The sequence below is a fragment of the Chroicocephalus ridibundus genome, chromosome Z, assembly GCF_963924245.1.
Source record: "Chroicocephalus ridibundus chromosome Z, bChrRid1.1, whole genome shotgun sequence".
Classification (NCBI taxonomy): domain Eukaryota; kingdom Metazoa; phylum Chordata; class Aves; order Charadriiformes; family Laridae; genus Chroicocephalus; species Chroicocephalus ridibundus.
The window spans coordinates 27,968,462-28,112,640 of NC_086316.1; the positions used below are offsets into that span (position 1 = coordinate 27,968,462).

General features: G+C 38.1%; 1 protein-coding gene across 5 annotated transcripts; it reads right to left on the bottom strand.

Moving 5' to 3' along the window:
- Positions 1-15,733: 15,733 nt before the first annotated feature.
- On the bottom strand, positions 15,734-60,913 carry FAM174A (family with sequence similarity 174 member A). 5 transcript variants are annotated; one of them, XR_010068986.1, is made up of 4 exons: positions 60,535-60,913; positions 53,318-53,452; positions 53,099-53,211; positions 15,734-18,333 (listed from the first exon to the last, which is right to left on the bottom strand). XR_010068986.1 is itself a non-coding variant. In XM_063319251.1 (3 exons), exons 1-3 carry the CDS (start codon positions 60,828-60,830, stop codon positions 18,279-18,281), a joined length of 486 nt encoding a protein of 161 aa, XP_063175321.1. In that variant the 5' UTR covers positions 60,831-60,913; the 3' UTR covers positions 15,736-18,278. The 5 variants fall into 5 exon arrangements, 2 of the variants coding, with proteins under 2 accessions (XP_063175321.1, XP_063175322.1); XR_010068984.1 differs by lacking the exon at positions 53,099-53,211 and having other exon boundaries at positions 15,772-16,577; positions 18,025-18,333; XR_010068985.1 differs by lacking the exon at positions 15,734-18,333 and adding an exon at positions 47,909-48,374.
- Between the last annotated feature and the right edge of the window lie 83,266 nt (positions 60,914-144,179).

The window sequence follows — 144,179 nt, forward strand, 5'->3', positions numbered from 1 at the left end:
AACAACCACTTTTTTCCCTGTTTTTTGGACAGAGGAAAGCAAAGTGTTTTCAGCACTGCAAAAGCATGCCAGAGGCAGAAAGAAAGGAAAATAATGTGGGTTTTTTTCCCTGTTCTCAAAGACTTTGGAAGAGGAATAAGAATGAACGAAGTTGGGTTGAGTCTGTTTTGAATGACTGTGAGGCAAAGAAAGGAATGACAAGGAAAGGGAATTTTGGTTTGGTTGTAGCATTGGTTTTTTGTTTGTTTGTTTGCTTTTGGGATGATACAGTGTGCGCACAAAGGATGTAAGAACAGCTCTGTAGGATCCATTTAGTCCAATGTCCTCCAGTCATATCCTCAGGATGACAGTGGTGAAAAGGCAGTGCCTACAGTGGGTATGAAAACTGGGAGAGCACGGTATGGAACATTATACAGATTTTTTTTTTAGTTTGGCTCTGCAACATCCTTACTTACCAGGAGTGCAACAGGCTGATGTGGTCTCCATGGTAATAGTCATTCTTGCCTTTCATCGATCCTCCACATTTTTCAGCAGATCTTCAGTCAGCCAAAACTCCTGCATGATCCTGGCAAGAATGCTTGTGTTTCCATGAGCCAATAAGTCATCCATGCCTGTGGCTGATACATGAGATGCTACTAAATCTGGTCTAGAGCAATAGCTGTGGCAGCTTCTCCAGGACAGCCATTTCCAGGTGTATATTCAGGTGGTGCACCTGGCTCTCTTGTACAAAGGGATCAATAACTTAACCCTTGATCAATAAAAAACACAAAGAATAGGAGTAGATGAAGTGGCCAGGTGCTGTAGTCCACAAAGACTTAGGATGTCTCTTTAGAAGGTAAATTCAGTGTAATGTGTGTGAGGCAGACAAGTAGTGCATTTGGGGTCCACAACAGAGGCCTGAGTAACAAAGAAAGGCTTATGAGATAGCTATGCGGCTAAGATTTAGTCTTGGATACACCAAACACTATGCATGCAGATTTTCTATTCTAGCAAGAACTGGTTTTGTACAACACAGGCACAAGATACCTGTACCAAAGGATCTCAGAGCTGCATTTGCCTTGTGGTAGCGAATGCACAGGATATTTCAAGGTACAGTTATGACTTTTCACTATATTGTCTAACTCTGCCACAAATATATGGATATCTTATGCTCAAAAATGAGCCACAGGGACACCATTCCTACTAAAATACCAAAGGCAAGAGAGAACTTATGAACAATGAAAAATAACTAGGAAAAAGTTCTAGAACTCAGATTAAAAAATGAGTAATACAATGGACAATTATTCTGTACACCTCTCCTCTATTTTGAATACTTTCACATATATATTATATTTGAAGTTCATATATATAGGATATAGCTAAAAAAGAAACAGAGAAAAAGGCAGGGGTGTATTAAGCAAAAAATTAAAGCCAGACTGTCTTGTAGTAATGTGTTATATGATTAATACTTTCATTGGAATAATTTCAACTTGAATACTTTCATTTCAGACTACTGGTGGTACCAAGGCAGTCAGCAGAAGGAGCTTTTATCCTGCCTACTCCAGGATTCCCTTAGTTGGGAGCTGGGGCTCCAAGACTCACTCACCCTGGGTGTCACTGCTCTACTTCTGACAAATGCGTTTCTCTGCTGGGCTGCTAGGAACAACTGAAACTGAATCTTCCACCCACACTGTTTTTTTTATCGCGCCAAGGAACTCTTTCTTGTTTCTGTGTACACCAGTGGTTCATTGCATGTTATTTGTGTTGCTGGAGTAGTTATTAGGAATTAAAGCTTTTGTGTTTATGTATGTCCAGCTTCTCTTTTCCTGTGTAAGTAAGTGAGGGCTTACAAATGTTCTGTTGATTCTTTCCACTCCTGCGTCACTGTCAAGTGCCTTTATTTCATATTTTAAGCTGCCAAGAAGTTTTGCATATATTTCAAATACTTTAGGCAGTTCTAAGAAGCCTGATTTTCAGTAGCAGATTTCAGAGGCCTTGTGCTTAACAAGTGAAGAATTGCTTAGAAAGTAGCGTATTGGACTGACATCTTAAAAGTGTTGTAATTGGAGTAGATGATGTAGGGCGTTCAACTCTGAATATTCAGACTTCAATGATGAAAAGAGCTGTTTTTGAGTACTCAAGAACATATAAAGGGCTTGATATTTGGTATCAAAATCCAAATGGCATATTCTTGAGTATGTGATTCACTCTGGCTTTGGAACAATATGCTTCTCCTCAGCACCTCTCAGAGTATGGGTCAAAGAAGTTAAAAACATTCAAGTTCTGATGTTATGACAACCTACAGAAAGAAGACCGTGTAACCTTTTTACTGTATTTTTATCAGTTTCATATGAGTTTCATGGTTTGTATGTGTTCTTTGGTTTGTTTAGTCTTCTGCATAGCAATCATTAAGCAATAGCTTCCTAACCTATGTTAGGCGAAGTACTTTCCAATAATCAAATCCACCTTTTCCCATACTAGCTATGCATGGAGTAATAACTCCAGATGTGTCATTCCCAGAGCACTGGCCAGTGCAGCACTATGCCATTGCCCAAGCCAGCTCCAGTCTATTCAGTTGCAGTACCGTAAGCAAAACAGCCCCATGACAACAGGCAAAGTAATCTCCTTTCTCTACAATGCATGAGAGATGCAATACCATGGCAAAAGAGCTGTATTGCTTTCAGGTTCTGATCAGTATCTGTGAATGATGCTGCACTGTGCTTTATAGGCATATTTGGCAGCATTCTGTTACCTAAACATCTCAAGAACATACATTGTCATTACAGGCAATATAAGACATTTTGCCTGGCCTTGAGCCACCGCTGCAGACTTGACCTGTCATTAGAGACCTGCGAGGCTTGTGCCATGTCTGCCAGGCCACACAGATGTTTTTCACTCCCCATGGACTCTCCAGTGACACAAGAAACCTGTCTTTAGGCAGATGAATCCTGCCCTCCTGTTTGGAAGACAGCTCAGGGATCTTGTGCAACAATGTGCTGCTGAGCACAGGAGTGTTCTTCCCTTGTGACCAGGCTGGGAATAATGCTGAGATTAAGCCAATGTCAAAGTCCTCCTCCACACTGACAATAAAGCAACACTTTTGTTGGTGATGTCCTTTGACAGAGGTGGAAACAAAACGGCAGACTGGGCCTGGGGTTTTCTGCAAGGTGTCGTGTAACCCTGCCTGGGCATTGCTAATAATATCTGGGTTCCAGCAGTGAGTGCATACTATGGGCCTCAGTTTCCTGTAGATGTGGCCAAGAAAGGAAAAAGGCTTGCAGAATCCATTTTTCTATGGCATAGCGAGATATAGTTAGATATGGCAATACAGTCTTGAAGAGGTGTTTCAGTCTCTCCATTCTCCTGAATTACTGTTATGATGATATTGCTGCAGGTAAAGAAGAAAAGATGTACGATTTTCTTTCATAAAAGCAGGTATAGAAATTTCTTTAGCTTGCAGAAAAACAGAGGAAATAGATGTCTTCTAAGAAAGAATAATTTCTCAAAAGGCATGTGGGACAGTGAGAGGTGCGTATAGAAAGGGACAGTTCCCTTAACATATTTTAAGCAACATACATTCAATCTAATTGTGGGTTACAAAATTACAGGATGAGCCATCTGGTATTTATTTATGATGTTTTCTGCAACATTTGAAAACTGGCATGAGATATTCCCACTTCTCCCTTCCTAAGTTAGAACACTGTGAGAGATGACTATTTAGTAGGGGGATTCACATTAAAAAATTCCCTCCAGAGTGAGGCAGCTAAGTCATGTCTTAAAACGCACATGGATGGCTCACTTCTCTTTTATAAAGCCAGTACAGACGCAAGGGGGAAACCCCACTTTTTGCATGGTAGCTCAGTGCTTACTGGTGACTACGTGATCAATTTTAGTCATCCTAGCTGGATACATTCTTTTAAAAAATTGCTGAACTCCTGGTTCCACTGAAAATGCTGATTATTTTTTTTCTTGTGGAAAATGTATTTTTGTGGATTCTGAGAACGCAACCATGCAAATAGTTGTCAGATTTGATATTTATGACATTTATTAGACATAGCTGGCTTGCCATCTCCTTAATCTTTCACACACGCATGCACAGATGTGTTTTTCTCTTCCTGCGTCTCCAGAGCACCAACTATCGCTGACAACTGTGCCAAGTGCCTGTGACAGGTTGACTCACGGCGCTTGAAAGAGAAAGCTAGCAACTTCTTATTTCAAAAACGTTTTGTCTATTCGGCAGGAAAGAGTCAATCCACATTTGATTCACTACTCTCTTCTTAATCACTCTACAAATATATAAATGCTTGCCACTAAACCCGAGGTTTTAGAAATGTATTTTGCATTTTCCTCCCCTGTAGTTGCCTTTTCTTTCCCTGCCAATAGCAAAGTAGTGGCAATGGAGGCTAACAGATTATTTCAACTCATTTAGTTCCAAGGTGTAGTGATCACTAAATATTCACCATGATCCCAAGCCTGTGTGGGATTTCTAACTGGTTTCCCTTCCAAAGGTTAGTAAGGTCAAAGATTATTTACTTTCCAAGATGATTTGTGCATTAATTATGGTAGAATCAAGCTACACAGAGCAAAAGAAGTTATCAAGCCCAAGAACTCTCCCTGATTAATATGGCACAGCAAGTGGTATCTCATGTATTAACAAGCAGGTGTAAAGTGATTTAAATAACAACTCTGATGCAAAATGGAAGGCTTTACCGAGGTGAAATGGGAAAAAAACCTAGCCCACAGTTTTGATAATACATGGAAACATTTCACAGTAATTCTTGCGGGCAAGTTCCATACCAAATGCTTCACAACCTGCTTCTATGTGTGATAGAACTGATAAACAAAATTGGAGATAAAGAATTAAAATCCTTTGAAGGGCAAAAAGGATTTGTTTTCATGAGAGATTTGACAAGAATGAGAGAGAAAGAGAGGTTCACAAACATATGCTAATAAAGTGATAGGTGTTAGATGGTTTAATATGAGGTCAGATGGTCATAAAGTTCTAGAAATTCCTGTCATTTTTCATGTTGCTGAAAATTCTGTGGAAGTTGATGCACGATGGGAAACATGGTGAGTTCCCCGAAAGAAAATTATTCATCATTGAACAATGTCGGTTAAGAGGATGAGATAACTCAGGACATTAACAGTAGTTGCACCAGGGGACAAGTCTGGAGCTGCCAACAAAACTGCTTGAGTTGTCTGCCAAGATGCCAGATGCTGCTGCTAAAAAATAAATATGAAAAATTGCTATCCAAAATTGGTATCTGAGCTTCATGTCTGCATTCCAGAGAAGAGAAAAGAAAAACAACACAGTAAAGAAGTATCTTCGCTATTGAGCATTTACAGATCTACTTTTCATAATATCAGCTTCCGGGGTAAATGGGAAGAAACACCTCTTCCTGTGCAATTCTGAGGGTTGTTACTTGATACTACAAATCCTCTCCTTCCCTGGATTCTTTCTATTCCTTTATAGAAAAATAATAAAAAAAAAATAACTAAAAGCCTCCTGTAAGTTTCCAGCAGAAAACACTATTTCAATCTCTATGTCTAGCTAGCATGGAATTAGAGATTATCTTCAGATAACAGAAGTTTTGTAATTGCTTGTACAAGTGACCCAGAATTTCTGTAATGTAAGCACTTGGCTTTGTTTTTCCACATTTGAATGTTTAGGGAAGAAAGCTGAAATTTTCCTGGCAATATCCACAAAAGGGTTTTTGCTAGCACAGTTTTTACAGCTCAGTGGTGTCAATTTGCTCTGAAACAACGAGGTTGCAAAACCTGATTATGGTTCAGAAAAGACATATAGCTGGCCACAAACTTAAAAAGGTTCAAGCATGTCCTTAGCATGTACTGATCCAATATTTATCCTGGGCTCTGCTCCATATCAGCAGGTGAGGGGTTCTCAGTCTTGAACATTTGGATGGAAAGAAATGAGGTGACCAAAGCACTTGCCATTCCCCAACCAAAGCTAAAAGCATAGAATGAGAGTCAGGGCTCCTACTGCGTTGGTGGTCTGCAACCCGGCAGCATGCATGGCTGCAAGCGAGAGGTCAGGGGTCCCTGAAGTCTTCTTGTATCAGAAATAGTGTGGCCGGCAGGACTAGAGAAGTGATCTGTACTCAGCACTGGTGAGGCAACACCTTGAATACTGTGTTCAGTTTTGGGCTCCAGCGTGTCCAAAGGTCAGGAAGCTGTTGAACAGTCTAGAGCACAGGTGTTATGAGCAGCAGTGGAGGGAGCTGGGATTGTTTAGCCTGGACAAAAGGAGGCTGAGGGAAGACCTTATCACTCTCTACAACTACCTGAAAGGAGGTTGTAGAGAGGTGGGGGTTGGTCTCTTCTCCTAGGTAGGAAGAGATATGACAAGAGGAAACAGCCTCAAGTTGCACCAGGGAAGGTTTAGACTGGATATTAGGAAAAACGCCTTCCCTTAAAGTGTTGCCAATCATTGGAACAGACTGCTCAGGGAAGTGGTTGAGTCACCAGTTGCCACCCCTGGAGGTGTTTAAAAGACGTGCAGATGTGGTGCTTAGGGACATGGTTTAGAGGTGGCTTTGTCAGTTCTAGGTTAATGGCTGGACTTGATTTTAAAGGTCTTTTCCAACCTAAATGATTCTACAGTTCTATGATTCTACAAAATGAACACAGGAAAACGAGCAAGTCTATATGATACAATGCAGCCCTATGTGAGAGATCCCCATACTGGCAGTCAGTCAGCGCAGACAGTGAAGTTCTGCTGGGGTCTCAGACTTGTACCTTTCAGACAGCATAAACTGTCACATTTAGCTCTCCTTGAAGACCAGGGAGCTGCTTATGCCAGGAAACAAGGCATAAAATGCATGGTGGATTTTTGATGTACAGACCACAAATCAGCATACAGGGTCTGGAGAGGCTTTTAGATACCCACGGTCTCTTTGTGACTGCAGCTCACTATTCTTTTGTTCTGGATTAACTTTAATCCCAGCTAAGAACTCAGACAAAACCCCATAGGCACTGTATGTGCCTTTGTGATTATTCTTTTTTAACAGAACATATAACCACATATTCTCAATCTACATCTCTATTGTTTGTCATATATGTTAATCCCTTTATCCGAATTTGCAAACAAAAAGCATGTGTTTCTGTGCGTGAGGCAGAAAATGCACTTGGCTTCTGCATGTGTTTCAAGTTGTAGATTATGCAGTGGTTGGCAGGAGAGTATTCATAAAAACCTTATGAATATAATTTAAAGTCAGGATAATTCATGTTATCACCTACTTACAGATTAAATTTATACCATAGATTTAGATACCTTTAATGAAGGCATCTGCCTTTTTTCTTTAATGCCCTTCTTGCCTGTTGTTTTGTATCCCAACCATCAGCCAGTGAATGATCAAACTATTATGAAAGTCAGTGGCAAGGTAAGTATGATACAGAAGCAAAGCTGTGCCACAACAATTCAGCAATACACAATACAGCCAGGTGAAAAGAAAAGAAAAAAGAAATCTAGTTAGAATACTGCATAATGCGTTGTAATCAAAATGTCTATCCTAATTTAGTGTGCAAAAGAACTGGAGAAGCAAAATACTACTTGAGTGTCTTAGTCTCTGTCTCTGTAAAAACTGGAGCAAAACTATAGCACCCACTCCTTCCATTCCAATTTCAAACTGGTACTGGCTGCTTATAATTCATGTTTCAGCTATATCCAGGTAAGATAACCTTTTCAGAAAAAAGAGATTCTCATGTTTTGAAACAGAATGAGTAAATTAAGAGACTGAAATTTTAGGTAAAATACTGGGCCTGGACCAATTTACACAAATGGACCTTTAAAGTGCAAACTGCACCTGGACATGTTCTTTTGACTTTAGTCCACGTGTAGACAAACTAGAAAGGTGTGTGTGGTTCAAAGGTAACTGATTTCCAAATACATAGAAGGATTTTTGAGTACTGAATTCATTCCTGTTATGCAAAGCAGTGGAAAGACATTCTTTGAATCGTTTCTTCCACAGGGAGAGTTCAACCATTCAGCTTTGGGGAGCTTGGGAGAGTTACAGTGAAACATTTCAGTGAAAATATATGCAAAGCTTGTCTTCTTCAAATCCTTCTGCAGCTCTTTTGGCTGCTTTTAAACGCATGAGCAGTGCCAAGGAAATGGATGGAACTTAAAAATAAATAAATTGTTATGCCAGGTAATCGCTTCAGTGTGATCGCTTACATACTTACTAGCAAAGCCTTTGCAGGAATGTTTTCACTGAGCTTTCTTTGAAAGTGCTTTCAATCACTTTCTTGGCAAATCCCAGTATTATTACTTTCTGCAAATGCTTATCAGACAAGCATCTCATGTAATAATTTATGGTGGCCTTCAAAACTAGACTTCAGACCCAACCTTTCATTATTTAGATGGCACTGTTCTCCCATGGAGTCTGCTTCATCATTATGATGAACTTCACAAAACATCATACCTTCGCTGCATTACTAATCTGTCATAGATTAATATGTATAGATTTTTCTTCTATTTTCTAAGCAAAGATGGTTAAACACAATTACTTCAAATTTAATGAATGATTAGAAATTGCTTTTCTGAAGTCTAATAGCCATTTCCCTAGTTAAATTATATACTGGACAAAACCAAACAAAGCCCAACAAAAAGTGATTCCTAAATTAAAAATGAAATTAAAAAGGAACAATGAGGTATATGGATAGACTTTACAACCATGACGGACTGCAGTCCGAAATGTGCTGTAAGATTCAAAACAATCCTAAATGTTGTTGCCATTGTGATTACACAAAATAACATGCTTCTCAAAACAGACACTGTATTAGAGCTTTTCAGCAGCACAAATAAGAAGATACAAGGCAAATGGTAAAAATAAACAAAATTTCTCAATGACAGTACTAAATCTATACTAATCCCATTTAAAGCCTTGACATGAATTTAAGTGTTGTATAGGTCCTGTGCTGATCCTCTGCAGACAGCTGATCTTTTTATTCAGTCAGACCTCTGCTTATCACCCACTGAAACCTTATTAAACACGGAAACAACTGAACAGATTATTTATTTTTGCTCTCTATGATAGGAGTGTACTGTAGTCTAATCCTAATTCTGCATACGCGTACACACATTTCTGCTTGCTATCCCAGACAGTGAGTATTAAAACCGCAGAGAAAACAATGCGTAAGTATGCAGTTAACCAACCGTCCTGTCTCTCAATCTGCTCCAGGGTTCTGAGTGTTAGGTACAACATCTTGCGAGGCTGATTCGCACAGTATGGTGATAGATTTTTTCAATTCTTTCCAATACCCATGAGAAATGTCCAATACCGGCAATAATATTTTTCTCTCTCCAACCCAACCAAGACATTTAATCGCCTTTTTTTTTTTCCTTTGACTTCTTTAACATCTTTATTTAAACCAGGTCTTACAGGTGTATTTTGGATAGCTATCATTTCCACAAAATTTGTGGATCTTTTACAACACAAAAGCATCACATCTATACGTCGTGGTTATCCAAACACTCTGACTATACTATTTCACAAACTACCAGGTGTCATGGTTTAGGCTGGGCTGGCCACTGAACGAATGACAAATGCTCTCTTTGACCCTTCTCCCTTCCCAAGGGGGAGAGAGTAAGGGAGAGAGACTTATAGGTTGAAAAGAAAACGAAAACTACTTTAATGAAATATTAATAAAAAGAAAAGATAATAGTTTCAATACAAAAATAAAGAAATATATACAATATATACAAAACCAACATCAAGCTCCCAGGATGACGATCACATCACTGGCCAGCAGTGGCGTAGTCCCAGATTGGACTCAGTGGTGGTTTCTGGAACTGGATTTAGGAACACATGGATTAGGATCAGAGGCAAATGAACAGACAGAGTCCTCCTCAGATGCCAGCCATTGAAGAAAGTGGGCTGATCCCTTCAATCCCTCAGCTTTTAGACTGTGCATGATGCAGATGGGATGGAATACCCTGTTGGTCAGTTTTAAGTCACCTGTCCTGTCCCATCCTCCCTGCAGGTGCGATCCCTCTATGCACTTCCACTTCCAACCTTCCAACTTGGTGCATACCAAAGTTAGCTGACCTTGGTTGTTATAGCAGTAAGTATAAGCAAGAGCCTCTCTGCATACCACTCCTTGGTATTCACTGTAAACATCAGGCCTCATCACTCTGGAAGCAGACACTGTCTGAAGAACATGCTGTTAATTTCAGAGAGTGCAGTTAGTTAGAAGAGACTTAACTGAGAAGTAAAATTACTGAACAGAAAAATGGCTCTGTTCTACCTCAAACCAGGACACTGGGAATATATTTTGAAACCTTAATTTGAAAAAAAAAAAATAATCAGTAGTAAGATTCACTTAAAGAAATTAATAGTGTTGATATTGATACCCACAGTAGGATGCAGACAGACAAAAGATATCTTTTAGAAATTGTAATAGCTAGTCCAGACTTCACACTGTTGGGGAATGAAGCTTTAGAGAAAGACACATGATGAAGCCTGATAGATGTTTTTGTTTCTATTTCACATTTCTCCACAGTTCACTAAGCAAAACTATTGTAAATCTTTTTAGCTGGCAGCTGAGGAACTATTAACAGCACCTTGTTATCTGCCTAAAAGAGCCATTGATGACTTGGACACCTGGAAGGACACTGTACTTTTAGTACACAGAAAGATATAATTTTCTGGTGGTGATGGAAGAGAGAAGAAAGAATAAAGCATCCTCAAAATCTTCAGCAAGAGTTTCCAGATGTGTAAAGACCAAAGAAATTAAAACTCTTGTCAAGGAGTCTGTTCTACCAGAGAGCCATTCACTTGTTTTACCGTGTGACTAGCACTCTGCAGTGCTGAAATGTTAGACTTATTTACTTTAGAGGATGTGACATGTTTCTGGGAAACCACGCATGCCATCAAACTACGTAAAACATTCCACATGCTGGGCTTTTTTAGTTTTATTCTTGTATTTAATAGGATAAAGCTGATTCCTGACACTTTGTTAAATGAAGCTTTTAAAAATTACTTATTTAGCTACTATAATTAAGCATAATTGAGAAGCTCTAACAGAACAGTTATCCAAGATCATGCAAAACTGACAAGATACAATTCCATTTTAAATGCAGTATATCTTCCAGATGATGTTATAAATGGTAATAGTCACACAATTTAATTAATCTTCTATTGTTACTCAATAATTGAGGAAGCACTGTCAAAATTAGAATCAGACATTTAATACATAGCTGGTACAAAGGATTAAAATGATTACACCAGCCTATAAATTAATAATGCACAGTATTGGTATCACGAATGTGACTACTTGCAGCAGAAAGTGGTCACTTTGACCTTCATGTTGAACGTAATGATGGACAGGTACCTATTAAGTAATCTCTGTTCTGCATTAGTTAGAAATACATTCTGATCATAATAACATCTAAGTTATTGAAATGTCATATGGCCTAAATTCTCAGCAGACATTCAGCTAACAAAAAAGACCAGAAGAGTGCTTGAACGATGTCTTGCATTTCACTATAGCTTTTCATTTATGTCCTATTCGACTCCCAAAGCTGCAGATCAAGCTGATGCACATAAAGTGGTGAATAATACTATAGGAAATATGACTCCTTGGAAAGGATGCATTACTGGACTAGCTCATTTGTCTGGAAAGTTTTGGGGATATCAAAACATGAAAATGCATGAGCTTTTGGGTTTTAGAGTAAAATATTTCTTTCTTATATCCAATCTAAATCTAACATTTTTTATTTTAAAAACAGTGCTCCTTGTCCTCTCAATACAGGCCTTGGTAAAACTTTATATATAGAAAGGCTGCAATAAGATGACCCCAGAGCCTTCTCTTCTCCAGGCTGAATAATCACAACTCTCTCAGCATGTCTTCATAGGAGAGGTGGTCCGGTCCTCTGACCATTTTCATGACCATTTTTGCCCTTCTCCGGACCTACTCCAACAGGTCCAAGTCTTTCTTGTACTGTGGACCCCAGAGTTGGATGCGATACTCCAGGTGGGGTCTCATGGGAGCAGAGTACAGGAGGAGAATCACCTCCCTTGACCACTTCTTTTGATACAACCTAGGATACGATTGGCTTTCGGGGCTGCAAACACACATTGCTGGCTGATGTCCAGGTTTTCATCCACCGATATTCCCAAATTCTCTGCAGGGTGGCTCTAAATCCCTTCACCCCCCAGCCTGTATTGATATTGGGGGTTGCCCTGACCCAGATTCAGCACCTTGCATTTGACCTTCTTGAACTTCATGAGGTTCACATGGGCCCACTTCTCAAGGCTGCCAAGGTCCCTCTGGATGGTATCCCTTGCTTCAAGTGAATCAACTGCAGCCCTCAGTTTGGCGTCATCTGCGAACTTGCTGAGGGTGCACTCAATCCCAATGTCTGTGCCATGAATGAAGAAATTAAATAACACTATTCCCAGTACAGACCCTTGAGGGACACCACTTGTTACTGGTTTCCACTTGGACACTGAATCATTGGATGTAACTCATTGGACATGGCGATCCAGACAGTTGCTTATCCATCTAACAGTCCCTCCATAAAGCCCATATCTTTCCAAGTTAGAGGTAAGAATGTTGCGGGGGAGTGTATAAAAAGCCTTACAGAAATTTAGGTAGATGACATCCATAGGCCTTCCCCTGTCCACTGATGCAGTCACTTAATTGTAGCAGGCCATTAGATTATTCAAGCAACATAAATGTCTCAGAAGGTGGTCCAACAGCCAACAGCAGGAAATGAAGAGTTAATTTGGCTAATCAAAACCCTGGGGAGTAAAATCTGACTGCAGTACTGTTTATCTCCAGATTGGCAGATTTACCTTAGAGGACATTTAGCACTTAAAGTCTTGAACTCCCTTCTGGAGTCAGATGTTTATGCCTGGCCTTTCTCCAGAAATACTTCTGTCAGCAACAGGCACTCGTTTTTAACCAATACTCAAGAGCTGACCATTTTGCCTTTGCCATTTCTTCTTCCTCATGGGGAAATTTGAACCCACAGCTTCTTCTCTGTCCCCACTCCCACTCGCCCTTTGATTTCTGCACCTGAATATGACAGAGACTCTTACTGCGTATGAAAGCCACCTTGTCGACACGCATTGAAATCTGTAGTCATGCCAAGTTCCCATTTTGCATGGAGTATTAAGCAGGTCAGGGAGGAGGAGACCTCCTGAATCTTTTTTCAGGTATTTTGTGAATGAGGAAAGAGATACATAGTCTCACTGACTGATACTAGAAGGATTTAGTCATTGAGCATCAAATGGGAAAGAAAACAAACCACTGTCACTCTTGAGACTGAGGAAGAGTAAAACATTTCTAGGTCTTCTTTCAGGGTCAAGAAACTTTCCCTCCAGGTGTTATGCACTGACACTGGAAACAGCTGAAATAGCGTCTCTGAACCTCTCTCCCTCCTGTTCCCTCAGCTGTTTATTATGGGCTTCCTACTTGCATTTTCCCATCCCCCATCTGAGCCGACCAAACAGACCAGATGAGAGGGGTGAATCCGAGCCATGTGGAGGGACTGCACACTCACATCAGAGCTCTTGTGATGCCTTATCTGTGGGGACTGTCACCTCCAGTGGGTGGCATTTCTGAAAAGTTATTGGCGAGAAGTGTTTTGAATCATTTCATGTGTATTTGCAACCATGTCTGCAACGTATTACTCAGTCTCTAATTCTGTTCTGATATTCAGGCAGCTGACTGTCCATCATATTTTTCATATCCAAAGCCTGTTGTCTTTCAGAGAAGCAAGGACTCTCTAAGACTGAGCACTGCTGTGAACAGTCTTGGGGGAAGCATGAGAACCAACTAATATTTTTAAGTGCAGACAAAAGAAAAAAAAAAAAGCTGCTTTTCTGTATCCAGGCTGAGGAAAAAAGTATTTGATGCACTTTGTGAGCTCTGTATAAAAACAAAGGTTGGCACAACTAAAGATTATGCACATCAATTCCACTTACTTGACTTCTTACATGGTTTACATTTCTGTTAAGTTAGTTGATTAACAGAGCTTTCATATCACTGTTACACTGTATTCTCTGGAGCTATCCAAGTTTTGGTCCCCAGTCCTTATAAGGCAGGAAACGCCCCTCCTTCTGCTTCAGAAAGGAGTAACAATTCAGCATCCAATTGAGATAGCGTAGCTATTTTATTAGTATTGTAATATTTTTCCCTCAAGGAGATGAGCTGCATAACCCACGAGATTGGGCTGATACTATGTTTCTACACATCATGAAAACCTAATATATAGAACCTTTTGAAGATTTCTCTAAGGTTATATCATACTTACCTACAGCTTGCAAAGCATGTTACTGTCACAAAATTTAGTCCTCTAAGGGTATGCTCACTTTAGTGAAAACCAGTGCATTTATAGAGAAAAAAAAAATAGACACTGGGATCCCTACTACATGAGTTTCAGGGGTTTACCTTAGCTAGCTCCACTCTGGTTCCAAGGACTGAATTACCATCAGTGGCTGAAGACGGATAGGTGCATTCCTAGAATGCATCTTCTTTCTTCCATTCAGTGGTACGAACTAAAGAATGCTAAACAGGGACAGTTTGGAGTTTTGTTTCAAAAGTGCTAAAAGCAAGCTTACACAGAGAAGTGGAAGTTTCTGAAACAAACCATTAAGAGTTTGTTGTCATCCTCTCCTAATCATTAGATTTTCTCAAAGGCAGCTCCAAAAACTTGTCTAAACCCTCAGTTATTTCTTATTTACATGACATGACAGAGACATATATATGTATACTCTCTTGCCTAGTCCAAGCTAAAAGACACTAAAATTAAAACAAACAAAAAAGTCTTTGCACCTTAAATGAAAATCATTTTGGTCTTTTCATAAAAGCATCCAAGAAATATTACTGGTTTCTTTAAGTTTTAATTTTAAAACCTTCTAAATTTGTATATAGGTAACATAATTCTGATAGGTAAAAACAGTTTGCATTTGAGCAAGTATTAAGTGTCCACATGTATTAAATTAAATTTTTTAAAAACTCCCTCAGCACTTATCTGTGAATGCTGCTTAAAATTCATTAGACTTTGCTGTTGTTTAGATTTTCTCTTTAATTAGTTTTCAGACTGTACATTCTTTATAATTACCCCAAGCAAGATAAAATGAGAAAGTTTAATACACTCCATTTGTGCAATGAACTGCATCATTTGTGGAAGGTGCTGTATGATTAAGGTAGGTTTGTTGCTGACATACCATTTTGCATTTGATTACTGTTCACGTATTGCAATGTCTAATTTAGGGTCCTATTGTATTTTGTGGATATATCTTCGAGATATGCTAGAAATGCCCTCAGCTATCAAAACAAAAAAGCCAGAATAATTTTTGAAAAAATTGTTTCATTCAAAATGCAGAAACCAATTAGTTTTGATTGTTTAGGGTTTTTTTTGGTTTGTGTTTGTTTGGTGGGGTTTTTTTTGGGGGGGGGCGGGGGACATTGGTGGGTGGGATGTTCAATAACTTGTGATTTTAATGAATTTTTCTACTAATAATGAAATCTCTTCTTTTGGACATGTACTGTTATTGGATCCTAACTTGTTACAAACCATTGATTTTGATCTGGGGATTGTAAAATTTATTGAAATCAATTATATTTTAATGAAGCCCATCATCACAAGAAAAATTGCTGTAATATCGTCTATACTAATGTTTGTTCACAACCTTCATGAAAGGTTACAAATAAAACACTAATAATTATTTAAATATTAATTTTCTTGTTTCCTTTTGGTTTTTAATTTGTTATTTATTTATTTAATGAAGCTATTTATTCTTTGTTTTCCTTATCATACAGAAAAAATGGAAAACCCTGTTTCAGATGTTACATTGTTTTTACTGTTTTGATTCAAACACCAAAACTGAAGGTATTTATTTGAAGAAAAAAAAACAAAACAAAAACAAACCAAAATTGAAATAATATTTTAGCAAATGCAGTACCAGTATATGTGAAGAATGATTCACCTGATAATTTCTCTTATAATAGTTTTCATGCTTAACTAACACAATTGAAGCACATTATTGTATTTAAAAGTATATCCTTATTCTAATGCAGTAAATATGGCTGCAGGTGTAGAATTGCACAACCTGGGCTGACACCCAGTCAGTTAAAGTCTTTGAAAGTTTAGGCCATATTTATATTCCTGGGAAAAAGTAAGGACCTCATTCTTTTCTGCAAAATGATTTTCATTTTTTGTGTTTCAGTAATTATTCCATTCTTTTATTTCTTACTAGAGCATAAAGAAATTAATTTCAACCTGAATTAAAGCTTATGGATCATGAAAATTGGAGTTTCTGGTTACATTTGCTCTGGGCCTTTAATATGACATTTAAGTATATGCTTTAAACACAGGCATAGCTGCATGAAACAGGTCTGTAAAGCTGAGCAGTAATAATAGATCTTAATGGATTCTAAGATTACTTCATGCTTTACAATGAAGTAGGTGCTTGAGTAACAAAATCTGAGTTCCAGGTTTCTTACTATTTCCAGCAAATACCCTCCTTCCCATTCACAGTGAATCTGTCCTTACTGGGACAGCCTAGCCTTAAGAAACAGCTGCTTCTGTTCAGGTACTCCATCTCAGACACTGGCAACTACTGGATCTGTAGAGAAAGAAGGTAGAAAGAGGCAAGTACAGGAATTATTTTCTTTACCTCTGAAAAGCATCATTCAGAAAGTTCCTCAGTTGGAAATTCTACTGTGGCTCTTCTGTTCCCATGGTTATCCCACATCAATGGATTTTTCCTTCCTGAATTTACATCTGTAGGGTTTTCAGGCATAACACCCTTTGGCAAAATGTCTGGCAATCAATTTTAATTTTATACTAGGTAGAAAATGTCTTCCTTTGAAGCCTGATGTCTTAATTTAGGGGTGTTATGGTAAGTGTTGAACAATTGTTCTCTGTAACTTTCTATCATATTTATGCCTTTATAGACGTTGACTGAAGGGTATGTTTCTGTAAGAAATTCTCAAGAATGACTACTGTATTCTGAGTATAATGATAAATAACATTGCATCGTGTCTATTTTTTTAAATTTTCCAAAAAGTAGATTCCAAACAAATTTTGTTTGGAAACAACCAAAAAAGCTCTGGGAAGTTCCCACTTCAGACGAACGTGCATTTTCCATTTTGCCACCCTACGCCATCTATCTGCTGATGCAGTTACAGCTTGAGCTCCCTCACAAATCCCAGGGAAATTATTAAATTCTAAAACGAATTAACCTGAGTTCTTACACAAGTAGCTATAGAAAGGTACTTGTTTAAGTAGCTTTCTTGTGAAAGAAACCCAATATACACCTGGATATTCTGCACACAAAGTGGATAACAGACTATTGAGAACTACTTTCTCTTGCTGGCGAGTAAACCAATGACGTGTTAGGGAGGCACACAGAGAAAAAATCTTGAGCCGTGATGTGCTCCAATATCGTGCAGCTAAGTTAAAGAGCATCCATCTTGCAAAGAAATGGCTGTATGAAAGACAATGAGAAAAACTGGACTGAGACCATACAGCAGAGAGTGTGAGAGGAAGGCAGGTTGAACCACCTTGGAAAACCTAATCTCTGACTCTCTTTAGGTGTGTTTCTACAAGAATTGGGTGCATTGCTTCTACAAAGCTATGAAATCTGACATTACAGACTCATCAAGAGAAGATGTTTATATCTAAAAAATGTGACCAAAAATAGAACCCAAGCTGAGTTCCCATTGAGTTCCAGAACTATCATAAACAGAGTCCAACAACTGCAAAAATATCCTAAAAAAGAAAAAAAAAAACATGTCACTTAGACATGACCCTTATCTCTCATTTTCTCAGATAAACAGCTTCAGCACTTCCCGCTTCTTATCCATATGAAAGCCTTTGTGGGTCTCTAAAAGATACACGTCTCTGAGAGGTCTGTTTTTTTTTTTTTATAATGTGGAAATTGTAACCTGTCTAAATGAAAAAAACCCACATATTAAAAGCTCTGCAGGCAGCAAGTTAGACTAGAATTGCAGCTAGAAAATTCCCAGTGTTTGACAGTTTACAAAGGCTTTATTGAAATAGGTACATACTTCAGTGCACCGTTAGTTGAAAGAAGTATTTCAGATGTAGTCTTGTTCTATGGTCTTCTAGAGGAATTTATGAGAGACTAGGAAGGTGTTCATCTCTGGTACGCCTTGGTTTTATCAAATATGTAGTATTTCTTAGGGGCCAGATGAGAAATCCAACGCTTGGTATTTGCCTCTCATGCCTTCAGCTTCTGAGAAGGGCTTTGTTGAAATCTCAATGAGCTTCTTGTGTTCAGTTTTGACAGGCAGTTCTTCAACTAATTCCTTTCTTGAAAAGCTGACGTCGTCCAGTCGCTACCAGAATTTTTTTGTCTGTAAGGAATGAAGGTAAATCAAACAGAATACAACTTTTTTTTTTTTGTTTTTTCAGGTATCATTTTTTTAATACTTCAGAAAGAGAGCAGGGTTTCTGCCTGGTATTTCATATGTGGGATATTCACCCAGAGTAAATGCAAATGTTTTATTGGAATCAAATTTTTTCAGGAACCCATCACAGTCAAATGCTTCAAGAAGTCAGCAGTTTAGGATTTTAATAAGTACCTAATCTAAGCTTGTTTTCATCTTCATAAAAGTAATGTTGAGTGCTTTGCAATGTATCTGTTCAAAATAATGTTCAGGGACAGATACCTAGAATAATCCTCTTGATGAACTTGGCAGAACTTCCTTCCTATTTTGCTGTTAGTAACTTTTTTTCTCTGAATAATTTCTCTATTTCACAGCCCAGACACTTACAAAAAAGATGGCTTTGGAGCAGAATAAATGTGTTTAGTCTAACACAGCTGGAGGTCTCCAGTTTGCAAACTGTATAAGGCTTGGATGATCAGCAGCAGAACCAGATAGACATATAAATATTTGGAATATTATATGACTATCCTTATCACTACTGCTATCCTTATTTGGTGCTATTTAATGAATATATTGGAATCACTTCTGTGTAGATACAGACTATGTGTTTTACTATTTGTAATCAAGCCCAGAATACATTCAATATATTTCCCGTATTTCCTCAATTTAAACGTTTTCTAAGACTGCTATCTTAAAGTATTTTATATTCTCAGTATCCCCATAGCTTTAAGTGACATAAAAAGTTGAAAGTGTTCATTCTATGCTGAAACATTTGTTACATGTATGGAAGAGTATAAAAAACTACACTTTCAGAAATGCAGAAATGATGGTATTTATTACATTAGTTTCAACTTGAAAGTATCTTCCGTAAAGCATTTAAAACAACTGGAAACTCATAATGTTACTGATATTCATAGACACCATGAAATTTGTATTCCAAAATGTTATCAAAGCAAGATGACGCGTGACACAGTGCCGTGTTTTCATATTTTCAGTAAGTTCCTTTTACGTGAGTAAATGATGCTTCCTAAGACATCTATAATTTAACTAAAATGACATGGCCAGCTTAATATTTTGAACTCCTTGATATAGTAGCATAAACCATAAAACTAAACAAAACACACAAAATCAATCAAGAGTGACTGGGAAAGAGCATGTGACATTTCTTAGTAATGTCTTGTAGATATGGAATAGCTGAGAGTTTAGACAGGTTTTTGGGCTGCCATTGAGTTTATCAAATGGCTAGGAGAGGATAGCAACAGACTCCCAACAGTTTATTTTAGAAAGCTCCATTTCTCAATGTAATCTTGCTGTTAGCAAGAGAAAATTGAACAATTCAAATTGTCCTCTAATTCTCTTAGGAAATATTCTTTTCCTGTCATCCTATTACTTAATTATATAGATTATATCAATAATAATTTATAGAGATTACACTGTGCCTGAACTAACAGCATATGTCCTTTGCTAATTTATTACATCCATTTAAAAAAGACTTTTTTTGCTTTATAATCAGAAACCTAACTAAGAAAATACTAGTTAATCATTCATAAAAAACCCCATCAATTATATCAAAAATAATTAAACTTTTAATGCAAAAAGAATCGTAAACCCCATCTAATTATGCTACCCTCCGTTTAAATTCCCTGTCTGTCTTTGTCTTGGCTTTTTGGTTAAATTCGTATTTCTTTCTTCCACCTAGAAGCAGACTATTATCCAAATAGATGGGAAATTCAACCTGTGTTATGATTTGCATTTATCAAAGTGATTTTGCTTTTGAATTTGGCATTTACTAAAGAACTCATGTTTATGCAAAAAAATTCGGACCAGCTCCACCCATTCTGTTTTTGTGACTGCCAATTTTTCTGCTGTGTTTTGTAGCTTGAACAACTGTCAGTAATGGATAGATTTTAACAACTTCCTTTTATTGTTTCTAGCAAAGACAAAATAAAACAAACCTCTTTCCCCAAATTCCTAGAGAAAATATAAATACAACATATCACACATTTTTCATAGCAGTTATGAAGAACAGACTTCAACAACATTTTTACAGAAATGTCTGCCTAGCTTCCTTTTCTTCAGTCACTTGTACAATGGATGTTCTGTAACTTAATGTAATGTAATTTAATTTCCTATTTAAACTCGAATTCAGGAGATATCCATTTAATCCATGCAAACAGACTTTTGGAGTGGGCTTCTGTCATACAAAGCCAGACAACTGTGATGTATGCTTTGTTTGACAACTTAAATTGACGTAGACATTTTTGTAAAAAATTTTATTTTCCCATTAAAGTTATGAGTGATGGAAGGTGTGAAGTGATTCTGTCTGGTTTCAGAACTAAGGCAAAGAACTAAGTGCAGAGGATGAATCTAGGAAATTAATATTTAACCGTTTGTATCATCAATCCATAAGTAAATATTGTTTATAAAACAAAAAATCTTCCTTTCAAGAAAAACTGGTTAAGTGATATCTTTTAAAGTTACAGTTTATTTATACTTCTTTGCAGTAAAACTTAGGTATTGTCAACAATAAAAATCACTTACACTATATTAGACAACATAAAAGTTATGTAGTATAGATATGCATTCAGAGCCAGTGAAGTGAAAATCATTGACTGGTAAGTGTCCATGACTAATTAGATTTATGCAACTATAAACCTAGCGGTACTTATCCAGAAAATGATTAAAGAAAAACATCTGAAGACTATCTTACGGGAAAAATACCCTCATGTTGCTTTCTGTTTATTCATATTCACTACACGGCAGAAGAAAGAGCATATGTCCTAGAAATTCAGCCTGGTTTTTGGTTTTGGTTTTGGGTTTTTAGTGACACATTAGTAAAATAAGGCAGACAAATACAATGAACACATTAATGTCAGTATAGTCTAAATTAACAGGAGCAGAAAAAACATATTGAATAGCTGTAAGGCAAGTCGTGAAGTACAGAAGTAAAAGAGATATTTTTTTAGACCTAAGAATGGCTGTGGAGGATTTATCATACTTCCACATCTGCAGCCATGGTGCCTTATGCTGTCAGTATCTGGAAAATAAGCTATACTGAGCTTTAGGAACAGAGGTGATAGCATCACAGGACAGATAATTGAGGCTGGAAGAGCCCTCAGGACATCTCTAGCCCAACCCCCGACTGCAGCAGAGCAGTGTTGGACAGAGGAGTAATGACAAATATTTGCCTCCTCCAAGCAGGGCCAATTCCTCTCAAACTGGTGTTCTGTGAGGATGCTAGCTCATGGCAGTAAGCTTTTGATAGCCAATGTTTGGAGGAAATGTCCAAAGAGTGTTGGTGTTGGCTTCTACACTCTACCCATTGCCTTATTGAGACAGTGTTAGAACTTTCAATGGAACTTTGTCTGTGCTGTAAATTAAGCAGTGACAGGTAGTATTCAAGTACTAAAACTCAACAAGCTATTCTATGTTAAGTGACTATAATGTTAAAATGATCACAGGCAATTTTAGGGGACCAAAAACTATCTCCTAGAAAATTCTCAGAGCCAGTTTTCAAGTTAGAAAGGACTCAAAACCCATTCCAATAAGCAGCTTGCTATCCTGTTTAGTAGGTAAAATATGTTTAGGTATAAGGATGTAGGCTTTGTAGTGCCAGAGTGACAGAAAGCAGCCCAGGTTGTGTTCATTAGCCATGTTTAAAAAGGAAAATTAGTCTCCTGAATCACCGCCATAAATCTGAGAAATCGAAACGTAAGCAAAGACTTGTATCTTTATCAGGGCTTATTTTTCCCCTCCTGTCTTTTAATAGATCTGCTAGATCTGACTACTTTTTCTTCCCTTTTCCTTTCTGCCTTATGGTGGATAAGCTGGTCCCCATAAAAATGAGGATTAAAATTGTTATCATTTTCCAGTATTCTATTATGTTTAACTAGTTCTTCTACTGCCAATTCCTTCAACACCATTTTTTTTCATATAAGCATATACACAGAGGGTGAAATAGGAGATAGTTAAAGCTTTTTAAGAACAGTCATCACCAACTGCAGTAGAGATACTGCAATACTTGTGTTAATGATAATATTGTTAGAATGTTCTGAATGGTCAAAACATTAATCATTGGTTAAGTGGTGCCAGACAGAATAAATGGATTTAATATAGCCAAAGGTAGTATATCTACAGCACAAATAAATACTTCTGTTAATAATAATATTGTTAGAATGTTCTGAATGGTCAAACCATTAACCATTGGCTACAGACCTGTTAGTCTAACTACAGTTCCTGGAAAAATTATGTGGAAGATCATACTGGGTGCTACTGAAAGGCATTTAAAGGTCAATGCAATCATCAGGCACAGTCACCATGGGTTCACAAAGGAAAAGTCCTGCTTAGTTAATCTAATATTCGTCTAGGATAATGTTGCCTGCCTTGTGGATGAAGGGAACGTGGTACATGTAGCTTTTCTGGATTTTAGTAAGGCTTTTGACAGTGTCCCTCACAGCATCCTTCTGGACGAGTTGTCTGACTATGAGAACAAGTACGCAGTGCACTGGGTGATGAACTGGCTGAATGTCAGGGCGGGTGGAAGAGCTGGAAGGCATGTGAAGAGTGACTAAGAACCCTGGGTTTGTCTAGTCTGGAGAAAAGGAGCCTGAGAGGTGCCCTCATTGCTCTCTACTGCTCCCTGTGGAGAGGGAGGTGCTGAGCTCTTCTGCCCGGCATCCAGTGATAGGACGTGTGGGAATGTCTCAAAGCTGCACCAGGGGAGGTTTAGACTGGACATTAAGAAGCATTTCTTTACCGAGAGGGTGCTCAAACACGGGAACCGCCTTCCTAAAGAGGTGGTTGATGCCCCAAGTCTGTCAGTGTTTAAGAGGCATTTGGACAATGGCCTTAATGATATGCTGTAACTTTTGTTCAGCCCTGAAGTGGTCAGGCAGTTGGACCGGATGGTTTTTGTAGGTCCCTTCCAACTGAAATATTCTAGTATAGTCTATTTCAGAGCCTCATGCAATGCTGCTAATACTATGTGCTACTCTACCCACAATATATGCTATGCTCTTGGCCAAATTTTATTGCTAACACTTCAGAAATAAATGATCCTTCTGCCATACTAGATTGCCTACTAAGAGCACAGTCTTTTATCACACTTACAAACTTAGTTTGAACAAAAGTCTTTCCTTTTAGGTGGACAATCACAGAGTATTTGTTAGGTACCTGCCTTTCCAAAAAGTTTGATATGTTTTTTCAGAACACAGCAGAGAACAGTGAATTATTAAAATGTCTAAAATTTGTTTCTGCTTCTTAAGAACTTCCTTTACTGAATATTAATTACTTTGGAAGTATGGACCAAAAAAAAAAGATTATTGAAATAAAAACATTTTGACAAAGTTATAATTTGAAAGAACTTTAGAACTTTAACATGACTTTTATCATGCACAAAACCTAAATTGTTGGGACCAGGTAGTCTAAAAATTTCACAGGAATAAAATTTTCTTCCAATGTCTGCATACCTGATGTGCTCACAAAAGTCAACACGATTGTTGTGTACAATGTTTTTCCAGTTTCTGCAGGAGAATCTTCATACATAATAACAGCTTGTGCAGTTTTATAGGAATGTGCACTGCCAGTTTGGCCAAAGGAAAAAAGCAATTCCATATTCAGTGGAACTAATACATTCTGGTTTCCAGTGTATCAGTCCTGCACACATTGTATTTGCTTTAATAGGCTGAATTTGCAGTTTTCCCCCTTGAGTTCCTCTTCTCTATTTGACTACCTCTTTTTTCTTTCCTTTTTTTTTTCTTTTTTTTTCTTCATTTTTTAGGGAGGTAATGACTTTAAAATATCTCTCTCTGTCATATCTACATGAAATGGAGCATGATCTTTCATTATTAAGAGAGGCTACCAGAAAGACTTTTGTACTCATGGAGATTATGTAGTCATGAAGCTTGCTTCCTTAGAAGGCCAGGCTAAAAGTAGGAACTTACCTACAATAACAATTTCTTTGCAATACGGTGTAATCCAATTGAGAGCCCAATAAAAATGCAGGTGCTTTCTAATGTTTCATTCTACTGGGAATAATTTTTTTGCGTCAAGAAATTGCACGACAGACATTATTCAGCTTTACAGTAATTGTTATTAAAATGAAAGATGACTGAAAAAGGTGTAATTTACTCACAATTAAAAACGTTTTGGAATAGGATTCTATGAAGCATAAAAAAGGTCTTTAAAATCCATCCAGTTGCACAAAATGTTTCCAATGTGTATGCGTATTCATTAGTTTTTTAAGTACTGTATTTATTAATTTTTATGTATTGTATTTATTCATTTTTATGTATTGTATTCTTTCCAAAACATATTTTGGAATACCATGGTATTTGGTAATGTAGATCCAAAGGCAACATACCCTGCATCATGATGAGTGATCAGTACTTCATATTTTTGTTAAATCCCCTATTTTGAATGTTACCCAATAGAAGCTCACACTCAGAAATGAAAATCCAATTTCAAGTGTTTGATGAAATTTAAAATACATAATACAACAATAAATTAAATATTCTTCAAGGGAGGCAAGAATGGCTATTATCAGCAAGGTTAAAATTTATGGAGGGTCTTGTCCGTCCTTTTCTTTCCTTGAATGTTTCTTATTCTGTCCTGCTGAATCTCCCTCATATTAAACGTTCTGACAGAAACAGAAAGTAGAGTGCGGAGTTGGCAGATTATAGATATTTTTTGATTTTTACTAATCACCAAACAAGTAGACAAAGCTTTTCCTGATTTTGGAACACAGGAGCAACATGTCTCCTGAGTAATACTACTCAAATAATGCCAGAAGGACACTGGGCAGTATATGAGAGAGCTCTTTGTGATCTACTGTATATGAAAAGAAGTGCCCACTTATTTTCTTGAAGAGAAATAGAAATCATTACAAATGTAGTGGAAATTATAGCTCAATGAAACATGTATGCTGCTCATGTTGCTCATGTAGTCTTAATTCCTGTAGCACATTCACACAGAAAGCTACTGAATTAATGACATAGTGTGTGTGCATGTGTGTGTGAGTAAGAAAAGTAACTAAGAAAGGGAAGAAGGGGAATGGCTATGTCTGGATACGTTAATTATCTGGAAGACTATGAATTTCTACATGCCCTCTCACTTACTCTCTTATATGAGATTTCTTTTCTCATTAAATTGTAGTTTTTGTGAGTGTGGACTTTTGATAAACACTACAGACATGCTTACCTCAACCTGCTCAGGAAACTCCCCTTTTCCAAGATACACAATCTAAGAAAGGACTTGTTCCATTGTTAAAAACAGCTTCAGACAGAAAAGAATGCTGGGACGCTCAGGATTTTTATTAATACAGTAATATTTATCATACATGTCCAATTTTGAAGATGTGCTCACATACAGAAGCATCTTCAGCCTTACTAATGTAACTAACCACACTGGTGAAGAGCAAAGGCTCTTGGGCCAATGTCTGTTCACTAACATATAGCAGGTTAATAAACATGTGCACTGAAGTAAATGAAGTATGACACGCAGTTCCACTAGATGTGTGTAATAAATAGGAGACATATAAAAGGAGATTTACAGAATCTATTACTGTTTCATGCTGGAGAGAAATACAAAATGAAGTCCTAAAGGGGATATATGATTGTAAGCCATAGAATACTAAAAAAGATTGCTTATGCATCACTTTGTTCCCTAGGGGTCCAGTTTAAGGCAGGCCAAGCAGAGGACAATGAAGAGCAGATATAAAAAGTGCTTAAACCTTGGGGGCACAAAAGACCGTTGTACGGATGGATAGTTTATAATCTGAGCAGCTGCTTTACAAAATCAACAGGGAAAAAGAAAGAACTGGAAAATAATAAAACATTAAAGACACATTATTTTTGTTCATCATGAAAAATTCAGTAGAAGAGGTATTACTTAGTGCAACTAAGGTAATTCAGCAAATAATATGTGATTTATCTTTGCCAAACTGGTTGCAGCAATTGACAAAAAATCTGTCCATTTGTCTTACATTCTAAGCTTGCTACAGGCGTTGCCATTAAGTCCTTGTCATTGCTTTTGACATCACAAGTATCTGCCTGTGGAAATGACAGACATGGTGATCAAAGCGTAAACGCAATGTACTGCATAAAAAGTCCACAATCTGCATTTCACCTGTGCAGTCAGCAATGTTCATTTCTGAGAACAAAAAGACTTTGGAAGGTGAGGTTGTACAGGTGTCTGAGCACATGAATCAGAAAGAAAATAAAAGCTGAACAAAAATGTCCAAAGGGCAAATATTCCTGTCTCACCTCTTTGTTTTGATCAGATGTTTCAGATTTACAAAGAGTGCTGACAATAACTGAAACTCTTATGAGGTGAAAGTATATCATGAATAATATGAGTATTTCATGTCTGACATCCATCCCAAAGTACTTGATCATATTTTACAGATTTTGGATCTGAGCCTACAAGTTTTGCTGCAGACTCAGTTTCTTTTTTCCTGGTGTTCCATGCAAGCACAAAAATCTGCCTGCAAACTTATAGGTAGAACTGACCTGGTGAAATTTGGCTTCTCCACAGATGTGTACTTATTTTCTCACGCAAAAGAATATGAAACTCTTGCCAAACACCTTCTTCTGAGGTTAACTCTGCTGGCTGGAAACACTCCCATTCCACAGTGTTCACCATGGCCCTAGCTGGTTGTCACCATCTCCACATCTCTCTCTCGAGGGCAGTCAGGTCAACACTCCCATTCCTGTCTGGGGTAGTTCAAACATCCATCCATCCATCCATCCATCCATCCATCCATCCATCCATCCATCCATCCATCATCCTCTACCCCCATTTAATCATAAAACAAACACAACTGCTTTATATGAAGGGACTAACTACCCTGTGCCAGAGGGAAATAAGAAACAGATGAGCAGAAATAATATCACATCTCTGCACACTGAATATTTGCCCATCCCTCCTATAAATACAGTCTGCTAAAGGTTTGAACAGGTCTTCAGGTGTCTGACATATTCCCAAAAGAATTTAAATTACAGTTTTTTCCTCTTGGTTGAGAAGCTGGCTTCCAGAATAGCTAATTTAACTAAACTTTGCAGCAATGTACTCTATTGAAATTTTAAGCATCCGAAGGCTGGAGGAAAGCTTATACTTACAATTTAGGCAATCAGCCACTCTTTCAAACTGATGAATGTTTACTCCTTTGCAGTAAAACCCTAATGATTTTTAAACTATGAAATTATATATATTTCTTAGCTTCCTATTCCATTCTTCACTACATCAGCATACAGAGTTGCTGCTTTTGATATAAAGCTTTGAGGTTTGTTTTTTTTTTTTTTTTTAATTTCTTTTTTTTTCATTGTGAGTATGCTGAGTTTTCTAGAGAGGAAAGAAGAATTTATTAGAGCACATTCCAGGACATGACACATATAAGTCTACAGTCATTTCTACAGTCTACAAGGTTTTGCAATAGGGGCAGAAAGTAGTCCACTGATGTCTGACATGACTGGTCTATTTATCAATAATTTCTGTCCTGACACCTTCATTTCTTCTACCTAACAACTAAAACAAGATAGTAGGACTCAGTGTCCCTCTTCATCTGCTATTGTGGAACTATTTCATTTCCTGAAATGACAGGAGAAGGAAGGAAGAAGTTTGTCAGGACACTGCCAGTCTGAAGAATTAGCACAATGAACTAGCAAAACCAATCTGCCATTTTTATAGTGTTTAATTAGTAGCTCTTGGACCTGAGTCACAGTCACAGCCAGTGTTTGACTTTGAATGTCACTCAGGTTGATTTTTCACATAGCAAATATTCTTTGGTAGCAGTATTCACTCTCAGATGACATTCAAAGAGCAAGAAGAGTACTGGCAAGCCTCAGTAAGAGAATCTGGGGGTGACAAAGGTTAATAGGAGAAATCAAAGCATACAAGGCCTTTTGTAAGGCTTCAACTGATAAATATGGTTGGCTTTCTGTGGGGCAGAAGGGAAGGAATTCACATTTTTTCCCAGCCCCTAAGCTGTATCCTATTTTGCCTATCTCCTTGAACCAGTCATAGCACAGCCATTCTCAATGTTTCCTCAAGAAGCTTTCCATGTAATTGCTGAGCAAGTTTATTCTTTGTGTGCCAGACATAACGTGGCAGCAGAGTCTTTGGGCATGTTCTCGAGTAAGGAATATACAAGCACAGTCACAGACCCAAATATTTTCAAGAATAATGCAATTGGCTTTGTCTGAGAAGGGTGAAGAGTTGTGCTAATACAGAAAAGGGCTGTAACCTTTGAGGAAAGGAGGGAGGGAGAGAAAGAGAATGGATGAAAAAAGATGAGTTAAGCAGGATCTGCAAAAAGTGCTAGGAAGTGACACTAAATATGGAAGCGCAAATGATATGTTATAAAGTGATGTGTTGTCCACAGAATTAATAATATGACCTAAGATAGAGGACAAAAAGTTCACTATAAGAGTACTCCTTTTCTGTATGTAAACACACTCACACACAAAAGAAATTCCAGCCCTCGTACTTCCCATTCCTGGGGGGTTTCCAGCATCTGTACCCCCCTCCACCTTTCGATTACTGACCCAATGGTCACAACTGAGGTGGGTGTGTGGCCAGCACTGGCGTAGAGGGAGGAGGGAGCTGAGATTTTGCTTGCGTATTACCCTGCTGTGACCATGTATTTCTGTAACGATTTGGGCATCTCATCTCCCAACATATAGACAGATGCAGCAGAGAGAAAGAGAAGTGAAAAAACCCCAATAAAGTTCCAGACATCTCTGCTACCCAGCACATATTTTAGTTCCTTATTCATATCTATTTTAGTATTTCATGTTTAATGGTTCACTTTTCATCTGAGAGTCTGTCTAAACGCCTTCAAGGCTACCCATAAAGAGGTCCAAAGCTACATTTTTAGAACAAAAGTAAGTATTATTGGTTTTAAAAGAAAGTTCTTTTTTTTACAGACAGACATGCTTGTTAAACCTCTATCCCACTCCTCTCTTAAAAGTTTGACCACCAGTGTCGCAACAAGAGCCAAATTTTTCTGAAAATCCATCAGCTATTGAAGTGCCTAAATGGGAATGAGGATTTTCTTAAAATCTAGTTCCAGATGCGCTGAGCCAAATAATGTCTTGCTTGAAGTCTAAACATCAGGTTTATTGGAACTACAGAATCAAGCTTGTGCAAGCAAAACCTCAGATTTGCCTCCAGTAATTGAATTTCAGGAAAACCTCTTCTAGGCTTGTAATTAATGAAAAAGAAACAGACTTGTGGAGTTTGAGGTAAATAAACAAAAGGTTGACCAGGTTATACAAGGGTATTTTTGCTTTTTGGATACTCCCAATAGCACAAGAATTGTGGTTCTTTCAAATTAGGACAAAATTGAAATAGATAGACATTTTGCAGATGCAAATATGCTCTGACATTATTTTTCAGAATTCACTAAAATGAAATATTTCATTGCTTTAAACCAATATTTGAATATTAGACTCAGTGTTTCAAATGAAATTTCAAATGAAATTTGGACATAAAATGGAAAGACAAATGCCTACTTGAGACTGGAATTTTTGCTTCAGTTCAGGAATTGAAATAAGTGTGACTTTTTTTGCTTGGAACAAGAATTATAAAACATTTTTAAAAATAGAAAATATTTTTGTGGAAATAAACATTTTTCCATATAAAAATTTATCTTCAACAGATTATATATTTGGCTAGCAACATTTCCATACTCATACTTTTAGTATGAAGTGATAGGTACTCGTATCTGACAGTTGGATCCTCCATAGTCATCCCCATATTGAAATATTTTGACAAGTGTCTCCAATGAGCCCATATTTGTTTTCTACCAAATTAGGGTATTTTTTTTTCTCATGCAAAACTTTGTAAAATATTTGTTTGAAACATAACCATGCTGTTCTGACCCATATTAACTCCTGAATTATGCCTTAAAATTGTCTGGAGAATATACACTGAGCAGAACTGTCTCAGGGGCCAGCAGTAGTATGATAAGTTAACTTCCAGCACCTAGAAATGTTTCTACAAAATATTTAATCTAATGTTGTTTTGAGTCCTTGCTGATTTAAAAGCTACAGAACAAGACTGATGACAATCCAGTTTGTTCTGAAATTTTCTAAATGAAATATTCTGAAAACGTGTTCGTAGCCAAATACCTTCATTCATTTCCTTCTATGTAAACACTGTAATTTCTATGGAAAGTGTACATAACACTTTGTGTGGAATTTCAACTATCTCTAAGTATAGATTCCCTATTCCATACATCTTGACTTGGTTATAGCACAAATACATTAAACATGGGAAAATTCAATGACGTTGGCATGACATGCTCACACCTGAGACAGTTCCCATATTTACAAATACGTACCGAGAATACATAAACAGCTTGTGATCTTGCTGACGTCACACAGTCATCAATAAAAATTCCAGCTAAACTACAGCCTAAATACTCTAATGAAAATTCAAAGAATTAAGCTGCTTTTTAAAAAAAAACTATTCACCTGCACAAAGTGAATTGAACCAATACACTACTCCAACTATTATGCAGCAATCTGTTAATCACTGATCCCTGAGTGTATATTTATTGCACAGAAGTATATGAGGCCTATTCATGGCCAGCATTATTTTTTTCCTAAAACACAGAATGTCCTCATTTTAGACAGCTGCCAACTGCCTAAGATATCAGAGACTTTTCTTTAGGAAGAAACTTCTTTTTCAGAGGACTATATATGTCACAAAACTGATGCTCTCCTCCTGGGAGAAGCAACTGACCTAATACTGGGTTTTACCGTAACTTAGAATCATAGAATCACAGGATGGTTTGGGTTGGAAGGGATCTTTAAAGACCATCTGTTCCAGCCCCCCTGCCATGGAGCAGGGGCATCTTTAACTAGATTAGGTTGCTCAAAGCTCCATCCAACCTAACCTTGAACACTTCCAGGGATGGGGAATTCCACAACTTCTCTGGGGAACTAGTTCCACTGTCTCATCACTGTTTGAGTAAAGAATTCCTTCCTTATATCTGATCTAAAACTACCCTTTTCCAGTTTAAAACCTTGTCCTAGCTTGTACCGAGAGAACAGAGCTTGCATTTGCACCAGAGCTAAACAAACTGTGAACGAGTTGAGAGACAAAATGTATTGCTGATCACAGAAGATTCATAGACTGTACTGCCATGGCAAAACAAGAAGTGGGAAAATGAAGTAGATGAAGTAAGAAGGGGATAAGACAGTGAAAGCATTCTTTACAAAGATCATGGTATTGCCTGACCTCAATCAAAATCTGTCACAGCTCTCTGACTCCTCTGCCTATTGTGTTGCCAGGATCAGGAGCCGTTTACCTGACCTTCCATAAAAGCTACTGGCTAGGAGAGGTGGCATACCATCTCCTCATACTGTTTTGTGCAGAACCTGAGCCTGTGCCGAGATGTACGCATGGCACCGTTAAGCCTTCAGGTATTTAAAACTTCAAGATTGAAAACTGGGATGTCCAATTTTGTGACTTTGCAGCAACGGAGAATGAATTTTATTAAACTAGATGATGCACTAAGATAAAGAGAATAGCACTTGCATTTAAGACCTTTTTTAAGTCCTTTTAAGAACCTGGCCCTGAAAAATGACACAAATACATGAGATAAAAAATGGTCTTTAAAGAACATAGTTTGATTTGAAAAATAGAAAACCATTTAGGCAGCAGTATAGTGAAAGAGACTAGGAAATACTAAATACCACTTAAATAAATACAAATAACCTCTGGGTCTTTCAATTTCTTTTTCATGAAGTCTTTCAAAATATGTTTTAAGGAAACAAAATCCTTGCATTCTTCCTAGCAGACTCTCTTTTTGTTTCTCTCAAAGAATAAAACGACCATCCTCCCGTTTCCAGCACCTGGGTCCTGTCTGAAATCTATTAGGAAAGCTCTGTGACAGCAATGAGGCACCTGGAAAAATACGCTTACATTAAGTATGGGAACTAATAAGATGGAAAATGACTGCTCTATAGCTGTTCTCAAAATTCACAGTGTATATTGTCTACAGGAATCCTTACTTGCTTTGTTTTCCCCTTGGACACTGAACACATTGCATTTCCTGTAACAAAATTTAACCAGAGGTGCTGATCTTTCCTTTAGTCTTCTCTTTGATATTTCTAATTTTCTATTTCCATTCTTATCGCCATAGCATTCCCCTCTTCAACTAAATCTTCCATCCTTGCATTTCTCCAGCCTCCTTCCTCTCTGGATTCTACCTTTGGGCGGGCTGAAGGACCTGAGAACTTCACTTTTCTCTAACCAAGCTGACATTTCCTGTCTACTGCCCTCATCATTTTATCCTGCTTTTACTCTGTAGCCACAAAGGAGGAAATTAAAGTGCCAGTTGCACTTATGCTTCACGTACCAGTCCAAATAGAAAAGGCTAGTAATCTTACAGAAATAATTTCAAAAGCTTCCACCTAGATTCAGCTAGAACTGTCTCCTACTTACTCAAGAGTGAGTAAACATGTTTCCTATGGAAAGAGACACTTAAATTAAGGAAGTTCAAAAGGAGACATGAATCATACGATCACAGCGGTAAGTGTGGTCCATTTGGGGCACAGGACAAAAGAAGGTTCTCTTTTCAAATAATAATCGTTTCAGTTTGCATTTTTATTACACTACAGAGCCTACCAACTCAAAGGAATTAACAGAGATTTAACATCCTGCCTTTACATGGTTTCTCATGTGTAACACCGAGTATTACATGGTGGTTTTACATATCTATGCAACATACTTAAGTTTCCTAGCATTTACTCATTTCGTTTAGATGTTGCCTTAGGACCATGGAAGGCAGCCAAGAAACCATAGATCAAAAAATAACAGTGATGAAGGAGTAAGAGGAGATGAAGGACAGTTAAATGTTGAGAAACGAGGGGATAAGAGAGAAGAAGTAGTCCCAGTTTACAAATGGATTAACACTAAATGTCAGCGTCAATAAAAAAATTTAGGCTTCAGTAAGCTCAAAACAGTAATGAAACTCAAAATGCTGGACTGAAATTGCAATATGCAATCAGTGATGTTGCTCTGTTCATTTAATTTTTGTTACCTTGTCTCTTAATTTTTGTTGTCTTGACCCTTCCCAGCTTGGAGAAGAGAAGGTTGAAGGGTGAGCTCATTACACTCCACACGTTCCTCAAGGAGGGGAGCAGAGGAGGGTGCTGATCTCCTCTCTCTGGTGACCAGTGATAGGACATGAGGAAATGGAATGAATCTGCATCAGGGGAAGTTCAGGCTGGACATTGGATAAGGTTCTTCCCCGAGAGCGTGGTCAGTCACTGAAACAGGCTCCCTAGGGCACTGGTCACCGCACCAAGCCTGTCAGAGTTCAAGAAGCACCTGGACAATGCTCTTAGGTTAGTTTAGTTTTAGGTAGTCCTGCAAGGATCAGGGGGCTGGACTCAATGGTTCTTATGGGTCCCTTCCAACTTGAGATATTCTGTGATTCATCAGATTCTAATTCTCACCTTCTTCTTGATGGCTTAGTTGTATTTCTCTTCCCAACTTTTTAAGATGCAAACAAATGAAAGTTTTGTCATTTGCAGACTATGGAGTAACACAGAAGTAGTTATCACCTTGCTTATCGTAATGGTATGTTTAGAAATTATATTCTAGTGTGAAATACAACCAAGCACATTAAAATAATTGCTAACTTCCTGCATTACAAGAATAGCATACACTAACTTACACATTATGTAAGAATGCTAGTGTACATTAGCTGTATTCAAGTTGCGATTTCATTTATTAATTATTATTGTGCTCAGTGAATTCCTACCATTGTCTTGGGTTGGACAGCCACCAGTACGCTCCGCTTGGTAGGCTTTTACAAAAGCAATGGTACTGCTCTTATAAAAGCAGCTCACACAAGAAGAGGAACAATAGGAAATAAAGTACACAAACAAACCACCAGCAACTGCGGAAGAAACAGAAGGTATTCATCCTGACTGAAGAAAGGTACTGGTCACCTGGGGTCTTCCAATTGTAAAAGACTTTGGTGAAGATAGTTCTCAAAGATCTATGTCACCAGAGTAAACATAAAATGAAGTAAGTTCTCAACAATGAACCTGGATCAAAGGGAAACAGGAAACCGAAAACAATAGAGCATTATTTAAAAGATACGGGTGGATATTTTTAAATAGGAGTGCCTGTTAGAATCTAAATACGACAACATTGTTATTCAGATTTGGGCAATATGGAGAAGAGAAGAACTTTGAAAATATGTACTCCATAATGGTGACTTTAAAACCTTTTTCTCAAGAGATGCAGGAGATCAGATGCTAAAATACTGCATGTAAATTTCTTTCCTTATGTAGTTACAACAATAAGGCTACAGAAGGCCTAATCTCACCCAATTTATACTTGATTCTAACTTTCCTAGCCTGATCTAGGATGTCGGCAAGATTAATTTCATTTTAATTCTTCACATCTATTTTGAATATAAATGCATTTTTTCTCTACTTTAACATGAGTGAATCACAAAGCCCCTGCAACACTATTTCTACGAATTCAGTTTACTGTCATAGTGTAAACAAAAGGAATCAGTACAATGTATTCCAGTCTTTAAAAATAGTGATGATATTTATAAATAAAGAGCATTATCACACAATAAAGGACTACAATATACGTGAATAAAAAGTGGTTTATAGAGCAGCAGACAGTGAAAAATATTTAACTTCAACGCCAGGTTTCTGACACACGTACTCTGTCGAATTTTACATGGTTCTTTTTACTTGTTTCACAAGCAGAACAATCACCTTATTGGATGTCCCCCTTTTCAGATGCAATCTGGATGAATAAATAGGTTGATTAAAGATCCACTGCTGCAACATGAAGAAAGGTTTCACAGCCTGAAAAAAGAATGATTTAGCTAGAGCCAGACCCCTGCAGTACTTATAGTCACTTGTAACTCTATTATGGCAAGATTCATCCATGTCTGCCCATCAGTTGGAAAAAGGGCACCTTAAAATGTTAGGTTTTAGTGCTAACAAACCCCTTAGAACAGAGCCCATTATTATTAACAATTATCTACTCATTTGTGCAAAGATTCTGGGTCAAACTCCACTTTATATTATTTAGTGCAAATTCACATATCTAAATCTATGTCTTCATAGTTTTTCTTTACCCTCCATTCTCCATTTCAAAACTGTGAGCTGAGCTACAGGAAATTCCATGCTGAAAATTAACAAAAACTGAAAAAATAATAATATGGAAACGAAATGTATTTTCATACTAGTACAAATCACTTCAGGGCAGAATTGTGCATAGATTTTTTTCTCTACAAGAATAAATATTTGAAAATTCCCACTCCATTAAGCTGTTTTCTGTATGCCACACTCTACTTTGACCTGTTTCCATCTCAGAATCCACCATAAGAGATATGCAGTATACTGCCTATTCTCATTTTTCATATGCCACAAAAATAGAAATAAATTGTCCATCCACTGAAAAAATGACAAATTAGGTTTCTTCACAGATAATTGTCTACTGAATCTAACTCAAGCAGCACATGTTGTACCTGTCCCAGTGGAGTTCACACACTTCCTTTCCACCTTCTTTACCTTTATCTATCTTCTTCAGTGGACAATTTATTAATGTGATTATATACAGGTATTCCTTAGTGTTTTGAGGGAAACACCTTTGCACACTGTACTTTCTCTCACAGTACGCTTAACTATTTTTTCTTGGTGTAACACTTGCTGTGGAGTAGGGTGCTTGTTTTAGAGAAATAATATTTACAAAGACACACAATTCATGTGCTGAATTCAAAAGATGGCATTCATAGATAGGCAAAGGACAAAATTGCGTCTTCTATGTTCAGAAAGTGAGTTCAGGAAAACACGAGTACCAATGCAGTTTATTTTGCTGTAAAAGTGAGGATGAGAGTGTTTAAATAGTTCACGTGAAAGGCATGGTCGCTCCATAAGTTGCAAAACTGCCATTTACAATCATAATGATGAAAAGCCATCAATATTCTGTGAGAACTGCTCAATTTCTGAAAAGAATGTCTTTCATAATACACAGCTGGAAGAATTTGACTGAGTCTGCTTAAATGGGGGCATCTGAAATAACGTACTATAGAGGATGCAGTTCTGTGCATTCTGCACATTGTGGCAGAGTTGTGGCTGCTTCTATTTAGATGCATTAGTCTTTTCCTTTATAGGTCAGTTATAAATCACCCCTGCCAGCAGGCACACTACATAAAATAGGATTCAAGTGAATATTTACAGGGCATTTAAGAGGATCTTTAACTTGTTCTCACCGGGCTTCCTAATCGTTAGACACCAATAAAACCCAGGATGTAATTCTTGCGAGGATTTTAAAAGAACAGAAGACTCATAATAAATGCAAGAAAAACACACCATTTTCAGCGGTATTTAAATTTTCAATAAATGGGGCTTGTCATCCTTTAGTAGTCCAAATGTAATCCTTAAAAAAAAAAAAAGAAGAAAACCCTGGCTTCTTTGAGGAAACAAAGAACCATTAAATATTTTCCATTAATTGATAATGTATGAGTCTTTTGATAGAACAATACTGGCTATATTTCACAATAAATACTTTCTTTACAATATGAAAGTATTTCATCAGAGGAAGAAAAGTAAAGTCATACTTTACTGGTCTAAAGAACACCTCATGAATGCTGAAGTTCTCCAAAATTCGGATATATATTGCACATTTGAAGTTCTATAGTCTATTTTGTAAGGCATAGAGCAGTTCTGTTACATATTTAATCATAATTCTAAAATCACTATACTTAAAATACATTATTTTAATCCATTACTCTATAAAAATAGCATTATCTCTCAGAGAAAGGTAACTTCAGCCATTCTCAACTGAGAACAATAATTTTGTAAGTAAAAGGTATCTTACCAAATGTAATGAAAATTACTTTTTCTCCTCATCCTTCACACTTGAAATATATTTGAAAGACTTGCTCCTGGTATTCACTTATTCACTGTTCTGGATCAAATTCTGGAGCAAATTTGGAAAACTCGTTCTCCTAGACTACTAGTTGCTGTACCCTGTTTGATTTCCTCCTTGACAGCTTGAAAAAAGTCCTTTCTTTCACTTGAATACTTACTTCCTCCCACTTTCAGCAAAAGTTAACACTATCATTGGTTTTGGGTACTGATGTCAGGTTGTAGCAACCTGTCAGAGACTCCATTTGTTAACAAAATTGAAATTAGAATTTACACTCTGCTTAAGAACTGAGATTCCAGACAAAAAGAAGAAGGAAATAGTGAGAGCCCTACAGTTGCATCTGGGGCTCATCGGAGGGTTTGGTGCTTCTCATTCCTCCCTCTGGGTCCTTGTGAACCCCTTGAGATAAGGAGCCCCGGGCTTGACGCTTAGTGCTGCCACCCTGTGGCCAAGAAAACAACTGACGATGATCCCTAAAATTTCTAAGCTATTACACGTCAGAATAACAGGAAATAATAAGGATTTTTATATTTTTTTTAAGTGTGTGTGTGGTGGTGGGGAAGTGTTTATTCACATAGAGAATTAAACTGTGTTTAATTAAAGGAAAGGAAGGAAGGGACTCAGGCAAGGGAACCTTGGATACCAAATAACAAACATAAATTGCTAAGCACTGAAGTGACTCAAACTAAGTACTAGCAAACATGCATTGTCATTTTCCCACAAACTTTGGTTGATCTGGAAAGTGGAGCTCTGCATACACAACCCTTTTTAGGGATTCAACTTCCTTTCAGGAGGATTAAGTCAACAGTGACATTAATTCCTGGCTGCCCACTACTTCCTGCTGCTGCTGCGGCCTAAAAGAGACGAGCAGCACTGAAATTGATTGAGCTTGATTGTCCCTTGTGTAGCTGAGGGATCCAAACTCTTTTCAGGACCTCTGACTGTGGGAAGCCAAACGCCGCTTCTCACTCTTCCGCACGCACTTTTAACTTTCAGCTGCTCAGGCTCATCCTCCCTGAAGCATCATCTCTGTCCACATTCAACTAAGTATGACCAACCAGTATGCAAATGGGAATCTGGTGCATTAATTAATTTCTCCTCCTCTTTGCCCCAACCATCGGTAGTTATGTCTAGGACTGACTTGTTGGAGCAATCTCTCGCTGCCCAGCAGCCGGTCCCCTAACTTATCCTTTAGTTCAGCCCAAGGATTGCACAGATTGCGGGTAGGCTCTGCAGCGTCCTCTGGAATTCCCAGATAATTCCTGTTAGTTAGGTGTTCAGGCATTACTGGTAAAGTAACTCCTCACTCAGAATAAAAAATGACCCTTTCTCATTCTCATATTTCATTATTTATCTACATATAATTACACTGGTTAGACATTCAATAAAATTTTATTACAGGAAGACCAAGACCAACCATCTAATTTGTGTTACACGGTAAGGTGGGATGTACCTTTCCCTGCTTCAGAAAAGACACGTTATTTAAAAACTGACCCTTAAATAAAGTTGTTGCATCCTTTTGTCACTCCTTCACAAGAAAAATGAAAGGAAAGCTTCTGCTCTCATTTGTCTTGAGTGAAAGATCAGAAGTGGTTAGACTAGCAAAGAGTTTATAATTTGCCCTACCTGATGCAAAGTTTGTGGCAGTCAGTAGTGGATACTACATTTATGTAGCCATAAAATGAAGACACTGCTGCCTCTTGTCTATTATTTCTTCTGTGCTTCACTTGCTTAGTTTCTAAGCTCTTGGTCTGTTATTGTATTTATGTTCAACCATTTATGTTGAACCATACACAGTAAATCCTTGATTGTACTTGTTAGAAACATTTTGTAGGTAGAGAATAAAACCAAATACAAGTGGTTGTGAAGGAAACAAACCAGATGTTTACAAAACAGAGCACAGAGCTGAACCACAGCAAGCCAGATAGCTGACGTGCATCTATTGCAAGAGAGAGTAAAGCATATCCTCAGACAGAATTTAAAATTTACTCCTGCCAGACAAATGGCTCCTTCAACCTTTTAGTCTGCCAAGCACTGAATTCCTGCTCAGTCATCCTCGAGCTATAACTATTGAGTTCTAGATAATTCATGCAGCTCACAGATCCAGCTTTGTAACAAGTTATTCAAAGCAAATCAATTCAGAATTAGTTTCTCTTAAGAGAATGAAGTAAATTGAAACCTGCGGAAAAAATACTGCAAAGACTGGTCTTTCTTCTGAACACATCATCTCATATCCCCTACCCTCAAAGAAATCCCCCTTCCTTCAGAAGAATCTTTAAGAAAATAGTCCCTCCCAAAACAAACACAAATTTAACAGTTCCCAAGTTCATCCTCCTTTTTCTTTTTCTCCTACTAGCCCAGTTCTCCAAAGACAAATAACTTTTTTTTAATCATGGCAGAAGAAAGTTGCCCCCTTGTGCATATGCACTGCAATACAGTCCTTAATTACATAATCAGAAAGTATTTTTCCCAAAGGACGCTGCTTCATTCAGCATACCAGATGGAGCGCACTCAAGGAATGAACTAGGGATACACGGTGATTAAAGATCTATGCACTTTACTACAAGGTTAAAAGGAAAAAGAAAGGGAAACAAAATTGAAGAATGCTCTACCGAAACAGATTGTACTCCAGGCTCTGACACGGAGTTTCCAGGCGATACTAAACAAATCTTTTAACTCAAAATTTGTCCAGTTTGTAATTCACTATACATTTCTCATTTTCTGATTGATGAAATTAAGATTCTGACTCTGATCTGTGGAAGTTCTTACAACACAATGATGAATAAAACAAACATACTTAGAACACGTGAAATGCTTCAACAACCTGAAAAATAATTTGTAGCTTTTTTAACTGAAGCAAACTTAGTAAAATTAGTAACATTTTAGTCTCTCATGGCCTCAGTATCCTATTTGTAAAATGGGAATAAGAACTTCTGGTGTTTCTGTGAAAATTGATTTGGTTTTATTCGTTTGAAGGTCTAAGCCACTAATGGCATGGGCGTCTTGGAAGAAAGCTAAAAGGAAAGTTGTCTTTGGCTATGTACAAAAACAACTGAATTCAGGAATAAGGCCTAAATCATGCAAATGTGTGAGAAAAACAGTACTTGAAAATTTATTTATTAATTGGGTTTCTTTGCCCTGCAGTAAGTATGGCACGTCCTGTGAAAAAAACCCCAAACATTATATATTCATTAATAGTGATATCATTATCAGTTTATACATGAGAATTAAATTAAGGTTGCGCAGAAAACTTGTATGATATTTCCCAGTACTTAACCACTTGATCTTTTATTGTAACTGCAGCTATTTTTAACTTCTTTGTATGCAACATGGGCACACACACACACAAGCCGTGAGAAAAGCTAACAAGAGTCAGAGAATGCCTATTTGAAATATTGTCTATATAAATATTGACTATCAGTTCTCAACTAAGAGTTCAACTATGTTAATGAAAAGGTTTTAAGATTAAAAAAAAAAGAAGCGTGTAAACCCAGACCATTGTTACTCCAAGCAACTGCAAAACAGTAAAAGAGGGAAAATGAAACTTCTGATCATGAAGGCCAAAAAACCCTTTATGGTTAGTAACATTAAAACATTACTTGGAACAGATGTTAGTGAATGCATGTAAAGATTTACGTCTGTCTTAAACACAGACTCATATCAAACATGAACCTTCAAGCAAATGAACTTATTTTTGAAGATAGCAAGGAATTTTTACTATAATACAAAACAAGGAATAATGTTTAACAGAGCATGTAGTTGAATTTTCCATATCGCATATGGCCATTAAATATGTAACTGTCATTTTTAAGTTGAATGAGTGTTCCTCTTCTCGGTACACTGCTGAGTATCTGCTGTTGAATACATGCGATGAAAGTGGTTTGCAAGTTGTTCTTCTGTTGCAAGTGATCATTCAAATGCATCTCCTTCAGTGAGACAAAACTCTACAGTACGTCAAATTTTGCTTAGTACTACTAAGTAATGCATAATTTATTGACATGAACCGGGTATTGTATCTGCCTACACACTTACACAGGGAATGGCTTCCCAGTAGCCTGGTACAGGTACCTGCTTTTTCCAGACAAACTGGAATTCCATTACGATAATTTATAATGCTTTAAGATCTTAGCTGAGCAGAGACGTTAGACATAGGTTAAACCCAGTTGACCTCTGTGGGAATTAAGCATATGATTAAGTGCTCTAATAAGTTTGTTTGTTTTCTTGTTTGTTTTAAATAAGTATCAATATTAAGGCATAGTAAGAGTATTGCAAGGCAGAGCTGTGAGCAGCGCAGTCATTCCGGAGTTTAACGTTGCTTGTAAGTAAACTGTTTCTCAGTACACTGTGCTGAGAAGGTAGAATAATCTGTCTCAATTAGAGCTCTTTAAGCAGGAATTAAATACATTGTAATGAGATATAAAACCATCATGCCTAGGTTGCCTCTTCACATCAAATCCAGATTTGAAATGAAAATGTTATCATCTGCTGCCTGTTTGAGCTTTCGTCTACATAAAATGAGCTTGGTTGCCCAGATGCATTCACCTTAGAAAAATACCTGTCACAAATCTGAGACAACGACTTACACACCTGTCCTGTTTGCACGCGCCTGAGTGACCATCTAGGTCAGTCTACCACATTATTCCCAAGGGTTTATTTAGGCTACGCAGCTTCACCTATATGCACATAACATTCCCACATGGCAAGACATCAGTCTATCTCCCCTCATACCTGTGCTAATAAACGACAGCGGGATAGCTAAATCAAGATCTAAGACATGAAGAAGGCATGATCTAAGGCGAAACTTCCAAGACTTGCTCTAAGTTTGGCAAGTCTGCTCTGGGCCTCTTCTCACTACCAATTCACCGGCACCTCTCTCAACTATCGTGTAAGTGTTTTCAAGCTCTGCCTACCATTTACCTTCAATGTCCACAACACAAACCAACCTATGACTACAAGGTGGAGGTAGAGGAGACAGAGCTTTTATGAAGCAGAACTTCAAGAAACAACTAGTAAAGCACAAGAGAGGCAGCTACTGAATCTGCACCAACTTGGTCAGAAAAAAGAAAAAAAAAATGAGCAAGTTGTTGTCCAAATAGTTTTGAGTTCTTGGCAGTTTGGGGGCCTACATCCATCATTGATAAAAAAATTACAGGTATACAAAGTTGATCCCCTCAATTTCTGATCCTAAATTTCAGGGTGCAGGAGGTTACATTCCTGAGCCAGTTGTTGGAGCTGATGCTATGTTCAACTCAGTAACCTGCATTTTCTGGGCTTTTCTTGCAATCCAGAAGCAGGCAACACTTCAAGGGATGTGGAGCACAGCAGTTCGGTTAACATAATTATAATCAAGGTCTGTGCCACCACCTGAAATTTTTAGCGTAAGGGCCACAGAATTCAGTTCCAGCACTGCCAGTCCATAGACGAGGAGACACAGAGAGCCTGCAGTCATAATCAGAACAAGAGTGAAATGACAGCAGTGTCTCTCAATCAGAACTCCAGCAGCTGTCTCTCGTGATAAGCTGGCACCTGTTTCAAGCATGGGGCAACAACCAGAATGTTGTCAGCAGCACTGCCTTACCTCTGTTGCTCTGGTGCCTAACTCTGAAGCATGGACAAGTTTATATCGCTTCCTCTACAGGCAAGACTGTAGTCCACGGTCAGTCTGATACTTTAAATGAAAAATAATCGTCCAAACAAAATAGTCAAATTGAATCCTGAAAATATCAAACTATTATTATCACCTTGCCATTTAACTAGAAACAGATTTTAAGAAGCTGTAGATTTAACTTTGCTAAATAAACCACATTCACAGTACCCTTCTCTTGCTTTTTCTCACTGGAGAATGGCATGCACGCTACCCAAAAGTGGTGTTTGCTGTGAGAAATGAAACAAAATGACAATCCTAAATGTTTCAACAGGATTTTGCTCCAATATTGCATATTCAAGGCAAGTCTCACACTTCGGCATAAGGACTGTCAAGCACAGTCACTTAACTACAGTGACCGTTAGCACCCCTTGCACTCAAAAGCACAGCCGAGGTGACAGTGACAACTGCAACATTACCCAGCTAGATGGCCTGAATCTTCAATCCTAAAATTTCTTTTTTCTGGAAGAACTGTTTGATTAAAGTCCTAGATTATAAATCAGAGGAGAAAAAGAACATCAAACCCTTTCAACTTGCATTTTTAATCAGAATTTCGCCCATTCACAATTTTAGAAAGACAAAACTGAATCCAATATGTGAATTTTTATTTTCATTTAAAATTTGAAGCGTTACCAACAATGTTGTTAGTGATCTGAGTTATGTTATTTAGACATGCAAATGGGCAGAACAGTATCTACACTGTTATAAATTGAGGAAAATACTTCAATTTCATAGGTACTGAAAACAGACATATCTGCACCAAGGACAACATAATTTATATTCAAATAGTAAAATAAAGAACAACACATTTTACAATTAACAAGTTTTTTTATATATCCTACTTTAGTTTTATTTTTCTTGAAACTTCCATCAACACAAGTGAATTTAAGGGTTTTTTGCAGGAACAGCTAGAGTTGCCACGGTAAAAAATTAAAATCTTAATCAATCTCTGCTATTTATACCCAGAAGACTATAAACACTTTAGATATACATCAATATTGCACACTGGAGCTCAGATGTTTCTGCATTGTTAGTAGAGACCATATAACATTGAAACCAGAGGCACCACAGGTGCTCAGGCAAATAAGCCCTGCTCCCACAGCACCTCTGGGAAAATGAATGCTGGGATTGAGCAAAGCTCTAGAACCTCCATCCTGCTTGCAGATATGTAGTTATTAATATTTAATTTAGAACCCTATTTTCTGCATGTTTACTTTCTCGTATTGAATGGTTCCAATGCTGTTACAAAATCTAAGGTCCTAAATCAATACAAGTTATTTCAGGCACTAAAATTGAAAATATGATAACTTCTTATCTTTTATATGGGTAGGGGAGGAAGGAAGGTTTTTATTTCTTATGTTTGTAAAATTCAGAAAATGAACTGAATGCAAATCACTGAAGTTACACATAAGCCTCCAATCACTGAGCTACCAGCTAAGACTTCACACCATCCCTTTCCATCTCATAGGGGGGAAAATTGTACCTAAGTGGAAACGTTATTTTGACAGCTGTGAATATAAGCAGAAAAACTCAAACATGCATACTGCACTCAGGTAAGATATGTAGATGACTAAGGCCAAGTGTTGCTTCATCGGGAAAAAGCACTTTTAACTACTGCTGTTGGAGAGCTAAATCTACATGGCATAAAACAGCACTTCACAAATATCTGATACAACCAAACAAGCTGATCTGGGTAAGAAATAGGCATGTTAAATAGGCCAGATAGAGTACTGAGCTGATGCAGACAAGCTCCTTTCAGTATTAAATTGGCTTATTCCTGGCTTGGTTTTTTTGCATGGTCCAGCATTGCCACATACCCAGAAACAGCATGCATGTAGAAGTTTTAAGATTATATATAATCTAGCATGCTTAAACACACTTTAATCAAAAACTTTCACTACAACACTAGTGGGGTAGATTGAAAGCCTTTTACATTGTGCTAACAACCGCACAGAGAGATTGCTGTGTAGACAGTTGACTCCCCGTTAGTTCTTGCATTAAACAAATTAAAAAAGAAAGCAGTGATCTTTGGTAGGGATAAGGATAGGTGGGCTATGTACCCTGAGGTCACACACATACTTTCCATTCCTGCCTGCCATCTCATAAGCAGCATCCGCGGTCTTCTCTTTGGACGCTGCAGTTCATAGAGTGTGTGAACCAGTCAGTTCATTTCCAGAATGAAATTTATTACACACCTACACCATAACAGCACCAGGAAAGAATCAAGGGTGCTTTGTTCAGGCAAGACGGAGGGCGAATATAATAATCTTGAAATACGTGGCAGATCTGCAATAGAACAAAGTTCTTTCAACCATTCACTATAGCTTAGGTGTAATAGGCTTAAAATTACTAAAAAGGAGATTTAGATTACACATCAGGAAAAACAAAATTAAAAACCAATCTATTAGAAAGGGTAGTTAAGCTTTGAACTACATTTTCAACTTACCTAAACAATCTCCACACTTGTAAGCACAAAACTAACTTTCAGAAACATCACAACAATGTCAGTATATTTGTTTCTGCTTTGAACTGTAGGTTTAATGTTTATCTTCACAAAACCGTATTTTATGTGTGTAAAAAGATGAAGAGCCTTTTGACTCTCTCAGAATGCAGTATAAGAACACCTGTATTTGGTCTGAATAGAAATCCACCTAGTCATGCATCTTTTCTTGGACAGTGGCCAAAGTAGGTTCAAGAGAATAAGATCAGTGCAAACATGTTGTACTTCCCCTGTGGAGTCTCCGGGTTGCAAAACATTTATCGCATACAGGCTTTTGAATGAAGTAGTCTCTTGCACAAGTGTGTTTTAGTTTAAAACCCCCTAAAACTAGGCATTTCATAAAGATTCCTCATAAATACCATTTGCCATACTGATAAGCTTTTTTGCTGCTTTTTTTTTCTTTTTTAAGAAAAAGCCATGTAATGAATAAAAAATTTGTTTGTTAGAAATGAGTAATTCTTTGTACAAAGTTCCATAGCTGTTGAACTGACACTGATTTTTCTTTAAAACATGAACAACAAAAAGCTTGGGTGAGAATACGTATTGTTTCATCCTCTGTCTTTATGGACTGGGTTTTCTCAGCTATAATGAATGAATCTTTGTTTCTATTAAATAGAATGAGGCATAGGGAAGAAGATCCATAAACAAAGTGCCCTCTTGGAATAACAGTTCAAAAAGATCTCTGGCATAAATTTTGGTTTTGACCTCAGATTACGCCCCTGCCACATACAGAATCATAGAACAGCTCAAGTTGGAACGGACCAATAAGCATCATTGAGTCCAACTCCCTGGTCCTTGGACTATCTAAAACTAAATCATATGACTAAGAGGATAGTCCAGACACTCCTTGAAGTCTGACATGCTTGGTGCTGTGACCACTTCCCTGGGAAGCCTGTCAGGAAGACTGACTTCACTTTCAGTGAAGAATCTTTTCTTAATGTCCAATCTGAACTTCTCCTGGCGCAGCTTCCTTCCATTTCCTCGCGTCCTATCACTGGTCACCAGAGAGAGGAGATCAGCACCGCCCCTCTGCTGCCCCCTTCAAGAAGTTGTAGGCTGTGATGAGGTCACCCCTCAGCCTTTTATTCTCCAAGTTGAACAAGACAAATGGCCTCAGCTGCTCGTCATAAGTCTTGCCCTTGAGACCTTTCACCATCCTGGTCTCCCTCCTCAGGACACACTAATAGTTTGATGTCCTTCTTACATTGAGGTGCCCAAAACTGTACACAGTACTTGAGGTGGGGCCACACCAGTGCAGTGTAGAGTGGGACGATCACCTCGCTTGACTTGACTCCCTTGGGTAGCTATGCTGTGCTTGATGCACCCTAGGACACGGTTGGCCCTTTTGGCTGCCAAGGCACACTGTTCACTCGTATTCAACTTGCCATCACTCCAAATCTCTTTCCACAGGGCTGCTCTCCTTCCTCTTGGCCTCCACCTTGTATGTATAACCAAGAAACACAATATATTTCCCAGCTGTGTGTGGCACATGGACAACTGCAGGTGAAAATTACCTTGGGAGGCTGATTTGGCATCCGTTACTTCAGACCTCATCTGAGTAGTTACCAGGGTAAGTGAGTACATTTCAGTACAGCAAATCGGCTGCTACAGGGTTAAGAAAGGCTACAGTAGACCCTCTCCCCACGCCATCACTTTAGAAATAACTTCAAAGACAAACAAGGTATTTTGATTTTGTTCAAACACTGAGAGGGGTCTAAAGTATCAGGAAAAATTATCCTGCTTTCCCCATAGCCCGTAACACAGGAACTTTCAGGAAACAACCAGCCACACCACTACTGCTATAGCAAGTTTATGACTTGATACTAGATATATACAGAATTATCAATAAATTTACACAGTAATTTTAATGAACTAGAATTTGAACATTTTGTCTGCATTATCAAGATTCCTGTGGAACTGCAACACATATTTTTAAAAATTAGGCCCTCTAGGTCTTAAAGCTTGTTCTATTAATTTTTACGGCACTAGCTAAAAAAGAAATGTAACTTCTGGATGCCAACTACATTCATGTGAATATCACTGCACATATCATAGTAACAGCTGCTTCTGATGTCACTTTTTCTTTTTAGAGTTACAGCAAATTTAGTATTTGACCTAGATTGTTCAAAGAGTACAAAAGTAAACAAGGTGAACTAAAGGCTTATCTCTGCTTCACCACAGGTCTGAACGCTGACTTGGCATGGACTACACCAGCAGCACCCTGAAGTCGTTGAACAATATCTCTTCACACAAATTGAAAATGGACCTCACAAAAAAAATTCACTCAATAGTTGTAATCAATAGTCTTAACAGCAAAAAGATGTTGCAGTACTGTGTTTTACAAGATTATATTAATATCCTTAAAATCTACAATGTTGAAGCACCATGCTAAATGCCAGGAACACCGTAAAGAGTTTTTATTTGTTCACTTACATAAAACATGTTAATTCAGTTTAAAAAAAGTCTCAAGACAAAAGGCAGTAGTTTGGCTTTTTATTTGTAAAGCATAAAGCATCTCCTCAACTAAAATCAAGTTCTAACAATTCTGAGGAGTCCACAGAGGCTATGTTTACTTACAGTTTAATATCAGCAAAAAAAATTTGTTAACATTCCAGGTTACTGTAGAAAAAGTGTATACCACACTTATGGCATACAAGATTTGTAACAAGCAAAAAATACCCTGTTTTAAAAGTAATCTCCTTTCCAAATAGGTTTTCATTTTAGTGCACTCTCTCTCCGTAGGCTTTACATTTAGAATCCTCTATATACAAAAAAGTACAACAAATTGGTACAGTATTTATTGCAACAAATTAAGGATGCCATAATATACACAAATTAAATTAGACCCCACAACTTGCATACCCTTTTGCTTCTTATTCCTCCCATGAAGCAGTCTCCTTCTCTGGTTCTAAGATTAAGTTCTTTCACTGAAAGGCACGTACTTCTCTACAACAGAAGAAACAGATGCATTAATCTGAAATGCCCTGTTTCAAGGGGAATCTTAGCCTACATTTTTGAAGATTAAACACTATTAAAAAAAAAAACCCATAGAGATGTAACATTCTATTATTCAATTTGCCTGTAAAAACTCAGTTACCATATCACTGTGAGGCAAAGTGCCATAAAACTCCATTCATTTAAACCTCCCAAATAGAGAAACAGCTCACTTACAAAAAAAAAAAAAAAGGGGGTTTTAGCATGATGGATTATATATATTTTAATCTTCCAAGGCTCCTGACTTCCTATGCAAACTTTGGTAACTCTTGGTAGCACTCCATAACTGGAATGCTATCAAAAACTGAATAAGCACTTTTCCTTGTGCTTTGCAGTGCAGCATCTACTGTGTGTAGATGTGATTTAATGAGGATTGTAAACTATTAGTCTGATACACCTTTGGAAAAGAAAGATGTGATATTAGGGTACTGTACGTCAGTTGACATGTAGGTAAAGATGGATGGTGGGAAACCAAAGATTAGAATTTCAAACTTTGACATGCACTAGTGTGCTACTGAACAAAATGGCTAAAGCATCCCATTCCGATAGGCTGCCCCAAACTGAAGAGGCACAGAGACTAGCTACATGTGCTATGACAACAGTGGGAATACACTTAAATTGCATCCATGTTACAACAGAGGGCACTGTGGACTTTTTTTTCACATAGCTGTGAAAGAAAACAGCAACGTTCGAAGTAATAACTGTAGTAGCACACCGGTATACTAACAGTGATATGCTGATTTTAGGAAAGAAGCAAGTTTCTCTGCTTAGCCTTGGAGAAAGTCAAATAGACTTACCAGCTAACCCAAAGCAAGCCTATAGGGATTTCTAACACATGCATAGTGTGCTGTAGACCTTTAAAAAAGCTTGATTGTCTTAGTCAAGAAAAATGAAAGCAGAGAGGACACTAGTGCAGCCTATTAACAGTTCATAAAGACGAAGGAAAAAATACAACTATCTTCCATATAAAACAATACTTATATAATTTATTGTCCGTAACAAATGTATATGAACACACCAGAACACATAGATTAGAATTTTCTGTAACTGCGTTTACTTTTTTAGTGCCTCCCGTTATGAGTTATGAGGATAAGCAACTTATGAACTGAATAAGCTGACTGTTGACTTTAGTTAAGCACAACTGCACCTGTGATTTACTTAATGGAAGACTAAACTCAACATAAGGCTAAACTCAAAAACCACTAAAGAGGACCCTCTTCCTTGTTCCAATTAGTTGCTCCAAGCCTAACTGCATATTGACGCTACCTTAAAAAATTCCAACCAATCATACCTCTGAATTACTGCAAGTGTCAGGACAAAGTGTAATGACATCTCCTGAGAATATCTGAGTATCATTATCATCAAGGTGTCTTCAGCGACTCTGTGATTACTTTTGAGCTATCTTGATACAATAGTAATATCTTCTACTTCATCATCTATATCTATTCTCTTCTGAAGATACTACTTCTGATCTGTTTAGTCAGGTTTCCTCAGCAAGATAACAGAAACATGTTGAAATTAAGTTTGGTTAGATTACTCAGTTACTCCAATACAATTACTTTTCTTGCAGTTTGACTGAGAGATTGACGTTATTATCTCTTCAAATTTTAGGACATTCTGGAGCCCCATAGGGCAGAAATAAAGGTATGCCTACACCACAAGTAGCATCACTCTATGTATTTACTCCAGACTATGACATGTTCAAACATTACATGCTACTTCTTTCTCCACCTTTTCTGGGCTCTTTGGACTTTGATCAAAACATCAGGTATAGCTTTTTCAGATGAAGCTGATGCTTTTAAAAATCAAGTACTACGGTGTGTGAGGAATTGTATCTATTAAAATAAATACTTGCTTTATCTTATGATAGCCACGCCATCAGCTAAATGAACCACCACTAATTATTCCAACTGTACCATATGTTATCCAAAGGACTAGTTTTAAAATAGTCTGGATCAATAATCTACTTCCAAATACTTCCAAATTGTCTGGTATTGCTAAACTAAATGATGACTTGCTGCAGTACTTCAATTTAAAGAGGGGCTGAGTATCTGGAAATTAGGACAGGTAGTTTTTCTGGTGTGGGTTTTTGGGGTTTTTTTTGTGTTGCTTTTTTGGGAGGTTTTTTGGGTTTTTTGTTTGTTTGTTTTTCTCTAACTACAGCACTAATAATGGGATTTTTTTTATATTTATCACAGTTAAGGGCAAGTGCAGTTCAAAGCCTGCTGTCTATAGTTATAAAGAGTTTGCTCTACTGCAAGTTAATTTCTTAATCATAAACCGAATTAATTTCAACCACAGAAAGCAGCAGTGGCAAAAACATTAATTTAGGACATACTTTCACAAAATCCATATTGGGACCAGAGGTAGGGCAATCCATAAGACAACCACTTCATTGAGCATGAGTTTCCAAGGTAAATTTTGAAGGGGAATGAATAGAATATGCTCTACTTGATTGAATAACTGTGATAGAAATATATAGGATCCTTGGTATGGCTGTAGCTAGATTTCAGAAGTTATCAGGTTTGACTCTTTAGATTGACAGGCAGCTGACAAGCATATACACATCCCAGCATCATTCTACCATGTTTGTGTGGCAAAAAGGGAAAAGTAAAATAAAAATAAGGACCTCAGTCTCAAACATCCTTCCTTTTCTTACTGTTTTCACTTTCGTTTTGTGTTTATACATCCTGTCAGGGACAAGAATGAAACATCCAAGAATGAAATAACTGAAGCAGGTAAACCAGATAAGAACAGTATCTATCTGCTTTACATACTTTGGTTACTCCATAAGACGCCGCAAGACTATGACTGTGAAATGGATTTTTAAAAGTACTATGCGTTTTAGATACTTCTACAATCAAATACTTGAATAAAAATTTTTTCTCCCTCAAATTGGAATGTTTAGAAACATACAGGGACAAAAAAAAAAAAATCATAAATCCGCCCTCTGAAACCTCTGATATTATTTTAGTGAACCTTCCCTCTAGGGTTTTCATTGCTACTATTTTAAGGTATGCAGAGAAATTTAAAGAACAGACAAAATCACTTTGACACTTTGAGGCAGTTTTGTAACTTCAGACTTGAAAAATACAACCTTGTTTATCTTAATATACAGCAAGCTTCAAGCTAGGAATTTCAGATTTATCTGAGAACACTCATTAAATTTAGACAGCAACCTACTAAAGTAAGAGTAGGGTTAAGAGACGCATGCTATTGAAAAAGTTCAGTTTCTGAAAAGCTTAATAGAATCCCCCTGAAATTTCCAAAATAGGTAAATTGGAAGTTATTATAAGCAATCAAAAAAATTAGAACACTTATCTACATGCATAAGACACATATTTTGATATCACTTATTAACACAGCCTCCTCTGGTCTAGAAGACACAGTAGATATACCTATTTAAAACATTAATAATATAGTCACTTTTAATAATATAGTCGCTTTTGAGATATAATCAGATCCTTGAAGCTTAACAACAAATACAACCATGCTTAATCTGCAAATAAGGATACAAGAGTATGAAGTAACCTCTATAACATGAATACAACGATACTGCTGTTAATTCTATAATACTGTTTGTTAATGAGGACTAGCCGTATTATCTTGTTCATTCCTAGTAAAAAGGTTACTTGATACTCCTTTAAATAAACACTTATGAGGAATATCACGTTAACTGGACATCAAATACCACAAAATCTAAGTATGCTGAGTTACAAGAGAAGTTAGAAGACCTAGGAAAGACATCAAGGGAATTCCTGGATATAATGTGCCAATTACCCATTACATAATAGTCATAATTTACACTGGAACAAGACTAGTAACATGGGATAACTCCTCTAATACAGAGGAGCGGTAAGTGGAAATACTCCAACCGGTTTCTTCTAATATATGGGGGGAGAGAAAAAGGAAACAGCGACTTTGACTTATGAAAAAAATTTAATCTGAAAGATTCCCTCTAAGGAGATAAAGTTAAAAAAGACTGAACCTTTCAGGTCAAGTTCCAGAACTTCATCCAACATTGTTTCCTGATAAACAGCAGAACATCTGACTCATTACTCTAATACTTTTGAGACATTATGTATTGCATTTGTTGAATTGCTTTGCTTGAGACTTACATTCAGTTTCACATTAAACAGTACTGAATCAATTACTATCTGTGGCTGGCAGAATTCATCATTTTATCTCTTCTGATACTTGACAGCAGTCCTCACTATGACAATTCTACCAAAAATTTTTACTACGTCTTTGCTTGTGCACTGTGATGGCATTATTCAGTAAGGAAATTTTTTTTAAGTTTGAATTGCATAAGTTTAACTTTGAATTCATCATAATGTTTAAGTGCAAGGTCAGTAAGGAAATATAACAAAATTTTCCTGTATCTACATAGTTTCCAAGAGTGACTTAAGAATATGAAACTTTCTATGTGGCAGTACCAAATCTAAAACTTGGTGCAGGATCATCAACTGCTGACCAATTTAGCAATGAGAAAGCAGAATGGAGCTTCTGAAAGCAGAACTCATAGGATCATAGGAGAGAATACACAGGAAAAAATGAGGAGCCTCCAAAATAAAAAAAATATTAAAAAAAAAAAAGATAAGAGAAAGGAAAAGCTAGTTGTTGACTTTAACATAAGCTTCAATAATGACACTGTATTTGTAACAAAAATATCGTACCTTCCTCTCCATTTCTCTGGAACTCACATGCTGAAGACAAACGGTGTTTATCTTCTTGCCCACTAAATTCTTGCCCATTTAAAATTCAAGTGATCTTGACATCCCTTCTCCAACTACATGCATATGAAACACAGTAGTGAGCTTTCTCAGTGAAACTGCTTATCATCCACACTCCTTCACTTCTATTGCTAGAAGTACATTTGGCTTCTATATACAAACCTTCGAGGATGATTGGCATCAAATAGTGTTGTATCGTCATCATCATCATCTTGTTCTAATGGAGTCAGCTCCATGTTTTCTATGTTTGTATCCAAAACTCCATATCTTCGGGTTTTTCTGTTTCGCCTTCTAAGCCTGAAATGTATTTTAAAACATTTAAGTTCCATAAATACTTCTCTACTTTCTATTCCACAATGTAAAAAACCTATGCTTTAAAATACAGCTATATTGATACTTATCATAAAATTTTTAAAAAAAGCTTAGCATATGTAAAGTGTACATGCTTAGCTGTATGAAATTCAGAGGTCAGACAGTGTCAACAGTTTACATGAAATGATTAAGGCCAATAAGAATATACTCTGTGGTTTTGTACAGAATTACTGTAGTGAGTACAAAAAGCCTATACATGCACTTGGTAGCTAAATGCAAGAGCCAGGTGAAAATACATTAAAAAAGCATATTGCTATCAGATCCCACAATGAGAAAAAAAAATTGTCCTGCTACCTATTCTTTATGTGTTTTATGCATCTCTACAGAACAGCAGATCAAATCAGAGAGAACCTCAACAAAGCTATAGCAAAGATGTAACACAAGTCATGGGTGGCATCAAAACTTATTATTATTTGTGAAGTCTTTTGTAGCTATCCAGTTAAAAACATTGTTTGTGATTACGCTTTGGAGTAAGAGAGAACTTGTAGAGTCAATGTCTTGTATGCTTCACAAAACGCGGAAGGAAGAGGCAGTGATTCACATTTCAGGATTAAGGCACAGTTCTTATCGCAGATGAACAGACCGCATCTGCTTTTATCACTTCCCACGGCTCCTCTGCACGGGCCTGGGTCCCACGTAAGCCCCACGCACACTGAACTGTTCCGTTTGGCTCTGCAGAACTACTCCTATACGCATCGAATATGCCTTGCTCAAGTCTTTGAGGATGGGGAACTCAGATCACTAGCCACTCAGAAAACACGATGCAAAGGCATCTGTTTACAAAATGCTGACAGTCCCTTTCAGCTACTGTATACTAGCAAACAGCAGCTACATGAAAGCTATTGCACTTAAAAAAAAAAAAAAAAGAATCATTTAGTGCTAAACTCAAAGGTGATAGAGGTCCTTCCTTTAGAAACTCCAGAACTGACACAACCCAAGCTAGGTGCCTACGAAGGGTGTTTACAACGCTCAGGAACTTCTGATATTCTGAATACTGGATATTTCAGATCTAATAAGATAACCTATGTATAACGTATTATGCTACTACATATAATATACACTACTACTATTATACTGTGCATTACACCTCTCTGCCCCAGACTGAGGCACCACTTCAACCACCTTGTAAGAGAGAGCAAATACAATGTTGAGACTCTCAGCGTCAGATTGTCCTGAACTCTGGTGTGCTTAAATAATTTTTTTAAAATATGCTTCTTGGAAAATCATTCACCTTTTCACACCAGGGCAACTTTGAAAGAACACACAGCAGCATCCAGTCTTGGTTTAGACTACACTGCAGCGAATCAGACCTCCCTTTGGAACTGAGAAGCAAATATAACCTTGTTAGGATGTATAAAACACAGACCCTTCTTCAAAGTGCTCCAGCTTCTGATATTATAAAAAAGAAATAATCAGGATGATCATTTCCTTCACCCTCAACTATGATTTGAAGCAGCAGCAACTGTTATGCCAGGCACGTGGGTGCTTTAGCACAACTTGAAGTACCTAACTTTACTGTTTAAAGCTAATAACAAAGACACTTATTTCACCTTTTGTTTCAAGACAAACTTCCTTCATTTCATCTGGCCTTTAGTCCTCATCATAGAACGAAGCTGCATACTTCAAAGCACCAACTAGAAGAAAATTCTAAACCTTTAAGATGATAGTGTGATGAAAAATATATTTTTTTATATATATAATTTTATTTTTTTATATATATGTAGTTTCATAAATACTGTCTTTTCTTTTGTTTTTATTAAAGTAGAAGCTAAGCAATTGGCACTAGGATAAGCACTCAGATATTCTAACAGACTAGAAATTATTTTAAACACAAATAAAATAGGAAAGGAAGGACAGTCAGTTCATGCTATTTTTATAGTCAATATTTCTGTCACTCTCACTCTACACTTTACTTATTATATTTAGTGGTGTAAAAAGGAAAGTGAGTCAAGAATAACCTAAGACGGTCATAGCAAATGTCCAGATTGCACATAATGCAAAAAAATCTTATCACAAGGCTGCCACAAATTTCTAGGTTCAAACGAATGTTGCTGAAAAACGGATAAAAGAATTACTTGTGACACGAAAACTTTCTCTATATACAGATTAGTCAAAAGACTAAAGCTAAAACAATACTGGAGACACTTATGGAACATGCATATATAGTCATAACTATGACACTAGAACAGTGTCATAAGTGTTACCAAAAACTAAACTTAGAGAATTTTACCCTGTGACTGTTAGTAAGAAAACCTAGGAAAAAATCCCAATTTCATTAAAGTCAGTAGCGCTCTCTATGCCTCTCACAAACTTAACAGGGATAATTTTTATCATTGTAGTTACTATGGATACCTTGGGGGTCTAATAAGATAAAGTTATGAAAATGGATTTAAAAGTACATAAAAAGTTAACGTTATACTCCGACATGCTCAGTCCCACTCCTTCCTTGAATACAGCTAACAGCAGTACAGGAATCCACAAGAAAATATGAACTGATATTATCTGACTAACATCAGAGATGTCATAGATAACAGACTGTTAAAACAAGAGGAGACCTACACAAAAGAAACAAAGAAATGTTGGTTGAAAAAAAGAAAAGGCAGGAAGCATGTTAAGAAAATTAGAATTGCAGCAAAACAACAGATCAAATTTAAAGAACACCCAGTGCCTAAAGAAACATAAAACTGCAAGGGACTTGGAAGGGTGGGAAGAGTTAAAAAACCCCAGAGAGTAAGGGGAAAAACAGACACTACATAACATGTGACCTCCTTTTCCAGGAGATACAACTTCAAAACTGACCACTGATAGAAAACTCAAAATCTCAGTCTTCTCAGGTAGTTAAACGTTAGCTTAGATCCTAGAACTTCCTTGTACAAAAGAGGTATTCTCAATTACATATCCGTAAGTTTTTTGAATGCTCACCTGATCTATCAAATACAAACCTCTTCTGAACACATCTGCACCAAACAGTGACAGAAGAATCATTACTAAGCAAAAAGAAACAGAGCAAGGTACCTTTCCATTAAATGATTTTGTGTGCAAGCAAGACCTCCAGTCCAAGGGACTCTAGAAAAAGACTAAGGTTTCACTACAATGAAAACTTTTTTCACCAATGGGATTGGAGAAAACCAAAAAACAGTAACAGCATCAGCAAAAAACAATAATAATACTATCCTACTGTGAGAGTGGTAAAACACAGGAACACGATGCCCAGAGAGGCTGCAGAATCTGCATCATTACAGATATTAAAACCTCAACTGGAAAAGAGGTGAGCAACCTGCTGTGGGTGACCCTGCTGAGAGCAGGAAATTGAGCAAGATAATTTCCAGAGCTGCCTGCCAGCCTCTGCCACACTGTGACTGTCAGTTTCAATTGTCACAGCTCTTGACAATACCTCCCAAAATAAGCTTCTTAGTGTAGCAGGAGAAGGAGAGGTGCAAGCAGCCCAACCTTTATAATCAGAGGGTTAAAACAAGTCCCCACCTAAAAGTAGAAATGAAATTAAGATTATTTTTTTTTTCCTGACAAAGAAATTACACCATCAGCAGTATCATTTGAGAAGGCTGATGGGAGATTGCTATAGTTTATATAACCATTCCCAACCAAAATTCACCTCCTGTGTGAAGAGAAGTTAAGAGTTAGCCACATTAGCAAAGTTGTATCAGCTTGCACAAGATTTCCTAGAAAACATATTTTCAGGGCACCATTTTCAAAGAAAGTCCCATGACTCTGAAAACAGAAAAGTCATACTTTTATCAGAATGTATAGACTTGATAAAGGAAGACATTGCTACCTTCCTGAGTCAAGCAAAACTTTGGCTAAAGGTATCTCAGCAGAGAATAGCCATATTTCCCAGGTACTCTTTACCAGAACTTGAAAAATGTTATTTTTGATTTTAAAATTACAGATCTTTCCTGTGAATAAATAAAGCTGAAGAGTGTGTATATATTAAGCTAGACTAGACTAGAATATTTCAGTTGGAAGGGACCTACAAAAACCATCCAGTCCAACTGCCTGACCACTTCAAGGCTGAACAAAAGTTACAGCATATCATTAAGGCCATTGTCCAAATGCCTCTTAAACACTGACAGACTTGGGGCATCAACCACCTCTTTAGGAAGGCGGTTCCCATGTTTGAGCACCCTCTCGGTAAAGAAATGCTTCTTAATGTCCAGTCTAAACCTCCCCTGGCGCAGTTTTGAGCCATTCCCACACATCCTATCACTGGATGCTGGGCAGAAGAGCTCAGCACCTCCCTCTCCACCTCCTCAGGGAGCTGTAGAGAGCAATGAGGTGACCACTTAAGCTCCTTTTCTCAAAGCTAGACAAACCCACTCCTCACAGCACATGCTTTCCAGCCCTTCCACCAGCTCTGCGGCCCTACTCAGGATGCATTAGAGTACTTTAGCATTGTTTTTAAATTGTGGAGCTCCCAACGGCACACAGTATGCCAGGTGAGGCTGCACCAACACTGAATACATCAGGACAATCACCCCTTTTGTCCAGCTGGTCATACCGTGTTTGATGCAGCCCAGGATGGGGTTTGCCCTCCTGGCTGCCAGGGCACACTGATGACTCCTATTGAGCCTGCTGCCAACCAGCACCCCCAGATTCCCTTTCTGCAGGGCTGCTCTCCAGCCACTCCTCTCCCAATTCTACTTGTGCCTGGCATTAATATGTCCTAGGTGCAGAATCCAGCATTTGAACTTATTAAATTTCATCCCATTAATCACTTCTGATTGCTCCAATCTATCTAGATCCCTCTACAAGGCCTCTTATCCCTCAAGAGAATCAACACCACCTCTCAGATTTGTACCATCAGCAAACATACTAATGGTACATTCAAGTCTTGCCTCCGGATCACTGATAAAAATATGAACAGAACTGGCACTAGAACTAAGCCCTGACGAACAGCACTGGTGACTGGCCATCAGACAGATGTAGCCCCATTCACTACAACCCTTTGAGCTGTTCAAGCTGTTCATCACCCAGAGCACCATGTACCTGCTCATCTCACAGTTGGACAACTTGTCCAGAAGGATGCTGTGAGGGACACTATCAAAAGCCTTACTAAAATCCAGAAAAGCTACATCCACTACTTTCCTCACTAGGTGGGTCACCTTGTTGAAAGTTTCTAAAATTTTTCAAAAGGAAACTAGGAGGTTTGTACCTAAATCTTAAATTTTTTTATACAACCCTTGCCAAAAATATTTCAGCCACAAGTTAAAATTTAAAAGCATGTTCTTCATCTATTCCAAACTTCAGAAGCAAGATGCAGCACAAAGATGCAGAAGAATTACAAAAGAATAACATGAGGTTTGACCTTCCTGTTTACAATAGCGCCTAGAATACAGCGCTTCAGGTTCAAATGCGGAACAGCAACATTACACAGAATCACAGAATGATGGGGTCCCAGAGGAAGGGAGAAGCCTTGTTCTGGGAGATCTCATTACACAGCATAAAGCTGCAAAAATGCCCACAATATTTTAAAATCTTTTCAATTTTTCAAAGATTAAAAATCTTTTCAATAATCTTAAATTACAGAGAATCACAGAATGGTAGGGGTTGAAGGGCACCTCTGGAGATCACCTAGTCCAAGCCCCCTGCCAGAGCAGGGTCACCTATAGCAGGTTGCACAGGAACACGTCCAGGCGCGTTTTGAATGTCTCCAGGGATGGAGACTCCACCACCTCTCTGGGCAGCCTCTTCCAGTGCTCTGCCACCCTCAAAGGAAAGAAGTTCCTTCTCACATTGAGATGGAACTTCCTATGTTCAAGTTTGTGCCCGTTACCTCTTGTCCTGTCACTGGGCACCACTGAAAAGAGCCTGGCCCCATCCTCCTGACACCCACCCTTTAAGAATTTATAAGCATTGATAAGATCCCTCCTCAGTCTTCTTTTTTCCAGACTGAAAAGACCCAAATCGCTCAGCCTTTCTTCATAAGAGAGGTGTTCCAGCCCCTTAATCATCTTGGTAGCCCTTTGCAGCACCCTCTCCAGCAGTTCCCTGTCCTTCTTGAACCGGGGAGCCCAGAACTGGACACAGTTCTATTTCATTATATATTTCTATAACAAGCCAAAACATAGAATATAAAATAATTGCCACTTATCCAGAAAATAATGGTAGTAGATGAGAATTTCCTTCTCCAGCTCCTGCAATGAGAGACTTTTATTTATTTATTTGGCCTTTCCACATACTACTGAGAACTCGAAATCCAAAAGGCTCCTGTTAGGAGGAACAGGAACACTGAGAAATGCTCTTGTCCATTTTCACTTGCTTAAAAGATTATGCCATTTCCTTTAAGATATAGTATCATCGAGATATGCATGCCAATGAAAATAAGATTGAATGCTGCTCAAGAGTGATCTGTAAGAGCTATGGAGCAATCAGGATATCCTAGCTCACTTGGACTGCAGGTCTCATTAACTGCCCCACACACACCACCGTCTTTCAACCACCTTTCTGGAATAAACGTTGAAGGTACTTCACACTAACCACCAATATATCCAACTACAATGAAAAGTACATAGAGACCTTGCTGTGTAATGAATGTGCTTCATGCATAATCACACATTTGGGCCCTGCCCAGAAAGAGTTCCCAGTTTAGGTATGAGAGGGAGCGAGTAAAACTGCACGGACAACAAAACGCAGAGACAAACACTGTAATTAACCACAAAAGTACAAAGAGTTATGCAGTCAGTCGAACGCAGAAAAGAAATACGTTTACTGACAAAGAGGTGGAGATGGTCAAATTCGGTAGCTCAGCGAGACAGAAGTTTGCAAGCAGAACAACAGCAACCCACAAAATGTACAAAATTAAGTTCAGGTGGACCGAGGGACGTCAGCGGTGACAAGTCCACCTGAAGGAAACAGGAGGGGGCCGGAACACCCCGCCGAGAGGTATCGCACCCAGGAACCGAGGGGACCCCGACAGCCACCTCAACCGGCCGGCCCCGGCCCCGGCCCCCCGCCCGCCTGCCTCCATCCGGCGCGTCCCCCGCCCTCACCGCACGGTCCGGATCACGAAGTAGACGATGAGGGCGGCGCTGGCCAGCACCAGCACGGACAGGGCGCGCTGGGTCATGGGCTGGCCCTGCTCGGGCGGCGCCGACACCTCAGACAGGCGGCTGCTGCTGCTGCTGCTGCTGCTTCGCGTGGCAGCCCCGCCGGCCACCTCCGTGGGGCGCGGGAAGGCTGTGGCGGCACCCGGGGGGGGACGGGCCGCCGCCGTGGCCTCCCCGCAACGGGCGGCCAGCAGCAGCCCCGCCAGGAGCCAGGGCAGCAGCGGCGGCGGCGTCCACATCTCGCCCTCTCCCCCTGCCGCCCGCCGCGGCCTAAGCGCGGCCGGCCCCTGCCGCCGTCTGGCCGCCGGAACCGGAAGCGCGATTTCTCGTCGCCCGCCGCTGCCATGGAAGCGCCGGCGGCTCGGCCCGCCCCGCTGCCGGCTGCCGGCCCGCCCGGCGCAGGGCGGGGCGCGGGGGGAGCCGGAGCGCGGGAGTGGGCGCGGATTCCTTACGGGCGCCCGGGACCTCGCCGCCAGCGCTTGGGCTGCCGCGCCCCGCGGGGGCCTGCGTGGACCAGGGCTGCGTGGGGTGGGGTGGCAGCCCCTACGGCCGCCGGCTCTGCCTCCCGCCCGGTGGCCGGTGCTCTGGCTTTCAGAGCTTGGGGGTGGCTTCAGTAGGCCAAGCCGGTGTGGGATGTGGGTTTTCTCGGTCGTTATGGCGGGATGTGGAGGGTCCGGTGGTGCGGGACCGGCTCTGTGGTCTGCTCGGCTTTGCCTCTATGCGAAATGGAAGATATGGGAGGATAAGCAAAAGGAGGATTTGGAAGACATTTGGGCCTGAAGGCTGGGACTGCAGTGTTTGCTTCACTTGAGGTGGAATGGAGGAAAGCTCAGGAAAGTTGGTTGGGTCGTGGTGGACCACAACCAAAGGCGGTGGAGCAGTCGGTGTTTGGAAGCTAGTGGACATTCATGAACCTTGGAGGCAGGACCGTGAACTTAGATTAACACTTTGTACAGAGTGAATCGCCCATATTGCTTATCATGCTTGTGTCACATGCATTCCTTAAGTAAATGCTGTTCTGGTAGGATAATCCTGTAATTGTTAGAGTCCATTATGAAATTATTTTCTTTGGCTCCTTTTTTTGTGAACAGTAAACTACAGCAAGGCTTTCAGGGGTCAGATGTGCATATAGAAAAAGAGGAAATCCACATGGGCAGTGAGCCCTTTCTCATTTGTCACAGTGTAGAAGGAAATGACAGAGTAGCAAAGAAGACTTGTGGAGCAATATTTCTGCAGTTGAAACAACATGGGTAACAACCAGATTCTGTGTACGAGCAGACTTGTTTTGATATCCCAGAGGCCCTAAACTTTTCAGTTTATCAGTCATATTTGATCATGTAAAATCACATATAGATAATTTCAACAGTTAATAAACTGTTAACAAGCTGTTAGTTAGCTGGGAATACAAATTGAAGTCTTCTGTCACGCAAACAATGAGACAGCATTTGGGAAGGGTGAAACTCAAATAGCATGTGTGCCATTTAGCTGTCATCTCTATGTCTTCCCCTTGAAAAGTCATGGTGCTTTTTATGTGAATATTGTTTGAGATGCTTTGAACAACAGTTTTGCTGAAGGGAGCGTGTGGGTAAACTTTATTGACAGCTTTTTCCATGGTTTATAACTTTCATAGAGCTTGACTGATTCAGGTCCCCCCACCCCCAGTATCAGGCTGCTTCTTCCCCATGAATTCCCTTGAGGTGTATTTCTTCCTGACAAGGCCAAGCAACTGCCTTCCAGCGCAGTTAGGGAAGTGTTACATTAAAAACTCGAGGAATACTTTTTAGGTCAGTCATTGATGTTAAACTGTCCTAAAGAAATGGCAATGATGCATGGACTGTGTAAGATGTAACACTGCTGGGATACTTGCTCCCTCAGGGGCAACATATTGCATGGCAAACTGTATGTCAGAAAAGGGGGATTGTCTCGGTCAGTGAGGACTATGGCATCACGTAATACTCTCATTTTTCAGTGTCCCTGTTTGCAAAACTACCCTCCTTAAAAACCGAGGGTTCTGGTGCTGTATGGCCAGGGAAAGTTGTGTTTTGAAGTTTTTTTCCAAAATGAGAAGCTAGTGCTCTTATTTCAGCGAGGCAAGGTAGTCTGAATTTTCAGAGTAGAAAACAAAAGTACAGCAATTTGTGTTCTTTATTTTGAAACAAAAACAATTATTGAAGTCTTTGTAGTCTTTGGGGTTTTTTAAATAATTTAAATGCATAAATTTGTTTAGTATTCAAGTCAGGTATAAATAAACTTCAAGTTTGTATGCAAAAATTTGCTTTGAGAGAGCTATAAGACAATTCTTCAATGAAATGTCACATAACTTTTGACCTGCATGTGGAAATTGATTTGACAGTCTTGTTGAAGTTTTTTTTAAGTGTACCTGCCTGTTAGTAATTGTTGTCAGGTTTATTGCTTAAAGCCAAAGGCTAGAAAGAGAATTAAAAACAAATGGTGACATTCTGTGATCATCCTGGTATACAGCAGCTTTTGAAAGAAGCATCTTAGAGTTATATTCCCCCATTCTGTGTGTAAATTGTAGAACTTTTCTCACTTATGAAAGAACTAAAGAACTTTCATATCGTAAACCCAAAAGGTGAAAGAACTTGAATGCCAGTGAAAGACCTTGAGACTGCTAAATTGTCCATTAAAATTAATGTAGCTTACTTGACTTTTACCTTTGAGAAAAACAAAATTGGCCAATTTTTTTGAGTTCTTTAAAATAGGCCTTGTAGATGAAATGAAAGAGTAGAGAAATTACTTTGCAAGATTATGTGAGTGTCAAGGATGTCTGGGAAGGGGCCTTTTCATCAGGCAATGAAATGGTAATTCAGAGAAAGGCACTTAGGAGCTCTGTATATTCTTTCTTTTTTTCATTTTGCTAGTTCAAGTAAAATGTCATTTTGTGCTTCCTAATACTTGTAACGACAAAGGGCACAGCACAAAACACATCTATTTCCTTTTCCCTTGGCCCTGTCAGTCTGTCAGTGTCATCCTTTATGAAGTCCTTGTGGAACGACTGGAGAAATGAAGAAAACAGAAGTGACCATGCTTCTCTGCTCCAATAGGAGGCTACCCAGGTGCAAGCTGTCCTCTGCCCCTATATAAGCCTTGGGCCCTGAATAGCACTATCCAGTTCTACAGGTCTCCAAACCACATTCAAATCACTATTATTTCTGCTGTCTGGGGACAGCATTGTCCAAATTATATATATACTTGCCTTTGCATAGATCAGAAATCTTTTTGAGCAATCAGTTAAAAAAAGCCCAGAGGTTGATCTGTCCCTTTTCTTTTAATGACTCGTCCCCCAGTGATATGCAAACTAAGTAACTGCAAACTCTGGCCAAGGGATTGTGGAAGAATATACTCTGCAAAGGATTTACTGATCCATTTTGTAAAAACCCAAACATATAACTCTTCTTAAAAAAAAAAAAAAGAGATACATTTTACATTTATGTATGATCAGCTGGAGATTGGCCCCTGACTGCTTTTCAGAATGCAGCTGAGTGCCTCTAGGTAGGTGCCTTTAACAGTTGGGCTATTTAGGTCTACATAATTGTTATTTTAAATATCTTCATTGGCTCTGGACCAAACTAATTAAGCTATTGTATTTAGATAAAACTTTGTGGAAAAGACAGTATGATTTCCTGGATGTAAGAGTGGTATCTGGAATCTGAAGGTAAGGAATCTTTACAAAGTTTGAGAAAATACTGTCTAAAAACAGGTTTTGAATGGTATTCGGGTGGTGCACACAGACGTACCCCAGAGGAGACGTGGAACGGCTCTTCCTGTATGTGTGTGATTAGAAAGCCAGAGACTACTCTGCCTGGTACCATTGAGGTAAAACAATTCTATGGTGTTCTTGTCATGGTATTCCCACACAAAATGCTTATTGTAATTAAAATAACTGTTTGGGTTTCTGGGTAAGTTTTTGACCAAATGCCTTGAGTGGACTGAGGAATCTCACTGTGTGTAGTATTATATTTTTTTGTTTCTTTAGTACCTTTTGTCCTTGTACAAAAGGCTCTGGTAGTGCCAGGATCAATTTCTTGTGCTCAAGAACATGAAGTAAGCAAAAGGACAAAAGAATGCTGCAAAGAAAAATATCTGTCTTATGCTCTTTATTGTAAATGATGAATATATACTTAAGAATATATCACATAAGTTTAAATTATTTTTTGGAATAAAATGTTTGGGGTGATATTTGCTAATAAATCACAGCATTTTATGCACTCTGTATTTTGCTTTCTTGTTGTAAGCGGGAGAATAATAACTGTTGGCAATAAATGTTGCTCTTTTATTGTGCTTTTGTGAAATTGGGTTGCCAGATACAGTCTGCTTTTAGTATAATGGCAGATTGCTGAAGGTAGACAAGCTACTTTAATTTGTTTCAAGGAAGAGGTTGTTTTATATACAACTATAAAAAATCCAGTAGTTTATAGCAACAGTAAATTGGCTTAAGGATTTTAAAATGAGTTCTTATTACTGGTCTGAACAAATGTTTCTTTGTGAAGTTTTCGTCTACATCAGTGTCTTCTAGTATTCCAGTGATCAGTATTTTTTTTTTTCATTACTCTCGCATTTATCTATCTTTAGATCCAACAGCTTCCAGCAGAACCTAGGTTGTTTGCCTACAGATGAAAGCCAGAAGGGGTCATGATTTGTATCATGTGTCATGTAGTCCAGTCCCTTCCTGGAAGCACTGAATATTCTCTAAAAGGATGAGTGGCCTGTGGCTGTTTCCTGATGCTGAAAGCACGTAGGATGTCTGCTGTTGAAAAAGAGGTTGGGGCTTCAAATAAACAGTATTGCTTACGGCTTTAATTACTTCTTAAAAATCTAATGTATCCGTTATATTTATGACTGTCTCTTTAGATGCCAGAAATGTATTAATAATTTCCACATGCATGAATACTGTCTTGGCTTGCATGATTATTTACATTTTAAAGTTACATGTTGACCTGTTTCTGAAACTTTTGTGTTTTGCTTGCTTACATTCTTCCTTGCAAAAGCATCAAGAATCCAATACGTTGCCTCAGTGGAGAAATGTACTGATTAGGGCTTCAATGCACTCCTAAAAGATGATTTTCAAGAACTGGAAAAAGGAAAAAGCAAACCAAAAATAAAATCTCTGAATTTTTTCTTGCATTGTAAACATCGCCAAAGAAGGCTTGTTTTAGAAACAATAAAAATACAACGGTTAAATAATGCAGTTGCAGAAATCCATTTTATTTCCTCTGTCAGGCTGTGAAATGATACCATGGTTTTCTGCTTAGAACTGCCCGGACTGTTCACAAAGTGTGAATTAAATCTCAAATGTTTAGATTGTCAGTGTTAGGCACGTACCTTATTTACATTAAAACTCGTAAAATTAGGCACAACTGTGCTTTGAAGATGCACAACGTAGGGTTCATTATCAAATTTTTCTGTAATCCTGGAACAGATGGTGGTGTTAAAAGAGTAGTTGGTTGTCCTGGTTTGAGGTATAATAGAACCAATTTTCTGTTCAGTAATTTTACCTTTTAGCTAAGCCTCTTCTAATTCTCTGAAAGTAACAGCATATTGTGCAGAAACTGTTCGTTCTCAGAGTGATAAGACATTGGTTTAATACTTAACATTTTCAACATAAAAGTGAGTTAGAAATGTTTTCAAATACAGCCTACACACATCAATTGGGGTGTCAAAAAGCGCAGCTTTACAACTGGACTTTAAGAAATGTTTTTTATCTTTCCTTAGCTTGTGTCATCAAAGACATGCTGAGTGAAAGTGGGAAATGAAGAGCAGACCAGATGGGGTAATAGTTGAATTTTATTTAAAGAAAATATGGAGAACACTTGTCTGTTTATAACACTTATTATTGTTTAAATATATGGAGGTGTTACCTGTCAACAGCGAAATACAATACAGACAGAAAAAGAATTTTTAATCAGTAACCTTTTGTTGAGAAACAAAAGTTTAGCAAAAGTGTCAAGTGTGTCATATCCAAGTAAGATGCAGCCAGAAAATAGAGCCCTAAAGAGGGCAGAAAATTTCATAATAGGGCCTGTCTAGACAGTACACCGAGACTCAGATGTACTGTAAATCAGGGGTTTTACGGAGGTAAACCAGCAAGAATGTCTTGCACCTTTACATGGTGTTCTTTCACTAGATGATCATATTACAGCAGAAAAGAGAAGCTATAGTTGCCATAACTAATACCTACCAAAAAATCAGTCTTAAATTGTGGGATTACATGCTGTAATACTATACTAATTTGTTATGGGAAGTAATTTGTTATGGTGAGTTTCCTTTTATATGTCGGCTCTTTTTATCGTTAACAGCTTTTCCAATATGAAAGTTTCAAGAGTGGCTTTGGGGAATTTTCTCACCCTCTTTTATATACAGGTTCCTTACAGAAAAATTTAAAGTGAGGCTGATGACAGATGACATTGCTAAATTAGGTTCTTAGAGTCGTAACACCCATCTTTTCCACCTTAAGTAGATTAGCAGAGTACTTACAAAAAGGGGGAAAAGAAGAGCGCATTCAAAATATGCTCTCTTATGTACAATTTTATTCCAAAAAAGTGCCTCACAGAAAGGTTGAAAATACCTTTAAAACTGCAATGTCTTTGTAATCTTTTGACGTTGAGGGAAAATACTGGTCCGTGATAGAAAATAAAGCTTGCAACCTTTTAACAGTTATACGCCACATTTAAATGAATAATGTAATGCCTAATTCTTATTATGTAAGAGATTGTTGTATCAGAAGAGATACAGCAGGAAAGTGAGAGAATGTCTTACATGAGTTTTCTCTGTGGATGGAGGCAATGAAAAAGTATATTGACTATAAGTGGGCCTATAGCAGAATTGTTTTTCAGACCATACTTCACACTGAGTCAGAGTTTCCATTTTGCATCCTTCTTTTGTCAGATGAATGTCTGCCTCTGAGAAACTTGTGACTGTTTAGGTATACTATTGATGATACAATTTTCAAAATATAATTTTGAAGGATAATTAGAAGTTTGTATTTCTTAATGAACTCTTTGACTAACAAAAAAAAAAGGAAAAAAATAGCATCCTAAAAAATAATTTAGTCCTGCAGTGAGCAGGAACCTGCTAGAAGCTGACACAATGCACCATCAATACTTGCCAATATACAGACTTGAAAAGTCTTTTTTGGGTTGGCGTGAGAGGAAATCCCCACTGCTGTTGCCTCTTTTGCCTGCAGGAAAGCTGAGTAGATGGTGATGATGCTTATGTCTTTGGTCCTCTTTCTCCACCTCCGTGCATTGTTCTCTCTTCCTTCCTCAATGCGGTGTGCGTATTGCATACCTGGTTTATCAGCTCTGCCTTTTCCCTTCTCTTATTGCCTCAGAGGGCTGGGAGCAGGTTCCTTGTGCCTGTATCTGACAGAGGAGCCACAGAGGTGAAATAAACCAGCTTGCAAACTCTGAGAGGCTCTGAAGAGGAAGGCGCTGGTGGTAGTACAGGTGGCATTGGTAAAGAAGGGACCTCCAAAGAGCAGAGCTACCTCCTGTATGTCCTTATCCCAGGTGCCTGACTGCCATCCTGGGCATGCGGAGCCAAGTCACCACTGAGGGACAAAGGGGTGCAGAAGGGTAAGAAAGAAGAGCCTTGAGAGTACAGACTTGCCTGGGTGCTGTGAGGCCTGTTGTGACAAGGTCTGTATGAGTCATGTTTCCTCCTCACAAGCCTGGTAACTGCTGTCAGGCAGCAATGACCTGCCACCTTTGCAGTTCAGCTTGTTGAGAAAACTGGAGCAAAGCCTTAGAGGAAAAGCTGTTAAAGCTAGCCCACAATCAGCTCTAAAGAAATTTAAATTGGTGTTTTATTTTAAGTTATAAAGGTAGCACTTGCCTTTTTGGGTGCTTTAATAGCATTAACACTCATTTTTCCCGAAATTATTATTTTTTTTACTGGAACAGATCAGTGTAACTTAAGAAAGAAATCCCATGTGAGTGAAATTCAGGCCAGATGAAAAAAAGAAGTCCTCCTGAGTAGCTCACCTCAGTGCCCAGCATTATCTTAGTGAGACATTTCTCCTTGCTTCTCCGGCAAAGGACTGTCCATAATGTTCCTGAATATTTAATGTCTCCCAAATGTATCATGAAGCTTATATTCTATGAAAGCATGAGGCAATGACTGTAATGGAAGATAAAATAAAAAATAGATATTCAAGGATACAGCTATCAATCTTCATTTCTTCTGGCTTGACTCCTTTTTCCTAACTGCTGTCACAGAAGTTTTCTATGTATAGAGGGCACCCATGGGCACTAATAAATGTATACAATCAAAATGAAATCCCTAAGGAAATCCCATCAAACCTTCTTTTCCAACCTTCAGTTCCTCTCTTCCTCTATCTTCCCGCTCCTGCCCTTAAAACCTCTCCCTTACGCTGAGGAGCAGAGTGCAAGTTTACTTTATCAATGGAACAGGCTACAGGAGCTGTTAACTGGTCGAGGCAATGGCTCCCTTAATTGCTGGTAGCACAGAGGTGGTTTTCTTGACTCAAGCCAAGCAGGATCACAGGATGTGCTGTGATAACTGCACTGAAACCATGGACCGGAGAGCGCTTCATCTTCACAGGGAAGGGGAAGGACTACCAACTAGAGCAAGGCACAGGAAGGGCATCCTCTTCTAGAGGGAGTCTAAGTGACTAAGGAAACGTAGGGTAGGACTAGAGGTCTAGGATTTAGGGAAAACTCTTAGTAGGGCAGGGATGAGGATGGCTTTTCTAGATCTTACAGTGCAAGGGTGGTGGAGGTTAGGTAGTATGGACTTCTGCAGCTAAAGGCTGAGGGCTGCAGTGTATTGATTTATGGTAGGTCATTCATTGTATGTATGATTCGTATGCATATGGGAAAGGAAGGAAATTTTGAACTGTATCTCTGACCTCCAAAGTTTGCTGCCTCTGTGTTGGACTGTTCTCCATTTAAATTTAGAGCAATATCCGATTTCCAGTAGGTAAGTTAAATACAAAGTCTGTAGTTTTCTTGCAGACTAATTTTTTCTAAAGCTGTTAATGTTTTGTAACCAGAGTTCCTTGTTTGGTATTTTCTGCTTTTCAGAAGCATTCAATAAATGTATTAGAAAAGACAAAAGCCTTAATAAGTCCCTTAACACATTTCAACTAGTTCCACGCCTCTCTGGCAGTCTGTCCAATCATTGTAATTTTCTGTGTTGTGACCATTTTTTTCTGTACAATTAGAAAAACACTTTTGTACAAATTAACATGAGCCACAATTTTCAAGAGAATTTCTTCAGATTGAAAACATGCAGTTTCTAGCTTCTAGTACACAGATATTATGCCATAAAGTTAAATCCAAACTAATTACTAGTACATGCACAGGTTCAGCTTCCCAGAATTTTAAGCTTGAATTCCAGAAATCCAGTTTTGGAAACAAATTTCTCAATCACCAGCCTCCAGATTCAATAAGACTTTTGATGACCTATTGCCTTAGAAAATCTGATATAACAGTTTATGAGTGAGCTAGCATCTGTTAATCCCTTTCATTTAAAACATCCCATTATACTTTTAATACCTAAATGCTCTGTACTTCCATGCAAGTGCCCTGGACTAAATAGAGCAGTTGTGTATCCTTGCATACCCAGTCTTTCCTTCATTTGCTTTCCACACACTTCCAGTCTTGTGGTAGTCGATCTTTGTGTCTAGATTCAAAATATTCGTGACACCACTCCTTTCTGTCACCATTTTTTCATACTGTTGGCATTTAATTGAAATACTTCGTTGTGTGCTTGTTTCTTGATGGTTTTCTTTGTTATATAAAGTGAATGTTCTACTTTGTGTAGCAATACTTTGTGAATGAGAGCGGTGGTCGGAGGTAAGGTTTTCAGCACAGACTCGTACAGTTCACATGTGCGCTTCTTACTGGGTGATGTCAATGTGAACACTTGCTAATTTGGTAAGGAGAACTTTCAGTTAAATTCATCGGAGGGAGTGTAGGGGGTGGTGGATGGTCTTGTGTCTTAATGCCAAATGAGAAATTTGGAGATTAAGTGTACTTGTATACTTCAGTCACAGATAGATGTGCAGTGCCACTAATTATATGACTTCCCTGTCCTATGGGACAGCACGGGCCAGGGAAGGCCAGGGCAGGCCAGGGAGGCAGTTCCAGCCCTGCAGTGCATTGTCTTGCAGCAGGGCTGAGTGTCCCTTCTGTTCCCTCTCAGGTGCCTGTGACATTTCCCCTCTCCATCTGGAGTGTGTCTTGAGGTCTCTTCCAGATATCTCCCTAGGGTGACAGACAACTTCAATCAGGAGACTGGGTAGAGGATATGCAATCTTGATTGGCATTTTCAGATTCCTACAGCACCTAACCACTGGCTTGGTGCTGATGCTGGCGTTACCAACCTGCACCCTCAGAGGTTCTCCATGTGCCACGATGACACGTGCACAGCTTTCACAGCGAATAACAGGTTGCTCTTTAGGAAGGATAGGGATGGAAGAAGAGAGTATCATGCTGTATGTAAAGGAGCTCTTTGTCTTCACATCACTCCAGTTTGAAACTGAGGGCATGCCTTCTGAGAGTGTGTGGGTCAGCATTAGCGGGAGACGTAATGCCAAAAATGTGGTTGAGATCTGTTACAGAACACATAGGAGGAAGTAGAGAAACAACTAACCCAACCCTGCTAATCGTCTTTCTTCTCATGGGAGATTTAACTATCCAGACATCTGTCAGGATGACAACACACTGCACAAGCAATCCAGGAAGTTCCTAAACTGCCTTAGTGGCAGTTTCCTAATGGAAATGCTAGAGGAGCAAAGAATAGGTCATCCTTTGCCTGACCTGCCTCATACAGACGGGGAAGAGTTGGTGGCAAAAGTAGCCATAAAAGGCAGCTTGGGTTCCCATGACAAGATGATTGAATTTCAGTTTCAGAGAAAGGCAATTAGGAATTAGGACTTCAGCAGAGCAGACTTTGGGTTCCTTAGGAAATTGTTAGGCAAAGTCCTTCCTTTAGGAAGCTGTCATAAGAGGAAGAGTGCTCAGATCAGATTGACTGAATTTCCTGAAAGCTCAAGAAGGAGCAACTGTGTTGTGCAGGAAGGCTGGGAATTTTGACAGAAAGCCTCCTTGGCTGAGTTAAGAACTTAATTAACTAAAATGAAAAAAAGACAGCATGCAAGAAGTGGAAACATGGACAGCCAGCTTAGGAGGATCCCAAAAGCACTCAGACGCAAAATCAGGAATGACAACTGAATGACTCGGGAAGTAAAGAGGATTCTACAATACGCTGATAATGAAAGGTGGTTCAGACAAAGCTGATCTGGAGACAGCTTGAACATGGAGACAGCTTATGATGGACAACATAAAAACCACTGAAGTACCCAATGCCATTTTTGCGAAAGACTTCACAGACAATATTGCTCCTGATTTCTACATACATTGCCAATGTTTGGGAAGGAGAGTGACAGCTAACAGTTAGGGAACAACAGATCTTTTATAGAAGTTAAATGTATTTGGACCAGGTGGGATGCAGGTGAGAGTGCTGACGGAGTAAACTGATGTGTCTGTGCAGTCATTATCTGTCGTTGAAAGAAAATCAGGGAAATCACAGGAGGTCCCTGACAAATAGAAAAAGCCATTCCTATACTCATGTTTATGAAAAATGAAAAAGGAGGATGCGGGGCCTATAAGCCAGTTAGCCTCTTCTCAGTTTTTAGAAGGATTATGGAGGATGTCTTCTTGTAATCCATTTCCAAACATGTGAAGGACAAGAATGTAATCATGAACAGTCAACACAGGTATGTTAAGGGCAAATCATGCTTGACCAACTTGATCGCTACCACTGATGAAAAAGCTGTGCAGAAAGCAATGGATGTCATATCCCTTGATTTTAGCACAGTTGTTGGCACCATCACAGCATTCTTATTTGGAAGTATGTCCTGGATGAGCAGACTGTCAGATGGGATAAAAATGGGCTGTAGCACCTGGTTCAAAGTTTAATGAGCAATACAGTAATATGTGATTGGCAGCTGGCAACAAGCTGAGTCAGGAGTCAGTGCTGGGGCAAATACTGTTATCATCATCAGTGGTATACATAATGAGATAGAATACACTCTTAGCAAATTTGTGGATGGTAATGAATTATGGGAGCATGATTGACACATGCAAATGGCAGAGTTTCAATCCAGACAGACTTTGATAAACTTGAGGATTAAGTCAACATCAACACTGTGATGTTCGGCAAGGAGTTCATGAGGATAGCCTAGGATATTGAGGAAGTAGTTATTCCCTTCTGCCTGACTGTGGTGGGACTGCCAATGGCATGCCGGTCCAGTTTTGGCTCCCCAGTTCAAACAGAACATTTAAGATGCTGGAATAAGTCCAATACAGGACTAACGATATTTACGAGCATAGAGCACGTGACTTACAAGGAGAGGAAGAGAGAACTTGGCTTGTTTAGTCTAGCAAAGAGAAGGCAAAGGGAGAAATCTAATAGCAACCTACAGCTACTTGAAGGTTAATTACAAAGGTAATGGTGTTAGACAATTTTAGGAGGTGGATGGTATAATAACATGGTATAGCAACACTGACAATTTGTTGCTTGGACAGTTCAGATTGAATGTTAGAAAATACAGTTGTATCAAAAGGGTAAGAACTGGAACAGGTGAGTGAAGAATTTGCAGAATTTCCATCCATGGACATTTCCATGCCTCAGATAGATAGACAAAATCATAACTGACCTGATGTAGTATGGGTGATCCTCCTTTGAATGGGAGATTGGATTAAGTGATCTCCATCAGTCCCTTCCAATCAAATTTTCAAAGGTTTTGTAATTCTCAGTGCCTGTTTACTGTATAGAATGTGTTATTAATTCACATACCTGGTTAAACAATGGAAGTTGATTCATTTTATATGTATCTGATGTGAAAGGTAGTTACAACCAGCAATTTCAAAGCTTATTCTGGTGCGTAATAAAACTAAAGAAATAGTAAGATTTCTATTAATAGTTAAAAATTACAAACTGGTATTGGCATTAATTCAGGTCAGTGTCTTATTCTCAACTGGGGTTCTTTTTCACTTAACTAATATACCTAATTTTCTTCCATAAGCGTGTAGAAGAAGAAAAGTTGGGGTTTTTTTAACTGATAGTTGTAAATGCATAGTTTACATTTGTTATTTGATAATTAAAACTTGCAATACTTACTTTGCAAAGGAGAACCTTAATTTGTTCAGTGAAGTTCTATTCAAAAACTTCATCAAGGAATCACGGAATCACGGAATCTTCAGAGTTGGAAGGGACCTCTAGAGATCATCTAGTCCAACTCCCCTGCTAGAGCAGGATTACCTAAAGCACATCCCTCAGGGCTGCATCCAGGCGGGTCTTGAAAATCTCCAGAGAAGGGGACTCCACAACCTCCCTGGGCAGCCTGTTCCAGTGCTCTGTCACCCTCACCGTAAAGAAGTTTTTCCGTGTATTTGAACGGAACTTCCTATGTTCTAGCTTGTGCCCATTGCCCCTTGTCCTGTCGCTGGGAACCATTGAAAAGAGCCTGGCTCCGTCCTCCTTCAACCCACCCTTTAGATACTTGTAAACATTAATCAGGTCCCCCCTCAACCTTCTCTTCTCCAGGCTAAAGAGTCCCAGCTCTTTCAGCCTTTCCTCATAAGGGAGGTGCTCCAGTCCCATAATCATCTTGGTTGCCCTTCGCTGGACTCGCTCCAGTAGTTCCCTGTCCCTCTTGAACTGGGGAGCCCAAAACTGGACACAGTACTCCAGTTGTGGCCTCACCAGTGCAGAGTAGAGGGGGAGAATGACCTCCCTCGATCTACTGGCCACATTCTTCCCTATGCAGCCCAGGATGCCATTGGCCTTCTTGGCGACAAGGGCACACTGCTGGCTCATGGATAATTTGCTGTCTACTAGGACCCCCAGGTCCTTCTCCTCAGAGCTGCTTCCCAGCATGTCCGCCCCTAACCTATACTGGTGTTTGGCATTCTTCCTTCCCAGGTGCAGGACCCTACACTTGCTTTTGTTGAACCTCATTTGGTTCTTCTCTGCCCAGCGCTCCAGCCCGTACAGGTCACGCTGGATGGCAGCACAGCCCTCTGGAGTGTCGTCCACCCCTCCCAGCTTGGTATCATCAGCAAACTTGCTGAGGATACACTCTGTCCCCTCAACTAGGTCATTAATGAATATATTGAACAAAATTGGACCAAGTATTGACCCCTGAGGGACACCACTGGTTACAGGCCTCCAACTGGACTCTGTGCCGCTGATCACAACCTTCTGAGTTCTGTCACTCAGCCAGCTCTCGGTCCACCTCACTGTCACCTCATCTAGCCCATACTTCCGCAGCTTCCTAATGAGGATGTTATGGGAGACAGTGTCAAAAGCCTTGCTAAGGTCAAGGTAGATGACATCTACGGCTCTCCCCTCATCCAGCCAACCCGTTATAACATCATAGAAAGCTATCAGATTGGTCAGGCATGATTTGCCTTTGGTAAATCCATGCTGACCACTTCCAATAACTTCCTGTTCCTCTACGTGTTTGGAGACGACATCCAGAATGAGTCGCTCTATTACCTTCCCAGGGACAGAGGTGAGACTAACCGGCCTGTAGTTCCCTGGGTCCTCCTTCTTGCCTTTTCTGAAGATTGGAGTGATGTCAGCCTTCCTCCAGTCCTCAGGCACCTCTCCTGTTCCCCATGACCTTGCAAAGACAATGGAGAGTGGTCTAGCAATAACATCTGCCAGCTCTCTCAGCACTCGCGGGTGCATCCCGTCAGGGCCCATGGATTTATGAATGTCCAGCTTGGCCAAGTAGTCTCTGACCCGGTCCTCCTCAACTAAGGGAAAATCTTCCTCTCTCCAGACCTTCCCCCTTGCCTCCAGGGTATGGGATGCGTGAGGGACGGCTTTATCAGTGAAGACCGAAGAAAAGAAGGCATTCAGTAACTCTGCCTTCTCTGTGTCTTCCACCACTAGGGCACCCGTCTCATTCATCAGTGGACCTATATTTTCCCTAGTTTTCCTTTTTCTGTTGATATACTGGAAAAATCTCTTCTTGTTGTCTTTAACTGCAGCGGCCAAGCTGAGTTCTGATTGAGCTTTGGCCCTTCTAATCTTCCCCCTGCATAGCTTTGTTATATCTTGATAATCCTCATAAGTTGCTAAGCCCCTTTTCCAGAGAATGTAAGCCTGCCTTTTTTTCCTGAGGTCCAGCCAAAGCTCTCTATTTAGCCAGGCTGGCCTTCTTCCCTGTCGGCTCGTCTTTCGGGACATGGGGATGGCCTTCTCCTGTGCTTCTAAGAGCACCTGCTTGAAGTATGACCAGCCTTCCTGGGCACCTTTGCTCTTCAAAACTGCCTCCCAAGGGACACTCTCAACCATGCTCCTAAACAGGTTAAGGTCTGCCCTTCGGAAATCCAAGGTGGCAGTTCTGCTGGCTCCCCGCCTCCCTTCACCAAGAATTGAAAACTCTATCATTTCATGGTCACTCTGCCCAAGATGACCTCCAACCTTTACATCCCCCACAAGACCTTCTCTGTTAACAAACAGTAGGTCCAGTAGGGCACTTCCCCTAGTAGGTGTCTTCACCAGCTGTGTTAGGAAGTTGTCTTCCACACACTCCAGGAACCTCCGGGACTGTTCCCTCTCTGCTGTGTAGTATTCCCAGCGGACATCTGGGAAGTTGAAATCCCCCACAAGAACAAGGGCACAAGTACTTAAGGACATGCTTGACTTCTAGTGCTTTGCTAAATTTTTATAAGTTGTAGAATCAAGGTGAAAATTTTGTATCTGAGCTCTTGGTGTGTGCCTGCAGAGATATTACAAACAACGTATTTATCTGGTACAGGAGGCTGAAAGAAGAATATAATTGTCTTCCCCAGGAAGACTGTAAAACAATTTTTATATCTGGCTTGCAATAAATTTTATGCCTCAGTGGATTTTGATGGAGAAAATAAACTGGTGATGTGCAAAAAATGTGTTGGGTTTTTTTTTTGTTTAGTTAAGTCATATGCTTTATGTGAATTACTCTACATGAAATTGTAGGGCTAAGTTGCAGTTCTCTTCTGCTCTGGAAAATGCCAAAATCATTTCCTGAAATGTTCTCTGAACATGGCCCTGCGATGCAAAGAGAAACCAGCTGTTCCTAGGGAGCACAGACAGGAACCAGGATAGCCAGCCGTTTGTACTCGTCAGCTCTCCTTACATACAGGGCCAGCAGTCTCTCATTATTTGTGTAAGGTGAGCTATTCAGAGTCTGTGTGGAATACAAGCAGGTTTTCAGACTGAGTAAGTAGCTTGAATTGCAGGCGATAGATATCAAAGGCTATGATACAGGGAAAGTAGAGCGTGGACTCCTCTCTACCAGATAATCGCTGGGGCTGTCTGAGGATCTCCTGTACACCCTCTCATGTGCACTTACCATCTGCTCTCTAAGTGTGGCCATATTTGAAATGAAAGTAAGGGTGGAAAAAGGGTGATGGGCTAGAAAATGAGAGGATTTTGATGTTTCTGAGGAGTTCATGTTTCTGTAAGCAGTGATTGAGATCTCAGTAATTTGCTGTGAGATCCCTGGTGGTCTAAATGCAAGCATACCTCATGCAGGCTGCCAGTGTGAAGTTAGCCTGCCCAGCACTTCAATGCAAGACCATATATACCTGTGGACCCTAGCTTTGGAGAATAGAGGCTGAAAAGGAAGAACATACTGCAGTTACTTCATCTTGTTCTCTTACTTCTGCTTCTCTTCTTGCTCTTATTTCCATGCAGGTGCTATCTCTACAAACAAGAAAGTGGGAAGGAGTATATAAAGTCCAAATTTGTAATGTGCTTTGAATACAATAATGATTTTTTTGTGCATGAAATTCTAACACCTCTGAAAATGAATCCAGTGCTTTGTGTTGGCTATACAATAGCTACAAGGTTGTTTGGTGGTTTGTTTGTTTTTTTGTTTTTTTTTAAGTCAAAAATTAAGTTTTTCGTTATAGCAGGGAGCTCCTTGCTGCATTACCTTAAAGAATGGCACATGCCAAATACAGAAGAGCCCTTTAGATGTCAGTCAAATGTAGCAGCACAAAATATCTTTTTAATAGCATCCTTTCAAAAACTGCATTCAAATGTAAAATAAACCCCAAACATGAAGCATACTAGAAAGGCACGAAACAAAAATCTCTTACTTTTCGTGTTTTATTAAATAAGTAGCAATTAATCAGATAACTACAACAGTAGCTCTGGCTGCAATGCTGCCAGGCATTCTGTGTTCTCAAGTGCAAAACTCTGTTTAGCTTTTGCTAGAGTAATTTTTTTCTAAAGATTATTAGCTTTTTATGGGGGGCCAAATACCTTTTATCCCCATGGCCACCAGCCTGCTGAGAGGCAGGCAGATTTCACAGACACGAGCCTGCAAACAGAATGGCATACCTGTACCAGCAAAGCCTAAGAATCTTATGGGGAAATCCAACTGGCACCACGTCATCTGCAATATGGATCTTCTTTGTATTCTGGGTGATTTTGATTTGTTTTTCTGGTAAGTGCTTTAAGAAAGGAAAGAACAAAAACCCCAGAGACGTAAATGAGAAATCACAGGCGAATGGGTGGGAGGGAGTTGTTCATCACGAAGTCAGTGGTTATAGATTAATTTGTTAAATAAATAAACAGTGAAGAAATAATAAAAATACTGTTATTTGCTGTTGATACCCATGGAAGTTTGGGGGAGGTTGAAATAGGGCGTTCTTACTGCCCTTTGTCATAGCACATCAATATGTTTCTTTGCTAGCATGATCTGTGGGAGATTCTGCTCAAAGTTAGTGTTATTCATGGAGGAACAGTGGAGGAGATCTTTCTAAAATTGTAGTATCTTCACTTATCAATCAAAGTCCAGGAAAGGATTTCCAGTGGAAACTCTTCCTGTCATGGCTATTGTATCCAGCTTTCTGCAATTTAAAGGGTTTTAAGAGTTTTGCTTTTTCCCCAAATTATACATTGTAGCAGTCAGAGGAGTGAATACAAAACACATTACATAGTTTTTAATTTTATTTTTTTTTTTACCATTTGGTATTGAACTTTCTGAAAAAAAGAAGCTCTAAGTTAACTGATACAAAATGAAACGCATGAATTATTTAGAAATTCTCATGCCAATACTTTGGAAAGGTCGTCTAATAAGCTGATTTTTTTATTTGCTTTTCAATTTAGGATGCACTAAAACCTGTAGTCTTATCAGGAAGTTAAAAGAGCAGCATAAATGGCAGTGGGGAAGTGTACAATATCTGTCGCCCATTAAAGAAGCTTTCCAGCTACCACTAAACTGTTTGCTTGGATTGCACAGATCACGTGATATCCTTGTATTCAGACAACGTTAACAAAAAATAAATAAAACACTGACAATATAGCAGGTTGTTGCACATTTCTACAGGTTTTAAAAACAATCTGGATACATTTCTGCTATTTAAAAGGAAAATATCAAAAAGTCTAGATTATGAAGTGCTCTCTTTTCATTTGGTCCAAAAAAAATCCTGTTTTATTTCCATTTAAAACCATCATATTAAAATACACTGTTTAAAACGTTCTGGCATGAAATCTCACCAATTGCAACCACTTCATAATTGTCGCATTCTGTGTTGCTGAGTGTCATTAAAAAGCACTGTCTTCTGCAGACATATGGATTTTCATGGTTATGCCAACCATAAAAAGATCATTAACAGGGGACTGCAAATAACATAGTTTTCTTTAGCACATCACTTTGATAGACATGATCTACCTTCTTTATAAAAAGAACTAAAATCACTCAGCAGAAAAAAGAACTAAAGCTTGGTTTTATTGACAAACGGGGATAGCTAATCATATCAAAAGCAAAGCATTACACAAATAAACAGTACCATCCTTTTCAAAGCTTAACGCTTGTAATCTCTAAATTTGACAAAGCAATATATGCTGAAAGAATTAATTATGACTGTAAGGCTTCACTATTACAAACATTCCTTTAAAATTATATCTAGAATTTCGATTATCTGAAGTTTCAAAAATGAAGGTTTGATATAGCAATATTGGTTGCTCTCCAATACTTTAATTTGAGATGGTTCTCCATGGTCTCTTACTTTGGGTACATTACCAGATTTAAAGTGTCACTAATTACTTTAGGCTCTTACTACGTAGCTTATTATTAGAGTTTACTCTTATGGTTGATTCTTATATTAAATCACTAAGATACAGACACACAGTCTATGATGCTCAGAGGCCACTTTAACAAATCAATTCTTAAAGCAAACTTAATTTAATGTAATTCAAAGAAGATCAGAAATGTACAAATTTTATCATAAGTGTAAAAATTGTGTAGTCACTACAAAACAGAAAAAAAATTAATGTTCAGAACTGTTTAGAAGTACTAAACTATTCCATATTGCATACGACTTCTTGCCTGGTTTCTAAAGGCATTCTGTAGTCTCAGTCAGGAGCTCCTGGTACATGATGAGTACTGGAAAGACATACATAGAAAAAGAATATTCTGTACTTAGGTCTCATGCAGTTTTTCCTAAACTGCTGGCCACTGTTAGGGACAGGATACTTTACTGAGACCATTAGACTGAATATAAAATCTGTCAAAGAAATACAAAAATACCAGAGGTAGCATTAGAGAAGCTAGAACAATGACTGGAGAACAAGTGTCTTGCTGAGAACAATTATTTTAGATGCCATGCCATGCTATGCAGTGCAGTTATGCTGCTCCATTCAGCTCTCTCTTCACTCTACCAGAAATACCTGGTGAAGGCATTTATTATTTTTCCTTTCCACTAGCTCAAGGATTCCAGAAATCCTACTTTATACCACTTTAACATGCATTATTCCTTTTCAATTTCTCTCACATTCTCTCTGATGCTTTAATTTGCGAACAAATAGATGCAGCCATGAAGCACACCTCCCTCGCAGGCTAGACACAGTTTAAGTCGTGTCCTGCTATGGAGTGGAGATGCAGCCTGATGGCATCCAGACCTGCATAGCTAAATGCAGCAGAGACATGGCTCCACGCACCTGGACTTTCAATCAGCTCTATTGTGTGTTCTTTGAATCCCTTGGCTAGAAACACCTTTCTTGCAATGCACTAAATCGTCTGATTGCCTTCAAAATTCTTGATGTCTGTGCCCACTCCCTGCCTGCTATTTTTCTCATTTTTATTTTTCGCTTTTAGCATGCCAGTCCTTGTCCATCACACTGGTCTTTGTCATCCTTTTTTTTGTTCATTTCTGGTGAATTAAGCTTTCTGTATTTACCCATACAGGCTCTAAACTTACTTTTTATAAACAGCTACATATATTCTACATTTTCTCCTCAGTGAATCCTTCTACAAGGCCCATTTTAACCATGTTACTGGACACAAACAAAAGAAAAAAAAAATCCAAACAGGACTAGTAAGGGCTAAAAATTAAACCAGAGAAATTAAAATAATTTGTAGAAGTTAAGACAAACATTAGGTATATATAAATTTTTATTAAGGAAGAGGAGAGAATAAAAATACCAATGAAAGAATAGTATAGTAGGATTAATTACAGCGTGCAGCCCCAGTTCAGCATTAGAGTCTGCTGGCAATCATCACTGGAGACATGCAGTCACTTAAAGGTCAAATAAATTTATGTAAATTAATCTCAGTGGAAGTTATAAACTTTAAGAATTAAAGACAGTAACTGCTATAGATGGGTATGGTAATAAAAATAGAAAATCAAGATAAGAAAAAAGATGATAGAAGCTGAAAATAGCCAAAAGAGAGAAAGATATATTAAACATTTGCTAATAATGTTTGCACTGCAAATGCTTCCATTCTCCAATGCAAAAGGTCAGTCTTTGGTAAGGAATGATGGTCCTCTTAAGAAGGAAAAGTTGGCACCTGGAAGACTGATAGAAACACATCAGAAAAAAAAAATTTGATCTCAGGAAAGGAATGTGGGGACATTCAATGTACCACCAGTCACTGAAATTGTGATCAGCTATAGTATATTTTTATGAAACAATGGGGAAAAGGCATTTTAATATTTAGATGAATTTTAGTAATAGGGTTAATACACGACTATGAGTGACAAGTTATCTTAGAAACAAGGCTGGATTTACCAATTAAACTTTTATCTCTGCCAAATAAAGGGACAGACTGTTACTTAACTTCAGGAAGAAACCATGAGCTGTCAGAATTAAACATGAGTATTTGATCTAAACACCTTAATTGGCTCATTGTATTTGCTATGCCAGAAGTTTTCTTGTCTCTTCTAGTGTTACCTTTTGAAAGTCATCATTACTAATACAAAGCCTCAGTATTTTGTTCAGTTCTCCAGATCATACTTGTGTCTTATATTTTGTGAAGCCTCAGAACTAAATTCTGCTGCATGCTGTGGCAGACTGGAGAGACTGGGACAATTTAATGCACAGCAAAGTAGAAATCGATTGCATTTTTCATTTTCGTATGTATTTAATCAGTGAGTGTCTCCTGTGTTATTTTCTTGGAGATTAAATTCAGTTTATCTTAAGCCATCACCACACTTCCATTTTTTTCTGTGCTGGAGGTTTCTGGACTGGTAACACAAAGCTGCACTGATAAGGACTGCAGATCTGCAGGCTTTAATGGCTGTGTAAGGGAGAGCTGGGCCATAACAGAAATGATGTCAGAGAGCTTTTGAGTTGTAATATTAGTTAAGTGGACAGTTTGACTAGAATACTCACCAACTGTCGGAGGACGTCGGAGTGGGAGACGGACCCGGAGTAACGATGGAATCTCAATATGAGTATGATCGTTCTCCCTTTATTCAAGTTTTCACAGAGTATATATAGACAGGCAATAAGAGCACGCGCTAGCGGCAGCTATAGGATTGGCTTACAGTCTCTGTTCACGCACTGTCCCTGCAGTTCATTCACAGATCAGATTGGTTACAAGAATTCACATAGTAAATTACTTAGTCATTAGCACAACATATTTTCTACCTTCTCAGTCCCCGTTTTTCCCATGTACTAATTCCATCTTCTACCACCTGTTTTGCCCTTAATCTAATCTCTCATAGTAGGGAGGCTGGCTCACGTGACCATTTTCTCTCAGACACATTCCTACAACCAACTATATCATTAAGGCTGGCATTGCATTGTAATTTTTATTTTGCCCTTAACACTCCATTTAGAGGATAAGGCGTTTAATTTCTCTTCAGACCTCTTGTTTCTGGCTGTCTGTAGTTTTACGGAGAAAATACTGAGCTGATTATGAATTCTCTGTGCTGCTCTCCATAACAGCATTTGTATGGAGGCCACAGGAAAGATTTTCTTTTCTGTGCACATTTTTCAGTCCCTGGGGTTGTGGCTTCCCTTAACAAAAGCCTCAGGTTTTGCACAGTAGCTGCAAAAGGTCCTGATGACAAAATATTACCCAGCACAACCCCGTATTCAGGGGTAAAACACACCCTACCGCTGTAATCTCTTTGTCATTCAGTCGAGTGCCAAAGACTCTGAGGAACTGGCTTGCTCTGTACCACTACTGCTAGTCTGCACGGTGGGGACAGAGCAAGAGATGTGGTGGATACTGTGCACTGTGCCTTAAGTGCAGATTGTAGATAAAGACCCTTGCCAGTGAGGTATAATTCAGAGCAATCCTGAAGCCTCTCTGAACTGTGCTGCAGCTGGGTTCCTAGAGCGAAGTCCTCGGGGACCCTGCTGTTCCCATCATCGCAGAGCGCAACTTTGAGAGTTGCCAACTGTAACATTTCAGTTTTTATACAAACATCCAGTTTATTCCCATCATCAAGACCAATTCACCTCTATAAAAACAACAACCCACAAAATACAGATTTGCTTATTTTAAACATTACTCTCTAGTAAGTAAAACCAACTGTAATCCCAAGATAGTTTATGGTCCTGGAGAATATTTTTATTCATGCCATTTTATTCATGCCACCAATTCAGTAGTGGATTATTACTGCTAACTGCATGATAATATACTTCCTTGATTTTAGGTATCGTTTCAGTATTGATCTTTACTGTGATAATACGGTACATAAAAAAAATAAAAAATTGTTCTGCTATTATCTTCACTCTGGAAATCAATGAAGGTGTGGCTAATCCATGGTGTCACCTATATTCCATGGTCATTTACACATTTCTTGGAACTTTTCCATCTGTTAAAACCTGATGGAGAAAAAGCAGAGATTCTTTTCTTAGCAATGCTTAGAGACATAGCAAAACACAGGGCATTTGATGGAGCATAAATCAACCACTCTCTCCATCTACATTCCGCTTTACCCATTTTTCAAAATGAGAGGTACTTTAATAAATAGCGGCTCTTGCCACTATCACAGACACAGTGACGTTGAAAAATCACCCTCATTCTGGTCAGCTAGAATTGCAGTTTTTTTAAAAAAAAATCAAACTGCAGTTAACTGTATCACTGCTGTCTATTTGCATTTGATATATTCTTTTCAGAAAGATTATGTCAATATGTCTATCAATACAATCAGTACAGAATTAATTTGGTTCTTTTTACTTTTTCATTCCTTCTAGTTATGATTTTAATACATACTTCATTCTTTCCCAAAGATACCCAGTGTGAAGCAAGCACTAACAAAAACCAAAGATGGAAGAGATAAACAGATTTGTGTAAGTGAAACCGAAAAAAGAAAAAAAGTTAAATATAAACAAAGTAAATTAATAAGATTCAGAAGGAGGCAAATTTGGAGAAATACCTAGCACCAGATTTGGAAGCTGATTAACAGAAGTGAATCTTTGATGTATGAAGTGAAAATGGACAAGGCTTTCAGGCCAGTCAGACCCATCCAAAATCAAGAGACCAGCATGAGGAAGCATACAGGGCCGAGTGGGAAGGAGTGGCAAAGTGAAAATAATAGAGGTAATGCTAGGAATAGAAACAGAGCAGTTGTAAGAGTGATTAGATGACCTAATGTTAGAAATATAGACTGAGATCCCATCACCATACTAGACAGAGAAACAGGGTTAACAGCAGATTTTCAAGGGTGATTTTAGTATGTGCCCCAATCTGCCTAACCTGGCGAATATCTAAATTACACTTAGACCACTAAAGTTCCTAAGCACCTTACATTTCTGCTTTTCTCATATGCAGAACTGGCAATGTAAGAAAGGCATGTCTCAATGCCTGTCACGAAAGGGTGCTAGCAGGACCCAGTCAGGCCAGCCACCCAGGGGCTAATTTAGTAGACCCACTCATCACACGGTCCAGAAAAAAAAACGAGCAGTACACTGGGAAAACCGCAGCTCAAATTCTGTCCATAAAATTTTTTTTAGAAAAGGACAGATCTGTTTTGAAAAAAAACCACCAAAACCAAAACAAAACCAAAAAAACCCACAAAACAAAACATTTTTTGCCAGGCTGGAAAAGTTAATTTTGAGGCACAAACCTTTGCTTCACATTGGCTATAGCAAGCTTAGGAAACTCACTTTTGAGCTTCATGGCTTTTATTGTTCTCCTTCCTGCTAAGGCGTTCCTGGACTGTGAATTCCAGTAGCTGAAAGACCATTTTGGCAAGTCCAAACCTCAGAATCATTTGTGAAGCCAGCCTGACAGAGGGAATGACGTGCACTGCAAAGACTCCAGGCCCTCTCAACCATGCAGAGCAGAACTAACTTCTTAGTTAGTTCAGCAGTGATGCAGTCATGCAGTTCTCATATTATACATTATTACTTGTTTTATTGTTGTTCAAAAGTGATGCAGTTTTCATACTGCATAATTATTACTTGTTTTGTTGTTGTTTTTTAAAAATGCTGATTTAAGAACTTATATGTAACTATCTTTTTTTTTCATTTGATTTCCTTCTGCAATTTACTTTTCCTCACTCTCTCTGACTCTATCGCAGACATTCTATTGATCTAATAGAGAAATTAAGGTATGGGAACAGTAACAACTGTTTACAATGCAAATGCAATTAAGATTTCAAGACTATTCTTGAAGCTCTTCCTTGGACATGGGCTGGTACTTCTCATATAAACTCCAACTCCCTGTATTGAACCTAGTTATTGTAGTAGCATAAAAGCAGGTTGAAAGAGAAATGCATCGGCTGTTCACCTAATAGGTACTGAAAGCTGAATTCATTACTAAATCATATGAGTAGTTCTTCCCTGAACAGAGATACGTGTATGTACCTGCTCAGGTGTGTGCATAGATCCTGCAGGATATCGAGGTGTTAATTAACCGTCTAGGTTAAATGCAGGAAGATACTGAATGCACTTCAAGGTTTATGCCCTGTACATAGTAAATATCTTAAATTCAAAACCTGGTAGAATCTTTGAAGAAGCCGCTATGAAGATGATTATGTTAACTCACAGATCTTCTCTCTCCCTTTCTCCGCCTTCTCCCTTGCAGACCATCTCTTTATGGTTTGAAAATATTAATTTGAAGAAGATGCAAGAATTCCGCTTAGAGACTACTGTCACTGAGATTACTCGTGGAGTTTGTTTCACTGTAGTAGTGGTTATTTGAACACAGCAGCTGAACCAGTCACTGCATTTGGCAGCAGGGTGAATTCTTCTGATTACATACTGATGTAGGTCTTGGTGAGAAGGAGGAGAATCTGCACAAGCTGCCTTTCTCTCTAGCACTGAATGGGGACCGTAACTCTTGGTTCAGTCTGTGTCCCAGAATGTTTTCCTGCAGTTTCAAAAGCCTTGTAATGTTCCTTTCTCATCTTTGTTTCTACGTAGTTGCTGGAGGAAAAGCAAGGAAGGTAAAGGAAACCAAGCATCCAGAAATATATTTTAGTTGGAGTCGTATTTCAGAAATATGCAGCATTACATGGGGGGATATATTCTGTCTCTACAAACTGCTGTAAATGTTGACAAGCTGCGGCTCATAAATTACATTGCCTCTTGGTCCCTGATGCATTAAGTGGTACATGGCTATCTGAGACGACAGTAATTCTATTTCTGATACGGTGTCTCTTACTTTCATAACTTTTCTGCTTCACTGCTCTTGCTTCAGATGAGGATTTGTCTGAAATTGTTATAAATTGTGATGCCCATTATTATTTTTGTGTGCTATTAATATATTTTACACAAAAAGCTGACATCTTTCCATAGGCTTCAAGCTTGTCTCACAGGACAGCAGTTTCATGCCTCAACCAGTAATTTGTAAAAAATGTATCCTTCACTATTCTAAATAATTTTTAGATGAGCTGAAAAATATTTAGATGTGCTTTTATTGAAAAGATATACACTTATTCGGTGAATGTTTTTGAGCTTCAAGTTAATTACAAATATTTGCCTTTTTCAGTACACAAATTATATAAATTTTCTGGTATTTTTTCTATGGTCTGATCAGGTGATTTAAGCCACTAAGCAACAGAAAGCACACTGGGAACTCAAAATTTTATGACATTTTATATTTTTGCTTTGTTCGTTGGTTAAATACTAGTAAAAACATATGTTATTGTTTCTATGTCTTGTCTACAAAGTCAAAGACCCTCTTTAAAAGTGGAACAGAAACTCTTGATGCTTCTAAAATCTCAGTGGCAGTAGTGGTCACAAGCCATGTAATTTCTGTTAGCAGGCAAGCACAGGACTGCCTGCATTTCGAGAACTTCAGCTGTTTTTGTACCTTAGGTTTTTATTTATTATGTGTTTCCCCCACTGTCTTTCCTGAAAGATTTTACCTGGTAAATAAGTTTTCATACTTCTTAATGTACACAAAATGAAGGGAATACTCAATATTATTACCGTTACAATATATTAAATGCTCAATAGTTAGACATATTTTTTCTGAAAACTTTTCTGTTTTCAAACCAGAGGAATATGTCAGTATGTTTTATCCATTGGGCTGTTGGGCAGCACTCTGTACCTGTTTCATTTCTTTGAGGGGCCAAAAGTAAGAATTGATCTTATTTCTGTTTAACTGCAGAAGGCAGTTTGCAGGTTGAGACACCTGCCACTTAATTGTTGGTGTAAGGTCTGTATTTATCTTCAGCCTTTCCTACTCATTAGTTTAATTTTTTTTTCCCCCTTAACATAAATGCTTATATGAAACACATCTTGAGTGTCCAGCTCTCTAGTGAACTGTTCATCACCTGAAACAGATGGGAGAACACCTAAGTCCCACTTGTGAGGAAAGCTGTTCGTCTATGGGAAGTTGACAACATGCTAATTCATAGCTAAGTTGAACATGGTAATTCAGTGTGACTACAAGGAGAACGGAGGGCATTTAGCATCTTTACTGCACAGAAATATAAATTATGAAAGTAAAATGTTATGATTAACATATCACCTAAATTTCAGACATCAAATTCAAAGTCCTATAGAAACAAAGGTTTTAGAAAGACACCAGATATTTTATTAAATCTGTTAATATATTTGGAAAAAAATAGGCTTTCTTGTGTCCTGCATATCTAAGAATTTGTGTTTCTCCCAAGTGAACCAGTTTCCCTACAAGAAAGATATTGCATCTTCATGCAGCCCATGCCCTATTACTGACCTTAGCAACACAACAATAATAACACATACTGTAACATATTTTTATACTGCTACATGTAAAGTGTTCAAGGGTACATGGGAACAGTTTAGGAAGGGCCATTAAAAGCAGTCAAGTTGACATTTCTTTTTGAATGAATATTCATGGATATTTTTTCTGTTATTTATTGTTGTATTTTGCTATTTAAAGCAGATTAATTTGTAGTTAAACCTGAGCCTGCCACCATCCACCGCAATAGATAAAAATAAATGGAGCCAGCGTGGCAGCGAAGCTTAAGCTGACAGGATAAGGAGCTCTGCATCATATTCTTGCTTATTTAAATGTGGCTTTTCTCTCCCAGGTTTAACAACTACCACTTTCTCCTTGCTGAAAGGGGTTCGATTGCTTAGACTGAGGAAACACCTGATTTTTTTCATGAGTTTTCTATTACATGGCTCTGTACTCAGACTTTAATATAACTTTCTTCTACAGTGCAGGGACTTCAAAGATTTTTTCTATGAAGAAAACATGAGGGTTTTACTAGAGAGTATAAAAAACTGTTGGAAAACTTCTCAGCAATACTGAAGATGTCATGCATTTTTATAGTTGAAGTCAATCAGACTGTTGAGTTAATGTGCATATTCTGTATAAAATAAATACACATACTCTTTTTCTGACTTCAGAAATTTTAATATTTACACTATAGAGCTCATCAAAAGAATACATTATATATAAATATATATGAATGTTCATATTTATAAATACAAATATCACTTGCATTTCTTCTACCAGTCAGTCATATAAAGGCATATATCCTTATTGCTTTAAGATGTAAGTACATTGTTCTTTGCCACAAGTATGTATTCAATTTGACTTTGGAAAATGCAATATAAATTATAATAATTAATCAAACCAGCTTTTTTTTTTGACACTTCTTTCATTTCTTGTAATAAGAAGATTAAGGCTTGAAGATCTTATACTTGTTAACACTCTAAAAGTTGATTGTTCATAAATAACTGAAGGTTATTGTCTTTTTTTGTTTCTTCCCCACCACCCCCCAAGGAGATATTATGCATTTAAAGCATGCTCTTTTTTAGAGAACTGTTCTGAAAAATAAGGGTTTGCATTTGGAAAACCAAAGGACAGGTGTTATTGAATATACTATTAAGGGAATGGAGCACCTCTCTTATGAGGAAAGGCTGAGACACCTGGGACTGTTTAGCCTGGAGAAGACTGAGAGGGGATCTCATCGATGCTTATAAAGATGGGTGTTAAGAGGATGAGGCCAGACTCTTCTCAGTGGTGCCCAGTGACAGGACGAGGGGCAATGGGCACAAAATGGAACACAGGAAATTCCATCTCAACATGAGGAAAAACTTCTTTCCTTTGAGAGAGACAGAGCACTGGAACAGGCTGCCCAGAGAGGTGGTGGAGTCTCTGTCTCCGGAGACATTCAAAACGCGCCTGGACGTGTTCCTGTGCAACCTGCTGTAGGTGACCCTGCTCTGGCAGGGGGGTTGGACTAGATGATCTCTGATGGTCCCTTCCAACCCCTACCATTCTGTAATTTGTGGTTTCAATCACATACTGAGTTGTTTCGGTTACTGGGAGCTGTCTATTGACTTTCAGGTTCCACAGGTCTGAAAGATGACACTTTCTTTTATTCCTTACTACCATATACTGTCCCTGACACGTTCAGGATTTATTCACTACACCCGCTTCTTCCAAGCACCAGGTGAGAGTGACAAATCAGTCAGGACTCTAACAAAGTAGGAAGGAAAGTCATCACATAAAACTACCTGGACCTGCAAATTTTGCCTTGCAGGGAGTCAGTGACTGCTTGTATAATGCTGCTCATGAAGTCTAAAAGAACGGCAGGAGCCTCTCAGATTTAGCAGTTCCACATCATGCCAAACACTAATTACTTCATAGACCCTGTCACTTCTTTATCCTCCCCCTGAACAGGATATTCTTAGAAACCCTTGCTATTAAAACTTCTACACTCTTTTTGATAAAACTTTTACTCTTTATTTTATAACATCTGAACACCATAAAATCCGTTTTATTGATTTGTTTCCCAGTGACTGAGGGGAACAGCCTTACACTGTTGTATAGAAGAAACCACAGCAGAAAGGGCTAGATTCACAAAGGAGTTTTGCTGCACAGCCTTGAATAAGATACCCATCTTAGTAGTATGTAATGACCTACTGAGACCATGTCAGTCTCCTGCATAAAATACATTTGGGAAGAGGAGGAAGAACACTTAGAGCAAGTGTCCCAGATGTGGTACAGTCCATCAACACTGGCATGAGAAATAGATTTGAAAATTAATTAGACCCGGGAAAATTTGATTTTGTTTTCTAGACTTCTGATCATCTACATTGCTTTCCTGTAGACTACCCTCATCTGACTTAAATAATTCCTTAAAAGATAATTCCTGCTTAGATGTAGTATTTTATGATTGCTTCTGTTAAATTTAATCTTATTTTTTTCAGATTATCTCTTCAGTTGCTCAGGATCATTTTCCAATGGGAACTCTTAATTCTGTTCTTCACTGTACTGTTTGTGTATTCTGGATTCATGGCATCTTTCTGTCTCTCAAGTAAGCATACTACTTGACTTTGTTGCCAAACTTAATGGATAATACAGACTTCCCGGAGCACTATGTTATGTTTCCCTTCCATTTGACAGGCAATTACACAGACTTATTTTCCAGTCAGTCTTGGATCCATGCTATGATACTTTCACCTAACATTGCTTTCTCTTTCCACATGAAGTAGAATCAGGAGTATAATAAAATCAACTAAAAACATCTACTAGTTCTTATGTATTCATCAAACTTCTTGCTCTGCAGATGACATTCATCTGTCATAACTTTTTCTCAACAAGTCATCTTCACTGTTACTCATCTCTTCTCTTGTACCAGTGCAAGTGTTTATACATAGGGTAGATGTCATGGTTTAAGCCCATCCAGCAATTAGGACTGCTCGCTCACTTCTCCCCTTGCCCAGTGAGATGGGGAGAAGAATCAGAAAAATAAGGAAAACTCATGGGTTGAGATAAAGACGGTTTAATAAGTAAAGCAAAAGTCACGTATGCAAGCAAGGCGAAACAAGGAATTAACTCACCATTCCCATCAGGAGGCAGGTGTTCAGCCATCTCCAGGAAAGCAGGGCTCCATCAGGTGTAATGGTTACTTGGGAAAACAAACACCATAACTCTGAATGTCATCCCCTTCCTTCTTCTTCCCCCAGCTTTCCATACTGACCGTGACATCATATGGCATGGAATATTCCTTTGGTCAGTTGGGGTCAGCTGTCCTGGCTGTGTCTCCTCCCAACCTTTTGTGCATTCCCAGTCTACTTGCTGGCAGGACAGTATGAGGAGCAGAAAAGACCTTGACTGATTAGCAACAACTAAAAACTTTAGTACATTATCAACATTATTCTCATCCTAAATCCAAAACACAGCACTATACTAGCTGCCAGCAAGAAAGTCAACTCCATCCCAGCCAAAACCATGACAGTAGATCATCTAGTCCAGTCTGTTCCCAGGGGTTGAATCTGACTGTGCCTGTTCCTTTTCTTATGGCACATTCTATCCTTCACTTTCATTATGTTAATCTATTTAGGACTTGCACTTCTTATAGAAAATAATAGCAAATCAATTTGTTTTTTTAATAGCCAGGACCTTGTGCCTTTGTAAACACTCCCCACATTTCCACAGCAGCCTCCAGATGGGGCACCTTATCCTTATCCCCAGGTTAACTGTACAGTCACAAGACAAGCAGAGACAGCAATAATACTTACAGCTTTGGCTGTAGTTATACAATGCATGACAAAGCTCACAAGTGTTTCTCATCTCAAATACCTTCCTGACAACCTCAGCAACATATTAATGTTGTTTGTGTAAAAGGAGGAAGCAGGTCTTGGGATATCTAAGGCTGCTGTTTAACTTGACCCTCTCCAACCATTTTTCTCCTCATACAGAAGGATGATGCATACGTTAACATGTAGCAGACCCTCAAACAAGGAGAAGTCATTCAACATGGCCTTTTTGTGCACAGGCCACACCAGTTTGTCATGTAGCTCTTTCGCTCTTCTTAGCAATTTTTTATCCCTCAGATCCCACAGTTTTCAAAGTGGTGCATGACTCAAAGCAAAACAGAGATTATTTAGATCAATTAAACATCACTGCTTTTTGTCTATAATTTTTGAATGAAGGATATACTAAAGGGATCTGTGTACCCAACCCCAGCAGCTTTTACATTAACGATAGCCAGGTGGAAAGCCTGATAAAAACAGTTCTCTTTTCCTTTGCAGGACACTACCTACCCAGTCTAAAAAATTACCAGCATTCATGTTGCTTAAATTAATGGCAGGAGAATCTAAAGAGCTGGGCATGCAGACAGTTAAAAGATGCAACTAAGCATAATCACAAGGTTCAAAGATCTAGTATAAATCATCAAAAAATTGTTTTACACCCTAAACAAAGGTTTCATAAGATTCACATAATCATATCTGATCTAAATTAACAAATATATAAATTTTTTAGAAGAATTTATCTTCTAAATATTGCCTAGGTCTGAATCTTTGGATTGGTCATTCCCACTGCCAGATATTCCCACTGATGCCTCTCCACCAATGCTGTACATTTGAGGGTAGGGGTAAATCTGGGTTTTCAGATGACCCCTCAGGCCTTATAAAGCAGATGTTGGACCCCTGGGAAACATCCTCAGTGTGCTTGACAGCATCTTACCATGCAGATAGCTGCAGTAACTGGAAAGTCCATTACAAGGGGTCATCTTCTACTCTAGTGAGAGACATCTCCCAGACCATCAGGTTCAGAAGAGCAGCCTGGCAAAAATGTTACACAGATTTGGGGGAAAAAAACATGCAATAGCTGAACAACAGAGAACTAAACTATTCCAATTAGGCAATCAGCCCTGCAGAGGACAAGCAGGAGGACTTGGAAAACTCAAGTAATCAACATACCATAAGATGAAAAATGTGCTGAAATGTTATCCACTGTTCTTGATGTCTGATATTAGGCTTGGTCATAAAATATGTTCTACTGGCTTTGAAATGCTGAAATTGAAAAATATATTTCCCTGTTAGTACTGAGATAAAACTGAGACCTTTCAAAGTTTTTAAAGGAAATTCAGAAAGAGAGATACTGCAAAATAACTAATAATTTGATCATCAAGGTTCTCTAGGGTAAAAGAGACTAATCAAGCAAGAACTTGATGCGTAATGTAACTATCATACTGTTGGCCCTTAAGACCTCATGCTCATATAACAGAAATCTCAGAAACTTGATATTTGCCAGTGTCATGTTTATTAACTTTTGAATTTTCCTTTTGCGTTTGCTTTTGACAAAATTGTTTTCCAAATAAAAAAAAAGTTTTAAAAAATATTCTAATTCTGTTTTATTAATTCTAAACACATCCCTCATTGGCTACTGTACTATTTTCCCTGTTCATTAGTGAATAAAAGATATGAAAAATATATTTTATATTAAAATTTCAAATCTTCAGAGTTTCTGCCTTTAAAATGATCTCTAGAATTTCTTGATGGAATCGGTGTTATTAGTCATTCCAACATGTCAAAATGGTTTAAGGTTACAGATACCATATAGCTCACTAGATCTGTGGCAAGTTAACCCTGGCTGGATGCCAGATGGCCGCCAAAGCCACTCTGTCAGTCCCCTTCTCAGCTGGACAGGGGAGAGAAAATGGGATGAAAGGCTCGTGCGTTGACATAAGGACAGGGAGATCACTCAGCAATTACTGTCACGGGCAAAAGAGACTTGACTTGGGGGAAATGAGTTTCATATGAGAAATAAAACCACATCCTAAAAACACCTTCCCCCCACCCCTCCCTTCTTCCTGAGTTCATCTTCACTCCTGAAGTTTCTTTGCCTTCTCCCCTGCAGCAGTGCAGGGGTACAGGGAATGGCGGTTACGGTCAGTTCATCACACAATGTCTCTGCAGCTCCTTCCTCCTCAGGGCATGACCCGCCACGCTCTTCCCCTGCTACCCCATAGGGTCCCTTCCAGGGGAGACAGTCCTCCTCGAACTTCTCCAATGTGAGTCCTTCCCATGAGAGATAGTTCTTCACAAACTGCTCCATTGTGGGTCCTTTCCATTCATGGGGTGCAGTTCTTCAGTTCTTCAGGAACAGACTGCTCCAGCCTGGGTCCCCATGGGGTCACAAGTCCTTCCAGCAAACCTACTCCCGTGTGGGCTCCTCTCTCCATAGGGCCACAGGTCCTGCCAGGAGCCTGCTCCAGTGCAGGCTTCCCACAGGGTCACAGCCTCCTTCAGGTGCATCCACCTGCTCTGGTGTGGGTCCTCCACTGACTCAGGTAGATATCTGCTCCACCATTAACCTCCATGGGCTGCAGAGGGATGACCTGCCTCACCATAGTCTTCACCGTGGACTGCAGGGGAATCTCTGCTCTGGTACCTGGAGTACCTCCTCCCCCTTCTTCTTCACTGACCTTGGTGTCTGCAGAGTTGTTGCTTTTGCATATTTTCACTTCTCTCTTTGGCTGTAGTTGCACAACACTTATTTCCCCTATCTTAAATATGTTATTCCAGAGGCACTACCACTGGTGCTGATTGGCTTGGCGTTGACCAGTGGCAGGTCTGTCTTGGAGCTGGCTGGCCTTGGCTCTATTGGACTTGGGGGAAGCTTCTACCAGTTGCTCACAGAAGCCAACACTCTAGCAGCCCCACTACGAAAACCTTGGCACACAAACCCAATAGAACATCACAAGCAACAATCCAAACAATTTGGAAGATTTTTGTACTCTTCTGAGAACAAAAGGCTGAACATCTACAATACCCAGCACAAAATAAACATCAAGGAGAGGACAGAGAGTGTCTATCTATGTCTGGTGACCTTATTCAAAGTACAGACTCATAAAAATTTCCAAGAAAAATGTAAGTGAGCAGAATCAAGGAATGTTAAAGAAATAAATTTGTAATACTTGCACATGAGATTGTTTGGCATTAAAGTTGCAGAGTCAAATTTAGCTATACTAAGTTGTAAAGAGCTAAGAAAGTATTCTGCTAAGATATTGCCCTTGCAATCTTTGAAACACTGGAGTAAACAAAGGAGGTCCTGTCTAACTTCTTATCTAGCTCAAGATAACAGGTACAGACATACACAGATATTCTTTTTTAAGTGATCTCTAGTTGCTGTAGCAGCTGATGCGTTCTCATTTGTTTTTACTGCAACAGTAGCAGTTGAATATATTTAGTATGCCACAGAAGAAATAAGCACTAAAGAAAATCTGAATTTTGTTCTGGAGAATGATTTTGACATAGTAAGGAATACCTTAATACCTTAAGCTGCTAAAACATTTTGTTCAGAACAAAAACATACACTAAAGAACACTGAAAACAAATTATCTTTCTGATTTGGAAAACATTTTCACGGTTCTGCTGAGGAGATTCTTTGAATTTTGTAAACACAATTTGGTTTCTGAGAGGTACAAATGAATTGTAAATGTATTTTGAAAGGCAGGACATAAGGGTAGATAATGTTATGGCTGGAAAAGGCAGTTTGCAGTTTGCACTCTTGCTTGTCTATAGGCTCATAAACCCTCAGAAGTACTGAGTCACCCAAATTTGTCAAACTGGTACTTGATTATTTGCAGGTGATCTAAATTGATGTGACACTTCTTAAGTTTGAAAAATTAGCTAGCTGTTAAGAGCACTCTGTAGAGAATAGATTCTGTCCAAAAGAGAAACCTTCTTTTTCAAGTTGTTACAGACATTTGTTGTGTTAGAACTGGTTAGGCTAACCAGCCTCTTTGTGATTAGCTCATATATAATATTTCTTCTTCTAATAAATTTACACAGCAGAAACAACCACTCAATCTTTTCCAGGCATTTATTTGGAGAAGCAGCAGGTAGGTATTTCCATTACTATCCCACACGCTTAATCTTTTCATACTCCTTCAGAAGAATATATTTTTTGACACTAAATAATATTTTGACTTTCCAGGTTATTTCTTTCATGGCAGTGGAATACCACAGTGTACTGACCATGGTATGTTTCCTGTAAACTTTCCTCTAGTTCAAAAGTAAAGCTCAATTTAACTATATTCATAACCCTCTTGTGTTCACTAGCTGTGAAATATTTAAATGCTTGATATCTAACTGCATATATACCCGTAAAAAGAATTTGTTAAGCTTGGCTGCTTGAAGATACGCTTACAATGAATTTTATATTATATTTTTGATTGTAAAATTTACAGGTTTGCTCTTCATGCTGTGCTGATGTGTTGTGCTTATAGCATCCAGTCCTAGAACTGACAAAGTAACGACATGTTGAGTTCACCCATTCCACATGAATTATTAATTTTAGTTAATGATCTGTACCACATAAATTATTCTCTGAAGACCTGTGTGCAAACATTACAGGAGCAACCAACCTGAATGTTCTTCAGTCTCTTTCTGAGCAATCTGCAAACCCAAAAGGCAAAAAACCCAGTTAATTGGTACTTCTGCTGCCAAGTAGACAATTGGAGCATTTGGCCTTTCCTCTCCTGATTTAGGTAGTGCTGTGCTTGATGCTGGTCTAAGGTGGAGTAAACCACAGTTTTCAATCAGAAGCATACCAAGGGAATAAGCCATTCATAATTTAAGCTAATGTGGCAGCTGGCTATTGTAGTCCAGCCTTTTCCATTAGTCCCTGTGTTGAATTCATGCCACCTTCCCTCTGCTGGCTCTAGCATTTGTCTAACTATTCACTCAGCAGTGCTCTGTCAGAAAACAAACCTGCCAAAAAAAGCAAATAGTTTTCTGTTGAATTTTTGTGCTAAAATAGGTCAGGGAAGGGCCATACAAGCACCGGTTCTTTCAGGAACATGAGGCCAAAAACGACACATTACCTTTGGCTGCCGTGAAACTGTGGCCTGTATTGTGACAAAAAAACCTGACAAGAATAAGCCAAAACCTCTGTCTGCTTAATTGTGGTGCTCTTTCAAGCTTGTTGATGTGAAATATGAGTCAGAACTCATAACTATAAGGTCTCTTCAGTATACCAAAGGGGACAGGTCTTTTAAGAGAAAGATAGCCATTCATTTCAGTAAGCTGGTATTACTAGAAAAATGATCCAACCATTATGCTCAAAGTTGAGAGCCGAAATCCTTATATGGTGTGTCAGATGGCCACTCCATTTTCCTTCACACTGTGGCAAATGCACAGCACCTGGAAAAACAGCAAAGGAAAATTGTGTAACACATGAAATTTTTAAAAAAAATTGTTTGATGCTTATCTTAAAATCAATAAAAAATTGTTCCTTCTTCCAAAATAAAACATTAATTTTAAAACCAGATATAGAGTGGTTATTTCTTTTAATTTCTATTGGTGTTTTTTTTTTTTATTATTTCCTTTTGGAGGCTACCAGTCACTACATTATGTGGGGTCTGAATTCAAGGGTTCCAGCACGCGGCATTAGCTCCAACTCTAGGGGAACCTCCCACCCTCTTTTCTGTCCCATGACCTAATGCAGTAAGTCATTGGTGCAGACCTAGATGCAAAATTGTCATGTCCAAGGGGCACACCCAAAACTTGGATGCTTCATGGCTCATAACAAAATATATGTACCCATCAATGGGAGAATCTGGTGCAGAAGCCAACTGCGTGGGGTTCAGGACTGAGATATGAAAAATTTGTCAGCTGTATCCTGAAACTTTTTTCTATAGAAAATTGGCATGGACAATGGCTTGATTTTGAAGATGTGTTCTCACAGAACTAGGTACCAAGCAAGACTACTTCTTATTTTGCTTTATGTTCCATTTTCAATTTTTTTTTGTGCTTTAGAGGATATCCAAAAAAAAGCATTGATTACTACAAGAAAACTAAGGAGCTGACTGGCCCACCACTGTGAAGCAGAATTAGAGATTGCAGCGTATACAACTGACACAGTGATCTGGAGCCTGTTTCTCATGAAACAGAGAAATAATACTATAGTGCTGTTTATTTCTAGGTGAAACTCTTATTTGGCCTCTACCTATCATTTCCAAATAGATCAAAATCACCAAAACTGATAGCTGGATTCCCCTGTCAAATCGGTTGGAACCTAATCCCGTTACTGACCTCAATAGTACCACTCTTGATTTTCTTAGGAAAAAAAAGGAAATTTTTCGATGTTTGGTATTTGATTTCGAAGATCTCCTGTCAGCCAAGGACTCTGGAATCAGAGGGACCTTTTCCACACACTTGACCACTTGACCCAAGATTGTGCATTCTGAATCCTTTTCCATTTCTGTTTTCCTCTTAGCAAGCACATACCTTCTTTTCATTGAAAAGGAATGACCCCACTCTCTCTTGATTTTGTTCTGCTGCTGTTCTCTACTCTTAGGGACTAAGTGCAATTCTATTGTAGAAGCAGGACAGGTGAGCTGGCAAAGACTCTTGTCTTTGCAAGTAAGTAAGATAGCTTATTTGAACACTTACAAGACAGTATTTCCTTGGTCTGTGCAACTTCTGAAACAGCTATTGGAGGTATCTAGCATACCCTGGCTTGGGGTCCAAGGCCATCACCTGCAGGTCTGCTATTTGGACTGCAGGTGCAAGCAGGACAGTGATGGTATGTTGGCATTTGGCTAATGGGGTGCCATTTGGCTAGTGGGGTGGCCTTGGCGTGAAAAGAGTAGAGGCTGCTGACAGCATTAGGCATTGCAAGTCAGGTGTTCTCAAGGCAGGCAAGCTTGCCTAGGGAGGTTGCATAGCTACTGAAGCTGGATGCACTGGAAGCTGGAAGCCGCTGAAGCTGGAAAGGTGGGAAGTCCCAGCCCTGGTGCAAAGGGACTATTTGGCATGGTGGGTGTAGCATGACCTAATGAAGTAATAGATGCTGCAGAAGCAGCACCCTGGATGCCACCTGGGCTGTGGCTGCTGTGCTGTGGTAAAAGAGATGGGGCGAGGGGGGCAACAGAGGATTTAACTTCTCCCCACCAATTGCTACAGCAGGGTCTGAAAATGTTGGATGAGCTGTGTATGAAGTTGTAAAGGCACTTCTGACTTGGGTGATCGCGTTAGCATTTCTCTTGGCAAGTTGTAACCTGGGTGCAGATGTCTGTGTGCTCTCCTCTGGAGCTGCTGTGAATACATCATTCTCCTCCTTAAAAGAAGTTCCCTATGCAGGCTGGGCATTGGGGATTCTTCTCAGGTGATGTTGGTCCAGTGAAAGGGCTGCCAGTGTTCTCTTTTTAACCTCAAAGCTTCTTTAGCACTTTAGTAGCAGGTGGGGATATCCTCTCCTAAAATTTGTGTTATAGTAGAGGAGCAACTTAAAAATGAAAAGGAAATGAGAGTTGCCACCACCTCAAGACTGAAAACCACAAAGATATGACAGCTAAGAATTTTAATTGCAATTGACAAACATGGATATGAAAGAAAGGACTATCAGGGCATCCCCAATCTGCAGTTTAGGCTGAAGAAAATTTTATGATACAGTTCCGTCAGGAAGTAACCAACCTTGTGATTTCACCAATTGGGAGCAATGAAGCGTGGAATTTTCAAAGGCATACAAACTGATTTAAAAACCCAAACACCTTCAGTGTGGAATGAGTTTGTAGGTAATCATATGATGCTGACTTGTACCTTCTCACCATTCAGCAGATACCACAAGAAAATGGCACGTACGTAGCAAGATGCATAGCAAAGGCCAAAATAAATCATGATGTGATCTTTGTTTCATGGGTTGAAAGTAATTGAAAATAACCAACCTATATTTTTTCAGCATTTCTACTAGTCAAAAAATAAACAACCTACCTCAAAAACTCCTGAACATGAGCTGAGAAACAAATGTCAATCAGAGCAATTTACTACTATGCTCATCTCCCATATTGCAAAGGCTTATTTCACTGGAGCAGAAATCTATCCCACTAGAATATTTTGAGAGTTATTTCGCATGTAGAGAATTTGACATGCCTCCCTGGCTGCTGCTTCTTCTAGCATGTCAGGTCTTGGAAAATCCCATCACTTTCTGGTGAATCCATAAAGATGGAAGTGACAAGTGAAACTTCTCATGCACTCAATTTCAAAAATTCTCAGAGGTTGTCTCCTTCCGAGCACTTCCTTCTTGAACATTTCTTCATAAATCAGTCCATGCTTTCCATGCTTATCCCACCAAATTGACTGAAACTGGACACTTTCAACAGTTTCAGTGTCCCAGAGCTTTTCCAGAAAGCTGAGGGGTGAAAAGCCATGACTTTCATCAGAGCTCCCTTCAGAATAATTGAGGCACCCTCTTTTTGTGCAGGGTGGATTATTTGAAGTTTGGAAGGCCTTTTCTTCTCCTAAGGCAGTGTCACATATGTTATTCTCGTTTTCTTGGGGGTATAAGTATATGCAGTCAATATAGCTGTTTATTAAAATGGGGGCTTCTCCATTGTGTATTTCTGTACGGGTAAATTAAGACACGTGAACTTTGGAAGATAAAAACTTCATCTTTTCAAACTGGTGGAATGCATCTTTGGTACTTTTCTTTGCCATGTTACTGACAACCAAAAATTGATTGAAAAACAGTCAAAACTGTTGTAGGTAGATACTCTAAAGTATTCAGACACCTAAGTGTATTCACCAGTAATGAAATCTAATAAAATATTCCCAAAGTTCCTGGATATCTAACTTTCATTTTGTGCAAACGAAGTTCATATCTACATAGTTTTTCTGGGCCTCCTATAAGCTGTGCAGTCTGAATATGTCCATATGTACATAGGAAAATAAGTAAGTCATCTGTACATTCAAAAAATGAATTTTCTACAAATACGGCTGTATTCCATTCACTGAAGTGCACCATGAGGGTATTTTTTAAAACCTCAACAGTTCCACATGTTTGCAGGAGAAAGGGTATATAGATATTTGATCAAATAATCTTTACTGGGCCTTTTCGATGCTGTAGCACTGCCAATACCATATGTTGGTTTTCCAGAACTTTGTTTAGTGTGATGTCTTTCTATTTGCAGTTCTGTGATAATGTTCTCCTCTTCTGCAAGTAAAAATCATACGTAGCATTTTGTAAATTAATTCCTCCAGTTCTGTGTCATTAAACATTCTACTGTCAGGGCGATCTGGTGTTTCTTTATTTGGATATATGAAAAGTTTCAGACATCTAAATAAAGATTATGTAGGTGCCTTGTGGGATTTGTCAAAAAGCTTAGGTATCAAAAACCCACCAAAACCTGGAGAATGAGGCACTTAATTGGTGCCAGGACCTTCAAAATTTCACAGAGCAACTGTTCAGTTTTTGAAATTCTGACCCTTTCATTTTCTTGGAATAAAGATGCAGGGCTTGATGCAGTTACTCATTCTTGATCTGAGAAATATAGTGCTGGGGGACAGGCAATACCACTGAGGCAAGATGTTAAAATTGCAATGCTATATGGATGATAAATCCCTCCTCGTACCTTCAGAAACCCTTGTGAAATATTCTTTTGCATATTCTGTGTTACCCTGTCTATAGCAAATCAACAGGGAGAGAAAATAATTTGTGAAACACCTCTTCATAAAGTATTCTTACTACATACTGGAGATTAATTTTAATAACAGAAAGTAGCAGTGAAAATGTGCTGGAACAGGCTTCAGTATACCAAAAGTAGATATTTTCCTTTTTTATTCCCTGAACTGCACCTGAAAGAAGGCTGTACTGCTGGGTAGAAATAAATTGTATGGCATATTTTCCAACAACAAGAACCTGATTTGTCACCCTCATGCATGTCAAGAGATACTTATTCTATAATCCTTTATTTAGACCCCACTGCCAAGAAAAGTTTTATACTGAGAAGTGAAGGAAAAATATTATTTCACTGTTGCATGCTGTAAGACCAGCTTTCCTGCAGACCTCCAAAGCCTTATTTCTGTCAAAAAAGCTCAAATTAAAAGAGTCAATTGGACCTGGAACTATGCACAAATAAACACGAACTTCCTATGAGTTTTCATTTACTCTTGTTTTAGGCTGTAGGGTTTTTTTCTGACTATCTGATTACCAAGTGATGAAGAAAGGTGTGGGTCTTTAATAAAACATATGTGACATGTAGTCTTGTTGTTGTTACCACTTTGCTACAGTGACAGAGTATTTTTCAATGAAGTGCTATCTGATATTAAAAAAAACCAAACCAAACCAAACCAAAGCAAACCAAAACCAGGAAGAAATTCTTACAAGTTCTGTCTTCAAGAACCTCAGTGTATTAAATAAAATGAATAACCATATTTATGGTAGGTTGATTCTTTCTAGAGTACGGGTGAATTATAGGTGAAGTCGAAATGAGTAGCCTACAAAGACACATGCGCATATGAACACATATATATATACACCAACATAGATGCAGAGCTAGACAGGTGTGATTCGCACAGGGGGATGTAGCAGGGCTCTGCGCTATTGCAGCAGGAGGTGCTGGTCTGTTACGAAACCAATAAGAAAGGCACTCAGACTCTCTAACATATAATTTATAATGTTATTTGTTAGAGCTAACACTATGAGGAGAGAACAGCATAGATAACCTATGTCGCCTTAGATGCTGGGTATCCTGGGTGGTGTCGCCTCACACTGGCCTCAGATCCACGCAGGGCAGACCCCATCCACAGAAGAGATTCTGCCATTGTGGTTGCTTGAGCTATTATCGGGTTTTCTTAGAAGGAAAGATCTCGATTCATCATTTCTACTGTCAAACCAATAGACCGCTCGCATCAGAAATTCTTGCTGCACAGTTTGATAAAGGCAAAATGACATAGGTGAGATAACCACTGGTACCCAGTAGCAGCTGCCTGCAGGCTCCTCTGCTACTGTGACCCAAGTTTATTCTGAGACCAAACGATCTGTGCAGCACAACACAGACCTGAAGCCCATGTACATGCAGTGCAGCACAGCACAGGCCTGGGCTCACTCAGCTTAACTGTAGTGACTTTGGTTCATTTAGCACCTGTATTACTGAGATGTACTAACAGTAACAAATTGACGTAACATATAAAAGCTAGGTGAGGCAAACAAACACGGTCCATCTAGAAATGTTAGGTCAGGCAGGGGAGACAGGAGCTTCTGTGGCTTTTTGGCCCTTGCAGACAGATAGTTGTGTTTTTCAGGATTTTTAATACACTATCTACATCTAACACCACACTCATTATAACAATTTCTCCCTAATGGGTCCTGATAGTGTTTGATGGGTTTAGTTGTCATAGGCCACACCTTGCAGCATATGATAACCCCCATCGGTGTTATGTGTGGGTTTCCTCTGGACAAATGGTAGCATTCTTCAGAGTATAGATCACTACACTTAAAGATGATAGTTCCTGTCTCCAGTGAATCTCTGCTTTCTATCACTGCATCTTTCTGCATGGATTCCAGGAGAGATCAATGAATTCCACCTTTAATTCCAGGACACAGGCCACAAAAGGCTGCATCAGTAAAATCTGGGGTTTTTTATATATATATGTATATATATTTATATAGATACTTTTTATATATTTATATTTATACACACATATATGTATATAACTTATAACAACTTATAATAACTTATACCAACAAAATCATGATTTTATGAAAGTAACATTCATTTTCAAAGCAGCCCAAAAAGTTTCCATCCCCTAGCCCTGATGGTGTCATTTTGGCATAGGCATTAAAGGGCGAAGTAAACTTTCCACAGGTAAAATTGAAAGTGTAATTAGTCATAGAATCCATCACATAATGACCAAGATATGCAGGTAGAACTGTTATCCAAGTAATTATATTATACATCTGAATTCTTAAACACACCAAAATAGCATGTTTAAACCACCACATAGGAACACAAAAAGCAAGTAAACCACACAGCGCATTCGGCAGGTTAAGCTGCATTGCATCAATTTTTTTTTTTCTTTAAAAACGTATGAACGACAAACAGCTTGAGAGAAGGCAGCTTCAAAACTTGGAACTATCCAGAAACCACCACACAGACAAGTTTAAGCCTTAAAGGAGATACAAATTAAATCCGGGCTAATAATTCATAAACAATAATTTATCTAATCAATATAGGCTTTATTTTGCAAATCGCCCATGAAATATTTTCTGATTACATCAAATGTAATTTATTGCTTGATTTGCTTAATTTATTTTCAGAATAATTTATGAAATAATTAATGGTTGATGGATTAGAGAAGTAATTGACTGGAAGTATTTAATATTCAAAATTCAAGTGGCTTTGGTTACTTTTAATTGGAAACAAGACTGGAGCTGTTTCAATTCTTTATCTCAATGGGTAACGCCTAGAACCCATTACTCATGTTAATATTTGCACTTTTAAATTGTTTCCTTCATATAATTCTGAAGATTTTCCTAAAATTTACTTTTCTACTCAAAACACTGGTTCTTCAAAACTCAATACACGTATTATTTAAATAAAAAGAATTAACATAGTACCAACTACAACAGAATGCTAATTTGTTTGGGAGTGCAGACAATGTTCTCAGACATTAATATGTTATTACTGGCATTCTTCTAGTAGTATCAAAGGTTCATCTACAAAAATGCTTATTAACATGCTTAAAGGAGTAAGTGCAAAACAGGTTTAAAAAAATAAATGCCACCACCATTTAGCAACCACACTAATTCAAGTACAGGAATACGGGAATAAAGCCATAGCTTTTTTCCTTAAAAAAAAATAATAAAATAATATCCTTTATTGTTGTCTTTCTACGATTAAAAAGAGAACCGGATAGTATAGAACATCAATATTTTGCCACTGAACAACTTTGGAACTGACAGCTTCTCATAGGCAGCTAACCTGCCATTTAACTGCAACATTACTCTCAGTCTTAACCACAGTTGTGCATAATACCACAGCAGTGTCCCTAACCTCTTGGTTAATTGCCTGCTGCACTGTCATAACATGTCAGACAAATTCCAAAGCTGAAAGAGTTCAAAATTTAATGGAATTCAAATGGCATTACTGTTGTTTTGATTTTTCAGAATATTTTATGACAAGGTCACCGACTTTCCACACTATCTTATGTCTACATTTCAACATACGTTTTTCAAAATGAAAAACGTCTGGTCCTCACCTGACAGCCACGTTAGAACCTCATCTGCACATGTCACAATACTGTCACCATCCTAGAGATTTACTCAATGATTTTCATCTTCATTTCTGATCATTTAGAACCATAACTTCATTAAAGAGTCTTTGATATTTTTAACCTAGCTCTTGGTGGTAGAAGGGAGAAGCTCTAATATGTAACCTTCACGTTTCATAGGAACTCATCCAGAACAGGGAGATGCTAAGTCTGGCTTGCTCTGGGCAAATTCTATTTTTTCCCTTAAAAAACCCAAAGCAAACCAAACCAAAGCAAACCAAACCAAACCAACAAACCAAACAACAACAACAACAACAAAAAGCCCCATGCACGAAAACCCCACAAAAACCCCACAAGCCACCCCCAAAAAACCCAAAGAAATTAAAAAAAACCAAAACCAAACAAAAAACCCCCTCTGTCTTGATGTTTCTTATCAGCAGATGTTTCAGGATTTTCCGGACAAATAACAATTGCACTTGCATAGATGGGCAGTTCAAACAGTCCACAGCCTATAAATTTGATCCATCTGCCATGATTACTAAGCTTGTATACCTTGACTGTACACTGCAAGCAACCATATTTCTATCTGGAAAATTATGGATAAACATATGGTAATCCTACTCATAAAAAATTCAGGTTCACCTGGATCTTTCTTTTTGTCTTTGTATGAGAGGAATTTCGCCTCTTACCTCCACTGATGCAACAGATAGGTCCCTGTTGCAAGTATAGGAAAGCCTAAATGTACAGCTATTTTACATTTTCTTTAAATGGTGGGTGAGCTTCAAACTATATGAGAAGGTATGTATTCAGACATTCAGCTGATGCCATAACAATTTTTTGTCACACTTGGGTAATCTAGGTTACTGACAGAAATTCCCACTTAAGTATATTCTCCTGCGGTCCATTTATACAGTTGAATAGAATGATTACGTAGATAGTCATTTCTTCACACCATCACTAGACGCAAAGCAGTCCAGCCATTATTTTCACTGCTTTATTGTACATACTGATTCTGATTGCTTCACTTTATCACAACCTTGTAATCCTAAAACTGAGACAACAGAAGAAGTGAAAATGATAGGGCATAACTTTTTTTTTTTTAGTCACACAGATACATTATCATAGAATCATAGAATGGGTAGATATTGTGGCTAAACAGAGATATAAAGCATTTAAAATTTTTACCATCAATTTAGGACGACACATATTTTGAGTGGCTCCAGTTCAATAGAGTTTTGCAAAATATTTCAAACAAAAGATACCATTATTGTTATTCTTTGCATTTAGCAATACATACAATGTCTATTAACTAAGAATCCTGAATTATGAATATATCTTAAATATTTTTACTGAAGGATTTTATTGTGGTCTGGACAAGGACTTTTTCAGAGAGTAGACTTGAACAAGAAAGGAAACAATATTCGTATATACACATAATAATAACAATTAATACTTCACAAGTGAAAACCCAAACACAGGGAGGTGTCAAAGAGAAAATTTTCTGTGCAACAGTAAGTTGGCCTTCATTTAATGCTCACCACATTTTTCTTTACAGGACTCCTTCATATTCAATATGGCTGATATTAAATGGTTACTGGCCTGCTACTTAGAGGGTTTTTGATATTTTTTTTTTGGTCCTTTAATGGTTCTAGGCCTTGGTTAAGGCAAACTAGTAGAAGCTTCTCATTGTAGATTCAAATATTTAACTCTTTTCATGAACTCTTTAATAGGTTATTTATATGGTACTTTTGTACTTCACGTGTATTAATTTATCTTCACAAAAGTTCTGGGAGGGGAAGGCATTGTATTATGCTTATTTTCTGATGGCAATCTGAGACACAGAGATGCGGGTGAAAAGTGCTAAATCATTCAGAATACCCTGTCAAAGATGTAGGACTTGATTTTACAGAACACTTAGCATTTTACGGACTTTATAAATACAAAGAAAAGTTCCAAGTAAAGTTGTTGCTCAACAGTTTTTCAAATCAGACTCAAGTTCTCTTCTCAAACACTCCAAAAATAAGGAATATATAGCTGCGGACCACCTTAGAAAAATGTGGTATAAATGACTTGCCTGTCTCCACATGGCTCATGCAAGAGGAAAATGTAGAATATGATCCTCCGGGGTTGTTTAATTCTTGTGTATTTAAGTTGCAAGGCAATATCTGTTTGTCATTTCCTAATTTCAGATACTTGATCTGATGTGTATGTATGTGCACACGCACCTGTGCATGGGTTTTTAAGAGGTAAACTGATTTACGTGTTGTATGGTATGTGATAGAAAACAAAAGAACGATGAAATGTATCTTCATCTCTTTTCCAGACCATGGAAGGTGGATACTTCAAGACTGCTGTTGGCTTGCTCATGGCTAGCTCTCCATTCATTCGTTGTTACCACCATTAGCGTCTTATCTCAACATCTTTGCTTTCCCAGTTGAGCTCTTCATTTGGCAATGTTAGACCTGCTTCTCTGCTTGCTGTATATTTTACTCAGTCATAGTTGCAGTCACCATCAGCCCTGTATAGCAAACACACTTTAGTAATTTGTCTTAACCAACTGCCCTCCAGTACCCTTAAATTGTCAGTTCCCCTTTACCTTTCTCTGTACCACATGATCTTTTTAAGCTTCTTGTTCAACTGGTAAAGGTGAATTGTCTTGAGATTTAACAGCCAAAGCCTAAGGGGCGTCCAAGGGTTTCTGCCTTCACAGTATTTCAGTCTCATAAATTGGTCAAATTTATGAAAATTTTCACAAAGATGGCAAAGCATGGCTCACACAAAGGCCACCCATGCCAATATTTTAACACTTATAAATGAAGGTACTATATTTTTTCATATAAGAAATTTCCATACTTTTTTAAATGGGACACACTTCTTGCCTCTCATCTCATTTTCAGAAATAACTACATTAATAAGATTTAGTCTATAGTTCCCAGACCTATTGAGTATACTGATTGTACAGATGTGATTTGGTTTTGGTTTGGGCACATGATGATATTTTTGTTCCATCAGAGCATGAAATAATGGAATTTATGTTCACTTTATACTTTTTATACTGCTCTAAATCAGTTCCAGGTAGAGAGATGACACTTATTTTAACACATAAACTTACAGAAGTAAGTTTTTTATGGTGTTGTAAATAAAAAGTGAATCAGTAGTGAGTTTGTTCTCCCATAATTGACACAAAATCATAGTGGTTTTGGTACTCAGAGCTTAACATTGGTTTTACTCCTGTTACATAGTGGTTACACGCATATTCAGCATGAAAATTCTCACCTCCGGTGATTAAAGTTTAGAAAAGTTTGGCAAGTGAAAACAGGGTCTTGTAGTGTGAAATGTCAGTTACCCATATGATTAACAATGCTAAGAGTTCAGTGTGTAATAAAGAAAGTATTAAAAGCTGAGAAACTTCAAAAGAAAGTCAAGATTCCAACGTACATTCATTTAGTGGAATTCTAAATTCATCTAGTGAAAATTTCAAATTCTCAGAATACTCCACTAATAATTAAAACTCAAGGAAGTAGAGAAGAAAATATGTGAAACATAATAGCAGCAGGTATCTTAATCAGGCATCCAAATTGACTGGAAATTAACCTCAAAGTTATAACAGTAATCTGGATCTGTGTGAAAAGAAAGACCTTCTTTAAGAAAAAATAGCTTAAAAAGCATTAAAAACTCACCCAAACAAAAATGATTCAATTAAAATAAAAGGCTGAAAATATCTCTGAAGTAAAGAACCTAGTATTTAGTAAAGAATTATTAAAAAAATATACCTATCCATAGCTGTTTCTAAGAATTCAGCATAAAGTACGTTCGTAGTGAAAGTCTCCACATATAAAAAATGAGAATTAGTTACTTGAGCAAGAGCTACTTACTGTCAGGTTTTAGGGAAAAAGGTATTTTTTAACCAATTTCTTTTTTTTTGCAATTTTGTATTCCCACAATTGGAGCAGGGAAGTAGATTCGATGGAGGAACCGTTGACATCTGAATTGTATTTCCCATGTTCCTAAGTAACAACAGAAGAACAAGGAGCTCATAGCAGCTTTCTTTTTCCCTGTTTCCTGCTCTCCTACACCCAAAAAGTAAATTACAGAGCACTTTTAGAAAACAGTAATAAGTAAGCAAAAGTCAATTATTGCATGCGTACAAGAGAAGAGGCAGCACAGAGAGAAACTTGACAATGAGATTTACCAACAGTGAGAATGAAAAATTACTCAAGGGAAAATTCCATTTGACATCAGTAGAAGGATGAATATGCTCTCTTTGTTGGTTGGCATGATCAATATACATTGAGCTAGGAGTAATGGAATGATAAAAAAAGCAAAATTCATTATGATGATCAGAGCACGTCTTCCAGCTGTGGTCTAGACAGCCAATACATCTCCTACAGAAGTCAACAGAATTTCTTGGATTCATATGGACGACGTATCTGAAACTATGAAGGTATCAGGTAATGTTATTGGGAAATCCTAGAAGCTTGAGTATCTTAAAAATAGACTGGACAAAGCACTGGAGAATATCAAGTAATTAGTAAAGCTCAGTGGTAAGGACCTAGCTTAAAATTCTGAAAACAGCACAGAAGCAGGGTAAACTGAACCCATGGAACAAACAAAATCATGTCTGAATCTACAATACTGTGTTTTTGATGACATGTTTTTATGGTTTGACATTGTAATCCATAATTTAGTTTAATTCTCAGTCTATGTGGACAATCAGAACTACTAATGAGAAACAACTCCTTTTTCATACATTTTTATAAAAACAGGGAAGTGGGTCAGGGAGTGACAAGAGATCATTAATTATAAAGATTTTACAGTATATCTGTATGAGTACATAAAATGAAAATGGGTAATAACATTAAAACTTGTCTTGTCAAATACATATTTGTTGGATTTCTGACAAAACAATTGCCTGTGCAGGCTGGAAGTTTAACAGGAACATTCATTATAGTTGTGCTCTCTAGCACCATTGTAACAAATTATACGTTCAGCTTTCCATCGTGCAGCTCTTGATTTTCAGGGCTATGTACTGCAGGGATAAAGACTCTCTTTGAGCTCAAACATGAAATCCGCAGTCTTGATTCAGGAAGACTTTTGAATATATTCAAACTCTTTCCTAGACAGAGGTGGGATTACAGAGTACTAGGCAGAGTGCTCGTGTGCTTAAGTGTTGTTGGACTTCAAGAGTATGAGGATTTTGCTCACATTCTCAAAAGGAAGGAAAAGCAGGGACTGTTTGGCCTCTAGCCATACTCTGGACCTCCTCTTCACCACCCCCATATAAGCTGCTGAAGTTTGTGTGTTGAGAAGGAGTTCTGTCACAGGGGTATTGGGTGCAGTGTGCTCTGCACTGGGAAAGCCCTGTACTACAGGAAGGACAGTATTGCTGAGCAATCTGTGACAGACTAGGAGAAGTTGCTGCATCGGGGCAAGGAGCCATGAGCTAGGCAAGTTCTCTGTGACACCGTGTCTTTAGGGGTGCTGCAGATGTGTTGTAAATACGAAAGCATTGCACCTACTAGGAAGCATGGAAATAGTAGGTAACCTCAGAAAGATGGATAGGTGTTCTGGATGTGGACCTAAGCTGTTCGGGTTTTAGAAGCTTGAAATGTATGACAGAGATGTGACATTATGCTATATGGCATGTCAGTGTTGGCCATTAAGAAATCCTTAGTCAAAGGGCATAATGGCACTGTAAGGTTGGTAATGGCTGGAAGCGAGGTACGAATTTGTGTCATGAGGCTGATGTGAGAACAATAACCTGCAGAATCACAGGGAGTTCTCTGGGGTACAAGATACTGACAGAACCTATAAAATATATATGTTAAAATGCAAGATGTGAGGAACACTTTGCAAGTCCTATTCGACCCTTTGTAAGAAACAAGTCCCTATGAAAATGTCAGTGTGACACAGAATATCTGTAAAGTGAAACTCACTGGGAGCAACAAATTGCCACTTATGTAAACAAGCATGGGAAATCCTCTGTGGACTGTGAGCAAAAATATGTAGAATGTACAAGCGTCAACAGTTTTCTAACATGTACTGCAAAACAGATCTAAAAGCTTCCAAAGTCTGAAAAAGCTTATCTCCTACCTACTCCCCCCTCCCCCCCCCCATCATTTTGCATAGATACATTTTGCTGCTGTTGCTGAAATAGTTGCCCAAGCAAGGAAACGAAATAGTTAAAATAGCTTGATTAAAAATTTTGCGTTTCAAAGTTTCTTTCAGTTAGATAAGATTTTTTTGTGAGATTTCTCACCACATTTTACTGGTAGATTTATTGTCTGGACTGTGCTTGTCGCAGTTGTCTCTAAATTTCTCTCCCTTCTTTTCTGTTCCAGCAACCTAAATGTTTTCACAGTCATTCCACATGACAGTAACCGCATTGGTCCCTGCCTCACCCCACTGTGAATTTAAGCAGCAGCTAAGGATATGTCATCTCCAAGACATCTCAAGGATACTTCATTCCACACACACCCTACCTCCTTTCCCTGCCACACCTCTAAACTGTGGACTAACAAAGAATTATAGTAGAGAATAATGCATTGGATTTATAGGATATAAGACAATACCCATCGAGGACAAGGCCATCTATGCCACTTCAGAAAGGTGTTCTCATCCCTCCTTCTTGTCACTCAGTCATCCTTCTTCTGCATGCTAAACACGGATTAAGGATCAGAGAATCTTCATAGTTCATGATTAGTCATACAAATGTGAACATTTCTCAAGGCACACCATATAACAGACAAAAAGCAGGCAATAGACAATGTCCACGTTTTTTTGTGTGAGTCACGAGTGACTGAGTCCTTTATCGTACTACTTGTTTTGTTCCTTTCATTTGTAAATTTTACTTTTTTCTTTTCTTTTAAAAAAATTCTTCAATATTTTGCTTAGAAACACAAATGTTGCTAAGTTGATTTTTGTCATAACAAGTAACCTGTGTGAATGTAAGGTGCTGCAACATTTCTTTTTGACTAGCAGATAATGAAAATAAATGATCTAGAGAACTCTAATATTTGTCTTTAATTGAATTTAATCCTGACAGATCTCTGCAGCCATAATTTTGATAGTTTGCCTAGTTTGTCAAGAAAACTACATGGTGCTCTCTTTTCAATCTTCTTTCTCAACCATTATTTCATGTTTCACTTTCCGTTTTTATGAGGTCATTGATTTATGTAAAACAGAGACTGATAGAAGGTGATTATTTTTCTGTTGAACAAAGCTGGATTGCTTGAAATGTATAGGAAACTTCACACCTATATTCTAAAACTTTACGGACTTTGACAACTCAAAATAACCATGTTCTTCCCACTCCCCTACGCATGCTAATTTAAGTTTCACACCCTCTATGGATTGTGCAGTAACTAGGTGCAGCCTTTTTTAACTTGGCATTTCTCATCTTGGTTGTTGGTATTTCTTGTCTTTTATAAAAATGATATTTCTTATTTTTTATAAAACTTCCTTGTGATGCCAGAAGAACTTTCCACATGGATTTTCCGCCCTTACTTTTTACTTCTTTCTCTTTTACCTTTATTTCATTGAGATCCTGTTCAGCAAGACAATAAATTTTATCAATGGTATAAAATATACTTTTTTGTAAGAATTAAGAGTGCAGAAATTCAGGTTGCATTTAGAATATTCAACAGCTGTCTATGATTGCTTGTTTTCATATTTTAAATAGCAATCCTTTGCAGCTTGTTTTTGATGTCTTAATTTGTAATGCATATATTTCAATCACAATGAATAAACTGAAGTTCCAATCAATGATTTAACAGCAATAGGATATTTATTTTTCCTCATAAATTCCACCTCCCATACACACTGCTTGAACAGTGAATGGTTAATGATAAGAATGAGAGCTAACATACAAATTTGTATATTGAATAACAGAAAAACATGAGAGAAAATAAATAGACATAGAACTAGAGGATTAATATTCATTTCAGCCAATGTCAGAGCTCTTGACATAAATTCATCAACTTTCCCTTCTTGTTGAGTAGTCTGTTGGCATAGAAGTCTCCTAGTGAATTTCATGTAAGGAACTTGCAATGTAGTATTCAAACTTTGGCATATAATGTTTTTCTGTATCTCCATTTTAGGAATCTGTATCAATACCTGAATTTTAGAAGCCTTGAAAACCTAGAAGTCCTTTTAGAGAACTAAAAAAACTTCAATGTTAGTGCAAATTCATCTGTTATTGATAGAAAATTTTGACATTTGTAAGTTGATGAGTTTATGAAGTTAAATACAGACTGAAGTTATTGGCCATTCAGGGACTAAACAGAATTAATAACTGAAATGAAATTTATTCAGTAGCTTAACTTTATATATAATGAATGAAAACTTAATCATCTTGTAGTTTTGGAGGCTAATAATGCTCTCTGATCTTGCAGCCTTCATTCAGTTCCAACTCAAACACAGTGTCACGCTTTTTCTACTGACACAAATGACTAAAGAAAGCATTAATGTTATAGAATGACTGCATTAAGAAATAGAAAAAAAAGCATGAAGGCAGGAACCAAAAACCATTGTGAGAGGTGAAAGCAGATATTCTGCAGGGAAACCAGTGACTTTATTTTCAGATTGCTACCCTTGATTCCTCCAAGTTTGTCCAGCTAAAAATTCCAGCTGGAGCCCTCCTTGCAGACCAAGTTCTTCACACACATTATTTACAATGCAATGTTTAGAAACTCTCTGAAAATACAGAGAAATACAGAGATCATAATGTATGTTTAATTTATAATACAAACTGACAACAGTTTTACCACAGCATGATTACCAGAACAGAAATAATCAAGTTCCTAGCTTATTTTAATGAAACCTGTATGCTCACTTTCATCTCTCTCTAGGAGTCATCTCTCTCTAGGAGTCAGGTATGGGGATGAGAGCACAAATCTGACACTCACCTTATAATTTATAGACTGATAAAAGTGACCCTCTGTCCCCGTACTATTATAAGTAGGCTTTTGCCAAGGGAAAAAAAAAAACAACAGATGACAGGCAAGTCAATCTCTAAGCAATCTCCAAGCAATCTCTAAGAATGAAATTAAAGAGAATTTAATTTGAAAGAACACAGAAGGATAGTCAGCAGCAATGAATGTAGATATCTCTTTTCTATATATAAAAAAGATACTTGGATTCTTGGATACTTTCTTGCTAGTATCTTCAAAAATTCAAAGATATTGAAAGCATCTTTGCTACTGAAGAATCATAGAATCATTTAGGTTGGAAAGGACCTTTAAGATTGTCAAGTCCAACCATTAACCTAATACTACCAAGTCCACCACTAAACCATGTCCCTAAGCACCACATCTCCACATCTTTTAAATACCTCCAGGGATGGTCACTCAATCACTTCCCTGGGCAGCCTGTTCCAATGCTTGACAACACTTTCAGCAATATATTTTTTCCTAATATCCAATCTAAACTTCCTCTGGTGCAATTTGAGGCTGTTTCCTCTTGTCCTGTCACTTGTTTCTTGGGAGAAGAGACCAATCCCACCTCACTACAACCTCCTTTCAGGTAGTTGTAGAGAGCGATAAGGTCTCCTCTCAGCCTCCTTTTCTCCAGGCTGAACAACCCCAGTTCCTTCAGCTACTCCTCATAAGACTTGTGCTCTAGACCCTTCACCAGCTTCATTACCCTTCTTTGGACATTCTCCGACACCTCAGTATCTTTCTTGTCAGGGGCCCAAAACTGAAAACGCTATTCGAAGTGCAGCCTCAACTGTGCTCAGTACAGGGGGATGATCACTTCCCTGGTCCTGCAGTCCAGGACTAGGGCTAATAATAAAACCTAGTGTTTGAAAGACCACCTCAGTTAGTCCTGAGCACACAGTGCAAAATCACAAAGAAGAGACTGTGAGGTAGTATGTATTTGTAACAAAACCTAGCTCTTTTATACCTTTCATTTACATGCCAGAAGCCTTTGCAAAGTAGATCAACACTGTCCCTATAGACCAAATGGAAAAAAGGAAGGACAAGGATAGAAATTACTTCTCTGGAGTTAACCATCAGGCCGATGAAAAGTTACTTTAGGGAGAAGTTTCTCTCTCCTTTCAGAGGAAAGATACAGAAGAGTAGGGACAACACTTGAGACAGAGAAGTTTTGCTGTCATGATGGACTGTCAGACCAAGACTATTCATGCAAACTTGATGTAGATTTGCACTTAATTCAGCCAAATTAACCAGTAAGGAGTCTTTGAAAGCAGGCTTATATCCCAAATTACTTTAGAGCATGAGTGACAAACACTTTGTAACACTAGGACACGTTTCTCAGATTTCAGTCACAAGGCCAAGGAAAATCCAATCCTTTGTAGTGGAGGATCAACTCAAACTCACACTGTGCTGAGTTTGGCTGGAATGGAGTTAAATTTCTTAATAGTAAGTCCTATGGTGCTGTGATTTGTATTAGAGGTTAAAGCAGTGCTTCGAGGCTTCCTCTGTTTCTCCCTCTGCCCTCCCAGTTACTTGTCTGGGGGTCAGCAAGAAGTTGGAAGGAGACACAGCTGGGACTGCTGACCTGAACTGCCAAAAGGGACGTACCATACCATATAATAAAGCTCAGCAATAAACACTGGGCTAAAGAAATAAGGGATGGGAATTTTTTTGCTTCTGAGGTGGCCACTGCCTGGAGTCTGGCTGTATGTCAGTCTGCTTGTGGGAGGTGACTAATTATTTCCTTTGCATCATGTGTTTTTTTCCTCTTTCCTTCACCTGTTAAACTGACTTTATCTTGACCCATGAGTTTTCTTTCTTTTGCTCTTCCTATAGTATCCCTTGTCCCACTACGGGGGGTTGTGTGTTTGACTAAGCAGCTGTGTGTATGTGTGGCTGCTGGTTGGCATCCATCCGCAACAAGCACACACCCTTTTTTTGTCATCTAGAAAGACCATTCTTACTTTCTTTACTAGCATCAACTGTAATGTCTCAATATCAGATCAGATTAAATGTGCCTAAAAACCTCCCAACACTTTCTGGAGTCATATCAGTACTCAGAAAATGTGAAGGAACAAACTATGTCCTCACCTTTCCTAAAGTAATTTGAAAAACAAAATACGATGTTGTACCATCAGTACAGGTCAAGAGTGATGCAGTCCAAAAAAAGAAATAAAAAAGAGTGACAAATTCTTTTGCCTCAGTGACATAGGTATCATGCAGATCTGGTATCTCACCAGGATTTGGGCAAATTTTCAGCTCAGATCTAGAATCCCTTATTTCAGAGTTCTAGGCTATAGTACCCCCCAAAAAAACAATTTTAAGAGAGTTCTCAGAATGTCTGTTTTCTAATCAAGATCAGTGGCTTCTGACAGATAGGAAAACATCTGGCATACATTAGACATAGCTGCGTCCAATAAATTCCAACAAACATTGTAAAATATTTTTTTGTTGTTTTATTGACACCAAAAATTATTATTCTGTTCATAAGGGTCTAGCAGCATTAATTCATTACTGTTGATAAATTTGCAACTGAAAATACTGAGAGAGTTAAAATCCATCTTAAGGAAAATATAGTTCTGTTCTGTCCTGTCCTGTCCTGTCCTGTCCTATCCTATCCTATCCTATCCTATCCTATCCTATCCTATCCTATCCTATCCTATCCTATCCTACCCTATCCTATCTTATTGCTTTCAAAGGAAAATGCCCAAAGTAGCTAGTCTTTACATTGATAGAAGAGTCTGCAGTGATGATGCTGTTTTTAGTTCCCAAGTAAGTATTCACCTTTCACCTGAGGTAAAGAAAACAGACACACACACATTCCCCCACTGTTTCAGAACCTACACTGAAAAAAATAGGTGATATATGTATGCATACAGATATACATATATGTATATATCGCATCTACTATTTAACTGGAGAATATCTAAATTTCTGTGTTTTTTCCTTTTTTTTTACCTAGATAAATGCACATTCATTTTCCTTCTGTCTCATCTTTAGTGCACATAGACCACATTGCATTTTTTTTGCATGCTCAGTTAAAATCTGTTACATATGCTGACAAGATGCACCCCAGAGTCTTGAGGGAATCGGCTGATACAGTTGCCTAGACATTCTCTAAGTCATGGTAGTCAGGTGAAGTCTCCAGTGACTGGAAAAAGGGAAACATTGCACCATTTTTAAAAAGGGTAGAAAGGAGAACTCTGGGTGCTGCCAACCTGTCACCCTCATCTCTGTGCCTGGGAAGATCATGGAACAGATACTTCTGGAAGCTATGCTAAGGCACATGGAAGACAGGGAGGTGATTTGAGACAGCCAGAACTTCTTGCCTGACCAACCTAGTGGCTTTCTATGATGGAGTGACTATATCAGTAGACAAAGGAAGAGCTACAGATGTCATCTATCTGATTTCTGTAAAGGCTTTGACACAGTCCCCCACAACATCTTTCTCTTTAAATTGGAGAGATATGGATTTGATGGATGGACTATTCGGTGGATGAGGAATTGGTTGGATGGTGTCATCCAGAGGGTTGTGTTTGACAGCTCAATGTCTAGATGGAGAATGGTGACAAGTGGTGTCCCCCAGGGGTCCGTATTGGGATCAGTACTGTTTAATATCTTCATCAATGACATAGACAGTGGGATTGAGTGCATCCTCAGCAAATTTGCGACACCACCAAGCTGAGTGGTACAGTTGACATGACTGAGGGACAGGATACCATCCAGAGGGACCTAGCTCGAGAAGTGGGCCCATGCGAACCTCATGAGGTTCAACAAGGCCAAGTGCAGGGTCCCGCACACGGGTCTGGGCAACCCCCTGTAACAATACAGGCTGGGGGATGAAGGGATTGAGACCAGCTCTGCAGAGAAGGATTTGGGGGTACCAGGGGATGAAAAGCTGGACATGAGTTGGCAATGTGTGCTCACAGCCCAGAAAGCCAGCTGTATCCTGTGCTACATCAAAAGAAGCATGGCCATCAGGTCAAGGGAGGTGATTCTGCCCCTCTACTTCACTCTTCTGAGACCCCACCTGGAGTACCGTAGCCAGCTCTCGGATCCTCAGCACAGGAAAGATGTGGACGTGTTGGAATGTGTCCATGGAGGGCCATAAAGATGTTCAGAGGGCTGGAGAACTTTTCCTATAAGGACAGGTTGAGAGAGCTGGGGTTGTTGAGCTTGGAGAAGTCTCCAGCAAGACCTTATTGTGGCCTTTCAGTAGATAAAGTGGGCCTATAGGAAAGATGGGGACAAACTTTTTAGCAGGGCATGTTGTAATAGGACAAGGGATAATGGCTTTAAACTAAAAGAGAGAAGATTTAGTCTATATATAAGGAAAAACTTTTTTACAATAAGGATGGTGAAACACTGGAACAAGTTGCCCAGAAAGTGGTAGATACCCCATCCCTGGAAACATTCAAGGTCAGGGTGGATGGGGCTTTGAGCAGCCTGGTCTAGTTAAAGATGTTCCTGCTCATTGCAGGGTGAGTTGGCCTAGGTAAGCTTTAAAGGTCCCTTCGAATCCAAACGGTTCTATGATTCTATGAGGCTGTGATTATATGGTTTTCATTTTTGGTCTATTGCTACAATTCAAATGGCTATATAGCTAGGAAAATCTGTGAAATTATGAGTTAACTTTCTAATAGATTCAAATATATCAAGCGGACAATAATTCCTCTCTCTGAAGTAAAACACACAACTGTCAAAAAGTAAAATCTATTTTAATACTTTGCATCATGGGCCACTGGGACCTTTGTACTACTACGCTGTTGCTTACAAATCTGAAACTAGACACTGGTAATTATATTCAAGATCAAATATCCTTTCCTAAGCTATCTTCCTCCTATGCCCCTAACAAGGGGCAAAGAATTCTCATTACCTATTCAGTTAAAGAAAGAAACAATGCTTGCTTCAAAACCAAGAGGAATCTATGTCTATGGTCAACAGACCCTGTTCTATGAAAGCACAACTGACTGAAACACCTATGAGCTGCCTGGCCAGTTAACAGATATACAGCCAAACCCTAACATGTCAGCTGCCTAATATACTTGCAGATTATGGGTGAGCATAAAGCTTTCCATATGCCAAGTAGGAGAAAGACACTGTAAAAGAAAAACAAATAAGAAAAAATATACAACTGCAGGTGACATCTAGACAAGCTACACTAATAGGTATCAAAACTGCAGTGAGAACGTCAGAAGGATAAGGTCTCCTTTGAGACCATATTTACTTTATTTAAGCTTTAAAATAACACAAGACAGTGTAAGAAAGGTTTCTGATGCGCATTTTCTTTGTAGAATTCTGTCCTGGTTCCGGCAGGGACAGGGTTAATTTTCACAAGGACCTGAAACTGGACACAGCCATGTCAGCTGACCCAAACTAGCCAAATGGATATTCCACACCATGTGATGCCATGCTCAGTATGTAGCCAGGGGAGCTGGACAGGGATGGGCCAGGGTCAGGAGTCTGCTCAGAGCAGGCTGGGCTTCGTCTTATGGTCAGTGAGTTATGATACATTAATGGTGTGTTGTATATTCCTCTATCAGTATTATTGTTGGTTTTTTTCCTCTTTCCTTTGCTGTTCTGTTAAACTGCCTTTATCTCAACCCACAAATTTTGCTATTTTTCCAATTCTTCCCCCATCCTGGCTCTGCGGGGGAGTGAGTGAAAGACCGCATGGTTCTTTGCTGCCAGCTGGGACTAAACCATGCCAAATTATTACTGAAGACCATCAGAATTCCTCTAAACTAGTGTGACTACAAAATATTAAATAGTGTAGTCTAAAAGAGAGGATTTTGTTCCAGGTGATCACATGCTGGTACTGCATACATTGTCACGTGTTGAGCATGCGACTGATTGATTTGGCATAGCATAAGTACTTGTATCATTTTAGAGATTTTAGACATCCACAAAGGTATGCCAAGGGACTAATAAGCCTCAGCATTTTCTAGATGTCAAGCAGGATAATTAGACTATCACTAAAAATAACATATGTTTAAGCATTAGAATCAGTCTGAAGATGCAGACCCCGCTAAACAAGCCACAATTTGATAAAAGCTAGTAATTGTGTAACTTGTTGAGAATTTCTCTAAACTTATAACATTTTTGCCTTGTTTGGATCCAGCATGTGAAATATGATTTTGTCATTCTCTGCTCTGTATACTTTTTACAAGCTTATATCCTGCCACTATTGTATTGTAATAGCGTCTTTATTAATCTAATTCTTCTCATGAGTTGCATGTATACCTTAATATATTATAAAAGAATTCTTCCTGCAGCCTTTTAGGTCTGAAAATACATGCCCCAGTTTTCAGAAAGTTTCCTGCTTTGTGCCAAACCCTGCTGGCATATGAAAAACCAATATAAGTTCCAGTGCCTACTTCTTTATGGTAGTTTTATTTAGTCATGTATCAAGGACTTCAAAATAGTCTGTGGATTAGAGCACATCCCGTCTCACACACTCTGTGCTGCTCAAACACTAAGAGTGAGTGGGTGGAGATGTAATTTTCCTTAAAAGAATACACAAGCAATTTCCATTTCATCCAGAAGCTTCTAATGAAAATAAAAACCAAGTACACCATTGTCCTTAGAAATCTATTTCATAAAAGGATAGTTAGGTTACTATTCTTTCTCAATATTAAAATACCTCGAAGGGTTTGGATGAGACAAAGAGCCACAAAAATAGTCGACACTTCACAGGAAAAAAGCAGATTCAGAGGAATGGATCTGTTCCTCTCTAGGGTCCAGAGCAATCCAAGCTTTCAATGAAAGCAATTTGGAGGAGCTTTACAGTAATAGAATTATTTCTACCATGAACATTAGTAATGTAATAATTCTGGCAACAGGCTGACTGAGCATAGTATTGCTTCTCATGTATTCATGGGTCATAAGCACAGGTGGTTGAAACAAACCTGAAGCTGAAGCTGTTTTGAGCTGTTACCATTCTCCTGGAACAGAAATAACTCAACCTGACCTGTTTTGCTGAACTCGTACCAGAACAGAATCAATCAATGTCAATTGCAGCTGGATCTGAACTGGAATGGAAGTCAGAAATTTGACTGGTTCAGCCTCATGGCTATTATCATCAGATACTGCATTTTCTAGCCAAGGCAAACTAGCAGTGGCTGACAGAATCCTATGAAGCCCACATGATCTGGCCTGACGTTTCTCTCCTTTAGGAAGTTATGCATGTTATTAATCAAATGCTAGTATCATTTACAACACTGACAGCCTGTTTACCTCATTTACAGTGGTGCGGATGTCAAGTAGAGCAGAATTTGGTCCAATGTGATTTAAGGTACCACATTTCTGATGAATGAGAAAAGGTTTTGTGTAATCCATCAAGCAAAATAAACTCCATTATGTGGAAACTGTTGGAAGGCAGAGAAGATAAAAGCAAATACTAGAAGAGAAAAAGAGTTTATGCAAAGTTTACAAAGCATATAAAAGAATTCCGCAACTATTTTCTAAATATTGCATACAAATAAACCCTAGGTCTTCTCATTGTAAAATAAGATAGAGTAAGGCAAGGCAGTGAAATATTATGGAAAGGAAGTGTTTAGACATAAATATTATTTCTTTTAAAGGACAGTGTAAATAACAAGACTAGAAAAATTGCGGACTTTAGCCAGTATGTTAATAAACTTTGGTATAAACACAACCGTACAAATTCCAATCCTATTTTAGCACGTAGTATGTGTAAGACTGCACTGCAGGCATAACTCTTCATGCAGATGTGCGTGCCCATATATCAAGCCCTTTAAAATGCATTTCACACTGCTTACATTTTCTTGGGGGGGCGGGGGGGAAGCCATTATCTCTGTCAAACAGACATATTTCACCTACTGTGGTATAACCAGTGGTGAGGCACAAAGTTTAGTGCTGGACTTCACAGTGCTAGATTAACGGTTGGACTTGAAGACCTTAAAGGTCTCTTCCAACCAAAATGATTCTATGATTCTATGATTCTCTGTTGGTGTTTCATACACCTTTAGGCAAGAAAGGGATGGCTATGATCACCCAACTTTCCCTCCATAGCCGCATACATGTCAAAGATCTCACCCACAGATTTCTGTATCAAGCCTGTAACCTCTGCCTAAGGTAAAACTTCTCTTTCAGCATGGCAGCAAGTCATTCAGAAAGCTTCAAATAACGCAAACAAAGCATTATAAAGCTACTCCTTATTTTGAGGAAATTTCACATCCTCTGCTCTACAACGTAAAGCAGGGATGTTTTGTAGGTTACGCTGTGCAGGCTGAAGCTGGTTCTGAGTCAAATTACACAGTTAGAAATAAGCAATTTCTAACGCACATGATACCTATCAAGTTAGCTTCAGAGGTGAACAATCAGGGCAGTTTGCTGATGCAGTTTGCATCAGGCTAAATGGTGAGAGAGGTGAGCCATAGACCAAGTAGTGCAAATCATCAGGATCTGTGACTTGGTCTTTGCCAGGAACACATGAAACTAATGCTGGTTTTGACTGTACTACACTTCTTCTTAGGGAAAACTGCTTTACTTCAAGACCCATTAGCTTCGCTGTAGTGATTTCAGTATCAAAATAAACAAGTAAAGATATTACCACCTAATGCTGTGTACTGGATGCCTGAATTTTGTGGCTCCAAGAGCAAAGAATCTGTACATTTAAACAACAGTTCTACTTGATTTTTAAGTAGAAATATAACTATTTTACAGATAACTTTTCAATTGTTAAAAAAAATACTATTCTTGAGAAAAGACAGTTGAAAGGATTCTATTAATGATATGTGTATCAACCACCAGTCCTAAACAAATAATACTACTGTAAAAATAAGTTAGTGTATTTCTATGTAAGATAGTGTTTATGAACTGAAGAAAGGTTCTTCCATTTTCATTGTATTTCTTGAATGCAAATGCAAAGACTTCCACAAGGAAAGCAAAGGACCTGCCAAAAATCTATTTCAAAATTGAGTGTTACAGTGCGTTCTTTCTATATAAACTACCATGAAAGCCAGAGTAATCTTATGTTATTATTGAATGTTACAAGCTCCTTTTATATACAATGTTTGAGATACTCTGTCTTTAAACTACTGAATCTTATAATAAATCATGCTAATCATAGGTTGTTTGCTGCAACTATGGTGTTTTTTGTTTCTTCAGCAGTTTTCTGCCTACATGTGCACACTGATCAAAAAACACACCACAGCCTATTGTCACAGAGTATTTTCTCCATAATTTCATTACTCTAAGGTAAATATCAAAGCATTCAAATCCAGAACAATGACAGTTTGATACCAAGCAAGTACTGAAAACCATTACTTTTTTAAAAAACACATTTTGTTAAAATTTTCACTTTTGTACTTTCTGATCTAAAAATAATTCATTTCCAGGTAGTAATCATGGAAAGCGCAGCTACACTACTATCATCTGTGGTGTTCGGGATAACGGCTTGTGATTTCTAATACGTGTCCATCTTTTTCTCTCTGAAAAGTCTTTGCCGGTGAATTAGCTTTCTGAATGAATGCCTCTAGAACATTCCCTTATCCTTCTTTTTAAAGTTTCCTTTAATGGCAATATTACTATATAGAGCTGCAATCCTTAAAAAAAGCTTATGGAAGTTGCTGGAGATGCTTACCTGTTAAAATCATAATATATCTTTATTTGAATAGTTATTGGATCTTATTTTGTTTTAGACTGACTAGCAGTTAACCTATGTGCTGTCAGTAACAAAATCTTACTTTGGCCTTAGTCTGTCAAAACTCCACCCAAGATTTCAATCAGCATAGAGAGATTATTCTATGCAAAAACAGAGAAAATTGCTTTTTCAGTGGCTGGCCATGCTCATATATGAAGAAAGCTTCATATACTGCCTCACAAGTCATTAGTGAAAACATGACCCATGAACTGTACAATGGTTTGAGTGAACTTTGCTGTGCCAACTTGCATCTCTCAATAGCAGTTATGTTTTCATGTGTTTTCAAGTGGTGATATAATTTTTTATTAAGAGAGATGCTTCCATTGATACTCTCACCTGGCCATTATGCAAGCTGTGTGATTCAGGCCCTGCTATTTCAGTGTAAAGGTCTGAAAAAGATTAAAGAGATGATATGCTGAATCAAACATTTACAACATGTTCCAACCATAATAATTCTTCATCAAGTTTTAGTAATTATTGGATGACCAGCATGGTGTCTTGGCATCTCGGTGACACCAAATTCTACACTGACATCACATGCCCCCCCAAGAAAATGTGGGATTTTCCACTGTGTCTTTTCATTCTTACAGTAACAAATGTAAGAAAAAATTTAGCAATATCCATTCTTGCAAATGCTTTGTCACCTCTATCATGGCTGTTCTTTCATGTGACTGGCCTCAGTTGCTTGCATTACTTCAGTAAAATGAACAGCTTCACTATGTATTCAGGTCTTAGGAGAAGAGTTCATTCATGCTTTAAACCCAAAATAAATAACATGATAATGCATTCTTGCTAACCATAAGCTATTGGCATGTGTAATCTAAACATTGGGTGTACTTTCTGGTCAGAAAAAAAAACCCAAAAGCAAATATGGCAAAATACATTCTGATCAGTCATTTTTTCCATGCTGTAGGAGCTCATATGGTATTCATGGATATACGGTATAGTAAAACTATTTTCCTGTACTTTCTGGGCCATAAAACACAGTTAAAATTCAGTGCCTGAGGCCACAAAAAAAAAAAAAAAAAAAAAAAAAAAAAGAAATTCAACTGTTACACCCTAAGGACAGATTACTAAAAGGTAAGGCTTTGTATTTCATCACTGACTGGGTTGAGTGTGCTATATAGATGCTACTTTGATACATAAATAAAACAAAAAACTGTTAAAGCCTTTTTTTCCATCTGACTTTATTAAATAAAATTATACAAATTAAAATAGTCACATTCAGACCTAAAAGAGAGGTGGTGGAGTCTCCTTCTCTGGAGACATTCGAAACGCGCCTGGACGCGTTCCTGTGCAACCTGCTCTAGGTGACCCTGCTCTGGCAGGGGGGTTGGACTAGATGATCTCCAGAGGTCCCTTCCAACCCTACCATTCTGTGATTCTGTGATTATATCAGGAATGAGCGGAAGTGCAATGCAGCGGTGTGGCCAGGCAGAAAAAGTCTATGAAGCAGATAAGTGAAATCTGGATACATAATAGATTATTTATTCATTTACAGACCAAAACCAATTTACATAATTTGTGCCCCTCTACTAAATGCATTGAAAAAAGAAATATTAAATATTACTTAACAGGATGACTGAGACTCACAAAAGGAATGTGACTGTGGACACAGAAATGCAATGGTCACTGTAATTCTAATATCTTACCCCAGAAAAGGAATTGAAATTAAAAAACACTTAGAATTTTTAGCCCAAATAGGACAGTAAAGGCGGCAAGCATCATTAGTGGAACAAGAATCACCTGCACACAAACAATGATCCTTCCATATTGTCCCCAAATGGATTCATGTGAAGCAGATGCAGTACTGTTTACCTGAGTTTACAGAAAGAGCCAAACAGCTGTGAGTTATTCCATTCAACCCTGTAGAACTTGCATGTCTAAGAATGTATATATGTTGTTTTAAAAATGTCACAGGACTGTCAGTCATACTGTTGGGCATACCATTTTACAGCAGTCAGGTAATCAACATTTTGTTTACCGCCCACCCCACTAGTTTAGCTAGACCTTCCAATATTGCCTTACAAGAAGTATTTAATTACTTTAAATGCTTCCTATTCCATGGAGCCAAGAAGCAGAATGTTGAGAGCTGGACCTTAACTCACATTTGGAGCCTGTGAGTGGAGAACAGACCACATGGAAGCCATTTGAAATGCCTGGAAAAAATATGATAGGCAAGGCCTGTCAAGGTGTGTGGGAGAAACTGGCAGTAAACTGTTTTTTCCAGTCTCACATGACACGAGGTGATTATGAGCCAAGAACCACCTGAGACTCAGTGTCAGAAGCGTACAGAGAGATTTTGTGGAGAACGTGATGAAAAAGATTTCTGTTTTGTATGTTTCAATACTTCAACTAATTTTTCCCTGAGTGGAAGGAATAAGTACATTTGCTACAATTTATTATGGGTTTGGAATACCATTGCCACATCAAATTCAAGGCTTAGTCCTAGTTTTTAGGTAACTTCTGAAATTCCTCTGGCTGCACCATGTAACTGAAACAGATGTCCCAGAAACCTCAAAAAAATTTGAGATTTTTTTCCTGAGTTTATTGACAATTCCAGACTTTTGCAAAGTGCTAAACAAAGTGGCATTCTGAAGCCTGTTCATTATTAAATTGCAAGATAGATTCAGTACTGAGATTACATATACATGTGTAGTTCATTACTAAATCACAAATATTGTAATTTGTGTAAACAGATAAGAGTAAGTTATAATAACACACAATAAAATAATGAATAATACAGAACTTCCAGCTAGTACCGCCAAGTAATTGCACTTTACTAATAGGGATGTTGTGCTGCATATCTAAAATTTACTGATGTATAATATTGCCGTAGTTAAAATGGTCTGCTAGATTGCAGCTTGCATAGATTTTTTGAAGTTACACTCAAAAACACTAATAAGAATCTGAATAGCCAGAATGACTTTTAAAGTCTGTATGAGAAACCTTTGTAATCCCCACCAAAATGGCAACCAAACTCCAGCAAACAGAGAAACTAGTTTTCTTTTATCTTCATACTGTGTGTGTTCTCTAGCTGTGGAACTTAAAAGATTTTTTCCATTTCTAGGAAGGCAGTCACACTGGGATCTTGTCTCTCACGTGCAAGCACTGGTTCTGCTGCATTTTTTCCTAGAAACAAAACCTTTATCAGAAAACATTTTAAGAATCATTTAGTCATTGCTACAAAGGAGAGAGAGATTAAAATAAATACAGGAAAGACCTTTGAAAATAAGGTAATTCTGTAGCTCTTCTCTAACACTTGCCTTTAATTCTAAAAGTTCTTTTTTTTTTTTTTTAAATTGAGATACACAGACCCTCTTCTGGATTTTGTAGTATAAAATCTCACTAGAGAACTTTGAGGGCGTAATGATCTGGGCAGACTAGATCGTCTGAACTGTAAATTTCCTAGCCCATAATATAGTGTGGGATGGATAATTAGGTTCATAAGCATAAAACGAAGAACATATAATTTACCACCAATATGCTTTTTTACCCTATACTGTGACAAATATTTTTCTCATTATTGTTGTTTGTCTACTACTAGCTTCCATAAATGCATCCTGAAAGGTAGTATCTAATTGAAGAAAATAAAAAACATAGTAAATAACACCTCAAATTTTACAATTCATGATTTTACAACACCCAACTTTAGTAGGATTTTCTTTTGTGATGATCTAAAGATCTATGTTGATATTTTGCAGAGCTCAAATGAATAAGGACTCTTTCACGTAAGAAGTAGTTATTACTTGGAGATTGTGAAATTATAGAGAGAGAGTATGTGTTCTATTTGCCAAACAAGACTCCTGTTGATTTCAACCTTTGCTGTTGTGATTCTGATATTTCTTAGAATTGGATTATAAGAGAAGAAATCTGTTCTGTGAGGTAAGTTTCTTCTAGGATTATGAGTAGCTTAGTGTATTTCTCAAAAGACATATAGATCTTGACAGTAAAATATGCTAAAGGGCTATTCCTTACTGTAATTTAATACTGGAATTTTAGCATTGACAGGACCACCATAAGGTGTCACCGTAAGGAGACATCAGAAAAAGAATAAAAGCATGGATATGGGCTACACACAAATTTACAGATAAAAATAAAATAGCTCTATATGACAAAGATCTGTCATAACTTATCTTGCCTTGCCTTTACAATTTAGTACATAAAATCATACCTAACACATATCAGGAAAGCTCCCAGACATCATATTCCTTATCTCAGTACCTTATTGAACCTCATTGTGTTGTGCCTTACAGCACATTTCAGTTCAGAAAGAAGAAAGCTGCACCAGAGAAATGTATTTAATACTTTTTTTTTTACTGATGAGAAAGTACAGATCCGAGTTTCAGCACATATCTGAGTGTTAATATTTTCCCCTACTGACTGTAGCACTTTCTTTAGAGATGTTAAACACTTAACCAAGTGTCTCCTCATATCAAAGTTCTATACATATATTGAAGGGAATTCTTCAATAGCTGCCTACTTTATAGTTTTATTCAGAAATATAATTTCACACTGTTTATGTTATTTTAACTTCTCTTTTAGTCCACGTACAGTGTCAGATTTGGACTTTGCAATTATTAAAAAATAGTTACAAAGCTGTCAGAAAGTCTAAAATCTACTTTCTCACATTTAACAAGGATGGATTACGTATAAAGCCAATGCAGCTTTGCATTTAATCTGTGATCGATACCATAATGCATCATTTGTCTTTGAATAACATTCTGAAGCCAATTTAAAAATTAACAAAAACTATTTTCTTCCTAGAAAACTGATTGTTTCTTTGTAGTTTATTTAAGTTTGGTCTTTTATACTTTATTGTGAATTGTTTCAAGTAGGCATTTCTTTTTCGTTACTTTCTTTCAAGCTGTTGTATTATGTATGTTCTTCTTCATTTAAAAATTTTTATTAAGAGGTTATTTAAAAAGCTGTTTTAAGGCTAATATTTTAGTTTCAAATATTCCAACTAATTTTCCAACTGATTTTGAAAACGGAAGATAAGACCATGTTATTTTGTTTTACTAAAACTCTCAAAACTTAGGAGGATAAATGATATTCAGGAACAAAAGTTCTTAATCATCATCTGCCCCTTCCTTTCTCATATCTGTGAGTGAAATGGTGTCCCTGATACCCAGTTAAAACTTCGTGTATTTTACAGTAGCTGTGTACAATAGGCCTCACGTAATGGCCTGATATAAAAGTTACCAACTTTAGGTAGGTTAATGTCTATATAGTTTATTAATGTTGCCATTATAGCCAATCCAAACATTATTACATTTATTTTTTGTCATCATAAATGAATCATATGATATTTTCCATAACTGAATTTAAATAAATTGCTTTCTATATACAGTTTCATTAAGTAGGTTTAATTGTCTTTATTAGCCAAGTCAATTTGCAACATTTAACAGTGAAGAAATGATTGAACCTTAAAATGTTCATAATGAAAAGGTAATTAAGGTGTTAATTGAATATTTACATTAAACTTTAATAACGAAATGTAAATGTTTAATTATCTTCTGCAGCTATGAAGGTCTGGATTGAAATATTTGAAGCTAAATTAAGGGGAGGGTGTTAATGTAACTTAGTGTAACTAAGTAGCACGGTAATTAGCACATGCAGTTTAAATATCTACTTAACTAGTTAGAAACAAGTGTAAGTGACTGAGAAACCAATCAACAGGATATCACAAAAGAACTTGCAGCAGTCTGAGAATCACTAGAAAGTATTCAAATTGAGATATGTTCGTTTACTCTTTTAAGACTTAAACTTTTTTAAGGTCTGGTTGCTCATAAGTTCCACAGAAAAAATAAACACAAGACTGAAATAAATACTGTGTTAAGAATTTACAAAACATCTGCTATGTAATAAAGATGACAACGCAGGGGAAAAGAAACCTTGACAGCAGAAGATTCACAAGGGGGAATAGGAAGAGAAAATAAAAATCTAAAATACAGTAAAAATTAGGAAGGACAAGTTCTAATTGTGGAAGATACGGATGAGGATCAGTACAGAGCAATGAACACACACCATAGTTCATGCAGGGCTTCTGCTGGTTTTCTAGAAGGATTTACCTCAGTAATTCACAGCAATGCTTTCTATGGCACTCCTAAAAAACTCTCCTTTCATTTTTTATTTCTGTATTAAGTATGACTGGACAACCTAAATGTTAAGACACATGACCCCCCTCCCTTCCTCCCCCCTCAAAAAAAAAAAAAAAAAAAAGAAGAAAATTTGATGACTGCCATTATAATTACATTTGAGCTATGCTGTTGCTACTAGCATGAGGCAAAATCATCATCTTTTTAAACTGTTTAAATTTATTTCCATCAACTTTATTAAATATGCAGAGAGCTTTTAGACTAATGATAAAACTGAATTATGTTACACTAATCTTCTCAGTAAATCACAGATTACTAAATTTACAATCATAATTCCAGGTTTTATGAGATAATAAGTCATTGATTGTGGCAGATTTATTGATAACTGTTTGGTGAGTTATCCCAGTCTGTAAGGTACTGCAGGTCAGAAAATGGGATAAGTCTGGTCAGCAAACAGTGAAACTAGGGATCAAAAACATTCTTAGGTTTTCTAATAGAAGAAGATACCAGAGCCAGAGGAAGCAGGAAATAATACAGAAGGCAAGGGCTGGAAAAATTGCCTTGCAAACTAGTAATTGTTAAAATCTTTGCCTTTCTAAAGATACATTTTTAAAGTCAGCATATTATTCTCTGTAGCTGTGGTAAAATATGTTCCAAGGCCCTGTCCAATGTTGATTTTTTTCATTTGATTTTTGAGTTTTTTTCATTTGATTTTTTTTTTTCATTTGATTTTTGAGTATAGATATTTCTTGCAATATTCTTGGTTTTTTAACTATGCATGTGTAGGTAAGCTAGACAAAAAAGGAGGGAAAGCTGACCATTAAAAGAAGGCAGGCAAAGGAAGGGCGACAGTATTGGCTAATCTAATCATATATCTAATATATACATTATTTTTCTTTAAAAAAGAGCAAGCCAAAGAATATGGGAGAGTATCACCTTCAGCCTGAGAATAATAGTCTTACAAGTAGATCCTTTCGATCCCTTTGCACGTGATGAGAGAATTCATAAGAAGACACAGCCAACAACAGGCTACAAAGAATGGTTCTAGGAGCTGTAAATCAGGTGCAACTAAGTACATCCTGTAGTCCTTAAATAAATGTTTCATAAGTAAGCAAAATATCTAGGGTGTTAAATGCATACAGCATAACTTCATTAATGTATTGCATTATGGAACAGACCATATTAATTACTTGCAATAGAATGAAAAAAATAATCTGATATAAAAAAAACCAGGAGGATAAGATTTAAATAATTCTCAAGAAGTTCTTTTACATTTTTGTGGTTATCCTGGTAAAATGGTTCATGAAAGAGATCACATCTGTGTTTTTATGTCACCCACATGCGGTGAAGTTATGTGGTGGCTGCTTAGAGAGATATAATTCATCCAGCTATGACTTAATGTATTTTAGTTCTTTGAAAAAGACTCTTCTGAGGCCTTATACAAGCACACTATTAAAAAACAAGTCTCCGTTTTTGGATCATCCTATATATCTAAGTCATACTGTATTAAAACTATCTCAATTAAAGTTTTTCATGAACAAATTTTGCATAGTCAAAGCTGAAGTAGTCCTGATATTTAAGAAATTAGCAATCCTATCACCTAATTTTGTAAGTGCAGCATGTGCCTTTTTGTAATGTTTTCACTTCTTGGTATCTTCTTAATATGAATCTATACAAAATGCTTATGTGTCTAGATGTGACACTTCAGGGCATGCTCTAGTGGCAGAGATTGTAGGTTGGTTTTTTTTTGTTTTGGGGGGGGGGTTTGTATGTGTGTATGGTTGGACTTGATGATCTCAAAGGTCCTTTCCAACCATGAAGATTCTATGATTCTATGATTACACAGTCCTAAGCATTTTAAAAGCGTATATTATGCAGTTGGTCAGCTACATCCATTTTTTAAAACAAATTTGACAAAATTCGTGGTTGATAAGTAACACATGAGAAAAGTGAAAATTTCACTTCTAATCCATCAGTCACTGACAGACAAAATTTCATACGCTTCATTTAATCTTCCATCTGCAGTTGTGAAATGAGTAATATTGGTTAAATAGGAGCACTACAATAGTTAGAAAATTACCCGAGGTCTTGGGAAAACTGGGCTTCACTCTTTGGTCATGGCAGATCTTGTATGTTATCAGACATCTAGCCTGGCTTCTCAGAGATACAGAAAGAAATATCTAGCCCTCTCCCATGCAAATTGAAATTATCAGGAATTAACAGAAATAAGCACTGTGCAATTCTGAGAATCCAAGCCTAAGCCTCTGTATGTTTCTCTCTTTCTTCTGTAAAACAGACAAATTAGGAGGATAGACAAATTATCAGCTAGAAGTAGAGCTTTGATTGTTCCTGTCAAGCTTGCCAAAAGGATTTGGCAAAAAATACTTTTGTTCAGAATCTCAGGAAAAAAGTAGAGAAAACACCTATTTGTCTATCCAGGACACCAATCCACTTTGTTTCTTGAAAGACAGATGCTGATCAAGAGTGCCAAGGATCATGTCCTCAAATATGAAGATTCTGGTTCAAACCATTACCCTGAAAAAGGCATTTAGATCTTTGTTTGCAATTTCCAGGCAAGTATTCAAGTCATCAGCTAGAGGTAAAGTGGGGACAGATCACTAAGAATCTCCTGGCTAGTGTTATTCCCCAATGCAAAATTCTACAATGGTAGCAAATAACTAGGATTAACTAGAATTAGCACTGCTTTTGAAAGAGCAGTACTCCCTCCTCCAATAAATAAAACTTTTTTTTTAAATGAGTTATCTGTCATAGGGGAATTATTTTTAGTCTTTCTGTCTCAATTCTATGACTTATTTTCAAACTATTTAACTGTTGAAACAGCACTTTGATGTTGTCATGTTTTACTACAAAGAACACTTGAGTTGCACTACTTATCTCTGAATTATATTCAAACACAGCTTCTCCATAAAGTATCAATCTAAGAACCACATTTATATTTTCTGTCCCTTTTTAGACATTTCATCCACAGATGAAAGGTTGAATAATATCTAGTGAAACTTTCTTTCCTCTAGTCTAACATATGACTTTGGAAGACCCAATTATGTTTTAGAAAAATACATGGACTGAGGAACCTACCTCAGCAGAATAGAAACTTGTGTCACTGAAAATTAAACTCTGTATCATTAAAATCTTGTCCTAGTCTTCAAGACTCTGAACTGTAGTGAAGAAACAAAGAAATTTATACCCACCTTGAAATGTTTCGAAGTTGAGCCATTTATTGGTGGTAGAGAAGATTTGGAAACAAAAGTCTTGCCATCATTCAGTGACCACCGAATATTTTAAGACTGTCTTCATCTCCCCTGATGTATTTGTCTCATGTTGCTTAAATAATTAATCAAACTGACAAAGGTCTGAACTGAAAGGATAAATCTTTAGTCATTTAAATTCCATTTTATTATTTTATAATTCTAACCAGGCTTAGGGAAAAGCTCTCAGAGAAAGCTGCTGCTTTACTTCATATTCTGTAAAATATACATCTATAAAGCCCAAGTCTTTTCTCCACTATCTTTATAGCTCTTTCACACTTTCACACTGCTTTGCCTATTTCATACACCATTTACTCTCTCATGTCTTCATGTCTTATCTCCAGAAGACATTTCCAAAGAATGCATAGGAAGTTATAAATGAAAGTAGTTTCATATGCCGTTTCATTTCATTATAGGAAAAAAGATCCTACATTTTAGAGTGCTCTATGAAGAAAGAAGACTGAAGTACTTTTGCCTGAATTCAGAGGACTTCACCCATATTCTATGCACATTTAAAGAAATGTTAAAAATCTGTTTCTTTATCGAAAAATAAACTTCTATAGCTCGGATTCTGGTGATTTAAAATATCTATTTTGGGGCTTAAAAAATAAAGCAGTTTGATCACATCTATAGTAGCACTTCAGAAATTATTGCCTAAGAGCCTTCTTGGTACCTGCTGGAGTCTGTGGCGATATTTCATCAGTTCAGAATGCATTGAGGGAAAGTTCATGCAACTGTTTGCCCAAATGTGTGTGTAACTTCATGCTTTGTTACAGTGATTGCAACGGATGTAACCACATGCAATTGCATTACATGTAATAGTTACAGCATGCAATTATGACAAACATTTTTCAGGTGTTAATGAGCACACATTTTTGCATGGCAGTTCTGCATTTGTATTTACCCCTTACAGCCTTATTTTGTACGAGATATATTAATGTGGGAGAGCAATTGTGGAGGCTCAAGATCTGCTATCACACCAATGAGATGAAAATACTCAGGCTGTTTCTCAGTATGTAAACAAAAGCAAAACTGAGTCCCTTTATAGAAGGACATTTATGATATGTAGTTAGGAATAAACTACACCTCCGTATGTTTTTCTGAAATCCATTGGGTTTATGTGAAAACATTGACTTCTAGAAATCTCTTTTAGAAAGCAACATCCTTCCATAGTCTTGCTGGTTTAATTCACTGTAAGATATTAATATTTTAAAATTATTTATGGACAAAAGCTCTATACCCAACAATATCTGAAAGACATGGATGGTGCAAGTTTTTAACTTATTTTAAATAATCATATGACCAGGAAAATCCCCTTGAGCCTCTACCTTTCCCAGCTTTTGTTAAATGCATTTTTCTCCTTAAATAAGTGCAATGTGCAAGCACCTGTAATAACGATGAGACACGTGAATTCATGCAAATAAAGTCTTTCCCAAAAGGCACTTTATGTGCAATCAGAAAGATTCTCAGTAAACTTTCCAAAGTATATCCAGTCTAAAAATAGAAAAATAGAAAATAAAACTACATAACAGATATTAATTATGGTGTTCATACACAAGGCAGGTGTGTAAAGGTGTTTAGGTCCTTCATGAACCGAAACTGCAGAAAGAGAATGAGCAGATCTAAGGCTTGAGTGCTCTTGCTTGTGTGGATTTCCTGCTCCCTCATAAAAACAATTAGCTCAAAGTTGCCTTCTTTCCTTAAGTTGCTCACAGAGCTACTCTTTGCTACGTGGCCCCGTATTTTGACAGAACCTGCTGGCACTTACCATCATAAAAACTGTAGGGATCACTAAATCTCCATTAGAATTTATTTAAACCTGCTGTTTGACTGCAGCTTCGCAGTTAGGTGGTAAAAACAGTCAGGGAACTTGTTTCCGTGAGTGTTATTCCTAAAAAAAATATATCTCTACATCATTCCTTATATTTCTTTTCCTAGTTAGTTTCAATTTAAAAGCCTAGAGTCATGTTTAGAACATGTGACTTTTCCATAGTCTTTTTTTTTAATCTCAAATTTCTATGTTAAGCATACTATACTGTGTCAATAAACCCTTAGCTGGGATGTCAGGGACCTTCAGGCAATTTATGGCATGTGCTGACTTGTTCAAGAAGTTCCCATTTTTGAGGTTTGGGGTTCTATAGTAAGACAGGCCTGGAATGAAGCCAAAGAGTAACTGCAGCTTTGCAGGTAAATGTAGTTCATTCATATTTTGCAACCTCTGTTAGTCCAGTTCTGAACTACAAGGCTATAAACAAATTCTTGAAAACTCTTTGCTGTGAGTGCACTGATTCAGGAAGCTGGAATAGATACAAAGCTAAAAATAACAGTGGAACAAGGTCCATCGGAACTCAGAATAATGCCTCAAAGAAGAAAAAAAATCTTATGAGGAGCAGCTGAAGGAGCTGGGATCGTTTAGCCCAGAGAAAAGGAGGCTGAGGGGAGACCTTATCGCTCTCTACAACTACCTGAAAGGAGGCTGCACAGAGGTGAGGGTCGGTCTCTCCTTCCAAGTGGCAGGTGATAGGACAAGAGGAAATGGCCTCAAATTGCACCAGAGGAGGTTTAGGCTGGATATTAGGAAAAAATTTTACACTGAAAGGGTTATTAAGTATTGGAACAGGCTGCCCAGGGAAGTGGTTGAGGCACCATCCCTGGAGATATTTAAAAGACGGGTAGACACAGTGCTTAGAGATACGGTTTAATGATGGTTTTTGTCAGTGTTAGGTTGACGGTTGGACTAGATGATCTGAAAATCCCCTTCCAACATAGGCAATTGTATGATTCTATGACATACAAACAGCTGTATCTTATTCAGCCAAAACCATTCTGTTAACTTCAAATATATCAGATAGATATTTTAAAAATTTTTGGAATTAACCTTTGGTTTTCTTGGCGTTTGCTTGTTTGTTTTTTTAATCTCATCGTCTTCAAAGGTGAAGGAAAATAGCTATTATCATTTGTGATGATCCAACGGAACTATTGAGGTTTTTTCTGTAGAAAGTAGGAGAGATTTTGATGGGACAGAGAGGAATCAGGGCTTTATTTATGGTGAAGAGCAAGAAGCATTATCTAGGCGGTAAGCAGTCTTGGACAACAAACACCCTTAGGGAGGGACTTCTGCTTATTCTTCCTTTGAATCTTCCCAGCAGCTATTTGGGATGGTACCTGTAGGCTTGTCCCTAGAACCTGATTTATTAATTTAGTGTAGACATGAATGCACAGAAGTTAGATTGAAGCTGTTGCACTGGATCCCTGGGAACAGATATTGCTCCAAGGTTAGTTTAACAGCAGGGTGACAGTCTTAACGCTTCTATCTCTTCATTCTGTTTCTATTCCTGTTGTAGGAATAAGTCCTTGAAAAAAGCTTTTTTCCATTTATTCGGAAAATGTCTTAGAGTGTACTTTTATCTCAGCCTGTCTTGACACTTTACCTTGTGAATTTAACAAAATCTATGAACCTGAAATGAAAGCTTCGTGGGAGGTGCTATAGCAACAAAAATACTCATTCTGATATAAGCAGACTTAAAAGAAAAAGAAAGGGTTAGAATTTTATTTCCAGAAGAAGATGAGTAAAAGAGGACTTGATAAAATTAAGCAAGACAGTGAACATTACTAGCATTAGGATTTTATTTCATACCTTCCACAAAGTAAGAAAAAGGGGACATTCAGTAAACACAGAGGATAGCTGACAACTGGGAAAAAAAAGATTATAATTTTCCTCCTATATAATGGTGTGCACTCGACCCCTTAACCAAACTAGCAGTAGTTTCGTACAGGCTCCAAAGGAGGTAAATGCCTGAGCCATAGCTGGGCCAAGAACTCCCTTAGTTTCAACCTGTTCTCTGAAAACCCACAAAGGAGCAGCGTGACAGAGTAAGCACCAATGTTTATGAGCTTGGAACACTGATTATGAGATTAACATGTGAATAGCGTGTGGCTTTTCCAAGACACTTTTATCAAGGAACAAAGTAAGTTGTGGGTACAAGGAATCTCATGCCTACCTTTCCCATTGCATGTAATTTGACTACAAGCCAACCATGTTGTACCATAAATATGACAGCCTAAGTGAGTCTTCTCTTAGCTTTCCCTGCTGAGCGTTGTGGCTGCATGGCAGTGATCTCCCCTTGACCTGCAACGGCTCTCAAGTTCGCTCCTCAAGACAGAGAGACCTCTTAGCTATGGCAGATCTTTGGTGACTGATATCATGCGTAACACTAGTATGATAACTTCGATTTTACCTTCGTAACTTCGATTGCATGCTGAATTGATGCTAATGAAATGTTACGTAAACTTTGGATGTATAATCCTTTAAACATAAACTGTTGACGAAGCGTGGGACTAAGTCTGGATCCAGACACACCTAGACACCTCTCTGAGAAGGAGTTTAGAAAGCAAGAGGGTCCATTCTGAACCTTGTGCATCCCTGGTCCCTCTGTGAATCATTCTAACTCAAATGCAACTCAATTTTCCTTCGTATGTTTTTCCATGCATTAATAGAATGAACCTTGCCATCAACCTTTGTTAAGTCACACTTCTACAACATCATATTAAAACCACTTTGCTAACACCTTTGACAGTGATTCTTTAAGTGATCTATATGACTCATTTGTGAAAAATTGGCTTAGTCAGCAGGATCCTAAATCAGGATTCGTGACAAAGAGGAATTGAGCATATACAAACTATCACACCAAATTCACTGAGTCCAAACCCCAATAAGAGCTTGCTACTTTACCATTTATGCAGACATGAAAAATACTCCCCAAACTGTTTGAAAGGATGCTAAATACTTATACCTTTTGTGCATAGAACATCACCTACATTAAGGGAAAAGAAATGTTTAAAAAGAAACTTTCACTCTAAGTCACTACTACAATAAATTAAGTGGACCATTGATCTGATCCATAGCAAACTTTATCATCTCACTGATCAAATAGGATCCTTAGGTTCCATGCAAAAACTGTTTTGTAAAAGGAGAAATACCTTTGGAGATTTTTTGGAAGTCCAGTCTTGCTAAGAAAGTTGATGATTCATTCTTTTTCACATTGGAACACAATAAATGCAAATTATCCATTGCATAACACGCTAATTTATTCTGACATTTGGGCTTGTAATTTTATGTAATTGTTTTGTCTAACTCCTTGTTTTTGTATTCTGCCTTCAATACATGGGAAATACTGGAAAAAAATTTTCTCCTCCAAAGGGAGCTTTAAAAATGTAAATGTGAAAGAAGATGCTAGGATTTCAGATAGGAGGATGAAATAAGGAAAAATGCACAGGGAGAAAACATAAAACACTAAAATATGTCCAGTATAAAATTTAAAAAATAACAATTTTCATCTGAAGTGAACGAGGGAGATCTCAAAACCAAGAGAAATGTAAGTAGTTTCAGCTACCATTCTTTAAGTGTCTAGTCAGTAATATAGTAAATTCTGGTATGAATTTATTAGCTGAGGCATGGTGAAAACTCCATGGAGATTTACTCTTCTGGATTAGAAACTTCCCTCTCCTCCTTCTAAAAATAAAATATCATAATTATGCAGAGTCTGTAATAGGGGTGACATTTTGTACATGTGTACAAAACATTGCTAAAAGGGTTTACAAGTTCAAGCAGTTATCAACCTGTTAAATTTTGAATACTGGACAGAATGGGAGACAAACTCTAGAAATGGCAGGCTTAAAACCTAATAAATTCCTGAAATGCATATGGCATTTCTTTTTTTCTTTCAACCAGCTTTTAATCTCATTTCTACAATTTAGAAATGCAACTGAAAAGAATCACTTAAGTAAAATTGCTCTCTGCTGAGTTAAGCAACAGAAACATCTTTGGAAACACAGAGTTGCTGACAGAAATAATATAATTGTTAAACTAGATATTCCGAATGTGTCATAGGCACATTTTTCAGAGGCACTTAAATGTTGCGTCAGCACCTCCCTCACAGAACTAAATCCTGGGTAGGATTCAGTTCTAACCACCAGTGGAGGCAGACCATGGCTACACGGAACTGCTGTGATCCGCAATATTACTATTCATAGAACTTTGCCAAGCATATAGGGCAAAGATCATTCTTGTTCCTCATACCTTGGTACATACATGGTAAAAATGAGACAAGATACCCAGCTGATGTGATCACAGTTTACTAATCTGCATGGAAGTGTAGTGGTCTAGGAATGTAACTAGTAGAAATGCACAGGTAGAATTTGTACATCTTCATGTGGCACATCTACATGCATCTGGGAAGGTGCCTAGATTACAAGGCAGAGGAAGGAATGGAGGAAGGAGAAGGTGTGATGGGAGTTTATCAGCTTGGTGCAGTTGTAGTCAACTCTGTTAGTGTAACGAAAGTATTATAACTGGTAAAAGCATTCCATATGAACAAACATTCAGAGAAGGGAAAGCTGCAGGACAGAAGAGCTAGAAGGAAAATCTCATGCAGGGAGAAAGGAATTAAATGAATATTCCTCAGAGAAAAATTGTCATAGTTCCCATAGAATAGGAAAAAGATATGAGACTCAGGAATATCTCCAACCAGTATTAATTAATGCAATTAAAAAACAAATTCATACTTTGCTCTGATTAAATTTCCTTTAAAAGGTTTTATGTTTCAAAAGCATAAAAATTACATTGCTAGTAATCTGGACTTCTTTCAAAAATAGTAAAAACACTTTGAAACCTCGCAGCCTTCTGGAAAAAATCCTGTTCTCTCACTTGTTAATTGGATCTCGTATCTGTGTTTTTCTATTAAGGTCTCTCTAGACACAAATATAAACAATATAACAGAATCGATTGTAAAAGCTAAAAAAATCCCCCGCCCAATAACACACCCACCCTCCCAAAAAACCTGAGCCCCTAAAGTAACAACATCGGTAATTAGTATAAAGCATAGATGCAAAATTGGTTTAGATCATATCATCTGAAATTTGAACTCCTTATGCACTCTCATGAAAGGGCAAATGTGGAGGTAAACACATTTACTTAACATGGACTAGAAATGCACATGTCCAGTCCTGTTTCTTTGCTCTTTTGACTCACGAAAGGTCACAAAACCTGCAACAAAAACAGTAAATTCAAAGTGTGTGTGACAGCTTTAATAGGACTCACGTTGTCTAGGAATAGGCTACTGAGGCCTCAGTAAGACAGAACTAGTAACATGTCTATTGGGTATGGTTGGTAAACACTGAAGCATTAGACTGAAACAACATCACTGGGAATATATCATTCTAGTTTCTACTAAACTCCCACCAACACCTTTGTTCTCTGATGGGAACAACAGTACTGCCACTCTGGGGAGTAATATAGAGTGTATTTCATATGAATCTTAAAAATTGTAGACAACTGCAGCTTATTTTAAGATATCTCAACAGATTACGAACTATAATTCTCCGATTATTCTATTTTACCTGCAGAATAGGCAGCATAATATAACAGTGCACTGCAGTTTATTACTATTTAAAAACAGTGAATAATTGTAATATACATTAAAGAAACATGTAATATTTGTGAACTTTCGAAATTCAAAGAAAAGATTTAATGAGTGTAGCACCTTTTGCAACAATCTATTCAATGACTGAAATTGTAATTTTGAGACTAGCGGCTCAATAGATAGATAGTGAGCAAAAAAAAAGTTAGCTGGAAGCTCAAGCAGTGAAACATTATTAATTTTTAAAATAATGCCAGCAAAGCAGTTTGGAAATACATTGCTGCCACTGAGGGGAAAATGATATCCATATCTGTTACCTTCATTTGTGAAATCAGTCTCAACCAGTCATTAGGAAGAGCATGCATATTTAGAAAGGGAAAAATGAAACCTTTTTTCTTCAGTAATGAACATTATTTTAAATACTTGCCTGTCTTTTCAGTTGCTTTTCTGAATTACACCTGACCACAGATTTCTTATTGAAATTTATCAACTGTCAAGACATTGGATGTGAAAATAAGTTTGGCTCAGTAGGGATTCAAATGAACTGAGGAAATTAGATTAGTTGGGTTCTATTCTTGAAGCTCATTATTCTTTAGAGATGAAAATAGTGTGAAGGAGAGAAACTTGGCAGAAAGAAGGTAAAGGATCCCTGGGGAAAATTACATTGTAAATTTTTATAGGAGGGACATGCCACAGCAGATGTGGAAAAAAAATATACTTAGCTTAATTAAAAAAAAAAGAACTCAATTATTCCCATGAATCAAGGAAGTTCAGCTGCAACAATGTAGATTGTGGGTTTCTTTCTTAAATCTTTTTTGCATTTCTGAAAACACCTCAAGCAAAAAAAAAAAAAATAAATCTCTAACAAAACAACAACAAAAAAATCTCTAACATACTGTTTGCTCTTAAAAATTTAAACTGATTTAAATCTCATACCTAAGAGCTCATCATAATTAACCATAAATAATAAGGAAAGAGTAAAAAAAAATAAATTATTCATCTTTACTGAATTATTTTTCTTTATGTGAATACGTTTGTACACTTGTGAACTTTGTCATCTACTAGCACGCGTATGACTCCTTTGTGACATTTTAGGTGCACAGAATAATTCAGGCTGTCAAAAGCCTTCAAGGTCTCACTTCCAGCACTTAGTGATAACCTGAGAGTTTTAGCAGTTTGCTCAGGGCATTGTTGAATTTTGATTATCTCACCTCTCATCAGCCTTTCACTGTGCACCTGTGGAAATAAACCTAGGTTTGTTTTCTTTATAATCAGGCAACAGGTAGATGAAGACGATGATAAGACCTCTGTCTTGTGTCTGTTTTCTCCAGGTGAGAAGAGCCCTTCTCCTTCAACCTCTCCTCACAGCCCAAGTGCTCATGGTCATCTCAGGGGTGCTCTTCAGAAATTGCTACAGTTTATAAATATCTCCCTTCTTTTGGGAAGTCCCAAACTGGACACAATATCCAAGATGCACAATCCAAGTAGTTAGTATGGGGAGTAATGGCATCTCCTGATCCTCTGGCTATGCTCTTGTTGGAGTTCAGTAAGCATTTTAGACACACGGTTGCACTGCCAAACCCATGTCCACTTTTTTGTCCATCAGGACCCTGGTCCTCTTCTGCACAGATGTAGTACAGGGTTTATTACATTTCAGGCACAATATTTTGCATTTTCCATTACAGACCTTAATATGCCTCCTGCCAGCTAGCTCCTCCAGCCTGTAGAAGTCCCCTTGAATGGCAGTCTCGCCCTATGCACGCAGGTTGCTTCCCCCAGCTTGCTGTTACCCATAGACACAATGATAGTGTCTTCTATTCCACTACCCACTCCAGTCACTTTTAAAGATGGTAAGACAATGTTGAACCTCAGATCAAGTTCTGAGAAACGCCACTTGTAACCAGCCACTAGATAGGCTCAGTCACTAGATAGGCTTTGAGCAGCAGCCATCTGAGCCTAGCCATGCAGACAGTTTTCATCTGTCTTGTAGTCCACCCATTCAGTCTGTACTTTCATGGTTTGGCTACCACAGTAGCATGAGAGAGCACGCTATAGGTTCTGCTAAAGTCAAGTTAAATTCCTGACTGCTTTCACCTCTTCCACTGAGCTAGTTGTGCCTTCATAAAAGGCAAAGATGACTTTCTCCACTTCCTCATCTTGATAAAGCCTTTTGCAGGGGATACCCACAGTGGCATCCTCTTCCCTTCTGACGCTGACCCATGGGTTTCTTGCAAGCTCACCTTCCCTGCCTGCCTTTCATCTACCCATTGCACTACTTTAAGACATGCAAGCTATTCCACCAGCTCTCTGTAATCCCAGAGGTACCATAAGGCTGTGCCTGAACACAGTCTTTAATTCCTTCTGTTAGTTATGAAATATGAGTGAGTTTCTGTATACAGAATACAGACATGCCATCTTTCTTTATTCTCTTTGATATTCAAGGTGTGAAATCATGCTTAATTGCAAGGTACTTAGCCTATTATTATTCCAAATAGGTTTGCATCATATAAATTAATTTGCCTCTAATAAAAATAAATGTTCAAAAAAATTATTGGCAATTCATTAATTACTGAGATTAAAGGTAATCTAAGGACAAAGTGAAGGACTTTCAGAAGTGAATGCTTTTCCTAAAACCATTACATGTAAAAGAATAGACAGGGTCTGTGGTTATTCTGGACATCACATGCTTGGTCCTAGTTACATGGAACAGAACCATTGGGAAAATAATCTTCAACGGCTCAAGAAATATGGAACACAGTTTCTATAGTTAACATCAGCCAATGAGCTTTTGTCTCCAGTACCACATAAAAGTTGTATTTTTGTTCTACTACTGCAAGGGCTGTACCCTTGTATTCAACATTTTGGCTTCTGTCTCGCTGCGTGTTCAGTTTTTCAGGTGAATACCTTTCCCAGCTGGAGACTACTTTTCAGACGTTAGGTGCCATTAAACCCTAGCGGGTAATATGAACAGGATCAGTCTCAACTGATGTATAAAATACCTTATCGTATATTACAAAACATTGATATTGACAAATTTCTCTTTTGAAATAAATGCTTAGGATACTATTTTACCTCAGTGACATGGAGTCAAATGGTCTCTTTTCTGAAACGCCAATTCCTATACTGGAGGAAGCATTAATGACATTTTCATCCTATGGAAACAATTGTTGTCAAGGTAGTTCTTGTTGGTAGATAAATTGATGCTGCAGTTGAGAAAAAAAATTGTCTTCACACTAAAGACTGTGTTATTACTATCACAAAGTTCATATTCATAAAAGCGCAGAAAACAGACATTGTCTATTCTTCAAATGGTTCAAGACGGATTAGCCTTTTTCTGAACTGTCCTTGAGAAAATTATATTTGGTTTATGTAACTTTTAACAATCAATCCTGCAACCTTCTTAGGCAATTTACTTAGTATTTAATTACTGTAAGAAAACTCTTCCCCAGTCCTCACCTGAACTTTATTAGAATTTAGGCTTGTTACTTCTTTTCCTGTAGAAAGTGGAAACTGATAATTGTAGTTGTTATTTCTTCCCACACTGGCTTCTGTCATGTTTGATAACTTATCTTTGTCATCAGTTCCCTCTGTAGTTTTCTTTCCTAGGTACTAAGGAATTTTCAGTATTTTTCTTATAGGACATGATTTCTAGACCTTAAATCCAAGCTGAAAGAGCAAAAATGAACCATGAAAATGTGTTTCTCTTCTCTACTCAGGCCATCCACCAGGAT

Excerpts from the sequence above, each read along its gene's own strand:
- FAM174A (XM_063319251.1), bottom strand. The coding sequence starts at position 60,830 with ATGTGGACGCCGCCGCCGCTGCTGCCCTGGCTCCTGGCGGGGCTGCTG. Across the intron at positions 53,453-60,534 it reads TTCGTGATCCGGACCGTGCG|GCTTAGAAGGCGAAACAGAA; the intron begins GTGAGGGCGGGG and ends AATACATTTCAG. Across the intron at positions 18,334-53,317 it reads GATGCCAATCATCCTCGAAG|ACAAAAAAATTCTGGTAGCG; the intron begins GTTTGTATATAG and ends CATTCCTTACAG.